Consider the following 144,179-nt stretch of genomic DNA (forward strand, 5'->3'; position numbering starts at 1 on the left):
CTAATGATCCTAACATTACCGGAATTGTCCTTACTGCCATTGACAATCTGGGACAAATCCTTCTACCAACACCAAATGGAATGAGTTCAAAATCCTGCCCTTTGAAGTCCATTTCTAAATTCCAAAACCTCTCTGGGTTAAAGACCAACGGGTTCTCCCAAATTTTAGGGTCACGCCCAATGGCCCATACATTAATTAGAATTTGTGAGTCCTTGGGAATAGTATATCCACATAGGTTCACTTCATGATCAACTTTACGTTGAATCATTGAAACCGGTGGGTGTATTCTAAAGGTTTCTTTAATGACGCATTGCAAGTAAGGCAGATGAGTAACATCACTTTCATGTAGTAACTTGCCTTTACCAATAACATCAGCAAGCTCCACTTGAACTTTCGCCATAACCTCTGGATTCTTAAGAAGTTCTGTCATTGCCCACTCTAATGTGCTTGATGATGTATCAGTTCCCGCAGCAAACAAGTCCTATTAACATGTACAACACTGCCTAAGATTCAGTATAGCAGAATTGAAAGGGCCTGGAAAGACATACATTATTATACATACCATGAGCATGCGCAGAATGTGAGTCCTATCAATTTCTTCTGGCCTTTCTTGGCTGATGTTGAGAAGTGAATCTAATACATCATCACTTCTGTTTCCTTTCACTTTCCTCTCCTCCAGCCGTTCATCAATCAAATCTTGAAAAAGGTCGAACATCTTAGTGAAATAACCAGACATCTGGCGGCGTATACCCTGGGGATCAAACTTTTCAAGAAAGGGAAAGTAGTCAACCAGGTTAGGCTTTCCAGCTTCCAGCATCATATTCCACACCAAATCCCTGAATTCTTTGGCAGAATCGGAATAAGGGTCGGTTAAATCTTTGGAGAAAATGGTGTTTGACAGCAAATTGAGGGTAGTCCTGAAAGCTGCACGCCCAATATCCACCGCTTCCCCTACCTCGCTGTTCTTTTGGCAATACACAATAAGTTCTTGGATCTTTTTAGCTCTCAGCTGCTCGTTGGTATCGAGCTTGTTGACGGAAAAGATGTTGGTATTCATGATCTTTCGAAGGGCTCTCCACTTGGACGCAACGGGGAGCCAAACAACAGAGAATTGGCAGTGGTTGTTAGCTCGAAAAGCATCAGGGGGTAACCGGGTAGAGAAGGCTAAGTCTTGCTTCTGTAGAGCTTCTTTGGCCATGGCGGGTGAGGAAATGACCACTGTGTTTATCATGCCCAGTTTTAGCGTCATAACTGGACCATATTTTCCGGCTAGCCGGGATATGGAGACGTGGGGTTTGTTCCCGAGCAAATGAAGGTTTCCGAACACCGGGAATGGAAATGGCCCCGGGGGAAGTTTCTTGCCATTACTGCTTCTCTTTGCTAATAATCTGAGGCCATGGATCAAAGTCAACGCCAACAATGCTGCTACCAAAACGCTCTGGAAATCCATTGGATGGCTTTCAAAATCTCTTTCTCCTTCTGGACATATGAAAAGCTACGCTTGTTTTCATTTCCGTAATATATCTAAAAACATAATAAGTCTCAATTAAGGTTATATCATTGATTTATGTCACTCTTTTTGTATGCAAATAAATGTGTACATTTTATTTTAAATGTTGTACATTTCAATATTATTAGACAAAACTACCCTTACACCGTTAGTTTTTAATTATAACATTGATAACACATCATTATTACCATCCACATATATCTATCATATCTTTTTCCTATTTTTTAATTATCATTTTATTAAAATCATTATATATTAATTTAATGCTTAATCATATTTTAATTAAATTTCTATGAATGATAAATTATATATGTGTGTGTACAAAATACATATATTATTTGTGTATATATAATTCAAATTATAATTTTTAATTATTTGTATTTATCAATATTTTAATATTGGGCATGAATTTTCGCGCGTACAAAATGCTATTATAAGGAATAAGGGTCAAATATGCCTTCTAACGACACATGATAATGCAATTAGGCGACTGAATTTAAAAAAAAATACAATTGAATCGTAAATTAACTTATTTCACGTAATAGTCAAACTTAAGTTCTTTAGGTTTCTAACAATTTATCCCAAATTTAAAATATTTTTTAAAAAAAACAAAACCTTCCCGACGAAGACGAAGGTTCTTAATTCAATTCTAATTATTTTTTAGGTTCAGTAAACTAATTACATTATGGTGTGCAATTCGATGACCTATTTAACCCTTATTCCTACCTATAATACACGAACGTAACATGAACTGTTCTTCTATTTTAATATTTCAACTTTGAGATTATTGAATAAATTATTTCTGATTTAATTTCTATCCAGTTCGTTATTATATTACGGAGTAGTTGACACTTGACATTGACATTGCCACCACCCACACCAAGAAAATCAAGGGTTTGGACCTGTTGGTTACCGGAGATCATCATCGGAGATGCCCGGTCCACCATGAGATCCGGCAAATCACCGGAGGAAACCATTGACGGGGAATCTCCAACCTTCAGCTTAATAGTGCTGGCAGCAGCGGAAGCCAGAAGTATTTCGTCTTTGCCATCATGACTTTTTGAGATCGAGCTCCATAGCTGTCAGACAATTGAAAAATAAAAATTAAAAATTAAAAAGACGAAAATGCCGGCCTTACCTAAAATAGAATTTCATAGAAAATGTGATTGTAATAACCAAAAGTGTCCACAATATCATAGTTAACTCAAATATTCTTAAGATATATTTTAGTTAATTGTACTTTATGAGTTAATTTTGATAGGTGAAAAAATAATATCCATTCTTCCTATGAATGCCACAAGGTTATGATCGAGGTGTTTGGTAAATAAATTTTAGCTGATTGGATTAGTGAGTTTGATTAGTTTTTTTTTTTTTTTGAAAGGAAAAACTTAGAAACTTCATTAAAATAATTGTTCAATACACGGAGGAATCGAAATCAACCAACAAAGAGGACCAGATTGAGAACGAGTCGCTCGAGCTAATGCGTGAACCAACTTGTTCACTGATCTATTTATAAACTGAAAAGACACTGATTCAAAGTGTCTTTGAAACTCCCGGCACTCCTGTATCACGCACCCCGCAAAGGAAAGGTCCGGATTAGTGAGTTTGATTAGTTGATATCATTAGTTGATGGTAGAAAACTGTATTGTAAATTAGTTGTTAGCTGATAATAACTTTCTCAAAAAATTAATCAAAAAAGTTACTTTAGTTTGAACAACTTTTTTAATTTTATCATTTTAAAGTAAAATAAGTTGTTACAAAAATCTAATTAATCAAACATTCATATTAATTATTTAACAAGTCAAATAGCTAATAATGGTTAAATAAATCAAAATTAGTTGATAAACTAATTATGTTATCAAACATGGCCTATATCTATCTTGTGTTCACTGCTTCCATGTATGGCCCTGATCTAAGCTTTCTTGCCGTGAAACAAGAGGTATACATAATACATACCTCATATATCTTCTTCTCTTTTTAATTAATACTTTGCAAGAATAAAATTAATGGTTTTGATTTACTGGTGATCAGAATCATATACTGGTTTCATTGACAACTACTGGAATCTTACATGGACCAAAAACTGAGTACAGCAAGGGAGAAGACAAGGAACACCGCCCGGTCTCCGATCTCTTTGGTCATGAGATGCTAGAAAAGTTTGTTTATCAGCTCTCTCCTCTAGAGGTTAGTGGTTTGAGTTCTTGAGTTTTTTTTTTTTTTTAAACTGTTCCTGAATTTCTTGAATTTAAAAAAACCAAGAATCTTTTTATTGGGGAGATAAATTAAATATTCAAATTGCATGTGCTGTCAACAATTGATTCAAATTGCATGTGCTGTCAGTAATTGCCCATTGATAGCATGATTTTTTATTTACAAGAAGCTAGCTCACAGTTGCTATCTGAAATGGTTATTGAAAGTGCGTTTTGGATGAAATTTGTTTTGTGATTTTAGTTGGCAAAGGACTTTAAAGAGGTAAATTAGTTTAATTTGTCTATAGCTGATTTGTTCAAACTAAGAAGACTAATAAATGGTCCGATATTGACTTGATAACTACAAGCTAGATTACAAGCTAAGGTTACAAATTTCACTTCTGTGAAGTAGTTTATTAGCCTTTTTGGTTTGAGCTAGTAAATTATGGACAACCTAGGTTAGTTCACCTTTTTATAATTTTTGCCGGCTAGGGTTACAAGGTAGGAATTTGATAAGTGCAAATTCTTAGTATGTACTTTTATGTGCACAATTGATATCAAATTCATATGATTTCATGACTATTGGAAGCTAAGTATGTGCTTAGCTTATTTGATTTGTTTGTGTCATTTAGGTGATTTGGAGGCATTGGTTGTAACATCATGTAAATTGGAGCTCAGTTAGATGTGTTTTGAAGTCATCTTGGCACAAAGGCGTTTCGGCAGTCATTAGAGGTCAAGAACGTAAAAAGAGCTCGTTGGAAGTATCATGACATGACCTGGGAACCCAAAGGAACAGAAGAGATGAAGAAATATGCATTTTGAAGTGAAGAACATTGGTCACGCAGGTGGTCACGCCATGACTACTGCCAGCATGACTGCATTCTGCTTTGCATTTTTTTCTCTGTCAGGCGATGTCTAGGTATTTTGAGCATATCTCGAGCTAGGAGTGTCCAAATGAGGTGATTCAAGTGGCATTGAAATGGCAACACAAAAGCGATATAACTTTCATGAAGATCACAAAGGCTAGTTCGGACATCTACAAGGTGAAAAATGGACTAAGCTAGAAAATAGAACTGCTATGCAAAGTGGGTACGGTGGTGATCGATACTAACACCATCATTCTTTAATTTATATATAGGAAAGTACGCAACCATTGCTCGTGGGTGGTAATTAACCCGTTCTCCGAAAAAATTCCCCTTCCCCATCTCCATTGGGGATGAACCGAATTTTTCCATCGAGATAGAATTGAAATGATTTCCCAACACACCAGTCTTCCCAGAAGATGAGGGAAGTCTCGATACCAACTTTCCATTTGGTCCCTCTCGTCAAGACATTTCTTCCCTTAAGGATGCTCTTCCAAACACCAAGATGCGTCACTGCACCCTTGTTGATCGATAGAAATGTTGGAAAAATTAGCTTAAAATGGCATAAAATGGCATAAAATGGCATATTAAGTGAATATTTTGTGGTGCAAAAGGCTTGAAATCAAGCCCGAGCTCGCGTGCGCCGGCACCTGCGGGCACGAATGTCGTCCGGAAATGGGCTGGGCTAAGTTATGCCTAACTTCGGTATCATTTTCCAACTGATATAGTCACTTGGTTCGGCCGGAACCGAACCGAGAGCACCTACTCTCGTGCTACAGAGGAGCAAGAGAGGTTGTGGTGCACCGAGATCACAACTCTCGTGCATCTGTGACCTACTCTCGTGCTACAGAGGAGCAAGAGAGGCTGTGGTGCACCGAGAGCACAACTCTCGTGCATTCTGTGACCACGAGAGTGGTGCACTCTCGGGTTGCACCACAGTGCACACGAGAGATGTACTCTCGTGTTGCTGGTCCGTGTGCTCTCGTGTGAACCTGCACCCCAACGGTCTGAAACCCGAAAGTTCAGCCTGTTGTACAGATTAAACTCATCTGTTACGGAATTAATATTGTTTTAATTCCAATTTTAAATCTGAGTTTAATCCTACTTAGTGGGTGACCGTTACAGGTGTTATACAATTGGTTTAATGCCAATTAAAAGCCATGTTGAATGCTATCCCTTCCAACAGCCCTATATAAAGAGAGGTAGAGCAGTAGCATTTTACACAGTACAAAAACGAAAGGAATTCCAGTAGCTTTCAGCTTCCCAAAACTCTGCTTCTACTCTCTTCTTTACCAACTAGTGTTCTCTACTTTGCTTTGTTTGCCGGGTTCCTTGTTTAGGTGCTTAAACAAAGAATCGTAGCACGTTTTATCCTGGGAAACCTATGCTACAACGCTCCTAGCACTTGTGGGAAGTAGAAAATAAGGTTTTAAAGAAAAGAACCTTGTGTTCGAACTCGTGCTAAACCTATATCCAAACACTCAACCTTTTCCTTCCCTGTCTTTCTGTTTTCCCATATAATATTTAATCTTTCCGTAGGATTATTATTATTTTGGGATTTTACAACCATATTACCCAACAAGAAAGTCATTAGATTTCACATATTTCTCGGTCAAGGCCTTTACCCAAAACTTCTTTGGGCATGTAACGACATGCCATGCAAGCTTAGTCAAGAAGGCAAGGTTGAAGTCCTGTGCTAATCTGATTCTAAGACCTCCTAAATTACGGGGTTTACAAATTTTAGTCCAATTGATAGTATGAATTTTCTTGGAGTTGTTGTCATGCCCCATAGGAAATTCTTGTAAATGTAGTCAATATCATCACAAAGACCAGGTAGGGCCATTGTTTGCATGGTATACGCAAGGACAGTGGCAATGCACTACTGAAAATTATGGAATTTTCGATCACTGGAAAATGATCTTAAATCAAGTCGAAAGTAAAAAGTGGTCGGAAATAGCAAGAAAGGTTTTTCCGGATACCAAAAGTGGTCCGAACAAAGCTTTTGACTTGATTTAAGATCACTTTCAGGTGGTCGGAAATTCCATAATTTCCAATAGTGATGGAGGATTGGACTAACGACCCTTCTCCAATATTTAGTAAATATATTTTCGTTTTATGTGTATTAATATTTAATTTGTACCAAATTCATGTCAGGACTCCTAAGTCAAAGCTACTGGGAACATAAGATACCCTTGCACACATATATGTATATACTAGTTTTTTTAGGCGCATTGCGCGATTGAGATAATGTCCAATGTTTTTTTTTTTTTTATAAATAAGTACTATAAAATATATCAAATGCAAGACTATATTGGAATTGTTCATGCATAGATAATTGAATGTTGAATATGCATATTTAAATAGGTAATTCTAAGTTTACAAATGCAAGATAATATAGTCAAGACTCAAGATTGATTATAATTGTCAATAAAATAATTGTATGGGTATGGTTGAAACCAAATACAGGAAATAAGGGAGATCAAATAAAAATTAGGGCATAAAATATTAAATATACACTAATATTAAAGAGCTAACTGCTGGTTGTCAAACAAGGACATTGCGAGATAATTTTCCACTTCAATTTGTTGTGTGATTTGAATACTCTTTTTTGTCAATAAATCTCCCAATTAAGTAGTTAATATGATTGGCTTAATTATATATATTTTTATTTTTTATAACAATTATTATTATTATTATTATTATTATATATTTTGTTTTAAAAGAAAAATAAAATTCTTTTTATTCATGATCTATGGTAAATTGCAGACCTATGGCAATAAAAAATATTTCTTTATTTATCAAATATAAAATGAATCAATTATTATCACTTAACTACTTAATAAGGAGTATAAATTAGGAGGGAAAATGTAACCTTGCTCATATATATATATATATATATATATATATATATATATATATATATATATATATACCTCTCAAAGTGAGGGGCTCCTTGTGTGCAGTGAGCACCGGTCTAGCCTCTGTGGTTCATGTTCAGTTGAGTCACCATGATTTACATCCTCCCAAATGCTCTGTCGGGCCGGGGTGTGGGGGGCCCTTAGGGTGGTGGGGTTCAGCTTTTGGAAGAATATATATATATATATATATATATATATATATATATATATATGGCATTCCCTGATCTCAGGGTGAGAGAAATTAAAGTCGATGGATTTCCAGAGCATTTTGTTAGCAGTATTGTTGGCCTGGGCTTTGATCAAAGTCCTCCTGTATTTATCAGCAAAGAGAAGCAGTAAAGGCAAGAAGCTGCCGCCGGGGCCAGTTCCATTGCCGGTGTTCGGAAACCTTCATTTGCTCGGAAACAAACCCCATCTGTCGTTGACACGGCTAGCCCAAAAATATGGTCCAGTTATGAATCTGAAACTGGGCATGATAAACACAGTGGTCATTTCTTCATCCGCAATGGCCAAACAAGCTCTGCAGAAGCAAGACTTAGCCTTCTCTACCCACCGCTCAATCCCTGATGCTCTGCGAGCTAACAACCACTGCCAATTCTCTGTTGTTTGGCTCCCTGTTGCCCCCAAGTGGAGAGCCCTTCGTAAGATCATGAATACCAACATCTTCTCCGGCAACAGGCTCGACACCAACCAGCAGCTGAGGGCTAAAAAGATCCATGAGCTTATAATCTACTGCCATTACTCGGCTTCCTTACTTGCAATGCGTGGTGAAAGAAACATTTAGAATACACCCACCAGTTCCGTTCTTGATTCCGCGTAAAATTGAACATGATGTGGTCCTATGCGGATACACTATTCCCAAGGACTCACAAATTCTTGTCAATGTATGGGCAATTGGGCGTGACCCCAATATCTGGGAGAATCCATTGGTCTTCAAGCCCGAGAGATTTTGGAATTTAGAAATGGATGTAAGAGGGCAGGATTTTGAGCTCATTCCATTTAGGGCTGGTAGAAAAATTTGTCCCGAATTACCTCTAGCTGTAAGAACAGTTCCAGTAATGTTAGGGTCTTTGTTGAACTTATTCAAGTGGAAGCTTGAGGGTGGCATTGCACCTATGGATTTGGACATGGAAGAAAAGTTTGGTATTACATTGGCTAAAGCTTGTCCTCTTAGGGCTATCCCTATCCCCATTTAACAACAAAGTGTCACTCCTGATCATGTTCTGTAAAATAAGTGTCTATAAATATGCATTGTATGTTCATTTTAATTAGCTTAGACTATATTGTATTATTGTCAGCTCCCTGTATGATATATATGATTTTGGCATGTCGCATCGTTACCCAATTTGGGAGTGAAATAGTGCAACCTTGATTTAATTTTGAAGTTCTATGATTGGGGCATCTCATGTTATTTATTGTTATTTAACATAATACATAGTGTTAAAAGGTTTATTATTACCTACAATATAATGTCCTTAAACACATTCTTGATCAAATCTGTCTAATGGAGTTTATCTAATACACACAACGGAGCGTTTGTATACACAATTTTATTAACATTTAATAAAATAACTGAATTCGTTATTACCCTATATATAATTGAAGACTAAAACTCCAATTTTCCAATTTATTTTAAGTGTAAATGTGTACGTAATGCACATGCAATCATATGCATGATAATCAGGTACTACTGTGAGTCTGTGACACCAATTGAGTTGGATGGAAATTAAAATAATTATTTAAAAAAAAAAAAAAAAAACTGACAAACAAGAAATTGTTATCCATATGACAGGTGTCCTTCAATTTGATTCGTCTGTTGGCATGCTACCGTCCAAGATTTCTTAGAAGTTAGAACGCACATGGGAAAATACTGGAAATTGTGATGAACACCGACTTACAGATTTGTATTTGGATTTGTGGGCAAGATTTTCCCTTGAAAATGAGATAGCTAATAATTATGACTCTGTTTGACATATCTACCTTATAAGTTAGCTAATTAAAAGTTAAAAACTGAAAAATTAATAGTTAAAATTGAGAAACTAGTAACTAAATAAGAGTTTGATTGAAAGTAAAGTCATATATATTTATATCATAAAATAACCATTTAAAATTGTTTGTTTAGCTAAAATTTATAACTACAAGTTTAATCTCCTACTAAAATGAGGATTGTTGGGGGAAGAGGTTTGGTGTTGGGAGTTGGGAGGCTATAGTGATTTATAACTCTTGGCACGATAGTATTTTATAATTAGAGTGGTAAATTGGAAAAATTAAAAGATTAGTTTATTTGGACGGATGTTAACGTTGGTAACAACATGATGAAATTGATAAAAATAATTTAAAATAGAATAAATACCAAAATGGTCCCTCGACTATAGCTAAATTTACAAATTGGTCTTCGACTTTCAATTTCAACCAATTAAGTCCTTAACTTTGCAATTTTAACACAATTTGGTCCTCTGTCTATTTGACCATTTGTTGACTGTGATTTTTGAGGATATATATGTAATTTCATGGTCCATCGTCGGGTTTTTAAGGTTCCGGTTGCATTTCCAGACCGCATTGTTACATTTGAATCCACTGCTGAAAGCAATCTACCAAATCCGGTCGCCTTTTTTCATCCTCCCTTTGGATTCAATGTAGTTGAGTTCGTACCAGAGCAAAGAAGACGACGTGTTTTCGAACCGGTGCAACGTCATCCTGGGGTCCTCCACGTGCTCCGACGAGAGCTGAAGGTTCTTCTGGAGATCGTCGATCACGGTCAACAAATGGTCAAATAGATGGAGGACCAAATCGTGTCAAAATTGCAAAGTTAAAGACTTAATTGGTTGAAATTGAAAGTCGATAATCAATTTGTGAATTTAGCTATAGTCAAAGTACCATTTTAAGTATTTACTCTTTAAAATAAACAAAGTAAACTGCAAAACAGTAATGTAGGACCTAAATTAATACGTAGTAATTAGTTTAGCCATACCAAATACGTTTGTTTCCAACACGCGGCTCAACTATTAGCTGGATTATTTGATTAAATATTTGTCGTGTTTTCAAACCACACAGGATCGTGTCATGTCAATATGTCATCTGGGTAGGCTTAGCTTTCACCAGATTAGCCCTACTGACGTTGCCAATCATGATATAAATATTCTATTGAGATTCACATAAAAAAAAAAAAAAAAAAAAAAAAAAAAAAAGAGTACCTTATCAGTGTCTACTACATCAGAAAATAAAATTTAAAGAATATAATTTGAGAGTTACGTAGAATTCATATTTTTTGAAATAGGGGAACCTCGGGCTTAACAAGCCTACTCAGCAACACCCACTTCAGGCGAAGTGGTAACACTTATCATATCTTCAGCGATAATATGAACCAAATTTAGAGTTGCGTTCAACTTTTTGGAAGAATGATTTGAACCAAATCTTGTGAAGAAATGTCATGCTCTCTCTAATTCCTCTCTTGTAAAGCACCAATATTAGTAAGGCGGTCCGTAACCGTGGTTTGCTCCCAGAAAATAGTTTTGAAACTAATATTATATTTTGAACATATTCCACTTTGTAGAGTAGATTTTGGTTCAAAAGTCAAAATGTACAATATCATTTTACATAAACATTATTTTTAGCGTTGTTATTTTTTGTTCAATTAAAAAGAATGTTGGTATTATATGTGCATATATAATATGTAAATTGTAGGTATATAATTTATAAATAACTATATGATTATTAACCAAACACCTTGTGCTCAAATGGCATTTAGTGACCTCTCTTATATGGGAGGTCATGAGATTGAGTCTTAGTGGAGGCATTGTTTTGAAGTTGTACGTATTGAAGATCAAGGGCCACACTCACGACATGTTTTCTCTAATAGGCAGTGTTTCGATGACATGGGTTTGACCTTCAGTGAAGGCGATATTGACTCATTGGGCTTCAATAGGTTGATAAAGTATATATGAGATGTAAAAAAAAAATGGCTTTAAAACCAATCCAAAATGGTTGCATAGAGTAAATCGCAAATTATGTTGTGCACACTGCAAAAATGACGTTGTTTTGACTAAAAACGCGCGTCCCACTTTTTTTTAAAAAAAATCAGGTTCGATTCCCGACAATAGCATTTTTTGTGCATAATTTGAATTATATATCCACAAATTCATAACTATATATCCACAGTGAATGAATAACACAAAATCCAGAATGAATGAACTAAATATCCACAATGAATGAACTAAATATCCATAAATTCATAACTATATATCTACAAATTAGTAATTAGTATATTGAAAAAATATATTAGTAATAATACATACATACTAGGCGGGCTTCACTAGCCCGTCAAAACTTGCCATTTTGGCAGGGGGGGACGGGCTAAGCCCGTTTTGAAGGTTCTACGTAAAACACACGGTGGAGCTCATGGGTGTGAGGTAGACTGTGAGCACGCATTCAATTTCAACTTGTAATCCAACTTCCTTTTAAACTTCAAGATTGCATCTTCCATTTCTTTAATTCAATTGTTCTTGCAATGGTTTCCATTTCAATTCATGTTTTTGTTTCAATTCCAAGTATATCTTCATATAGGGATTTGGATTGAACACTTTTGTTTTGGATGCTATGTGAATTGAATTGCAATATAATGTGAGATAGTGTAATGATTCAATGATGGTTCAAATTGTGAGTTTAATTGTTGATTTAAATAGACTTTTGCATAATTTGGGTCTAATTATGCAAGAACATGCATGTATAAGGTTTTGTTGCTATATGAGAATAGGAAAACACCATAGCCACATCTTTCACTAATCTAACTTTGCTTTGAGAAAAGGAAGTTGGAAAGAGACGTGAACGCCACATGTTTGATGAATTGCTTCAATTAGTTTAAGTCACCATGAGAATGGAGACTAAAGCTAATCGAGACTCCAATGTTTACAAGAGTGGCATTAGCACTTAGTACCGTCTCTCTAATTCCCTTGTTGAGGCATTACATGGTCTTTATGCTATTACACGCTATAGCATCTATACAGAAGTGGCTAAGTAAGTCCCTACATTTTCATTTGTTTGATACTTGTTACATTAGTTTGTTACTTGCCTTTTATTTTGCTTCTCAATTATTCATGTATGATTTTCACATACACTATTCGAACTACCTTCCAAACAAATGAACAATATACACTTTCATGCTTAACCACATACTATTCAATTCCCTCTAGATTGGTCCACTCCTTGAGACAATATCTCGTGTGATAATATCGATCATCTCATACTTCACTCCATCATCACTAAAATCAACTTTCAAATTTTGAGCTAGTTCCTTGCTACGTAATAACTTGTATATATAGATTAATTAGTTAGAAATAAAATAAATTAAAAAAGAAAAGAAAAGAATTGAACTTTTATTAGATTAGTTTTGACCAAAATATTTACTATATATATGTTGTATGGTATATCAGAATAGAGTTTATGACGTTTATCCAATATACACTATTGAATAGTAGTTGTGATTTTCTCTTATCATATATTTTTTTTAAAGATCATTTTGAGTACGCAATACCCACGTTAATATTTAGTTATGATATTTATTATGTATGAATTAGCTTAGGTAATAATTGTAGCACGACAACTACTTCAATTCAACAATTGAATTTATTTGGTACATCAAAAGAGTTGGGGGCCGGGTAGAATATGCGACTTCATATATAGGTGGGTTTAGCTTGACTACATATAAAATTTCAGACACTTCTACGACTAAATATTATTTTATTTTGAGTATATATTAAAATTTGTCTGACGATGAATATTTATCAGCAAGCTCCAGCAAGGAAATGCAAAGTTCTTGAGGCTTAGACAACATGACCATATGGGGAGCTCCAGCTATGGATTTCACTTCATCTGGAGGGCTATTTTCGATATTGTACTTCTGAAACTCTTCTCTCATAACTTCATCGTCTTCGCACACAACATATGCCCTTTTCACTCTCCCATATTTACCCTCAGTCAGCAAAGATTCCTTAGCCAAATCCTCCACGTAGAATCCATTCGGCCTCATTAGCATCTTTGCTAGCTCCAAATCCTCCTACATGTATTTATAACAATACAAACTCAATTATTAGTCTTTTAAATAAATTGTACAAAAACAATATTATATATTGATTTTTTTTTTTGGCGATGAAGGAAACTTCGCAGTTACTATCCGAGAATGTACATGGGCTAAACCCGACTATTAAAATCGGGAGTTCAACCAAGAGGTATTGATGGATACCAAGAATGGACACTTAGTCAGTACCACCTAACAAGCAGACATGACACTCACTTGTGATATGATTAGTTAGCCTGACTCCCTAATTATCCTTTCATAACCTTCCCATTTCATTAATTATGACATTAAATTCCATTAACCACCAATTAATTATCCATTATTTCGCCATTATCACCCATTAAATCTTATATATTTTATTTTAATCGAGATAAATCTCCATTAGTAACTGACATGAGACGCATCCGACAGCAATATCCCTGCTAAATTTAACTTATTATATCTTTTCAAACGTGTTTTGATTGATATGGATGCCTTAAGCTAAGCTACACAAATAGAATCTCAAATAATCGATGCTTATTTTATTGTTATTAAGCACAAAATAGTGTAAGAATATACACACCTCTTTGCAGTCTTTGTAGAGTATGGCTTTCATGAAATTTGGCCCAAAAATAGCAGAAGTTGGTGGATTTTCCAATCCTCGCTCAAACATCACCTCACAGTCCATGAGTGAATCCGCTGTGTTTCTTCTAAAATACTGACCAGATTAATGGAAAAAATGAAGAAATTAGATTAGGAATTCAGGGGAAAAAAAAAGAGATATCGTTATCTCTACAATACTCTCTCACTTTTAAAAGTAAGTCCTACTTTTACAACATCAAATTTAACCTGAGTCTCAATTTCACAACATCATATTAAAAAATTATTATTTTTTAATAAATATTATCTTTTTCTTCCCAGTTATTTTTATATATTAAAATAGAAATTACTTTTGAATATTAAAAATAAAAAAACTTGCAGGGATAATGTTACTACCCATAACAAATTATAGTCTCCCAACAAGTGTCGGGGCTCTGACAGGCTCGTGCGCCGCCGCACTAGGCGGCGCGTAGGAAATCTCACCTCTTGGATAAGAGTCGCCGGCGGGGATTTACAGCCGGGCATGTAGGCGGATACAAAGACGGCAACGGAGATTCTCTCGGGGAATTTCTGCATGGCGAGAGAAACGGGAATCCCGCCGTAGCTGTGCCCGACCAAAACAACCTTTTCATCTCTGGGAAGCGCAGACATGAAGTTGAACAGCGGCTCCACGTACTGGAACACGGTGGCGACCTCGTCGATCTGTTTCCGGTGGTTGCCGCATCCGGCGAGGTCCAACGCCGTAACTCGGTTGCCGGATAATCTGAGAAGAGGAATGAGCTTGTACCAGCACCATGCTCCTTGGCCAAAACCATGAACCAGAACAAAATGCTTATTTTCTGCACTTCTCATCATCTCCATTCTTTTTTGTCCTTTATTTCTTGGAACACAAACACTATGTCACAGTAGGCATAATTTATAGGGCATTTCACGCGTCGATATACAGGGTCCACCCACGTACAGTTCTCCCATCTTCATTTTCGGCAAGGAGACTGCTGACTTTGACTTCCCACTATCGTGGATAAACCTTGTATAATAATTTATAAATTATACACCAAAATAAACCATCTAAAAAGATAGAGTTTTTTTGAAAATAAAAAGATAGAGTTAATCAAAAGAATATTAACAAAGTTGAATTTGTGACATTTAAGTATAAAGATTATACTATATTAAATCTACAAATAATTAAAGTAGTGATTATTTTCAAATCTTCTATATTATACGTTTGTTATCTTGATTCAAATTCCAAAGATAGAAGTATAAAACACATTAACTTTGGGAACAATAAAACATATTAACGGAAAATGATTAAAAAATGATTACATCATTTACATGGGAATCTCGTTACGTTATTATAATAATAGAGTTATCTAAATCTATATATATATATATATATATATATATATATATATATATATATATATATATATATATATATATATAAAGTAAAATCCTCCTTCTCAAATTTTCCCTCAAAACTTAAGGGCATTTATGTAATATTAGTATTTGCGTCCGCGCGATACACGGAATGGATTTGTTGTAATATATTAAGAATATTTAGATTGATATATAATTATTTAAATTAGAATATCAAATATTATATAGTGCAATTGAAAATATGATTTGAATCGTTTATATGTTTTAATAGCTAATGTATAGATGTATAGATGTACACATGTTGTGCTGTAACTTTGAAATATAGAAATTATATATTATATATTATATATTATTCATTTACATAAATTAGGTAAATATATTCTTCAAATATAAATTGGGTAAAAATATCACTACATCTGATATTCTAATTGACTAATTGACTGAAAATTAAAAAAAAAAAAATTGGCTGAAAATGAATATGATATTACTAATTAACAAAAAATATAAAATGAAATGAATATTAATAGTTGACTGCAAATAAAAAATGATCAATAATTAACTAATATGAAAAAAAATAAATGGTTAGATCATTGCATTTTAATTAAAAATTGATGGAAAGTAAAATTGGACAGAAATATTTCAATAATAATATTCTACATCATAAATAATAAAGTCATATTTTAAACAATAATAAAGTTAAATTAAAAATGCAACCGAAATATTTCAATAATAATATTATCCATAATCAATTAAAACTCGAACGAAAATCATGTAAAAATATCATTGCATATGATATTCTAATTGATTAAAAATAAAAATGAATAATTGGCTTAAAATGAATATGATATTACTAACTGACTTAAAATATAAAAAAAATTCATAATTGACTAATATTCTACCATTATATATTTTCACCCGAGTCGTCCATCATGATGGACTGAAGGTGTTAGCTATAGATGATGATGGACAAGATTGTTACTAATAATAATCAGTAAAATTGAAAATAAAAAAAGATTCTTAATTCATTGAAAATGAAAAAAATGAAATGAAAGACTGTTATATAAAAAAAAAAAAAAAGGGTCATAATAAAAATAACAGTAAAAAAAATCCTACCAAAAAATTTGAAAAAAAAAAAGATTCATTATTTACGAAAAATAGAAAAGGAAATGGAATTCACTGAACAATTAATACTAATAATAATCAGTAAAATTAAAAGTTAACATTAAAATATAAAAATATAAAAGGATCCTTAATCTAAAAATAGAAAACGAAACAAAATTAACTGATTAATACTAATAATAATCAGTTTAATAGGAAAAAACATAGTCAACAACGCCTTCACCGAAGTTCGATCTCATAACTAATAATAATCAGTTTAACAGGAAAAAACATAGTCAACAACGCCTTCACCAAAGTTCGATCTCATAACTTCTCACATAAGAGAAATCACTACATGCCATCTAAACACAAGGTGCTTAGCAACAAACATTAGGTTAATTAAAAAAGGAAATGAATATTAATAATTGTTTGGAAATAAAAAAGATTCATAATTGACTAAAATAGAAAAAAAAAAAGGGAAAATGGCACTTTTTCCCCCTAAGTTATATACTTATAGCACTTTTTCCCCCTCAATTATTTATGTAAGCACATTAGCCCCCTCAATTATTTTAAAAGTGGTGGTTTTTCCCCCTGATATATTAAATTGACATTTCTACCCTTAAAGTAAATATTTTATTTATTTTACTTCTCCAACAAATTATTGTGTATATGTAGCAATGACCACGGTTCAGTTCGAACTGAACCGGACACTATAGCAATCGAATTAAAAGTTTCCGGTTATGATTCAGATCTAGAATCCAATATTTAGATTTCAATTTATTAAATTTATGAACCAAAAAGAACTGGATCATGAACCGTGAACCGGCGGTTTCGGATCCGGTTCGTGATTTTGAACCGTCTTTATTTTAAATTTTATTTTATTTGTTATTTTAAAATAGTCTAAATTCAACAATAAATGTATTTTATTTTTCCAGTTCGGAACATGAACCGGCCATTTAAATTTGCAATTTTAATAAACTCTAAATATCGTGTTTTGATTCTAAATTGTAATTGGAATATTTTGGTTTGGTTGCTATAATATCTATTTGGTTTGAACCAAATTATAGTAATAATTTGTTGGAGAAGAAAAATAAATGAAATATTTATTTTAAATATTTATTTTAAGGGTAAATATGTCCATTTAACATTTTAGAGGTAAAAGGAGCCACTTAAATAATTCAGGGGGGAAAAATGCTATAAGTATATAACTCAGGGGGAAAAAGTGCCATTTTCCCAAAAAAAAAATGGTCAGATAATTGCATTTTATTTTTTCACAATAATATTACACAGTATAATAGATCAAATCACAAGTATGTCATAAATCTTTCACAATTTTAAACAATAGAATGGAAATATTTAAATAATAATATTCTACATCATCAATAGTAAAGACATATTTTAAACAATAGTAAAGGTAAATTAAAAATGTAACGAAAATAAAAAATGAAATGGAAATATTTCAATAATAATGTTCTAAATCATCAATTAAAAACGAAACAAAAATTGTGTAAAAATATCATTGCATTTGATATTTTAGTTAGCTAATTGATTAATTGACTAAAATTAAAAAAGAAATAATTGGCTGAAAATGAATATGATATTACTAATGGACTAAAAATATAAAAGGAAATGAATATTAATAATTGACTGCAAATAAAAAATTATCCATAATTGACTAATATGAAAAAAATAAATGGTTAGATCATTGCATTTTAATTAAAAATGGAAGGGAAACTAAAATTGAACTCCAATGTTTCAATAATAATATTCTACATCATAAATAGTAAATGCATATTTTAAACAATAATAAAGGTAAATTACAAATGGAACAGAAATATTTCAATAATAATATTAATATATTATACATCATAAATTAAAAATAAAACAGAAATTAGGTAAAAATATCACTGCATATGATATTCTAATTGACTAAAAATAAAAAAGAATAATTGGCTAAAAATATAAAAGGATCACTAATTGACTAATATTATACCATTATATATTTTCACCGAGTCGCACATCCTGATCGATTGAAGGTGTTAGCTCTAGACGATGATGGACAAGATTGTGTTGCTACTACCAATGCCGTCTACAGAGAGGCTTCAATAATGTGTAAATAAAATCGTTGATATTATGTTTTTTTAAATGACAAAATTGCTATATATATAGACAAAAAATAATTCTCCATACAAATGAATTAAGATAGCAATTCATTCATATAACTGAGTTGCTAGAGAACGAACACATTTGTCTAATTTATAAAAAAAATACTAAACAATGATAAATAAAATCTCCAAAGTTACAGCACTGCATGCATACATCTACACATTCGCTATTAATTTGAGCAATTATTTGCTTAAATTCAAACAATGATAATATAAAAACACATAAATGATCCAACCCGTATATTCAATTGCACTATATAATATTTGATGTTATAATTTAAATAATTATATATCGATCCAAATATTCTTAATATATTACAACAAATATATTCCGTGCATCGAACGGGCGCAAATACTAGTATAATATAAAAACATAATAAGTCTCAATCAAAGTTATATCCTTCATTTATATCCATGTTTTTAATGCTAATCATTTTGTACATTATGCTTTTAGAGTTGTACTATATAATTTTTTGGACAAAAATACTCTCCCACTATTGTTACCATGCACATGCATCCACCATATATTTTATTATATTCTTTAATGATAATAATATTTGTAGACATTATATATTAGATTATTATAATAAATAAATTTGATTATTTTAATTAGTAGGGATTTGTTAGATATTTAAAAAAATATAAATATTTGGCATATGTTTTTGCGCATCGCGCATAAAAAAGACTAGTATACAATGATAAAGTTGAATATCAATCCTTCTAATGGTACTTATAGTTATAATATATCATGGACCCGGGTCCACTTTACAAGATGAACCCAGGTCCAAAATACACAATTTGCATACTTACAGGACGTTTGGTTGGAGAGGGGGAATTACGTGGGAAAGGAATTATAATTTCATGGAGATGAATTACTGGGAATAAAGTGAGAATTTAAATTCCAGTGTTTGGTTTACAAGAATAGAATTATTGGGAATTTCAATTCCAATTCCAATGTTTGGTATACATCGAAATTGAAAGGGAATAAGTAGTATAAAGTAAAAAATGTCCATTGTTATTGTTAGACATTAATTTTAGGTTAAAAATAAAGGGGTAATTTTGACTTATCACTATCTATCTTTTTTTTTCTTCCTAAAATCCCATGAATTAAAATCGTAGGGGGGACATGAGATTTTAATTTCATGAAAATGGGAGAATTGCAATTCCTTTCAACCAAACAAGGAAATTGTGTGGTCTTTGAAATTAGGTGGGAATTAAGTGGGAAGGGAATTTAAATTTCCTTCAACCAAACGCCCTGTTAATGTTCATAATTTACCTTTTACAAAATTGTAAATATTTAATATGTAAGCAGTGGCGGACCTAGGAATTTTGTTCAGTAGGGTCGAAAACATTAAAGTAAAAGAGATAGTTTGAAAAATAATAAAACACTTAAGAAATATAGTCATAAATATTGTCGGATATAAGTAAAAAATAAAATATATCAAAACTTTATAAAAATATCTCATTTAAACAGAAGATTTGAAACCCTAACCTTTTAATTAGGAAATTATACACACATCTACCAACTGGACTAGCTAATTTATTATGTAAAATCATTCGTTTTCATATACATATATCTAAAACATGTAATATATATATACTAGTATTTTATATGCGCGATGCACAAAAAATATATGCCCAATATTAAAATTAAATATTAAAATCTTAGTTATATTAATTTTTTCAAATTAATAGTGTGTGTGTGTGTGTATATATATATATATATATATATATATATATATATATATATATATATATATATATATATATATATAATTGTATAATTCATATTAATATCATTGAGGTAAGAATTATAGAAATGATAATTTACTAAATATAACTATAGTAACATTTTAATTAAAACCTAAATGAATTCAAACTTACCATTGAAGGATGTAAGAAAAAATATTGTGTATGCATGTACATGGTAATAATAATGTGGAAAGATAACAGAAGTTATAACGGCAGGGATATTTTTGTCCAAAAATTTATGTAGTACAGCTTTTATAGCACAAGGTACAAAAAAAATTAACGGAAAACATGGACATAAACCAGGGGTATAACCTGGATTGAAGCTTATATATATATATATATATACTTACAAGGGCTAGGGGTGGGGCGAGTGAGGGCAGCTGCCCCCATGCTGGGTCCACCTATGTATGTAAGTTATGTATTTTGGACACGAATTTACCTTGCAATATAAACTCGGATCCACATAATAATTTGCGAACATGATTGTTAAATTTTAACGAATAGAATTGCGTCATATATATGGCTTGTCTTGTGACCACAGTAGCAACCACAATCCTAATGTTTGGAGTTTTATTTTTCATAGGAGTAGTTTATTTGTATATCTTTAATTTCCTGTTTGAATCACTTAATTATGGACACATTCCAAGTTGGTTTACATTTGATGGAACAAATTGACTCCTACATAATTATACGGATCAATAAACTCGCATAAAATATAAAAGGACTAAAAGTATAAAGGATAATAAATTTACAATAGTATTTCCCTTGGTTGATGTAAGGATATTACAAGTAGATTGTAATAGAAATATATAATATAGAACATGTTGATGGCTTGATGCAATGATTGTACTTGATGCAATGATTGTACTCCGCACATTTATACAAAATGATCCTTAACTAATGTAGCTAATTTTGTGATGAACCATAGAACTAAGTCAAGGTCCTTCATCCCGGACCCGAAGATGGGCTTCCGGGTTCTGGACTCTTCTTGGGCCACGTGGGTCATCTTCTTGAGCCCTGGACAATGGGCTCACGGACCCTGGGTCTCTGTTATTGGATCGTTACCAATATTCGCAATAATTGTGTCAACATATTCCTCTCTAATTCTATACAAGTTAGAGCCAGGCCACAAGCTCACAAGATAAGCTTCATCCAAAACACACATTCAAATAATAATTGTGGTATTTTTCGTAAATTAAAGTTATAACATGAGTTGTTTTCTTACACAATTAACACAATTTAATTTCAATTTTTTTTTTAATTTTGTCAAACTATATCCTGAACCCTGAATCGTTGAACGCATCCAGGTCCATAGCTCAATTTGGAACACATTGTGTGAGAGTGGATCAGTGGATTATATTAAGTGTCATATATAAGCACGTGGGACGGCAAGAAAATAATATCTTCAAGTATGCAACCGTTGATATTGCCGAAAAAGAAAAAGTTAGGGTGCGTGAGTGAATGATATTGGTATTAATAAGTCAATTAGTGACTTTATATACAGGATCGGAATTGAAGGCCGGAATGAGAAATATATCAATCATTACATATACATATAATATATTCCTACACAATGAACAATGGACGACCACTAAGTTTTGCTTCAACTTTTCATTAAGTCTCAATTCAATTATATCGATAATTTATGTCCATTTTTTCTGTTTAATTTTTATATACATTATGCTATAAGAATTGTACTATACAATTTTAATTTGTGGATAAAAATATCCTTATTATTATAACTTCTGTTATTTTTCTCTATTATTATTATCATACACATGCATATACAATATATTTTCTTATATATTCTTACTAGGCCAAGGATCTTATGATCTAGTGACACCAAGTTGCTCTCCCAAAAAAAAAAAACAATTACTATTATTATCATTGTAACAGGTCAGTAGTACTAAAAAAAAAAGGACTTACTATTATAAGAAATAAGTTTAATTTTATTAAATTTTACCAAAATTATATTTATTAGTAATAATGTATCATATTTAAATTTTTTACTTCAATAATATTAATTATACCATAATTATTACTTAAATATTATCAACTATACTTTTATTTAATATAATATGAATTTTATGGTTATAAATATACAAAAATTATATATTATTATTTTAAAAACTATTTTAACATTTAGTATTAATATTGAACATATATGTTTATGCATTGAACATTTAAAATAATAGTACATGTAATATATTCCTACATAATGACCAATAGACGGCCACTACGTTTTGCTTCAACTTTCCGATCCATTGGGTGACTCATAAATGATATATATTAAAATACTAGTACATGTAGTATATTCCTACACAATGACCAATGGACGGCCACTACGTTTTAATTTGCTTCAACTTTCCGATCCATTGGGTGACTCATTATGGTTATGTCCCTTGCTCAAGTTCTATTTTAATTTCATTAATTAATCGCATTTTATATTGTATTTATATTGTTTTTTACCTTTTTATATTTTGCCTTGTTATACTTGATTGTTAATTGCACTTCCTCATTTCGATGATTTGCTTACCTTCTTATTTATTTTCTATATATAATATCTAGGAGTATTGTAATTGCATATATGATATGCATTACAATTCCAATCCTCTTTGGAATGATATTTATACCGTTACTCAATTTAAAAAAAAAAAATTTAAATCCAGATGTATTGCAAGAGAAGAGAGAATTGACAAAATTAACAAATGGATGGAAAATTGACTAATATGACAAAAGCATCTTACAAAACTATCGTAGCACACCTTCACGAAGAGTCAATATCACATCTACTGAAGCTCAAACTCACTACTTCCCATATAAAAGAACAACGTGGTACATTGGACCACAAGGTTCTTGACTTTTTATTTTTATTATTTCTTTTAATATTATTTTTTTATTATATTTATAAGGGAAAATGGTTATTTTTGCCCCTAAGTTATATACTTATAGCACTTTCCCCCCCTCAATTATTTAGGTAAGCACATTAGCCCCCTCAATTATTCTAAAAGTGATGCTTTTTCCCCATGATATATTAAATTGACATTTATACCCTTAAAGTAAACATTTTATTTATTTTACTACTCCAACAAATTATTGCGTATACGTAGGGATGACCACAGACCGGTTTGAATTGAACCGGATACTAAAACAATCGAATTAATAGTTTTCGGTTATAATTCAAATCTAGAACCCAATATTTAAATGTCAATTTATTAAAATTATGTATCAAAAAAATTGAATCTTGAATCGTGAACCGACGGTTCCGGATTCGATTCGCGATTTTGAACCGTCTTTATTTTAAAATTTTATTTTTTATTTTAAAATAGTCTAAATTCAACAATAAATGTATTTTATTTTTTCAGTTCGGAACATGAACCGTCCGTTCCGGTTCACGATTTTAATAAACTCTAAATATCGAATTTCGATTCTAAATTGTAATTGGAATATTTCGGTTTGGTTGCTATAGTGTTTGTTTGATTTGAACCAAATTATGGTAATAATTTGTTGGAGAAAAAAAATAAATTAAATATTAGTTTAAGGGTAAATATGTCCATTTAACATTTCAGGGGGAAAAACAGTCACTTCAATAATTTAGGGGGAAAAAATGCTATAGGTATATAACACAGGGGGAAAAAGTGTCATTTTCCCTATTTATAATAATATAATGTGAAAGTGGGACCCATTTTGAAAATGAGAGAGATTTGCAAGAATGTAAAATAAATAGTAGAGAATTTACAAATTTGATGATGTGAAAGGGAACCCATTTTAATATTATTTTATTATTATATTTATAATATAATATGAAAGTGCGACCCATTTTGAAAGTGAGAGAAATTTGCAAGAATGTATAATAAATAGTAGAGAATTTACAAATTTGATGATGTAAAAGTGAAACCCATTTTAAAAAATGAGTGATATTTGCAGGGATAAGAATAGTCTTATACATGTCAAACACAATCATCCCTACCTTTGGTAGATTACGAATTTACGTCCATCCCTAATTGGGTACCGTTTCCTTTCGATTTCTTCGTTGTAGCCGTTACCCACATTCCGTTGATCTTGAACCTTGATATATTTCTATACTTGCTTTGGCATGAGATTCTAAAATGGAGGCTATGTAGAGAGATTAGTAGTATTGTTTAATAAAAATATGAAACGTCTTTCTTTTTTCTTTTTTCTTTTTTTTTTCAAGCTGGAAAAAAATAAAATTCACTCTTACATTCAAGAAAATTCTAGCTATAATAAGTTTTGACAAGCCCTTCATATATGTTTTTCCCCAAAAAAAACAACTAGGGATTAGACAACTCCTATCTATTATTGTTTGATTGAAAAAGAAATTTACGATCACATCAAAAAAAAAAAAAAATGCATCAAATAAATTTAAGGGAAAACGACGCTTTTGGCCCCTCAATTGTTTTACTTTTAAAAATTTAGCCCCTGTCAATTGATTTGAGCAAACCTAACCCTTTAATGGTTCATAATGTAGCACATTTGGTCCCTCATGTTATATAATGAGAATTATTTTTCATAATTTATATAATTTATTTATTCAAAATTAAAATATTTTTTATTATAAAAAAATACATGAATTAAAAAAATTTTAAAAAAATTAAAATTTCCAAAAAATTCCTCCACTTCAACATTCGATAACATAATTGCTTTACACCACAATTATTTAGTCAACTAAAATCAACATTTCACTTTTACTAATTAATTAAATTCATTTATACATATATAATTTATATATATGTATACGGCAACTTGAAGAAATAATAATATATATTATTATTATTATTATTGTTATTATATATATATATATATATATATATATATATATATATACTAAGAATTTGTACATAGAAAAACTAGGATTGTATACATACATATATTTATTTATTTATTTTCTACGAACAATACTTGTATATGTATATATTTTTTGTTTTATTTTACTATTTTTTATATATTTTGTCCGTGAAGAAGACAGCCACCGGCTGTCCGGCGAGGACAACCAGTGACTGTTCTTTCTTTTTTTTTTTTTTGAATTCATGTATTTATTTATAATAAAAAATATTTTTAATTTTGATTAAATAAATTATATAAATTATTTAAAACAATTCTAATTATATAATATGAGAGACCAAATGTACCACATTATGAACAATTAAAGGGTTAGATTTGTTCAAATCAATTGACTAGGGTTAAATTTCCAAAAGTAAAACAATTGAGGGGCTAAAAGCGCCGATTTCCCTAAATTTAACAATTAAGTAACAATATAATAGTGTAATTATATCGTAAACTTGTGTGGTTCATGAACTATCAGATAGAAACGAGTTTACCTAGTGTAAACTTTTGGATAGTGACTACTAGTTTCGCTCATCATAATTTTTTTTTTTTTTTTTAAAAAAACAAATTAATTTTGAAAGTAAAAACCTCAATATAATCAATTAACCTGCCCGCATGGGCAGCTTAACTGTTCATAGAGGTGAAGTTTGGAAAGAATGATCCAGCAGTGTGGGAGCAACCTCTCAAAGTGAGGGGTGCGCAATAAGCAAATAAGCAAAGGTCTAGCCTATGTAGTTCATGTTCAGTTGAGTTACCATGATGGGCCGGGGTGTGGGGGCAACCTCTCAAAGTGAGGGATGCGCAATAAGCAAAGGTCTAACCTATACAATTTGAGTTACCATGATGAGCTAGGGTTGGGGTTCAACCTTTTGGAAAGAATCAATTAACCTAAGGTAGTTCTGTCTCTCACATTCTATATGGTAATAACTTTGTTCATTTTTTATTTTCTCATATTTCTTATGTACCTGTTACTGATGGCTACTCTTAGCTATATTCAGATTTTGTCTTTAGCAAAGAGGGAAAAAAATTTGATTAGATGGACAAACACACGACGGCCAAATTAAAGTGGGATGTGAAAGTATGATTTGAAATGGGTCACCAAAATGCAGTTGTTGTGCCATGTATATTGGTCCACCATGGTGTCTGGATCATGATCATCAAATAAAACTGTAGTAGAATTAAAATGATATTTTAGTACTATTATAATAAAATTAGTATGTGTTAAAAATGAAATTAAAAAACAGAGCTCATTATTATCGAATGAAACTGTAGTATGATTAAAATGATACTTTAGTATTACTATAATGAAACTAGTGTGCGTGAAAAATGAAATTAAAATCCAGAGCCATACGCACTAACATATATTTCAAATGACCTGAAGTGCAATTAAAATAATACATCAACATTACTATAATTAAACTAGTGCGTGTGAAAAATTAAACAAAAAAATAGAGCTAAAGCAATAATGTGTATTATCAAATGAAGCTATAGTTGAATTAAAATAATACTTTAGTATTGCTATAATGAAACTAGTGTGGAGGGAAAATGATACAAAAAAAAAACATAACAATATTGTTAAATGAAACTGAAGTGTAATTAAAATGATAGATACTTTATGATCATGCTACTACATAGACCATGATCCACAGTAAAATTTGCCACCAAAATGTTAGTGGGTTTTGACTTAGTGGTTAAGAACAATTAAGGAGAGTAAAAGACCGTCAAAAAGGTACTTCAATAGTGCAAGTGTTTGTTGGAAGAGGATTGGGAATTCAAAGTTATTCTTCCAACTCAATAATCCGAATAGTCACATAAAATAGTACTTTGTATGAGGTTTATTACGAAAGTTTGATCCAAATAATTTGTTATTTTTCGAATACTCTCCATGGTTCACAACAAAACTTGTTAATCTGTTTATGAAAACAAAATAATATAACAACAAATGTTTGGTACGTACGATAGAACTTTTTATGCAAAATGCATGCACAATATATATATAATAACTACAATTGAGATTTTAAGACAAAAATTTGGTGCAATGAACCTTATAGTCATTTAGTCCAATTTGATTTTGACAATTGCAATGTGACAAAAACAATCTACGAGATACATTGAAAAGTCTACAAGATACTTATCAAATAAAACATGTTAATCTATTGAAAAGAACAAGCGTATAAAAATCAATATTTAGTATTAATAATAAATTATATAGTTATTTATTCCGACCAATTCCAATTTGACGTTAACTACTGCCATATGACAAAAAAAAAAAATAAAAAAAATCGAGATATTTTTAAAATTTACAAAATACTTATCAATATAACTCAATTTTCCAGTGTAAAATGCTCTCTATAATTCCTTTTTTCTTAAAGTCTATCAATCCATCAATATTGCAAAACAGTCTAATTATGATGTGGTTGATATTTCAAAAGGAGGAAAGCTAACAGCATGGATTTTGGCGCACCATGAATCCATGATGTAGAATATATGAATAGTTAACTTCACTAATATGAATATTCAATATATTAAAATAAATTTTAAAGTAAAAATTTAATGAAAAAATAACACATTACAATATCGATCAATTCAATAAAACTAAAATTTTATTGTCAACTCATGAGTTTAGTTCTTGCCAACACCTGCTTGATTGTGCTTGTCCACAAGATCTATCTACTGTTGTTTACTTCTCTTGTTTGATTTGCAGGTTATTGCACAAAAACGGAGTTTACTCAATACACACCTTTGAATAGTGATTTCAAATTTTCATCATTATCCAAAATAATAATAATAATAATAATAATAATAATAATAATAATAAGGCTTCTATTAGAGTTTTAGTACATGTTTTCACCCTACTACCGTCCAACGTGTTGACTAATAATTAGTTCTAAATGGTTGCTTGTTTATCTGCTATGTTTGTATTCTGTTCTTTCTATACATTTCAATACAAATCATGTGACGAAATTTTATATATATATATATATATATATATATATATATATATATATATATATATATATGTTCTCGTGCGGGTGAAGGCTTTAGGTGCGGTTGTGCGGTTTAATCTGAGCCATTCATCTCGCTTTAATCAACGTCCAGGATTATCAAAGTTTAAAAAAAAAAACGCGGTGGCAATTTTGTAATTTTTGCATCTAGGTCAAAATTAAAGTGAGCGGATCTGTGATTAATGTGCGTGAGTTTTGTGCTTAATGTGCGTGTGGTTTGTGCTTAATGTGCGTGAGGTTTGTGCTTAATGTGCGTGGGGATGTGCTTAACGTGAATAGTTGTTAAAACTTAAAGTCTGTGAGTTAATACTTAAAGTGCGTGGGTTTTGTTCTTAATGTGCGTGATGTTTGTGCTTAATGTGCGGGAGTTTTGTACTTAATGTGCGTGAGTTTTGTACATAATGTCAGTAGTTGTTGAAACTTAAAGTCTGTGAGTTAATATTTAAAGTGCGTGGGGTTTGTGCTTAATGTGCGTGAAGGCTGTGCTTAATGTGTGTGGGGTTTGTACTTAATGTGCGTGAGGTTGTGCAGACGCTATCATTTGTGTAGACGCTATCATTTGTGTAGACACTGTGTGTAGACGCTATCATTTGTGTAGACACTGTGTGTAGACGCTATCATTTGTGTAGACTCTGTGTGTAGACGCTATTATTTGTGTAGACGGTGTGTAGACGCTATCATTTATGTAGACACTGTGTATGCGCTATCTTCTTCCCGACACGAGTTTTTTTTTTTTAATTTTTATTGATTTGAGCCGTTGATCTAAATTTGATCAACAGCTCAGATCTAACCGCACAACCGCACGAGAAGCTATACCCGCACCTGAACCCTTCCATATATATATATATATATATATATATATATATATATATATATATATATATATATATATATATATATATATATAAAAGCTTAGAATCCTAAGAAAGCCTATGAGAAGTTGAGAATATACACATAGGAGAAAATTAAGAATCAATTTTAGTTTCACATCTGTAAAAATTAGACCGATCTGATCATTTTTTTTAAAAAAATAAAAAATACAGTGATATTTTCATAATTATAGTCAACTTTGCTTTTCAAATTTGAATACCTAAATACGCAATATGTAACAACTAAATATGTAAACCGGGATAAATTTTTAAAAATCAAAGAAAATGCTAAATTTAAAATCTAAACTGTAAATGCTAGACCCTAAGTAGGAAAAGGTGAACCCCAAACTAAAAACTAAATCATAAACTCTAAAATCGAAACACTAAAAGTGCAATGCCCCACACTTTCACATTTTTGCAAGTACAATCTTTTAATACCAAATGTGCAATATATTAATACTAAATGTGCAAACCTGAAAAATTATGAGAAGTGCAGATTTTAGTGTTCAAGTTTGAGATTGGTTCTTAGTTTTCTCTTAAGGGCTTGTTTTCATATGATCCAATACATGCATACATATACATACACACACACACACACACAAGTAGGTGTAGCATTTTTTTTTTGAGTGATGAAGGAAACTTATACTCTCTTCTGTCTCATTTTATGTGTTTGATTTTGATTAACGAGGCTTAATTGAAGTTATTTTTAATTCAATTTTTCATAATGTTAAGTTTACTATTAGTATATAAAATTGATATATTTAAAAATTATATTAAAAATACTATTAAACAAAAAAAAAATCAAATTTAAGAATAATTAAAAAAAATACTAAAGAAAATAAGAAAAGAAGATATAGGCCCTGTTTGGTAAAATGGCTGTTAGCTGATAGTTGTTAGCTGTTAGATGATTGTGTTAATTAGAAGGTATAAATAGTTGATAACATTAGCTGATTGTAGAAAAATGTTTGGTAAATTAGCTGTTAGCTGATAGCTGTTTGGTATAATTTATTTTCTCAAAAGGCTAATTGAAAAAGTTGTTTGGAGTAGCATTTTGAATTTTAGCCTTTTGGAGTTGTAAAAAGCTAATTAACCAAATATTTATATTGATATTTTAACTAAATCAAACAATTAATAGTGGTCAAATAAGTCAAAATTGACCTATATGCCAATTTTTTATCAAACAGGGCCATAGTTAGTTTGACCAATTAACAATAAACATGACTGGTAAAATGGTACAAAGAAAGTAGTTATTATCCAAATGTGTAAACTGAGTAAACTTTATTCTTGTATAATAGCTTACAATCATACAAAAAAGATAAATCACACTAAGAATATTGTATTAATGGACAATCATATTTCAGTCACCCATTTTCAAAAAAAAAAATATTTCAGTCACCCATTTTTCAAAGATGCGTCTCTTCTTTGAACTATGTGATTGCAGCCTACAATCATTGGGGCCGAGCCATCTGGGCTGGCTGACCCAGTTGAGATATGGTTCAATCAGTGAAGAACCAATCATCATTTTGGTCCATATAGGCTTAAAGAAGTCCGGCCCAGTGACCATTGTAAGCCTTACAGAGTTGGGCAAATTATGCTGTGCATCCGTATACATCATGCATGGTGCATACGGATGCAAAAACGACGTCGTTTTAATAAAACGCGCGTCTTTCCTTTAAAAAAAAAAAAAAATCAGGTTCGATTCCCAGCAACAACATATGAACTAAAATTCCATAATTGATGAACTATAATTCCATAATCGATGAACTATAATTCCATAATCTAATCTATGAACTAAAAATTCCAGAATGAATGAACTAAAATTCCATAATCTATAAACAACAATTCCATAATCGATGAACTATAATTCCATAATCAATGAACTATAATTCCATAATCTATGAACTAAAATTCCAGAATGAATGAACAATATAATGTTGTTGCTGGGAATCGAACCTGAATTTTTTTTTTTTAAAGGAGAGACGCGCGTTTTTTAATAAAACGACGTTGTTTTGGCATCCGTATGCACCATGCATGGTGCATACTGCACCATGCATGGTGCATACGGGTGCACAACATAACTATTGACAGAGTTGTGTTTTACTAGTAACCAAAATGGGCTGGCCGACCTAGTACCCAATGACAAATTATATCGTGCACCAGGGTGCACAGGAATGTTATGCTGTGGAATCGTGCCCACCTTGCAAGGTGGGCACGATTCTATATCCATAATTTGTATATTGTAAATTCATAATTTCTATACTGTAGATTCATAATTTTTATGCTGTAGATTCATAAAATCTATACTTTAGATTCATAATTTCTAAACCGTAGATTCATTATTTCAATACAGTAGATTCATAATTTCTATACAGTAGATTTATAATTTCTATACTGTAGATTCATAATATCTGTACTGTAGATTCATAATTTCTAAATTGTATAGTTATCAAATTATGAACATATAATTCTGTGATTTGTGAAAACATAGTTCAACAATTGGAAATATGAACATCGAAAATTATGAACATATAGCTCTATAATTATGAATCTACAGTATAGAACTTATGAATCTACAGTATAGAAATTATGGATATGGAATCGTGCCCACCTTGCAATGTGGACACGTTTCCACAGCATAATTTATCGGGCGCACATTGCCAAAACGACGTTGTTTTGTATCTGTTTTTTTTTTTTTTTAGAAATTTCGTTTCCTGTTTCTGCCTTTAACTTCTAAAAAAAAAAAAAAAAAAAAAATCTCCAGTTTAGAATGTACAGAATTATATAGTAGAATACACATAAAGGCATAACATAGTATACATAATCTAACATAATTCAGATATAGAAATGTAATTAAGGGATTGTGTTTTCCATTGCATCTGAGTTGTTGCTTGCTGATTTGATAACCTTATCTGCATCATATGATATAGTATATATATAAAAGATTGAATCCCCTATTCAAAAAATAGATTGAATCCCAACCCTGAATCTCACATATTCTTGTCCTGAAGTTTTAACAAATGATAGTGAATTGTGAAATGTGTTTTAACAATTTACTAATTTCTAAAATATTTGTATATTATTGTTCACAATATGATCAATTTCACACTTTCTTCGATTAGAATCAAATTTTGCACTCTACATCGTAGACAATTATTGTGTGTAAGAGGATGGTTCACATGTGAAGTTTTTTCTAGATGAAAAATAAGGTGAGATATGAGCCATTGATTTAATCTAGATCAATGGTTCAAACTGATGGAAGGAAAATTGAAAAAAAAAAAAAAAAAATGTCCTTCCTGGCAACATGGATGCAAATGATCAAGTGTCTTGAACTGACGCACCTTAAGTTTTGAACTTATGCACTTTAAGCGGAAAAATAATGCACCTTAAACTTTAAACATACGCATTTTAAGAGTTAAACTGATGTACCTTAAACTAGAAAGTGACGCACACTTTAAACATATGCACCTTAAGCTATAAATATCCACATCTTAAGCTATAAACTTATGCACCTTAAACTTTAAACTTAAGCACCTTAAGCTTTAAACTTAGACACCTAAAGCTATAAACGTATGCACCTTAAGCTTTAAAGTTATGCACCTTAGAGTTAAACTGATGCACCTTAAACTAGAAAGTGATGCACCTTAAACTTTAAATATACACACCTTAAACTATAAACTTACGCATCTTAAGCTGTAACCTTACGCAAAATGACCATAATGTTACCGTATTTTTTTTAATTGTTCTTCATTTTGTGCTTGCTAATTTTGACAAAATCAAAGGCTGTGATTAATCTGCACGTTTCACCGGGGGAAGCTTCGCACCTAATACCTTAGCTTCTCTCTCTCTCTCTCTCTCTCTCTCTCTCTCTATATATATATATATATATATATATATATATATATATATATATATATATATATATATATATATATACATACATATATATATATATATATATATATATATATATATATATATATATATATATATAATTAGGTTGCAATGAGAACCTCTATTAACATGTGAACATGTGTATATGTGTATTATTGTGCACTGTTAATCTTTCTTGATCTTTTGATTTATAATGTTTTTGACATAGTAAATATACAGCATAACTGTACCAAATATATTACTGCACTACTTTTCATATCTGTACCAAATATAGTAACTTGACCGTTCAATCTCACATCTCAATAATACATAGGTGTTCGCAGATTCACACTAAGCAGTGATTCTCACCTCATATATATTATGGAAGAGGAAATGCGATCCATAGTGGCATTTGGTCATCTTCTCCATCATTAGTGGAGGCCCCATTTGTTATTCCTTTTAGAAAGGAATATAGTAGCTTACCACCACTATGTTTTGTCCCTAACATTTGATTGATTGATTGATGTTCCTGTCGTCGTAGAATTGAACTATGCCAATCCATGAATATTTTTATAATCTTACCTATTTGGTCTTAATCTTTATGTAACTACATATGCTTTTTTTTTTTTAATTATTATTATTATTATTTTCTTGTCACATATTACCTTAACTATAATGAATGCAGAATTAATAGTGGGACTCAAATTATTGTTGCAAGTTAAACTTTATGCTACCGCATGAAACATGAGGATAAAATAATTAAAATGACCAATATGATCGTTTTTTTTTTTTTTTTTGAAAACAACATATGATCTTATATAATGAATCATTACAAAGCGTTCAAATTTTCAACTATTAAAAATAGTTTACAACATTAAATTTATGGTCTGATCTACTCCAAAAGAAAAGAGCTAACTTTCTCTTCCAAGGGCATATAGCAGTAGCGTTTTCACTCGAGAAAGTATGTCATCAGAAATAATATTTTCAATTCTCTGAAGATTCAAAAAATTATTTGTCACTATTATTGACCGAGTAAATACCGGCGGAGGTCCTCCGACTTTGGTGGCACTGTCAATTTTAGTCCTTAACTTTTAAATCAACCACTTTTAGTCCTCTTACTTTTTGTTTCTAGCCATCTATAGTCCTTTCGTTAAACTTGACCGTCTAATGCTGTTTTCTAAAAGATAATTCAGTCCTTTCATAATTAATTTATTAATTATTATGTTTAATTTCATCATCAGAATAGTCAAACAATGGTTTCCCCAGCTATGAACGTGTACAAAATCAGCTCGTGAATCAAAATGACATACAAAAGCTTGTACGAAGGTTGTGCCAAAACGACGTCGGGATATCTCGATATGACTCAGCAAACACAATAATTAATAAATTAATTATGAAAGGACTGAATTATCCTTGAGAAAACGGCATTAGATGGTCAAGTTTAACAGAAGGACCATAGATGGCTAGAAACAAAAAGTAAGAGGACTAAGAGTGGTTGATTTAAAAGTTGAGGACTAAAAGTGGCAGTGCCACCAAAGTCAGAGGACCTCCGCTGGTATTTACTCATTATTGACCACTTAATTAAAATTTGTCAGCCACCAACAAAAGACGTTGAAAAGTTTGGCTGATTAGGTCTTCAAATGTGTTCAGGGAGTTTCAACATGGTCCATAGGTGATCGGAAATTTAAAAAAAAAATAAAATAAAAATAAAAAAAGTTAAGTATGATTGTCAAAAAAAATAATAATAATAATAACAAAAAAATAAAAATAAAAATAAAAAATCAGCAACCATGACCTTCATCTGCTTATGTTTCTAATCACCTTTTGAAAAAGTTTTTAACAAAAATTTGCTAGTCTCCAACTAATTTTTTTATTGGTCAAAAAAAGGTGATCAATAGACAAATTTACAATAGTAAATATACAGTATATTATACTTAATTCTTTACTCATAATAAGTTTAAATCTCTCAATAAAAATTTAATCAATTGACTTCATATTAAGAGTTCAAGTCTCACTAATTTTATAAAAAATATTATCGAAAACGACTTATCAAGAATTATTGTTCACATATGCATGGCTGCCCGAGTACTACACATTACTTGGTATAGTACCAAAAATCTTGCTCAACAAACGACAATAGGAAAAATATTATTTGTATCTTTTTTATTATATTTACAAAAAGTTTACAACTACTATCCCAATGTACGCTTGTTTGAAATTCGTCTTGTGACTTTATCCCACAAAAAATAACAATGACGTAAATTAATTCAAATTGTCCATAACTGATCAACTCAAATCAAGAAAATCAATAGACAATTTTTACGAATATTTAAATTTAAAACATAACTGTTATCAAGTCAATTATATGACCAACTTTTACAAATATATATATATATATATATATATATATATATATATATATATATATATATATATATATATATATATATATATATATATATATATATATTCTTGTCACAAAGATCTATATTGATCAATTATAATATTAAAAAAAAAAACGAATATATATAGAATCTGATATTTTTTTTGAAAACTATAGAATCTGATATTGGTAACAGGGAATTGCATGTAAAGTCATAGTAGAAGGCAAGCGTGGTAGGTAGCCTCCTGGGGGATGTCGGAAACAAATTCTCACTGACAAAATTATACTCTGTATATTTACCATGCTTCAGCCTTTTCAAACTTTGCTTTTATGTTTCAATTTAAATACCAACCACTATTCTTTTTGACACATCATTTATTTTGATTTTATGTCACATTTATTTCAAATAATTAATTATTTCTCAATAAACAAATAAATTACTGAATGCATGCAAATATGCAATCATTATTTATAGCGCCGCTAGTTTAATTAACAGAACTAAACACCAATAAATAGAATGAATGAGAAATTTACTTAATATGAGGCAACTCTAGCCGCGTTGATCGAGCATGTAGTTTGGTAACAATAAAGTTTTAAATTTAATTATATTTTTTGTGGAAGCTGTCTATTGGTCTTCTCAGTTTGATGAGACTATCGGATATGAACAACCTAGGCTGATTTACCTACTTGTGATTATTTGTCAACTAAGGTCGTAAAGCGGACTACACCTAAAACATACTTTAGGGTAGTTGCTCCATCATCAAGAGCTTGAGATCAGATAAGTACATAATTAACAGGAAACAAGACATTCATTTGATCTACCTTAACTATGTTTCGATACTAAGATGTTAGAGTTGACCCTCCAAATTCCTACCCAATAGTACATGCAACAACTTTACCGATTACATTGTTTCTTCCGTTTAGCATGTATCAATTTTTTGGTACATCAAAAAATTAAATGAATAAGATAAAAACTAAGGAAAAAGTCCCTAAAGTATATTGGTCTAGTAAATGAGAAGTCACACTTAAACTTTGTTATCGGTAGGAAGGTAGGGGGTTCAACCACTTCAAATTCAAGAGAAAACGTACTCAAAGCCAGTTTTGCACCATAAACTCCTTTGACCTTGGTTAGCCAAATGGACAAAAACTATATATAATTGTTTTATTTATATTTTTAAATTTATTGGTGTTCCACCCTTAGCTTGTCTCTAGATGAACAATATAATGATTGGAATTTATTAATTAATGTGTCAATTAACAACACATAAAAATATATATAGACCATTTGGTTAATTAAGGATCCGATTATCTCCTAGATGAAGCCAAGAGTGAAGCACACAAATAGCTTAATAGTACAAAACTACAAATTATGTGTAAATCCAATTGAAGGTATGAAAATGATTGTAGGGTACCCTTGTGTTCATCGAAAGCAAGATATATATACATAGGTAACTAGCAAAGCTAGCTAGCTAGCTAGAGAAGGAATAATAATGTCTTTAGGGCCCTGGAAAAAGCTGATGATTTTCCTCATCAAGGGTTACCCTCAACAGGGACCCGGCCCCATTTTGCCAATTCAATGTGCCTGGTTCCTTAATTTTCTACATTAACATAATATTTTGCCTAAATAAAAATACCAATCCTAAAATTTTCGATCTACCAATGAATTTTTATAGGTAAAAATACTAAAACCTGTAAATATTTAAGTTGTACTTAATTACCTATTCAATCGACCGGTTACTAAGTCTGCAAATATTTTATTGTTTTCTTATAGCGACAGTCTCATACGCTTGTGCGGGTGGCTGATTGCCTGGTTTATCCTCTGTCCTAAGAGAGTGGCATCTAGCCCCTCCTAATTGTATTTCTGAGCTATTATAATATATAATTGTTTCGTTGGTTCTCAAAAAAAAAATACAAAAAAAAACTCGATAACTCTTTAATATGTCAATTAGTTGAAATTTGGTATTATAACTCTTTTTTTTTTTCAGGAAATAAATAAAATAAATTAGAAAATGAGATATAAAAAGTTACAATAATGGATAAAAAAAGGGTGGGTGTACAGAGGGGTCAGTGGTGAGTCAGTGAAGAATCTGAGGATTGTTGTTTCTTTGTTAAAGTGTGTGAATGTAGTGGCGTTCCGGACGGCACGCGCGGTCAGTGTTCCGGGTCCGTATCTTTCTTACATATTTTCGTCTTTTGGATGTATATATAATGTACCATTTTTATAATTTTATTCCTTTTTTTTAATCTAAAAAGGGAAATTTTTTGTGGCAGGTGAAGATGACCTCTTGTGTCCTAAGGCATGGAAACTCAGGAAATTGATGATAGAGTGAAAGGTTGGTCCAAACCCTATAATTGAACCCTATGTCATCACCTATAGATACAATATATATAGTTGCATTATCATTCCATATATATGTGCATGGTTGTTCTTTTTGGTGTGTATGGTGGTCCTACTCCGGCCGGCCACCACCTCTATCCTCTGGATGAATGTTTCCCTTTGCATTCACCTCTCGTTTTCCACTTTCACTAATACCAGCCCATGTTCCTTTGCCCTTTTATCCCATTTTCATCTTGATTTTCCCCCCTCTGATCTTACCTGTTCTGAATTAAATTCTCGATATTCGATAGTGGCATTGGTCTCGTTCAGGGGCGGAGTCAGAAATTTCATCCAGTGAGGGCGAAAGATTAAAATAAATGAAATATTTTGAGAAAAATAATTAATCAAGCAGGGAGATTCCACCCCTTGACAAGGGTCCACTATATATAAAGGGTGAGTTGAATGGGGGAGGGGGGCAGCTACCCTGGCCCATTGTCCCGTATTGGCTCTGCCCATGGTCTTGTACTCACTCTCGTCTACAATCAAGGTGCATAGTTTTCAACACGGGAGAAAATTGATCGAACTCAATAAACCTGAATCGAATGTTATTAATAACTCAAAGGGGTAGCTCAAGTGATAATTGAACTTCTTTATGGGGACAATCCTAGAGATAATCCTGACAATTCTCATTCTCCTTGACCAGCTCCTGTGTCTCTTGAAGCGGGGATTAGTTGCCAAGTGATGATAGAAACAAACCCCAAATTGGGAGTGGGACTTGATCTGAAGATTTGGCGTGGGGGTTACATCAAGTCTAGCTATTTGCATGGAAAATAATTTTGTGTTGAATTTGGTTAGGTAACAAAAGTGGGCTCTCAGATTCACATGAATATAATTATATTATATATAGTTCTTATCCGAACACATAACATAAATAATGTGAAAACTGATATTTTAACAAACTTCATCAATTCCCAGCATGACATACATGCATGCATAATCATCTTCTTGTCATAAACCGTGGACGACGAGTCGACGATGATGATCTCTCTGACTTGGCTTAGCTTACCTCGATGATTATTATTATTATTATTAATTATTAAAAAAGTTTGGGGTTTTGGTCAATTTTAACAACCAGGAATCCAAGATATCTTTGTCGGTTCCGTTTGCAAAAACATATTGGCCGACATCATCAATCATATAATTACGCTTTCATATGACTGTGTATGTTCGTGGAATATAATCACCCCCGCCCCATCATCGACGTGCGCTCGTCGTGTAGCATTCAACGGCAATCATTTCTCTATCGATTTCCTTTCTCCGATGAACAATACTTGCTTTATTAAACTAATTACCTTCTCCTACTATTTGTTAGTTTAACGTAAAATTGAATTTCTGACCCCAAGACCAGTCAATAGAATAATTGAGTGTAAATCATAGTAATTCAGTAACCTATTAAATCAGAGAATGAATGTCTGGTGTTCAAAACAAGCTCATCACATTGAATGAAACTCTGCAATTGTTAAAATTTGATCTTTTGTTTTTGAATTGTTTACTGTCTACCACACAAAAATTAATTGAGTTATCGAGGGAATATTGAATTTGTTGAGTTTAATTTATTATGTATGGAGATGAGGGCAGGCAGGCATCATATCGATGACCATGCACGTTTTTTCATGTGATAAGCCCTCTCCTTGGATTTATAATGATTGTTCCTTAATGTCATCATATGCATAATTCACTATGGAAACCTCAGTGCTTTGAGAAAGGTTGACTGTTTAATCAACATGATTGATGCAATAATCATGCATTATGAATGCTATATTATCCACTAATTTTCTTTAGGTGTGGTTTAGTTGGGGAGGTTTTACCTTTAAAAAAAAAAAAAAAAATACGAGTATATGATATTGAGGAAAAATGAAATTGAGAGCAAGAAATCACGAATAAAGACGAAAAAATGAAGAAAAAAATTTATGTGGTTCCTCAATTTTGCTAGGTTTACAGAAATGAAAGAAATTCTTTTACTAAATTAAGATAATAATATATCTAAATTTACAATCATCATGTCGTATATAATTTTAATGGTACATTTACAAAATTACATGATACTACATTGCCGGGTACTACCCTTAAACCTCTAACCCACTCAACAAATTTAGTTTAGGTTCAAATCACGAAAATAGGCATGGGTGCTATTTTCTCACTCCATTAAGCTCGAATACTACGTCATCTTTTAGTAACATATATAAGACATAAAAAATTGATGAATAACTTATAGAGCATAAAGGAGTCAGACCTAGGCAAAACTAATAATTACCTTTCATCTACAATTCCCATTATATTAATTCTTGTTAGGGTTGGAATATTAAAAGCCATCACCATCAATGAGAAACACTCTACAGACACAAAAAATCTCGAAGACAGCAAAAATTATATATATATATATATATATATATATATAGGATCATATCAGAACGCTTGCATAGGTGAGGATGTGAAAATAAATCTTGTGCATCAATCTAATTAATTTTAATGGTCTAGATTAAGTGTGTGCAAACGCGATTAAATGTGTGCGAACGCGCTTAAGTGTGTGCAAATGCGATTGATCTCACTTAAGCAAGTGTTCTCATTTGAACTCTCCTCTATGTGTGTGTATATATATATATATATATATATATATATATATATATATATATATATATATATATATATATATATATATTTTGTAGCATGCTCAAAAGGAGGCGTGAAGAAATGTCCATTCTCTTTCCTCCATATTTATACCAATTATAACTAAACTCCAAAATTAAGAGCAGACACTTTGTTTTTAAGTATTGACCAAGTGGTCTTTGCGTCTTACTTTCCTTTTTTCTGCAGTTTTTTTGCATGAAAGTTCCTATTCTGGGATCGGCCGACAAATACATATTGTTTATCCATAACTAAAATTTTATATAATTAACTAAACCGTAAAGCACTTGATGAAGATGGTATAGGCGTCTCCCAAGTTAAGAGAGTGCCTACTCTGAATAGATGCTAAGTATTTTGTTTTGGAGTATCCTTATTCATCTCCATCATTTTGTCATCTAAACGCGGGTGCTAAATTATATAAAATATAACAAATTAAATTTGTGATTGACTATTAATTATAAATTTTGATGTAATGATAAATACAGGATTATGACAATCTCTTCCCACATAATCTAAAAAAAAGATAATAATAATAATAATAATTTTTATATATTAATGCAACAAGACAACTGAGTATACACGGGATAAACCCTGCCTTATGACCTTAACTGGCAAAGGATCATACAAAGGTAAACCAACTTAGATTGTTCATAACTAACCAGCTCAAACCAAAAGTCAAGAAGGCGAATAGGATAATCTTGCTAGAGTCAAACTTGTAACATTTTAATTATCAAAGTCAACAGTCGGATCAACTTGGTTAGGTTGTCCCAATGCCATATTATACTTGATACAACTACACAAGTATAACAGGTTGTAATAAGTATCATTATTGGTGCTACAGTTTGCTACATCTATCTACATGTTTATATTAGGTACAACACCATACATGTGAGGATCCACACTTTAAAATTTTCTATCAATTAACTTATTTTGTTCAATATAGGACTAAAATAATTTAGGTTTAATAATTGCGGAAACTTCTTTACTTCTTCTCAATCACTTAAAGTTGTCCTATTATATTCCTATATATATACAGTAAAGCTTCCAATTTTTCATGCCTTACAATATCCCTATATTATTTTTCCCTGCAGAAAAAAGCTAAGAGAAAAGAGCCAAGATTGATGAACTCCCAAAGGCAAGGTGAGCTTAGAAACCATGAGAATCACACTTTGCTAGCCAACAAACAACAAAATCCACTTTTCTTTCTATCATCTTTTGCTTTCCCATTTACAACTTAAAGCTAGCCTAGCTAATCCAGCTTTTCTTGGTTTTAGATTCTTGTTATAGGGACCAAAAGATGATTCAGGAGCTGTTAGCAGCTGGGAATGGTGGGCTGCTGGGAGGAGGGGAAAGTAATAATGCTCCAAAGCTATCCATTACAGATACGGCGGCCGCCGCCGCTTTGGCCGCCGCGGTTTCTTCTTCTTCTACTTCTTCTGGTCCTTTGGTTTCGTCGTCTCCCACGTCGAGGTCGGAGAATTTGAGGTGCCCGCGCTGCGATTCTTCCAACACGAAGTTCTGTTACTATAACAACTATAATCTCACCCAGCCGCGCCATTTCTGCAAGACTTGCCGCCGCTACTGGACCAAAGGAGGCGCGTTGCGTAACGTCCCCATCGGAGGCGGCTGCCGGAAAAACAAGAGCACCATCGTGAGCGCGTCTATCGGGAAGTCCAGCGCCGCCGCCGCCACGAGCACAAAGTGGAAGTCTACTTTTCTTGGCGGATTGGAACCGGAGATTCCATCGTCGAAAACTTTCCTGTTTGGACCACCCCAGAACACCAACCATCACCCCTTTCTTTCCCTGCTAAGATCCAGTCAAAACCCTAATCCCAGCACGGTGATGAACTCCGGCGTCGAAGCTCCGGCTTTGTGGAGAAACAGTCAGCACCGAGGCCAACTGCAAAACGGATTCATTCTCGCCGCCGGCGACGCTCAGACCGTGGGAATGCAAGAGCTGTTATATCAAAGACTCATCAAATCATCATCATCATCATCGTCCGCTACAAACAACTACAACCTTAATTGCTACGAGCACCCGCTAGCTCTCCTCGGAAATGCGGCTTCATCCTCCGTTTTGTCACCGGCGATTTTGGAGTCAGCTCCGGTGTCGGCAGCCGGAGAATTCGGTTACTGGAACCCTTCACTTTCCACGTGGTCCGACCTTCCGACAACCGGCGGCGCATATCCTTGAAGGCTCCGGCCGGTTTTTGCAGTAGCTAGCACGTAAAGCTGCTTTTGCCACGGACCAAGTTTGACTCTCATTCCTCACCTATAAATATATTTTATTACTTAGAAAAACAAATTCCCATTTTATGTTTAGTTGTTATTAATTTCTTGTCTTTTTTTTTTCTACTCTTTGTGATATGATGTTGGGTTGTGGTATAAAACTTCACATTTGTGCATTGTCTAATGTTGTTTAGTCACTACGTGAGGATATGCTCTGGGCAAATTAAACCCCACCCATACCTAGGATTAAACTTATAATCTTATGGTACTAAACATCATGAGTCATGACCAATATGGTTCGGATTGTCTCGACGGTTGTTCTTGGTTAGTTGTTTTCATAGGAACATATATGCTTAGAAAGAATTAGGTATAATTGAAGGGAGTGTTTCAATCTATAAATCTGATAATTAAATTGCACATTTATGTTAGTTTTACATATTATATGATCAACATGCATCACATTAATTAATCAGTTTCACTATAACTTAACATATGAATATTTTCGTTTGGGAAGAACATATGAATATTTTCATATTATTCATTGCAATGTCATACAATAAATGGTACATTTATATAGTTTGATACAGTATGGGGCTACACAAAGATTAATGGGCTCAAGAATAACTGTTAATTAAAAAAAAAAAAAAACACCAAATTAAAGACAAGCTTCATTGATAAGAATGAACCTGTTTTAACTAACCAACCAACCAAACAAATTTTTGAAATATGATAAAATGGAACATGTTTCAATTCATATATTTTCTACAGTCACACTCTCGTAACTGGAATCCTGGGTGTTTTAACGTATCTTCATTTGACTAAGCTAGCTTAGCTTAGCTTAGTTTAGCCTTGCCACAGAGTAAAGTGTCTGGTGGCATGTCGTTTTCGGTGTATAAACTGTGTTCATTGTTCCACACTCTAAGGTACACTTGCTGTCCTAGGTAGTTCCTTGGCCAAACTGAAGACCTTAGATTCCACATACCCTTGTTGTCCAAAGACACCAATATTGCTGTCCAAGAATTCGGATACACCTGCGAGTCACACACTCCATCTCAATTAGGTTTGGCGGTGAAAGAATATGTATGGTAATAACTTTATCATTGAAGAATATGTTTACCTGCACGGTGTATCTAGTTGTGGCATCAACCAAATTGTATTTTTTCCTCAAGGTAGAGTCCCAAACACCACCCCCATACCTAAAATTGAGACCAAAACAACATTATTTAGGCTTAATATGTTAGAATGGGACAATTTCAACCAAATTGGGGTCTGTGAGTTGACTTGGTAACCATTAATGTTCAAATTTTAACTCTCTGTAGGAGCTGTCTATTGACCTTTTTGAATTGGTCAACTATAGATAACCTGAGTTAGTTTACCTCTGATTATTTACTGGCTAAGGTCACAATACAAACTTTACCTAGTTGGTGCCCGCTTTCTCTTATATCACAAATGACTAATTAATGGACAAATATTATAGAGCATTTGATTGGAAAATGGGAGATCAGAGCATACCCGACAGCCCAGAAATCTTGGCCATCAAGATGATAAGACTGGAGGGTTTTCTCATTGTTCTGGAATATGATCTCCACATAGTCATGAAGCTCAAGACCGAAGACGCTGACTCCATGAACGGCCGGCCCGGCCGGAGGTGTATCCTTGATTGCATTCAGGGTGAAAACTCCGGGGATGTTGAGCCAGTCTGCCAGCTTCAACGGCGTTGTCGGGTTAACGTACGACACCTTGTTCAAGGCATAACGTGTTATGCCACTTATGTTTTCTTTCGTGTTTTCTAACACCAGTGTCCTCACTATCGGAATCGTCCCGTAATGGTACGACCCTTGTGGGTTCGGCCTCGCAGCATTCGCCGTCAAATTCCACCTGTACAACCAAGCGAAAAGAGTTTGATTCTCCTTGAATAAAGTTCTGATATAAAGTAGTAAACCTAAAAGATAGATACTATATCCATCTGTCTCATTTCTGTCACGTTTACTATTCAATATTCAAACCAACTTTATACTTTTTTGAGTTATGAGGAAAAATGTCAACTATTATAGGAGGACGCAGTTACGTTACTACCAGAGGATGTACTAATAACACATAAAATGGGACGGGAATAGTATTATTTTACCTAATAGTTCTGGCTTGTCGCATTGACCAGTGATATTGACCGGCGGGAGGATCCGGCAATTTTCCGGGGACCTTGGTTACAGATCCATCGTAGTGAAGGATTGCAGATGCTGTCATATATGGCTTTACGAAACGACTCGATGCGACAATGTAATAATCCTTAACATCTGCGTTTAAGGTGACGAGAAACCCCGCGGATTGGCCGACATGGATATCGAGTGAATCGTACTGGTCTTGCATCGTGTGACTGCCTTCAACTTCCACCAGTTTCAGTTTATGGTTCTGGATCCTAAAGTTAATTGAGGTTGTCATGCCCACATTTGACACCCTGAACATGTATGTGCTCCCTGATTGAAAAATGAAAACGTACATCTCAGTTCGAGTATATAATGTATAAAATATAATTTAGATATTTAAGATATAACATATTCTTCAATTTGGAATCAGAACAAGATTCACCTTGCTTGCCTGTGAAGGTGACAGAATTAAGGCGTCCATTGATAAGAAGGCCCTTGGGGGAAGGGAAAGGCTTCCCGGTATCCAGTTGTTTTTGCAGTTGCTATAGGTCACCATTTAAAACAAACAAAACATTAGTACCATAAAAACTTTGTTGCATTAAGGAACACTACTACAAAGGCAATATTCTACATAGTCTAATATATACTAGCACTTAGGAGAAGAAGTTTATTGGTTTTTTTATTAATTTGAATCTGTCAATTATGAGTAACTTAAGTTGGTGGTCCTTTGCTGATTATAGTCACAACATAACTTAGGATTTAGCCGGCCTCTAAGAGATTGTTGGGCCAAATCTAGCACTCTGTTTATGAAAAATGTGGTATCAAAGTTAAAAGGAAATAAAGTTAGGCTTTCGTTACAACTTGTAATGTAGCAGTTAGAGTTTGATCTGAATAGATGGTATTAAAGACACGTCACTATAACTCTGATCCTAACAGGAATATATATATATATATATATATATATATATATATATATATATATATATATACAGTGAAGTAGTGATCATCATGAAATTAAACCTTGTGATCAGTGTTCCACCAGTCGCTGACGATGAGAGTGTAAACGGCGGAGGGTTCAGGGTACGGAAGTGGAATGACGGAGCGGCGGATGATGTTGAGCGCTCCATAACCGCCGGCGGCCCTATGCAACTGAGTTGAGAGGAAATATGAATAAGTCCCAATCTGATCTTTCATCTGCATTCTGTAAGTCCAGTTTGTGTTTGGGAGAATCGGACAGTTCGTCCCCAGAACTCCATCCGTCCATGAACTCTTTCTCTGTTTGATTCCATTCCTAAATTCATTTTCATTCCCACAAAATTCAACAAATTAAAACAGATTAATTAGATTAAACACAACACTAGCTACTCTTCTGCATGCAATTAATCTACGTAATTAAGACTCACCATGTGAACAGTATAGGCTCGTCAAGCTTGTTAATCACATTAACAATCACGTTCTCGTTAGTAATAACGTTAATCTCCGGTCCCGGGAATTGTCCGTTGATCAAGATTCCCTGTCATTAATGAAGTTTAATTTCCATATCATTAATTCACTAATCATATATATGGAGATTATATTATATATTAGTATAATAATGATTAAATTACCCGTTGTTTGACGCCAAGAGGAGAAATAGTTCCATACTGAACTACCCAGTTGTAAAACCTGTATGGGTCTTCAGCTTCCACCATGGAAATGCAGAAAAAAGCTAAAACTCCCAGTAGAAAACGCAGAAAACCAGAAGGTGGCTGTCTCATTTTCTTGACTGGATGATGATAACAGTCCTAGAAGGAGCAAGTAATTATTATGGGATATGATATGGAGGAGTTGAAGTACGTGAATGTGTGATCTCGATCCTCAGTTCAACCGAGGAGAGATCGAAGGGTACGATGTCAGATAGTAATTAATAACATGGATGTACGAGAAAGATGATGAGAGTTTATATAAGAAATTAAACTAAACAAAGTGTCGACGCGGGAAACTTCTTGGGTGTTTGATGGATCGAACACACACATTTCCAGATGAAATCGAAGCTCTTTTGCGCCGCAATTCATGCTCATTAATGCCTACACCCTTTCTACTTTCTATAATTCTATTTACTTTTTTTTTTAAACATGACTATCTCACAGACTAGATTATTTGTTAAGTCTCCAGAATTCGTTATCCAAAAGGTTGAATCCCCAATCCTAAGGGCTCCGCATTCCGACCCGATAGAGCATGTGAGATGATGTAAATCACGGTGACTCAATGGTTCAGTAGATAGTGCCAAATGCCATCTCCAGAATAGTTGGAGCAGGTAAATTGCATTTAACCCATTAGTCTCCAGGTCCTCACATTGCTTTTGCACTTTGGGCACAAAGATTTCCATTTCCTTTGATCGGTCAAGGTTTCTCAATCTCTCATTAACATCCTCATCATCCTAGAGTTCTCCAGATCAATGCTGCATAAGGCGCTAGTCAGGCGCCTAGGGGGTCGAGTAATCTGAATATATCATTTTCACTTTTCCAACTCAGGGTTATGAATTGTTAGACTCTTATAATCTCGAAATTAGTCAACCTGTTAGTAAAGTACATGGTTAGAGAAATATAGAAGATGAGTAGCTGAGCAAGCAAAAAAGAAAACCAATAGACCAAATTGAACGCAAACTCGATTGAGTTGGGCACTGACTCGGTCGAGTTAGGCGCTCAACTCGACCGAGTCGACCAATTAGTCGATCAACCGACTAAAATTCGCATAGAGCTAAAATAGCCGCCTAGGGGTGTCTAGGCCGATTTTTACAACATTGCTCTCAATAACCCCAAGTTCTTAGTGATTTTATTAACTTAGTTATTTATGCATTGGCCACCCATATATTTACACTAAAAATTTCTTTCTGAATCGAATTTATAAGTGTGAATTCTAAACATAACTATTTTGATAAATCATTGCGAAATATGTCTCAATTTACATACGAAGTTTCAAACCCTGCACCCTACGCCTAGTAACAAATTTACAAAATTATTTTGAATTAGCTAATTAATTGAACTGTAGGTGTTTCGAGGGCTTTAAATTAGATTCATAGTCAGATGAGTAGTGTTAGGCTACAAGGAGGGCATGTGAGATGAAAATCAGGCAGGGTAAGGTTGACAAGAATTTCTTGAAAGTCTCAATATATACTTCAAGATAAAGAAATTATTATGATATTCATCTACTCCTAAAAAGTTGATTCCTCAATCTGACTCGATAGAACATTTGTGAGAGTATAAATTACGATAACTTAATAACTTAATAGACATGACCAAATGTCGATGTACATAAGGAATTTGTCCACTTTAAACATAATCTTCATACTGCTCACACTGTCATTGTCGAGTTTCAAATTTTAGTTTCTTCTTTCAAAATAATATATAGTATTTTCAACTAGGTACATCATTGACTTTTTAGTAATTGTGATATGATTTTTTTAAAGAAAATATTCATGAGAGTGGGTTTTAACCTTTAGGTTTGGTTTAAAGCGGGAAGAACGCAGCCAAGGACGGATCATCATAAATATGAGCATTAATGGCTATATTCATTTATAAATTTTTAAAAATTATATTAATAAATTATGAATATGAATGGAAATATGAAAGCTGGCCTGGGAGGGGAGCAACTGGGTTTGGCTTGAGATTGAAACAATCACATGGAATTGCAGCAATGCAAATGGCAATGTGAGAAGCGAAGACAATGGGAGGCTTCTGCGGATCCAAAATCTGGATTTCTCTTGATGCGATTTCGGGTTCCGGGATCATCAGTTTTAATTTATCTATTTTTCAAAGTTTATATATATTTTTTATAGAGTTAATTACCGAAATAGTCTATATTGAAATTATCAATTTGGTCATTGATTTTATTTTTTGCCTAATTAAGTCCTCAAGTTTAAAAATCTTAGCCAATTTGGTTCTATGTTTGTTTAGAAGCAGGAATCACAATGGGTATATATTGGTCAAATGCGAGAACAAATCATTGAAGGTTATGAAACTTCACTTCAGGTTCAAAGACTGCCAACACCAATTCGGTGTACTAACACGTCACTGTCGTGATCCAATGTTAGGTCGAATCGGAACACAAGGGTTGTCCCTTCCTACTCTCGTAAGTGAACCTGGAGGTCGTGAGATGTGGTCTAAGAGAAGTTGGCGATTGAGAGACGATTCTAGGGGTATGCTAATCCGTGGACTCCTTGCTTGAACGGTTGCCAAAATCTCATACTAGACAAGTATATACAAAGTTGTGCATAAATCCATCAATACAAGAATACAAAACATCTCACAAGAACAAAAACCTTAATTAGGTTGGGTTTCAAACCTTTTTATGCAATATGCATCAAATAGACCTCAAATACAATATACACCACTATATCCCACCCCTATACTAAGCTACTCACTCATAATAAATAGGAAAAACACAAGAACATTCATAAATAACATCATCCAACAATAAATTATGAAAATTAAATAAATAGAGAGTTAATCCTTCAACAAAGTAAAGATTCACAAGATAAAAGCAATAAATATAAGAACAAAGTAATATGCTACGAATCACAAAATATAACTTGGTAAAGCAATAAAATAACAAGAAAAGATAGAAATAACATAATCTAGAAAATTTCCCCACTGCTATTGTTCACTAGGGGCTACTCTCTTTACCAAAACAGGAATAAGATCTATTTATAAGGGGGTTCCAGGGTTTGGCGCACTGGCCCCACATGGGCGTGCCACTGCACGTGCGGGTGTGCCCGTGCAAAAAGCAGGCCGCGTTGGTGAGTTATGCACGGGCGGCGCACGGGAATGCCATCGCCCATGCGTAGCCTTGCCTCCGTGCTATGAACTTCATCTTCGCTCATTTTGCATATTTTTTCCCCAGTTTACTTTCGTGTGCTCTTTTTCATGCATTTTTGCTTTATTTTGATCAGTTTTTACTTCTTTTTTTTAAAAGTTTTATTCTCCTCTCAAAAGTGTATTTGGGCACAACTGAGCATAAAACACAACTTTTAATTTGAAAATCCAAATAAACACCTTGAATTGAGCATAACAAAGGGGTTAAGAATGACGTGAAATATAGTATAAAATGAGAGTCATCACCCCCTAGTGCGACAGGTGTCTAATTCTGTCACAACACTCCGACGTGCTGCAATTGTACTGCTTGTTTTATTGTGTAACAACTTTTATCCTTTCCTCATTACAGTGTTAGTGCAATTTTGAAAAAGAACGTGTAGCACTTTGTCTTTTCTTCATCAACCACTGGATTAATACATGTGTCTCCTTCTAAAAGGCTTCTCAGTTCCTAACTTGCCTTGAAAGAAAGTCCACTGATGAAAAGACATAGAAAACTTTCTAACTTGTTAGGAACCCAGCTAGTCACAAGTTCATTGGTCTTGTTTCTACTTGTCTGCCTTCGTTGGTCTGATGTCCGTTGCTCGCTGACTTCAACCCTGTTGAAACACTGTAGCAAACTCTTTGACAGAACCCAATTTGATTCCTATGTTGATCAACTTAAACAAACTCAAGTTGATTTACAATAAAGATCTAAGTTTTGGCATATACTAAAAACAAAAGAATTGGGTTGTCTAAAGTCTTGATACATTTTTAACATCATCAAAATTTAAGTACAATAATTTCTAAACTGTCCCCACCCAGGACTGTTGTTTGGCACAACCATCCCTATGCGACAATGGCTAGTCGATCCATGTATCGCGGTGCACCACGAGGCGAGCCGGTGGGCATGTGACGATTAGTCGAGCCCTTGGCGGTGCCACCTTTGACAATGTCCTCATCCCCTCTAAGCCCAAACCACATGGCCCACTAATTCTCCCTTGGAACGTTATGTTGTGGAACCGTGCCCACCTTGCAAAGTGGGCACGGTTCCAGATTCATAATTTCTATACTATAAATTCATAATTTTTAAACTGTAGATTCATAATTTAAATACAGTAGATTCATAATTTCTATACAGTAGATTCATAATTTTTATACTGCAGATACATAATATTTGTACTGTAGATTCATAATTTCTAAACTGTATAGTTATCAAATTATGAACATATAGTTCTATGCTTTGTGAATACAGAGTTCAACAATTGGGAATATCGAAAATTATGAACATATAACTCTATAATTATGAACATATAGCTCTATCACATGTTCACAAACCTAATACTGTAGATTCATAATTTCTTTAATGTAGATTCATAATTTCTACAGTGTAGATTCATACTGAAGATGAAACAATGCGATTGCGAAGAGAAAGACGACGTTAACAAGTGAAAAACAATATTTTTTTTAATTAAAAAAATTATGAATCTACAATATAAAAATTGTGAATCTGAAATCGTGTCCACCTTGTTTCCGCAGCATAATTTTCCTTCTCCCCTAGCCCCATGAGCTAGTATCGATTGGGATTTTAGAATTTCTTTTATGTTAATTTAAAAATAAAAATTAAACAGAAATGATCAATCATCAAGAACCAGCAGTATTGGGCTTATATTTGTCCAATGTTCATTTGGTCTTGCATGCCTCAAAATATTTGAACAGAATTGTACTAGAGAGAGCCCAATAAAAATATAGTTTTGTCTAAGATTATTCAAAGCCTACTTGATTATTTGGTCCTGTTATACCTCCACTTATAGGCCTTGTTGTAGTTCAATTAATTGATACTAGATAGTAGTAGTGAACAAAGTAGTTACAATTCAGGAAATAGTGTGACTTTAATGCTATTTTTAAAAATTATGGCGACATATACTTATAAGATTTAGTCTCAATATAGAAAATTTTATACGTTAAAACCAAATGTCATTTAGTTTCACTGAAATATACATATATAAAATTTATACGCCAAAACCAAATATCATTTTTGTTTCTTCCTGAAGCAAAAAACTCTCGCCCTTTGAAAGTCTCAGGCCAATAATTTGAAGTCATTGCATTATATTGCATTTCTTTATACTCCTAAGATATAATCTCAAGGGGATCAATAATATAATGATGCTACAAAAAAAACAATTAGTTTTAACAACACTCAGGATTTCAGATATACAATTTGAATAAGAGGCATATATAATTCAAGCACAAAAACATTTGCTTTTCGGTATCATCATCTCTTGCAGTCAACCTTTCATGACTGGTCCAACTAACACACACACACACACACACACAAAAAAAAAAAAAAAAAAAAAAAAAAAACCATCTCTAAAGATGTCTACCTACAGCTCTTCCACATAGTAGAGCATTATTAGGCATGTCATATTCATTGGCAAAATTCTTAATTGGATTGTACACTCTCATATACAGCTGCTGTCCTAGGTACCTCCTTTCCCATATTGCAGACCTCAAATTCCACATTCCTTGGTTGTCTAAGGATACCAGTATAGCACTCCAAGATTTCGGATAAACCTGCATATGTGGAAGAAAGAAAATGAAGGGGCGCGTAAACGCATTTTCCTTTGCAAGAAAAGTAGATGGATTTTTTGGGTGACAAGGGAAACCCGCAGCCAGTACCCGAGAACACTGGGTAAACCCTGCCTTCTGATCCTAGCCAGCAATGGACTACAGGGAGGTAAACCAACCTAGGTTGTCCATAGCTGACTGGCTCAAACCAAGAAAGCCAATAAGCCGCTTGTAACCTTTGTGGTTACCAAGTCAAGAGCCTAACCAATGCAATGTTGTGTTTTTAAGGTTTTAATGTTTTATTTGTTACCTGTGTAGTGTGCCTAGTAAGTGCATCGACAAGATTGTAGTTCTGTCTACTAGCTCCGGTCCATTTCCCCAAGCCAAATCTGTGAATGTTTGCGATAGGAAGTCGTTAAGAAACAAATGCTCATCGTGACCATACCAAGAACGAGAATAGTGCAGTATTGGTATTGAGTTACTTACCCTACAACCCAGAAATCATAGCCATCAAGGTGCCAAGACTGCATGGTGTCCTCGTCGTTCTGGAATACAATTTCGATGAACTGGTGAAGAGAAGTGGGGAGCACAGCCGTGGCTAGGGAAGGTGCACCATCGGAAGGAGAGCTCTGAATTGCATTAAGACTAAAGACTCCGGTGATGTTGAAGTAATCAGCAAGCTTGAGAGGGGTGTCGGGATCAATATGGGACACTCTATTGACAGCATATCTCTGCTTTGCACCGATAATCGGTGCTGAATTGGCCAGCACAATCGTCATCGATGGAGTAATTTTCCCATAGTGGAAAGATCCCTGAGGGTTAGGCCTAGCAGCATTTGCAGTCAAATTCCACCTTCAACAGATACATTTCGATATTATGCCATCGCAAAGTATAACTACAACTACGCTCATTATCCAAGATTTTGACTAATGGTTACCTTTTTTTTTTAATGTTACTGGCTCTATTACAATGTAGTATCTGTTTATATACTTTCTCAACCTACTGAAACACAAAGAACCAATAACGCCTCTACTGAGACTCAAATTCTAATGGTTACCTGAATGTTCTGGCTTGCACCATAGACCAGTCCAGTTGGCCGGCTGGGGCATCGGGTATTGGCCCAGAAACAGGCGAGATAGAGTTAATGTAGTGTAACACTGAAGTGGAGCTTAGAACTTTTCCGGTGAACCTTGTAGATGCAACGATAAAATAGTCCTTTGGCGGCTGGTCCAAAGTGACAAGAACAGATACAGATTGACCCACGTGAACATCAAGCGTATCATACATATTCTGGACAACGTGGGATCCTTCAACCTCAACTAGCTTCATTTTGTGGCCTTGAATTCTGAAGTTAATGGATGTTGACAAACCCACATTCGAAATTCTGAACATGTAGGTATTACCTAGATAGTAAAAACGATCGTTGTCAAAAACATATTTCACCGGGGGAAAATTACTGAGAATCTGAGATTTTTCGTGTACTGAGGATAACCTTGATTCACACTGAAGCTAGACTGGCTCTGGCCATTTATAAGAAGGCCATCGGGGAAGGGCAAAGATTTTCCCGAATCCAATATTTGTTGTAAAGCCTGTTAAGTACCAAACAAAAACCATTCATGTTTAAGGATGTCAAATCTATATTGTAAGTCATCTTGTTATTTAATCAAATGAAACATGAACCATACTCACCTTGTGACTAGTCTTGTACCAATCACCAATAAGTAAACTGAAATCTCCAGCAGGTTTCGGATAGGGAACTGGAATGACTGATCTTGCATAAACATTAAGCGCTCCAAACCCTCCCGCGGCTTTTTGCATGAAAGTTGACGGGAAGTATGTATAGCTTCCAATCTGATCTTTCGTTTGAAACTTGTATGTGTAGTTTGTGTTTGGCGGGATAGGGCAATTAGTCCCGAAAACCCCATCTTGCCACGAGTTCTTCCTCTGCTTGATCCCATTCCTAAACATTGAAAATGGACCTCCAATTAGACTTCCTAAACAACTATAGCTTCTTTGGACAGCTTAATTAACACAAAAGCTACAAAATGGCTACCGCTATATTTTAAAGTCATCACAACTTCACATTTAGGAATACATTTCCCTCACTTGCACAAAAGATATGTGACAAGATGCCATTGCCAAGCATATTTACAACACATAATACAATTGCATGTTACACTACAAGAAATTCAAGAAACTTTAGGGAAAATGCAGGTTTGATATCAGAGATTCAGAATATACTCTTGAATATATATACAGTATAAAGAGAGGGCATGACATTTACCATGTTAAGAGAAGTGGCTGGTCCAACTTATTGATGAGGTTGAGGATTACATTGTCATTTGTCACAAGATCCAATCTTGGACCAGGAAATTGACCATTGATGAGAATCACCTGCAAGTTAACATCAATGCTATTAGAAACACAATCTTTAGCCCGCTCAAATCAAGAAGGCCACTCCCGTTGGAGTCAAACTGGTAATCTCGTGATTACTAAGTCAACAACCTGACCAACTTGGTTGGGGTTGCCCGAGAAACAAAATCTTGATTTACCAAAATCACAACCAAAAATGCAAGTATTCAGCTCAAAAACAATACTGGGAATAAGCAATGGCAACCTGTTGAGGAACACCAAGAGGAGAAACAGTTCCATAAGTGGCAGTCCAAGTGAAATACTTGTAATCATCCTCCCCTTTCACCATAGATAAGAAGCTCCACAAAACCAATACTGCAAAAACCAAACACCTCAACCCCATTTTCCCCATTTCTGTTTCTTAAACCCCAAACCTGCAAAACCCATCACAGTTCATCAGATTTCACACTAACAGATCAAGAAAATCCAAGAAATGCATTGTCAAATAGGAAAACAAAATCTCACCCTGCTTGAATCACACTATCTGGTTGCTATCTAAGCTACAAAATTGGAAAGAATGAGTGGAAATGTGAAATGTGGGTACTAATCAGCTAGCTCTGTTTCTTGAGCTCCTATATCAGAGTGGCAGATCCCAACAAACCCTCCATAAATAGATATATTGACTGGGCTTGAAAATGAGCAGAGATGGACTCTTGGACCCAATATTTCAAACGACAACTTCAATATTCCGTATTCGGCGGGCTTCACGCGTTTTCGCGCAATTATTGATAAACCCTTTTTGTTTTTTCTTTTTGAATAACACCCAAAAGAAGAGCAGGTAGAGCAGAAAGATAAAAAAAACTCCATTAATCCCGGCGTCCACCACATAATAGCGGAATACCAACTTTCATGTTTTTTTCTTTATCCTTTATATATATCATTTAATTTTAGAATACATTTCTTCTCCAAAAGGTCGAATCTCAATCCTGACCCAACAACATTTGGAAGAATATAAATCATGAAGATTCGAACTTGTCTCTTATCTCAAATATTACCTATTAAACCAATGAATTAAGCTCTAGAATACATTGATTGAGACAAACGGATGAGATCAATAATGAAAATGAAAAGAAGTGAAGTTTACATTGTTTGGTTAATATTTTTTATTAATTGTGATAATCAAACATCTAAAGCTATAAATATACACAACAACATCTTTTGTACACTATATAATTTGACAGTATTTTTTCAATTAATCCATGATAAATTAGATTAATTTACAAATAATTAAAAAATATAAAGAGTTGAGATATACAATACAATAATACAAAATAATTCATATAATATACGGAGTAAAATATTTTGTAAAAATTTAGATGTAAATAACAGCGACAAGACTCGAATAGTGAAATTGTAATAATTATATCATTTCAATCATACTATTTCATTCAATGCTAACTCTTTTAATTGAAATTCAATTCATCAATTACCATTACTAAGACTGTTAATACAATCATAAAGTTTATCCGGGGGCCTTGCTAGGGATCACAAAGGTGAATGGCTTTATAGGTTTTACAGGAATATTGGGGTTTCTTATAGCTTTGCCCCGGAGCTGTGGAGTTTAAGGGAGGGTCTACGGCTAGCAAAGGGACAGGGGTTTTAGAAGGGTCATTCTTGAATTGGATTCTGAATCCGTGGTGGCTGCCATGGACGAGGACAAGATCGTAGAAGAATGCTCCTCTTCCATTTATAAAGACTGCAAACATTTGGCTTCGCATATGGAAAAAGTGATTTTCAGGCACACATTGCGCGAAGGTAATAAGTGCGCGGATCACCTGGCAAATCTAGGCCAGTCTGCGAGTTGGGGGACAACGTGGCTTGACCTCCCACCGCCTAGTCTTAACCATCTGCTGGAAGCTGACGCCTACGATGCAAGCTCTGCAAGAGTGTGGTAGTTTCTAGTGTTCCTTTCGCGTAGAGTACGGGTTTTTTCTCACCAAAAAAAAAAAAAAACAAAAAAAAAAAAAACAAAAACAATCATAAAGTTTAATATTTAACTCTTGGAAAAGGGTGCTTGTGAAACTTTACAAGCACATCGACCTGTGCGTCTCGGACTGGATCTAAATTAGTCGCATAATAGTGAGAATACTTCAACGACTCCAATTGTTTTTTTTCAATACATTCTTAGTTGTGAATAATCAATAATCATTGCATTGGCAATAAAAATGAAGCTTTAATTATAAAATGCATGGGGCACTTGGAATCTTTAAGTACAAGGAAGATTACATGCACAAATATAATTATAATCGAAGTAATCATAAGTATATGCCATATACACTGCAGATCAGACATATATGCCCATGCCAATTATTCGTTATTTATTAATTATTTAATTGAATGAGGTAATTAAAGTAAAGAAAAATCATATCCACTGGCTAAAAAAGTCAATAAAATTATGGGGAGCCATGTGATGTGTTGGTTGGTAAGTGTGGGAGTCTTTACACCGAAATTGGATGGTTAGCTACCCATATTAGTCACCGACGAGTGGAATATTCCAAACTTCTAATCCAAGCTAGGATTAGACAATTAATTAATATTTTTACAATTAATTATTTCATTTTTACAATTAAATATTTTAATTGTTTTATTTAGAATATACAAATATTTATAATAATATTAAAAATGTTATTTATTAAAAATTGAAAAGAAAAAAAGGAGCTGCTCTGGTTGTTACTGAGGAAACCAGTGTTTCTCTGGTCGTCGCTGCGGAAACCAGACCTATGGTTTCTGCTGGAAACGATTGTTGTCAACCAGGAAACGATTTTAATATGTGGAAAATAACTCCCGTCAAATTTTTGCGGAAGTCATTTTCCTCCAAAATAGTCTTATTTTTCCAAGTCAACGGAAAATGATTTTTGTTGACTTGGTTTTCCAGGCACATCCAAACACTGGAAACTCAAAAAATGATTTTCAGAAATCATTTTTCAGGTTTCCAAACACTCCCTAAACTTCTTATTAAACTAGAAGAGATTCACCTCATATCCTCGATACTTATGGGTGTTTTTTTTCTTCTTAATTGAAATATAATAAGCTAAGGCATCATATTGTGATTCTTCAATGTATACTCATGGAAAATAATATATCATGAATAATTGCTAATGTGATTTGGTGATTATGTGTTCTTAGCGTATACGCAGTTATTGATGTTTTGTTTTATTAGTTGGGTTATTATACATCTTGGTCTACACGTAAAACTTGCAAATAAAACAATATTCACTCTATGGTTTTGGCCCTATAGCGACCCAATAAAAGGAATGCGACAAATGAAGATCAGACAAGTCAAGTACCCAATGAATATCTAAAAATATTTTAACAAACATTAGTATATATAAGATTATATTGTACATTAGTACTATGATTTCTATGTCCACTATGCTTCAAGCACCAGAACGTGTTGCGGCTAATAAGTTGGGTAGCACAAGAAATCGAGTTATTCATATATTGATTGTCACATCATAATCTTGTTTATATATAGACTAAGATTTAAATAGAAATAACTAATGATACGTCTATCTTTGATCTTAATATATGACACCCTTGATATAAAGTTTTAAAAGTTACGAGTTTAATTATTGTTAATATTTTATCTTTATCGAACACAATGCACAAAGTGTTGTTTTTTTTTTTTTTTTTTTTTTAGTGAAAATGCACAAAGCTAAATGTTGTATGGTTTACAAACTATTACAATAGATGTTTTGTGATTTATGAACTATTTACAGGAAATAGGTTCATCCCATATATGCACACTCTTTTATATATATATATATATATATATATATATATATATATATATATATATATATATATTCGTGAGTCATGACAGTTCTGACAACCTAGTTTCATCTTCGATTGTCTTTATCTTTGTCTAGACATATATGCAGCAAACTATAGTTTCAGGGCCGGACCTTGCCTAGAGCCCATGCTTGGGGGAGGGTCTCATCCTATCTCTTATATATATAGTATATATGTATTGAGTATAAGTAATTTATATACATATGTTTTATAATAAGTTGAACTAGCTTGGTTGATAAGATATTTGAATTTTAATCTTTTTTTTTAAGTTACTGGCTCTCAACCTACTGAAACACAAAGAACCAATAACGCCTTCACTGAGACTTAAACTCATAATCTTCCAAATAGAAGTCCAACTCGGGTACCATTAGACCACATAGTCCTGGTCTTTGCTTATATTCTAATGTATATTTTAAAAATTTATTTTTATTGATTTTTTGTGTTTAATACGGAGTAGTATTTTTAATGTAGTTTTTAAATATATAAATTTTCATATATTTATACTAAACATATTATGAAAATTTTGTATATTAAATATATAAATTTTTATATTAAATTTTTAATGCAGTTTCTAAATTTATAAATTTTTATATACTTATACTAAACATATTATGAAAAATTGAATTAAAAAAACTTCAATCAACTCATGTTAACCAAACAAGACATGTTAAAATAGGACGGAGGGGGTTATATGATATATTTTGAGATTGAATTATTAAAAAAATTAAAAAATAATTTACTCCGTACCATTTTATGAATATCTAATCAATGTAATATAGAAGCTAATTCTATCATGCGTCATTGTATTCAAATTATTCTAAAAAAAATTAAAATTTATCTATTTAAAAGAAAAAGTATTTATAAAAATCATGAAAATAATATAGAAGATGTGTGATTCATAATATGCTTTATGTTCGAACTATTTTATCTAGATAATTATGTTTCATATCTTTTTGCATTTTTTTATTGCGTTTTGAAATATTTTAATTTCTTGCTCCTAGTCAAAAAAGATTTTTAGCTTCACATATGTTTGTAATTGTTGTTTTATAAATTTTTAATAACAATTAATTTTTTTCTTATTTAATTTAAATTTTAAGCATAAAATATATATTAATCGGGGCTCATTTTTTTTATCCTGCTCCGAGCCTATAAAATAATAGGACCAGCCCTGCACAAAAGCATAATTTATCTATACATATTTGCAGGTAATAACTGCGAATTGAATAGAAAACTAGCTAGTGTAACTTGAGCAAAACGTCAAATGTTCATCATGATTTATATATGTATCATTGTGAATAATTATAATAAGTGGGTATATATAGTGTTGCAACATGGCTACCGACGCTGCGGCATCATTGCATGCATGCGCGCGCTTGAATGGTTTTTTTTTTTTATTTTTTTTTTATTTTTAGTTTTATAATTTAATAATTGGACCAACCAGCAAGTATAGGGGATAGCCACCTGTCTATGTAATAATCATGTAATATTAATCTTGTGTCATCATGTTGTATCACTATATAGTTTTAAGTTAAAGAAGGAAGGCAACTCAGCCAAGTTAATTAAACAGTTAGCTTGATAATAATTTAGTAAAGTTTAACTTTTTGTGAGAGTTGTCTATTGACGGTTTTCTTAATTGAACTGATCAGCTATGATCTTTTTTAGTTTGAACTAATCATATGTTCTAAGAGCTGAACCGTGTGACAAATTTTCTTGCTACGGAGTTTATAAAACATGGTCGAGGACAACCGATGATGAGATATGTCCGAGGAGCTTCGTTTGACTTTGAGGGAAGATATATACTATGGAGACCACACCGGTTTGCAAGATCTCAGGTGGTTGCTAGTAAGGGTGAGCAAAAAAATCGGACCAATCGAAAAATCGACGACCAAAAATCGAATCATCTGAATATTTCGATTTCGGTTATTAAGGTTAAAAAAAAAATCTGTTATTTCGATTTTTCGGTCGATTATCAATTTTTCGACCGGAAAACTGAAGATTAATCCCAAAAAAAAAAAAAAAAAAAAAAAAAAAAAAATCTAACCTCACCGCATTTACATTTTGCAAGTCCACTGTCTATCACATTAATTTTAATGATTTATTGGATTGCAATGTATTTATTAATCATATAATGTATAAATAATAGTCCAATTGTATCTCATCACTATCTCACTAAAATACTATTGTACTTGAGGACATGAATTTAATTAATTATAAATACTAAGTTATTATTTGTTTTCCTTAATAATTTAGTCCATTGAACACTATGCAATTCAGGTAAGTACATAGGAGGCTACTATCCATAAATAAGACAGCACTGCATTAATTAACCATAAATCCATAATTGTATCAAAGTGCTGCAAAGCCTTAAAACCTAGCTCAAGAAGTGCCTAAAACTAAGAAAAAACGAAGTAGATGTCTAAGGTCCTATATCTGATGCGTGAGACACTTAGTGGTTCAGGTAAATATTAAAATATATTACATTACCCATCGATTAGCTAAACAGCACTATATTAGTCAAATAAATAAAATAAATATAATTATTTAAAAAAAATGATTAAATTTAATTGACCGAAAACCGTTGATTTCGGTTATATCAATTATAAAAGTTCGATTAAAATTTTGATTATTAACCAAAAAGCAATCAAAACCAATGCTCACCCCTAGTTGGTAGGTTGCCTCTTGCCTTTCTTGGGGCATATAATCACTCCACTCAGATCCAAAAACAAACATTTGTGATAAAAAAAAATGTTATACTTACTTAGCTGACACGTAGTGGATCCGTGGCGCAATGGTAGCGCGTCTGACTCCAGATCAGAAGGTTGCGTGTTCGATTCACGTCGGGTTCAATTCCCCACGATCCTTTTTTCATTTTTTGGGGCATATAATCACTCTACTCAGATCCAAAAACAAACATTTGTATAACATCTTATACTTACTAAGTTAAAACGTAATGGATCCGTGGCGCAATGGTAGCGCGTCTGACTCCAGATCAGAAGGTTGCGTGTTCGATTCACGTCGGGTTCAATTCCCTTGGTCCAATTTTCATTTTTGCCCCGTAATTAATGAGTCCACTCTCCAGTCAAAATCCAATTTACAAAGGGCTTTGGAAGGTGTTAAAGTTTGAACCTTTTGTGATTGCTGTTCAAAACATTCCTGTGTCTCTTCCTTCTTTTATAGAGATTTGGTTTGAAACCGACTAAAGAGAATTGGTTTGAAACCGACTAAAGAGAATTGGTTTGAAACCAAACAATTAAAGTGTTATTCTAACACATTTCACATCCCCATTTTGAATTATTCAAAATGTGGTTATCATCATAACCTTGAGGCATTACATTAGTTTTCCTTTCTCCAAATTTTCTGTTTTTCTTTATCTATTTTCCTCAGATTAATAAACACATCCTAAGTCACAAACACATACGCACAGAAGAGCAAGACATTACACAGCAAGCAAGCAAGAAAGGGAACTGAATTAAGCAATACATATGAAAAAGGTATTGCATCACAAGCTAAGACAGACATAAGTGCAGTTTATAGGTCCATATACAATGCCAGCAGCCTTTCAACATAAAACACAACAACAACAACAACAAGGTACACCTACAGACCAAGACCATCAATATTAAACTCAGTACATATATGGTGTATACAAGCTATAGAAATTTAACAAACCACTGCAACCTAGTTATTCTTTCAACAACACTTCTCTATAATGCAGACTAACCAGTAGTTTTTTTTTTTTTTTTTTCGACAACAGGCAAAAGCTGCATGGTGCCCCTACTAATCTGCAGGCAATGACGGATGATTAATCGAAAACAAAGATGAGATCGCCCAAAATGTGGTTGGCAATAGACACGACATTGCACTTTCTTGTCTCAATCTTCACATGGCCAAGCTTGCGCTTGTTCTTCTCCTTGATCACATTGCATACACGATCTCCCCACTGCTGTCAACATCAAGATCAGGATCGGAATCAAAGTCATCCATGTCATCATCCATCAGTTCTAGGTTATAAAGACCAGCTGGGGGTATGGTTGCCTCAGAGACTATTTGCATGATAGTATCTATGCTCTGCATTGGCTGGTCAGGCTCCTCAAACTGGGTGCTCACCATATTGTCATCCATCAGGTCGGCAGGGAGGTTCTTTAGAAACCAAGCATGATTTTTTATTTCTGGCATTGTGATTCTCTGTCACAAAACACATGGACAATTCATAAAGTCTTAACCAGATAACAAATATGTAGTACTACTTACTTATCATAACTAGTAGGGCTGATAAACACATAGCAACAGGCAAAATATTAAAGCATAATGATAAACAATATAGTCAAGACAGAAAAACTTAACAGCAAGTCCCAGTACAAAATCAACAAAAAGCAATAAAACCACAACCTTCTTCTCAAGACAATTGCTTTAGAGAATGTATCAAATTTCTTTAGAATACCACCAACCTGTGAAGGATCTCCAACAAATATCCTTGAGATAAGATGGCGACATTCCTCAGATATCTGAATGTTGTCTGGAATTGAATACTGAACACTCAGGATTCTCTGTAGAGCACAAATACAGATAACAGATTAGCATTATGTAAGACAATATCATGGACTATGTAAGTAGTAAATATAAGAGTTTAATTAATTACATTTATTGTCTTCCTAAAATCCTTTGGCTCATCAGGGTCCTCAAAGGGATATGCACCCACCAACATGACATACAATGTTACTCCGCATGACCATACATCTGCAACCTGCAACAATATGTTAGCTCTGCATTCAGTCTCTTCAAGGTCAGAAGAGGTCTAAGAAACTTTGCAATGAGAGGTCATAAATAAAGACATGCAGAAATAACAAAAACAGCATAAACAAAGAAACAAGTATGTATGCTGCTAATGGATCTCTAGTTCTCTACACTAGATTCCGCAACTATTCAGATAACCAAACGCAAAGAAAGTCTAAAGTCTCCAAAGTAAAAGAATTTATAACTAATACCTATCATATGTGGAATAGAAAGTCCCATACTTAACGTGCTAATTAAATAGTCAAATGCCTAATGCAGAAGGCATTTTGATATCTTCAAAAGCAGAGATAAATTATACAAGATAATAATCTGCAACAGTATCAGGAATGCCTACCTTGCCATCATATTCTTGCCTCAGCAGCACTTCAGGAGCAATGTACGCTGGGGTTCCCACTGTTGATTTGGGTTGTGAATGCAGCAAAGATGACTGTCAAAAACAGCAATAATCAGAAAATTACAAAGCCAGTGCAACTTGAAGGGACCATACCAGAATATGTATACACACTAGTAATGAAGGAAATGAGAGGGAACTCAGGGAAGTTGTTAAAAAGAACAGATTTTCACTTTCTTCTACTTCCAGTGAAGGGCTGTGCGATTAGTACTTCCTATGGGCCATTGACTTAAATTAAGAACTAACAATGGGAAAGTACCTTAGAATAGCCAAAATCACATATCTTCAAACGGGGAGCAACACTTCCATCAAGCAATGTGTTCTCCAGCTTTAGATCCCGATGACATACTTGCTTCATCAACATAAACATCGCACGAGAAATGAATAAACAAAAAATCAAAACGTTACATCTACAGACAAAATATAAGACTTTTGGTGGGGACCAGAAAAATAAATTACCATAGAGTGGCAGTAGCTGACTCCAGATATAAGTTGTTGGAAAAAGAAGCGAGCCTGTGACAAGAATTACAATGAGCACATAAAATTCCTCATAAAGAAAATGATATGCTAGTAACAGATCAGAACCTCATCCTCATTAAACCGCCCTGCATTGCAGATTCGCTCAAAAAGCTCACCACCAGATGCATATTCCATAACAATAGCCAAATGAGTTGGCGTTAGAATCACCTAAAGCAAAAAAAAAAATAAAAAATTGACAGATGAATCACCCCAATGCCACATAGGACTCATTAAAATACAAAAAGGCAAAAGGGGATATAGCAAGAAACCTCTCTGAATCTGACTATGTTAGGATGCCTGAGGGACCTGTGATTTATGATCTCTCGCTGAACATTTTCATCTATCTGCAATCAAAAGCCTCAGAGCACTCAATTTCACACAGAAACAAAATCACTCTAGGCATTAACTTAATCCTAGATAATGAGAAAAACACAGACATTTCAGTCTATATCATCACAGCTCTAATGCAGCAACAGGAACAAATTTGAGAGCTCAGAGCCACCAGTCAACTACTCAACTCAATCAAGGAAATGATTGTATAAATTGCTGGAAACAGTGAATAGCTATAAATTTAGACAAGGAGATATACAGCTAAAGATACTATAAGTCACCGTAAATGTAGCATTCATATGCAGAGCTCCATTAATTCTGACTAAACTTGCATGATTCCATTAGAACGGACCATAAAATTTTCTCTCCGGTCGCAGCAAATTCATATTCATCTCTAATTACAAATTCGCATAGAGAGAAACTGGGAAACAAAAATCTCAAAGCAAAACCATATTTAGCTAATACGGAACAACAATTATAGTAATCCCCGGGAATGAAGTAACCTTAACACTTGGCATAACAAGCAAAACTTGCCAAAAAACGATTCCCCTAATTACGCCAAAACTAAGTCACAGGAGTCTAACCTTGTCTCCTCTCTCGATATACTTCACCGCAACCAGCTCCTTAGTCTGCTTATCCCTCATGAGCCGCGCGATGCCGAAATTACCCGACCCGATATCCTTCACGAAATCGTAGCGGTCACTGTCGTGCATGATCGGCATATCCAAACCCGGCCCCGCCGTCATCCCGACCCGATCCATTTTTCCGCTGAGCTTCTCAGGCCGCAACCGATACTAAACCCAACAAAACCAAATTCACATCCCACGAGTCAAACAACGCCGCACTTTAACCGCCGCCGATCGTGAAAAACTGCCGGTTGACTATATTATGACGGATTTGCCCTCGAACCAGTAAAGCATTCAGTGAATGGAGATGGAGTTAGAGATGGAAGGCGGTTGCATATCTGTACTTTCTCAAGTCTTTTTTTTTTCTTTTTTTATTTTAATAATTTTGGAGGAGAAGATATTTTTGTATGGCTTGGTCGGCTATAAAATAATATCTTTTTGGTTTAATTTTGATTTAATTTATTTCTGTGTGCTCTGTGTGTGGGAACAGTGGATTGGGGAGATAGAAGACAGGAGAAGTGAAGTTGACGAGGCGACGCAGACGCTGCGCTGGAGAGGATTAGGTAAGGATAATGCAACGGTGTCGTTTTCCGAACCCGACGGCGTTTTTTCTCGTTATAATGACGAAATTGCCCCTGGTTTGGATAATTGTTTGGCGTGATTCACGATACCAAGGAAAGCATATTCGTTTTCGGGAAAAAAGACAATCTCATGTGTAAATTTTTCACACATTTTATATTCCTTCGGTCTTATTTTATGTGTTCGATTCAATTAACCATGTTGAATTGAAGTTATTTTAAGTACAATTTTTCATAATATTAAGTTAAATATTAATATACAAATTTTATTTATTTAAAAATTACATTAAAAGTACTATTTTACACAAAAAATTAAATTTAACAATAAATAAAGAATAGAGAATTAGTTTGAAAAACAAACAATAAGTATGACGGATAAAGTGAGTAACTCATTCCCAATTTACCCACCCAAAAACGAGATTCTTACCGTCTAGTTAAATTTATCATATTATTTATTTGATAATAATAAATTATAAACTCAATTTGTAATGACAATGATTTATTGTTCTTCTTGATTTCAGTCAATTAGTTATGGACAATTTATAATAATTGTCTTTTTATAATCTTTTGTATGTTAGAGTCACAATGTGACGTTTATTAAATACACACTCTCACATAATGATTACTTGACTACATATTTCTCTTGTCATTCAAAAAAAATAAATAAATAAATCATCGGATCGAACACATACCTAATAGGCTAATATCCCTATTAATAACAAAAATGACATGGTTTACTTGCACACTAAAAAAAATTTATACAATAAACAATTAAAAAGTATCGATTAAACTCATAATTTTTAAATATAAAAATTACAGAGTACAAAATTAACATTTCTTTTGTTCGTACAACAATTGTTATACCCTGCACCACGGCGCGCGCAGTACTGTGCGTCCGCGTTTCTTAAAACGATGTCGTTTTGGGAGGCGCGGAAGGGAGTTGACGTGGTTATGTGTATTTGTTTATATCATTATGTGCATTTGTTCATACAATTATGTGTATTTTTTATACAGTTATGTGTGTTTGTTTATACAACTATGTGTATTTATTTATACAATTATGTATATCTTTTTATATAGTTATGTAAAACAACGTCGTTTTGCATCAGGACGTACAATACAATGCGCACACTGGTGCACGATATAAATTGCCGTTCGCACAATCGTACACAGTGCTCCACCACTTGATCTTTAATGGGCTATTGATCCATTTATTTTTATTTGAAGCCCATAAACAGAAGCCCAAAAATACAAAACTATCGGGTCTCGGCCCAGAGCCCTTAAACCCTGGAACTCTGGAAGTGACAGGACTGAACCCTTTCACTGAGCCAGCTTTGAATTTCTCCGGACAAAGGTCAAGACATGACGAAGTGGTGGCGCACGGTGGCGGCTGCCGGCACCGGCTTAAGAAGCGCGACGGAGGCGCCGAGCCGACGATCGTATTTCACAATTCAGGCTATCCCAAGGGAGGTAACTGGGAACAGAGTTTCTGCGAAGGATCGAGCCCAGGGCCGTATCCCCGCCGTCGTCTTCTCGCAGAACTATGTCCAAACAAACCCTAGCGATCCGACTTCCATCGCCGCGACGGCCTCCGTCTCCCGGAAACGCCTCCTCACGACCGAGAGAAAGCAGATTAAGACCATTCTCAAGTCCGTAGATTCCCCTTTCTTCTGCTCCACGACATTTCCGTTCCAGATCCGGGCCGGGTCGGGCTCATCAACTTTACTTGAATCCGGGAAAGTACTCCCCATCAAGGCAAGTGATACTCGTATTATCACGAGCAATGTATCATTAGTTGATGCGTTTTATGAATTTCTCCCTCATTTCCTTTCCGCAATGTAGATTCACAGAGATAAGGAGACTGGGAAGATATTGAATTTGGTGTTTGTATGGGCTGAAGATGGATCGAAATTGAAGGTGGATATCCCTATTGTTTTGAAAGGAGAAGACGTATGCCTTGGTGTCAAGAAAGGTTTGTCTTTTACTATTCTTCTTAATGCAATTCCTTCTTTAGTCTTAATTCTTTTTCCAGTAGTATCTGTATTCTTCTTAGTTTTCCTGCACTATGCAATAAGATGATAATGAATCATTCATAAATGCACCAGTTTTTTTCCATGTGCTGAACGAACTTGTTTATACTCCATTTTAAATATGTGCACCCTGTAAACTGCTTATCTTCACTGTATTTTGCATTTCAAAATATGGAGCATGTGTTTTATAAGGCACCCTATCTTGATTGATTTTGTTTGTTAGATACTTAGATATAGTACTCCATGACTAGCTGATACTGAAGCTTTCATGGGATGCATCATAATGACCCACTTGTGAGATTACAGTACAAGTATTGATCATAAGTGAAATTCTTAATTTTGAGGCATACAAAGTAGGAAAAAAGCAATTTTCATAAGATTGGAAAACTTGGATGAGTTTCTTTTTTTTTTTTTGGGAACTGACTAAACAAATGATCCGTTCCTCTTTTCATAAAGCTCAGGCGCTCAGCCAAGGAAGGTGCCTATTTTAGAAGGCATTTTGAATTTCTAGATTAGAAATGTCTGGAAAATTTCAGGGCCATCAAGATGGAATATAGTACTCCATGACTAGATATCCACTCTAATATTCTGTAATTTCCAAAAATATAGACATGGTGGACTAAAAAGAACAAAGCCTCTGGCAAAACTAATCAAAATTGTGAATTTTAACTTGATTCTATCCAGCCACTGGCACCCTTTGCCTTCAGAGTTCAGGCTTTTCTCTTTATCCTGTCTACCTGTCCTACCCTAACACCACAACCCCCCCCCCCCCCCTCCTCCCCACAGGCCCCACCCACCCAGAAGAAAAATAAACAAATGAACAAAAATGAAAAGTTTTATCTGAATTATAAAATCATATAGGAACTAACTTCATGTGTTCCTCATTTTTGTGATTATTGAAAATTCGTGATAGGATTGGCATAAGTTAGTCTGAATGTTGTTTTGGTGTCCTGAAGTCATTTAACTTTTGAGGAGAAATTGGAGATCATTTTTATTTCATTTAAGTGTCTTGAACCCATAAAGTTTCATTGATCATATTAACATATTTATCATCCATTGCCTGCATGATGCACAGAGGTACTTGGGGCACTGCATCCTAGACCAACCATTACTATTAGTTGTGGTTAATAATGGTTTTCCTTTGATAAAAATAATAAGGAAGAAAAAGAGACATTTTAATGCTTGGCACTGCTGAGAAACACATCTATTTGTCTCTTCATTTGAGATCTTGAATTTGGTATTGCTTTTGTTATTTTCCCCTAGCAATTTCCTGTCACTCCTTTTTGTGTGGTTTGCTACCAGGGTGTTGGTTAACTAGAACTGGAAAATACTAAACTCTAGTGGAGGGATGTGAATTTACATTGATGCCTATAATTGTGCAAATGTTCAACTCCTCCCGCACACTACACAATGTGACTGTTGGCTTTTGTTTTTCCTTTGGGTGAAAACAGGAGGTCATCTAAACAAGGCAAGGACTAGTCTCAGGTTTTTATGCCCTGCCGAGAAAATCCCTCAAAAGATTGAGGTGGACGTGAGCAATCTAGATATTGGGGATAAAGTGTTGATGCATGACCTCGATATTGACCAAGGGCTGAAACTTCTGAGCAAGTACCCCGAGATGCCTGTGTGCAACATTCGAGATACATTTTTTGACAAGTTTGAAACTGCGCAGAATGATCCGATGGCATAGCAGTGGCACTGAAATCCACTACGCCTTTTATGCTTAGCAATGTAGGATAAGGTGCTTGTTCCAAAAGAAATCTGAATCTTTTTCCTAGTTTTGTGAGGTGGACATAATAAAATTCTGTTCTCTGTATTTCTATGTTGTGTTTCACAAAAAGAAATGCTATACCCCAAATGTTTGAATTCTTGTGTTCATTTAAGCACCATTGACCCATTGCCGTGCAAGGTAAGGTCAAGAGACAGGTCTGAAACCTCCAACGCAGAAATTAAGGCAGGATTCAAGAAAAAGAATGTTGTGGAAAGTTGAGCATTTGATTCTGGGCATTTATATAAATATTCTTGATTTTCTTGCCCTATATATCACTCTATGCCTCTATGCCACCTACCGCCAATAGTAAAAAATTGTTTGTGCCCCAAAATTAAGAGCATGTTTTCGCTTGTTTGTGCCGTAAAAGCTTATGTAAGAGTAAATACTGAGATGTGTTTTAGGCTTTTAGCTACTTTAAATTATTCTTCGGTGAATTAGTCAATCAGTTGAGTTATGTCTGGTGGACCCACTGCGAGTAGTATAGTGTCATTACATTAATTACTTATAAAATACTATTTTGAATTGAATTAGTCAACCAGTTGAGTTATGTCCAGTGGACCCACCCCGAATAGTATAGTGCCATCACGTGACTCACAACTCAATGCTTAAAATCCATTCTCATCTCCTCTTCCGGGCACCCCCACTTTTGGTTGGTCCATAAAATCTCCCCATCTCCAGTACCATTTGGCAAGACAGAAAGACAGATGGATCCTCCACAAGTTCAGTCCATAGACACCTCCACTGTTAAAAACCTCCCTCCACCCCAAGATGAACAAGACAAAGCCATCGACGACTGGTACCCTTGATTCTTCTAGTACTACTACTTTTTTTTAACAAAATTATGATTATGATTTATGAGTCAGGGGTTTCTGTTTCTCTTACGTTTGATTGTTGTCGGTGGTGCAGCTGTTCTTGCTTCTACGATTGCATGGGTAGCTGTTTGGAGTCTCTCTTCTGCTCTGACTGCTGTGATTGACAACACCCAATCGTTTTTGGAGATGATTTATTGTTCTTTTGGTTGTGTCTTCTCTGTTCAGTCTTCTTTTTAATATACTTTTTTGTTTTCTTCCATTTTCGCTGTAAGCTTGTTCTGAAGCTTGCAGGCATGGGATGATGTATACTTCTCTGTTTAACAAACTGGACCTTATGAAGAAAGAAGGTGATTAGTTAGTGGTAGTTCTTGCAATTAATACAGAGTAGAGACAATCCCACAAACGTTTGTGCACTCCGATTCATCGGTTGAGATGTTCAACTATTTTCAGCATACCAATATTCAATTCACAAACTTTATTGTGATTATTGGTGTCATGTCAATCAAAAAAAAAAAAAAAAAAAAAAATTAACATTCCAAAACTTAATTGATTGAACTAAAGAAATTGAAAAGAACATAATATTGTTATTGCCTTTAATAAAAGATTTTGAACCATTTATCAGTCTTTTTTTTTAGGGTATTTATAGGTGCCTTATTTTAATTTGGGTGCTTGGATTAAAATATGAAAGTAATCCTGAAAATTAGGAAAAGATCTCTTAAATGTCACAAACTTTGAATAAGATCATATCCTTCTGATGTATTTTCCATAGATGTGTTAAAACGTTTCTTCCAAATTCAAACTGAAGTGGTCTTGGGCCGACCATTCTGACTACCCAGATTGGACCAAACCCGACCACTAGACTGAAGCTGATCAGTAGACCTCTGAAGCGTTATGCTGTGCAACTGTGTGCACCTTGAATTCATAATATCTGTATTGTAAAATTATAATTTCTAAATTGTATAGTTATCAAATTATAAACATATAGTTCTGTGATTTGTGAATACATAGTTTAACAATTAGGAATATGAACATTGAAAATTATGAACATAGAATTTTGTAATTGTGAATATAGAGATCAATAATTATAAATCTATAATATAGAAATTATGAATTCAATTCCGTGTACACCATGCAAAATGCACTCGGTTGCACATCATAATTTGTCGTAGACCTCTTGTATCCAATCCTTTAGAAACACATTGTGTTTTGTTTAAAAAAAATGATTCAATTTCCTAGTTGTGTGCATGTGATTAGTTTCATTAACTAACGATTCAATCTCCATCCTACTTATACTCCACTTAGTTAAATATCACTTTCCATCACTCCACTTTCGCAGCTATTTACATCCACTTGTTTTATGCATTACCGAAAGTTCCTTCTTTGACATACTAAATATAATTTTTTAGATATAGAGTAACACTTGTGTGAGATTATCTCACGAATCTCAATCCGTGAAACGAGTCAGATTTTTTATTAATAGGTCAAATATTTGATTAATGAGTTGAATTTTTAATTTCATTAATCAAAATCTCTGACCCGTCTCATGGATTGAGACCGGTTAGACTCTCTCTCTCTCTCTCTCTCTCTATATATATATATATATATATATATATATATATATATATATATATTTATTTATTTATTTACACAAGTTTTACTCTATATCTAAATAATTTTTTTACTCTTGATGGTTATTAATATTAGGGAAAATGACACTTTTTCACCCTAAGTTATATACTTATAGCACTTTTTCCCCCTTAATTATTAAGTGGCTATTTTTCCCCATGAAATGTTAAATGGACATATTTACCCTTAAAACAAATATTTAAAATTAATATTTCATTTATTTTTATTCTCCAACAAATTATTACTATAATTTGGTTCAAACCAAACAGATACTATAGCAACCAAACAAAAATATTCCAATTACAATTTATAATCAAAACGTGATATTTAGAGTTTATTAAAATCGCGAACCGGAATGACCGGTTCATATTCCGAACTGAAAAAATAACATACATTTATTGTTGAATTTAGACTATTTTAAAATAAAAAATAAAATTTTAAAATAAAGACGGTTCAAAGTCGCGAACTGGATCCGGAACCGCCAGTTCACGGTTCATGATCCATTTTTTATTCTTAAATTTAGTAAATTGAACTCCAAATATTGGGTTATAGATCTGAACCATAACTGAAAACTTTTAATTCGATTGCTATAGTGTCTGGTTCAGTTCGAACCGAACCGTGGTAATCGCTACATATACGCAATAATTTGTTGGAGAAGTAAAATAAATAAAATGTTTGCTTTAAGGGTAGAAATGTCAATTTAATATATTGGGGGGAAAAACCACCACTTTTAAAATAATTGAGGGGGTTAATGTGCTTATATAAATAATTGAGGAGGAAAAAGTGCTATAAGTATATAATTTAGGGGGAAAAAGTGCCATTTTCCCTTAATATTACTATTACAATATTTTAGTTTTTATACCACTTCTCTCCTTCTCATTTCCAATAATTTTATTCCTCAGCACCAGACAACTAATTTAATTTCTACTTTATTCTCACATTATTCTTTTTCTACCGAATTACAATTCCTTTCTCCTCTGATTTATTCCTTCCAACCAAACGTGTTAGTTATAGATGGAGATTTTAATTTGAAATAATATTGATTGTACATGCATGTATGTAATATAAAAAAGCATTGATTGATCTCCAGTTTCGTGATGTCATCTTGGTTGCCTCATCTTTATCTAATCTTCATAAACATGGTGGCCAAATCACTTCCCACCAGTAATAATTATTAATAAGAAAAAATAGAACCGAAGAATGGTTTCCCTTCCTAGTTTCGTACAGAAATATGTTTTAGTTTAGTATATTAAAAGTTTATTTATTAATTGTCCACAATATAATTTGCGACAAGAAACATACTTATCAAACTTGGGCTATGGGGTCTGAACCGCTCCAACAGGCTACATATTTATACATTGGGTTGGGTTTTCCGGTCAAGTTGGTACCCAATATTTCATCACAATAATGGTGGTCTTTGTAGGATAGCAATTAGATGTATTTTGTTCCTTTCCATGTCAGATTTTGGCAGAGGTCCTGAGATATGAATTCCCAGTATCAAATGGGAATAATAAAAACTTAAAAGAGAAAAGAAGGGAACAGATTCCAGGAATCTGCCATCCTTGACTTAAGCATTATCCTCTATGCATCCTTCTTACTTCTGCTAATTAATGGTCTGCTCATTTCTCCACTAGTTTAGTGCAGTGGCCTGCCTGCAATAATATTGTATATTTGTATGTGCATATAGCTTTACACTAATATTGTATCCTCTCATCTGCATAATGCCCTCTACTACTCTTTTTCTATTCTTTTTTGGTGGCACTGAGGATTCAACCTACTTTGAAAAGCTTGTCACTTGCACTTTTTTTTTCATACTAATCTTAAGTCCCAGAATCCCTAGTCCAAGAGTCTCGAGTCACCCAAGCAGCCTCCCAGACTCCTAATCAGTCCCTAGAAATCCATTTTCGCACTTTCGCCATCTCGAGGAGTCCAATCTCCAATCTAGGGAGCCCAAGGCCCAAAACTCTTGCCGCTGAAATGCTAACTTTAGGTCAGGTGGTCTACCACTTGAGTTAGCCTTGCAGGACTTGTCACTTGCACTTTTTTGCAGGATTAGATTGCTATCATGGAACTGCCATTAGCCATAGATTGATTGACACTTCTGCACAAAAGTGTACTTTGGTCAACTTAAGTATGCTCATCTCTGATCATATTTCTTTGTTTTCTTCTAGAGGCATACCTCATCCCACCACTAAATCTTGTTCTTTTCTTGTCCATGATGAGCATTAGGTGAAGCTGAATGGATGGGGTTTTTAAACCAATGTGGAGTTTTGCCAAACTTGAATTGAAAGCGACGCCTTGGTGATCACAAGCTCCTATAAATAGGTGCCATTGCTGCTCATTCTGAGACATAACAATCTTAGCTTAGTACAAGTAGTGTATTGTGCATTTGAAAGATATGAAAGGCTTCAGAGTTTCAATCATATCATGGTTTTGTTTCTTGTTTCTGTGTTGTTTTGTCTATGGGCAGCTTGATTACAACTATTATGATGCCAGTTGCCCCAACCTGACAAGAATTGTCAAGTATAGTGTCTGGTCTGCTATCTCCAATGATACGAGGATGGCTGCCTCTCTCCTTCGTCTCCATTTCCACGACTGCATTGTTAATGTAACTCAATTAGTCCCGAGGCGTTGTGTTTCTGTTGGACACGAGGGTCCAGGCCCTTTAGGCCCCCGCCCAACAGTTTCTTAATTCCCATTTACTGCATGCTGAGATTCTTGAATGGACAAAATTCTGATTTCTGCTGCATAAAATGTGCAGGGATGTGATGCGTCTGTGTTGCTCGACGGTGGGGAGAAGAATGCGAAGCCGAACAAAGGCTCAGCCAGAGGGTTTGAGGTCATTGACACAATAAAAGCCAATGTGGAGAAGTTCTGTCCAAACACTGTTTCATGTGCTGATATACTCACTCTTGCAGCTAGAGAGGCTATCTATTTGGTAAGTGATGAACTTCTGGGGCTAATCTGATCTAATCTTTGTGTGTTTCATTCAGAAGGGGTTTTCTTGATATGGCTTTGTGAATCCAGATTGGAGGGCCCTTTTGGTCTGTGTCGTTTGGGCGCCGAGATGGCCTGACAACAAGTGAGGATGCAGCTAACAACCAGGTCCCTTCACCCTTTGAGCCACTGGAAAACATCACAGCAAAGTTTGTCTCAAAGGGGCTTGACATTAAGGATATGGTTGTTCTTTCAGGTAAAACTAATGCTTATCCGGGCTTAAGTTTATTTGTGTTGGGCGAAACCTGAAGGCCTAAGTCCACCTTATTTTTCGAAACGTAGTCGTAGTGCTGGCTGCTATGCATTGCTACTAGTTATAGCTTTTGGCTAAGCGCTTAATACTAACAAGTAGTATCAGCCAGGTCAACGATAACCACTAGTTATAACCGGTGTTGTAAAAATCGACCTAGGCGTCCCTAGGCCGAAACGATTTCAGCCCTACGCGGCTTTTAGTCGCCTGACCGAATAACTAGCCAACTTGGGACGAGTCGGGCGCCTATCTTGACCAAGTCGGTGCCCAACTTGATCGAGCGGTGTTTTTGTCTGCTTGGCTACATACTCATCTTCTATATTTCTCCAGTCATGTACTCAACTAACCATCTAACATATGCACTTGACTAGTTTGAAAATTATAACAGTCTAACAACTCCTAGCCCTGAGTAGGAAAAGTTGAGACGATATACTCGGATTACTCGACCACTTAGGCGCTCTAGGCGCTAGGCGTCCCCGGACACCCGACTAGAGCCTAGCGCCTTCTGCAACATTGGTTATAACTTTTGGTATAGTGATAAGCGTTTGTTTCATGCAGGTGGACATACCATAGGATTTGCTCAGTGCATCACATTCAAGCAAAGGCTGTTTGATTTTGATGGGGCTGGCAATCCTGATCCAACACTGGATGCATCCATGCTAAGCAACCTGCGAAGCCTCTGCCCGAACCAAGACGATTCGGACCCGAATTTGGCCCCTCTAGATGCTGTGACCACCAACAAGTTTGACAATGTATATTTCAAGAATGTGGTGAACAACACTGGGTTGCTTCAGTCAGACCAAGCTCTGGTGGCTGACAATACCACTGCCCAGATGGTGCTTGGTTACAGCAGGTACCCATATCTGTTCTTGAAGGATTTTGCTGCATCAATGGTGAAACTGGGCAGTGTGGGTGTGCTTACAGGGAAAGATGGAGAGATAAGGAAGAATTGTAGAGTTGTGAATTAGTGAAATGTAATGGATTCGGCCCTGTATAATGTGGTTTAGTTCTCAGGTCCTCTATGTGAAAATGAAAACTTATAGCCATTTATGGCTTCCAATAACTTTGGACTTCTTTGCAAATCAAGGCCTTTTAAAAAAGTGGTTTGGATACAAGGGAAAGAAAACCGGATAAAGCAAAAACCTAAATAAATCAAGATTGTGGAATGAATGTTAACAAAAATAAATCAAGATTGAGGAACCAGATTTTTTTTTTTTACGTTCTCAACTAAATAGAAATATCAAATTTTGATATCAATTACAAATAAAAATCTCAAAGTTTGATATCAATTACAAATTAACCTTCATCATAAATCTCAAAATTTTATATCAATCACAAATTAATACGTAGTACATATTATAATTTTAGCAAATGCACAATTCATAATTTGCAATTCAATGGTCAATCAATTATGAATAAACCTCACAAAGTGATTCACAATTCGTAATTACAATTAAACAATTAATCAATTATGAATAAATTTTACAAATTTAACAAATAGTATATATGAAGTTTATGACGGTGTTTTATGATTTTGATGTTGAAAATACATTTCATTTATCAATTATCAGTTATCACATATGTTTGCTCCTATTCTCATTATATAAAATCATCGTAGCTCACCATTCATCAATAATTATTTCAGTTAAAAAAAAAAAATTAACAACATGGGAGACATAAAAAGAGAATTAGAAGGAAAATGAAAGATCAATAGAATATTATTAGGGGGAACAAATTGCACTTTTGGTCCTGTGAGTATTAGGGTACTGACAATTTGAGTACGTGACTTTCAAAACTCCCAATTTAAACCTTTAACTATGCAATTTTTGACAGATTTGGTCCTCCGGGCCAAATTGCCGGCCAATTTTGGCCGGAAAAAGATTTAATGCTTCGAATTAATTTCTGATGAGGGTAAAAACGTCATTGCGATTGTATTTCGATCATCATGAGCATCATGGTACTCCGGCTCGTCTTCTTCTTCCTCCTCCTCGGCCACTGAGGCCAGCCTTTCGACCTCGAGGCAGAGCCTCTCCTTCATATCGTGGTCCTTAACGATGTGGATTTTGAACGGAATCTGCGCGTCCACCAGCGGCTGAGCCAGATCGGTGACCTTAGTAGTAGTAAAAGTGTCGAAATCATCCTCCAGCTTCTGCTGCGACTCCTCGTTGTCAGTGTCGACGATGGAGAGGTCAACAGAACCCCAGTCAGCTCCATAGAGAACAGAGGTGGGGCGGACATGGAGGAGTATGACGGCGTCCCCGGGACGGAGGTAGTGGTGGACCGCCCACTTGACGGCGAAGGCAGACTCGTCGCTGAGGTCTACGGCGATGCCGATCTTACGCTGGGCTCCGGCCGTGGGGTATCGGTGGAAGACGGGGTGGCGGGAGGCGGAAAGCGCGGGGAAGATGAACGGACTTTGACGTTGGCAAGGCGTGGAAGGTCGGAATCCGCGGAGTTAGGCTACATTTTCCGGCGATTGAACTCGGATTGGGGGCACAGGGACAGGGTGGGTACTCACCGTTTTGATTCGCCGTTGCTACAATATATAAGAAATGACGTTTTTACCCTCATCAGAAATTAATTCGAAGCATTAAATCTTTTTCCGGCCAAAATTGGTCGGCAATTTGGCACGGAGGACCAAATCTGTCAAAAATTGCATAGTTAAAGGTTTAAATTGGGAGTTTTGAAAGTCACGTACTCAAATTGTCAGTACCCTAATACTCACAGGACCAAAAGTGTAATTTGTTCTTATTAGGGGTAAAGTTGTACTTCTTTGAAACGTATGGACACAACTAAATGGACAAAATCAATGGCGCATAGTTGGGTTTTTATTTTAACTTAAAAACAAAACACACACACATATATAACACTAGGTTTAAAAAAATTACAGTGGGGTAGTAGTCCCGCTGTAGATTCGCCCCCATCACCAACAATAGTTTTTTGGTGAGTTTTTTTTTTTTTTTTTTTTTAATTTAAATTTAAATGAAATTTAGGTGAGTTGAAAGAGAGAGATGTGATGAGAGAGGGGAAATTTTTGTAAGAGTTTTTTTTTTTTTTTTTTTTGGGGGGGGGGGGGGGGGGGGGGTTTGCATGGAAGAAAAAAAAAATGGTTGGTTGATAACATCATTTGTGGTTACAGCAGATTGGGAAGCCATGCATATTGATCACAGAAATGGCGAATAGGAAAGGAAAGAAAGAAAAAAAAATCTCTTTAAGAAATTGTGGCTCTGATACCATGTAAGCGAACGAACAATGTGTTTATTAATGTAAAACATCTAGCTATAAATAGTGCACAAATGAGACTAAGTAACAGGGAGTTACAACAACAACTAGTCTAACATAGCTATTCTTCAGGAGCATAATTATAACAAATATATAGACAGAATATGTCAGCCACATATATTCTTAACAACGCACACCAACAGTGTCTGCTAGGCGCGTAAGACGGTAAGAGCATCTCCATCAATAAATTTTGAGAGAGGGTGAGAGGGAGGAAAGAGAAGAGTGGATATAGAAGACCTTGTTGCTTCTTTGGTAAAGTAAAATTTGACAGACAATGTTGAGAAACAAATGCAACATGCATTATATGACATGACTATTGGAATTGAATAGGTTGGCTTACCATTAATATCCCAGGCTACATCACATCACATGGGGGATCTGCTTACAAGATCCCTATCTTCTTGTACATCAACCAATGTTGTAATATTTCATCATCTGTCTGATAGATGAGGGCCACTGGGCATTTAGAGCCATGGCCCATTTCACCTGGACACAAATTTCCATGTCTCATTTTGGTGCCCCCACCCATCCTGCTTAGTTCGTTGGGCTTTGCCAAAAGGTTTTCCTCACATGCCATACATAATTATAGCTGATTCAGATTCGAAACTCAACATCAAATTGTACATTTCTGTGCATATATAAGAAGTTCATCTTAAATTTAGAATCTCTATATCTTCGTTAGAGATACATGGATCAAACCCCCACTATTAGACCAATGCACTAAGGCACCACGAATAGTTATTCATTCATAGCTAAATAGTAAACTCTGTCAAATGGTATACTATACGATATAGCATTAATGCTTTAGGCTTCAAATATATGATCGAATTTAACAATCGTTCTTTGTCAAATATATATAGAAAATTACATTCAAAATTTAGAGGTTTGTTCATGGAGTTAGTAGAATGATGATTATACGGTGGAAGACTAAATTTGATGAAATCATAAAAGTCATCACCAAAATGTGGCTAGATTTGAAAAAAGACGGCTAAACTTGAGAACTAATCCCGTTATTAATTCATAGGTTGTTGAGGAGTAGTTGGATAAATTATGAATGTGGCTAGATTTGAAAATAGATTACTGAACTCCAGAACAAATCTTGTAGATAAATTGTGATTTGGCCCTTCTCATATGTAATAACTTCGATCTTCTCCTAGATTTGAAAATAGTCCACTGAACTCGAAAACAAATCTTGTGGCGGCCCTTCTCGTGTGTAATAATTTCTTTTTATACGTAATAGTTCACAAATCACATAATTAAAAGAGAGAGATAGATTATACTATACCGATCTTGTACAACGAGTTAATTATGTTCCATTCATTTGACCACTCTTTTCATAGTTGACTACAACCATTTTAATTAATGAAAGGATAAGTATCAAGTAAGAGCACTCCAAGAAAAACATTAATAAAAAAACTATGATTTAAGTCAACTTTTCACCCAATTTGGGCCATCTTCCTGCAGGCCTACCAGAGAGCATTTCTAAACCTGCACACCCACCATTTTGATCATCCTTTAATAAAGTGATGCAATATGCATGAGGTTAAATTATTATTGTATGTACTAAGGTGACAGCGATTTAATTAATTGATTAGGTTGATAATTAAGGCATTGAAAAACTAACACCTCTTCAAATTTAATTATTATCTACCCATGGCCATGGTCGATCATTAAGAAGGTAGTTAAAAAGTTAATGAACCAACCCAAGTTCTAATTAATTAAATAGTAATAATAATAATTACATAAAACAATAATGATTACAATTTGTAGCACTTGGTTTCAATCAATTTTTGGTTAACAATCAAAATAACTGAAAAGTTGTTAACATAACCATGATAACCAACCTAGGCCCTGATTGGTAAAATGGTCGTTAGCTGAAATGTTGTTAGCTATTAGCTGATTGTGTTAATTAGAGGGTATAAATAGTTGATAACATTAGCTGATTGTAGAAAAATATTTGGTAAATTAGCTGATAGCTGTTTGGTATAATTTATTTTCTCAAAATGCTAATTGAAAAAGTTATTTGAATTAGCTTTTTGAATTTTAACCTTTTTTGGAGTTGCAAAAAGCTAATTAACCAAACATTTATATTGATATTTTAACTAAATCAAATAATTAATAGTGGTCAAATAAGTCAAAATTGACCTATAAGCTAATTTTTTTACCAAACAGGACCTAGTCTATTTGAGTTACTGGTCATCATTTACTCAATTAGTTGACTTTTGCTCATCTCTAAGAATGGTATATAAAATATGTTGACGTAATTACTTGCACTCAAAACTTGAATATTGGGTTTACATTCTTGTACACTTATAAGTTCTTTTTTATTTTACTCTTCTTTCATTTTCCTTTTTAATCTTTTGAAATTATATTTGATGTTAAACATGTTAATATAATTATCTACGTTCGAAAAAAAAAAGTAATGGTCAATAAATAAATGGGACAATTATTGAGTAAACAAAGTAGGATTTGGAGGTAAAAAAAATAAAAGTTGCAGCCATGAAGCTATGATTGGGGGAGGCAGTGGAGTCACTGGTTTATTCCATTAATCCATTGTGAGTTGCTCTCTTTTAGGGTGTGTTTGGTTCGCACACAAAAATCGAATTCAGAATGAGTATCAAATACTTGGTAATGGTAATGAGTTTTGGTGAAAGTATTTTACATGTTTAGTAATAGGGTGGAATGTGAATGATTAGGCTAAGGATGAATAATGGGATGAAACCCTTATAAAATAAGGGAATAGATTTTTTCATGGGTATTCCAAACCTATAATAGTGTTTTAAAAACCAGTAAATCAAACAATAATAATCACTTTCATACCCATACCTGAGTATTAAACCTGCCAACCAAACACACCCATCTCTTGTGTGGTTAACTTTCAGAGATCAGACAAATGAATGCATTTACTGAAAAAAAAAAAAAAAAAAGCTCAACAAAGAGGAAAAGGAAAAAGGTAAAGTGGACTCATCAAAGCAATAAACTATAATGTAAAGAAAGAAATTACCCACCTTCCGACTGGTAAAATAATTGATGAATTGGCTCAAGAGGACTGCCTATACACTGTTCCCCATCATTATTTACTTCTTCTCTATTTGTATTCTCTTACATATTTATTTATTTATTTATAATACTTGAATTTACAAGAAAATTTACAATTGTTATTAAGAATGTGATCTAAGTAAATTTTACTTTGTAAATCTAGCCGACAACAAACCACAAAGAGGATGTAAACTAACTTAGCAACCACCACGTAGCATGACTAATCTAAGCACTCAGCCGCACGACACCACATCGACTCTATCAATGATTTTCAACATGTTGTTCCCCGACCACTTTTTCATAATAAATATAATACTCCACGTGCTTGTTAGGAATAATTTCAATTCCAGTTCTCTAACATTATACCAATTAAAACAAATTAAAATATCCCTAGCTCGATTATATAGTAATATACACTAAACAGTTGTACTTAAATTACTAACCATTTGTCAATCTAAATAATACTTCTACTACTCGATTCAACTTGTTTATCAAAGATATATTACATAACATATCCTGACTTGTATTCTTGAACCAAATATCGCTATCACTTCGTAATAATACTCGTCACTATTCATATATTGATTAACTAAAAAAAAAAATCAGATTTACATGTTTTTCTTCTTTCTTAGTACGATCTGCAACATGTCATATGGTTTTCAATTGATATATATTGTATTAGGTTCCAAAATTTGGATGGGAAGGTGAGGACCCCATGGAGGGCCTTAGACAGGACTATTCCTTGCTTAAATTAGGAGGTAACTAAGGTTCTGATACCATCCTTTATAGTTTGGTTGTTAATATATTTTTCAACAAGTCTACATAATTAAATTCCTTGAAAATTTTCATATAATTCTGTATTTTTATAAGTTATATATATTGTCTTTTATCAATTTCCCTGCAAATATTATAAAAATTTATTCCAAAATATTTGTTGCATCATATGCATATCAAGATCATATGAGAACTAGTAGTCTCGTGAGAACGTATGGATTAATATCATCTATACATCTAAAATGATCCATTGAGTTAATACCATCTGAGTCCACCGAGTATAGTTGTTTTGCCACGTTTAGTCCTAAACATTCAAATTACCACCTATTATCTTTTGACTTTCAAATTGTTACCATTCGTGGTCAAAGTTAACCACTCATGGTCCTTCCAAGAGGACCGCGGCTGGTTAAATTTTAAAAGTTGAAGGACCGTGGTTAACTTGGGCTACGGATGATAACAATTTGAAAGTCGAAGGACCATATGTGGTAATTTGAAAGTTTAGGATTAAACGTGGCAAAATCATTATACTCGGAGAATCCTATATGGCATTAACTCATGATATATTGCTGAAAATTAAGAAAAAAGACAGTGCATTTGAAAACAATTGATAATGCATTTACGGATAATAATTGATAGTGCAGTCAGATATATGCACTATTAGTTATCTCTAGATCTGATGCACTATCAAGTATTTTTAAATATATTGTCATAATTTTAAAAATGTTACCGCATCTCTTTTCTTAAATTACCATCTTTGATTATTCTAGATGAACAAATGAAATTAATTCACACGTTCTCACAAGAGTACTAGTTTATATATTCCAAAAATTTTACCTAATTTATTGAGTTGACAACTTGACAAATATGTGAATTATTATTATTAATTAAATTAAATGTCGGCTTTAATAATGGAATGGAAATGATGATGAGAAGGAGACTTACGTTGAGGAGCACGACTGAGATTGTGCGAGTAAATCAATTGAGATTTGTTGAGTTCCCCTAAGACCAAAGCAGAGGGCGGTGCATGACTTAGACCTTAATTTGGTTGCATGTGGCCTCAATTCTCCATTTTGCCCATACACAGAAAGACTTGATAACTTGAATTTAAAATGCCAAGGATCTTGGGATATCAACACTCAAATACATTGCACACTCTTCCAAATACTTGTTTAATTAATTCTAGCTCAGGTGAAACTTTGGAAGAATGATCAGGGATCGAGTCTCACCAGTCACAGTGTGGGAGCAACCTCTCAAAGTGAGCGAGTCTCACCAGCGACAGAAGTGAGGGGGCTTCTTGTACGCAGTGAGCACCGGTCACCAGCGACAGTGTGGGAGCAACCTCTCAAAGTGAGGGGGCTTCTTGTACGCAGTGAGCACCGGTCTAGCCTCTGTGGTTCATGTACATCCTCCCAAATGCTCTGTCGGGCCGGGGTGTGGGGGCCCTTAGGGTGCCTCTGTGGTTCATGTACATCCTCCCAAATGCTCTGTCGGGCCGGGGTGTGGGGGGCCCTTAGGGTTGGGGTTCAATTGTTCACAAAAAAGTCGGCCCTTAGGGTTGGGGTTCAATTGTTCACAAAAAAGTCGGTTTGACAAAGCATCTGGAAGGATACACCTTGCTTACTGTGTACAAGGTTGCCCTTACACTGATGGTAGGATACACCTTGCTTACTGTGTACAAGGTTGCCCTTACACTGATGGTGACACTTGAATCTTAGGGTACATTGAATTTGTTCATGGGTTTACACACTAGGAATGTCAATCAAAATCATACTTAGTGTTTTGTTACGTTGTTGATAACTCTTTAGAACACAACTATGAGATTTGATTATCCCTTCAATTAAAAATCTCATTCCCTAATTAAAAATGTGTATCATTCTATCTTATTGGTAATCTCATTTTTAAGTTTGGATTAATACTTTTAGATTTTTGTTTTGATATTTTTTTTTTGCTCATATTATGCTTTGGATGTCATTATATTATGATCAATTACCTTTTATTTTTGTATTTTTAAAATATTTATTCGCATTATAGAGTCATACACAATCAAACATTAATAATCATTCCAATTTCACCCGACCTACTACCAAACATGTAAAATAATTTCACCAAAACCCATTACTGTTATCAAGAATTTGATTCCCATTCTGATTGTGATTATGATTTTGGGCGAACAAACACACCCTTAGTGAATATTTATACGATTGCGATGTGTCTTTTAAAAGAAGTGAAATATGAAATAATATAGTGGATTATGTTTGTGGTGAACCCATAATTACTTGAGAAATGAATTGAAACCTGAGCATCTGTAGTGTCCCAATAATGTGGAAACATATGCCATGTTCTTAAAAAGATTGGGATTGAAATCGAGTGTCTGGCATGACAACTAATGTACATATATCAATGGATAGTACAAATATAATAACGTTAGTAATTGAATTCTGTCATTTAATTTGTCAAGCACTTAATATTAATTAATATTGCTGGCCTGGCAGCTCAGCTGACTTCTAGTTCTGGGCCTTCTGGCTATGTAGTAAAGTTTTGTGTTGTCCAGTACCTTACTACCTTAGCTACTCCGTTATTGTCCCGTTAACCCCCCACGTGCCGCTCACCATTAAAATAATACCACCTCCGCCTTTCATCTTATCACAATCACAAAATTATGCCATCATGGATGAGCATCTCAGTTGGTCACAGGGTAAAGTTTAAAACAATGATCCGAGATCAAATTTCACCAACAACAGTATAAGTTATCATGATTTACATCATCGATGGTCTGTCGGACCATGACGTGGGGATCGTTATAAAATATTGAGTATCGAATTAGTCCAATTATGTGGCATGTAGAGACTAGAGTGGCTCAACATTTGAAAGTTCAGGTCTATTATTAGGCATGTTTAAACAACATCATTAATTCATTTATGACGGTCAGCTGATTTGATTGATTAGAGGGTATAACTAGTTCACATTAGCTGGGTGTAGAAAAATATTTAGTAAATAAGCTAAATGAAAAAGTTGCTTGAGTAGATTTTTGAATTTTAGCATTTTGAAGTCACAAAAAGCTAATTAACTGAACCCTTATATTGATTTTTTAACCCTACAAAATAGGAGTTAGATAGAATATAGAATAATGATATACAAATTAAACAAGAACCAATCCCAACGAAAAGGTCGAATAAATTGGATTGGGAAATAATACTACTCTTATACTCCCTAATATAAGACCTGATCCTAATAAAACTAAAAGAAAATCATGTATTGGTCCAGGTAAATTCATTTTTTATTAAATCGAAGAATTTCATGATTTTATTGACCTCACCAGGAAAAAAAAGTTATTCATATGTCATTCTTTATTCATCCAAAGAAAAACCCTATTTATTCTTATCTCATTTATTCTTTTTGAAATCATTATTTTGACTAGTTACTAGAACAATAATCTAAACATAGAAATTAATTTTCTAGCCAAACGAAGTTACGAGTCTCACTAACCAATCAATAGGTTGAATTGACAAAGCAAAAGAATATCATTTTTTTAGACCCAAACTGAGCTTAGTAATTTGGTAATTTTGTTTATTCAATAGTTTATTCATTTTTTATTTGAGGTAAATTCAAAAAGTTTCGAATTGTATAATCCTCAATTACTGACATTAATAACCGACCCAAAGCAATTAAATAAATTAAAATTAATTGATAGACTAACTATTTTACCAAACACGGTCTTAAGATCACCGATGAAGCTGTCACAACCAGGCCAGTACAACAACAATGAGGTTGCGCATAAGATTTCCCTAGCTTATGAAAGCAACTAATAAAAATTGTTAACGTGATAAGTAATACATAATTACATATATTGTGAATGATAAAATGCAACTAATTCAACTCTTAAATTGTTATTGTAATCACTTTTATTCTTGAGTTGTTCTTGAAGTAACAATTTTGTTTAAGTGACAAAGTAAACACTGCCGTCACTATCTGATGGTATGCATTAGATAAACCCGACATTATGACCCTTGTTGATAAAGGATCGCGGTAAACAAAACTCAAACATTAACATAGAAATTGCACTTTGTTAGTTATGGTGAAAAACTTGACATGAAAAAATTATGAAAATATATCTAGTCAAATGTTAACATAGAGACTACATTTTGTTTCTCTATGTAGTTAGGGTCAAAACCGCTACTTCAAAAAGAACTTGGTATCTACCCTTAACAAGATTGTCTCGGTCCGAGCTTAGTAAATCTTAAACCTATATTCAATTAGTGTCCGTTTAATTTGATCCTATCTGCGATACGTGACTCGCTATTATCAAAATAATTTATCACTAAATTACCCTATGAACTTTATAAATGAGACTCTATCAAAACTCATTTATTATTATTTTTTTTAAAAAAAAAAACATGGAACCACTGTAAAATTTAAAATTGAGATTGGAAGAGGCCAAATGCCAAGAAGACAACAAAAGAATTATCTTATTCTTCACCTTTTGATTCTGGCCTTCTGTCCAAATCAGACAAAAATTTTCAACTAATATATTCAACCAATTATTGCTTAATCCCCACTTAATCTTCATGGGTCAACATTTTACTCCTTTATAACAACGACCTTAATACGGTACTACGTTAACTAATTATCATTTATTACCCATAAACTCCCAATTGTTTCCCGCCACGTGTCCTTGTCTGAACGCCATGGACCACCCCCATAATTTAAAAAAAAAAATTATATTTCGCGAATCTGAACTTCACCGGAGGATTCAATTTGTTTATTCATTTTAAATTATTTATTTATTTATATTTATATTTATATTTAGACAAAACTCAAAAGGGATTATATCGTCGTTTCCGCATTATCAGGTTCTGCAGAAGGGCAGATCCATTTCTGTTCTGTCCTCCAATTCAAAGTAAACCCTAGCAGAATATTATATTCTTGCGTGTAATCGCGATTTTGATGCCGATGGTTCTGTTCTGGGGTTGAGCTAGATTTTCTGGGGATTTTTTTTCCTGGGTTTGGGTTAAAGAAATAAATTGTGTTTGGAGGAGAAGCTGAGGGGAACGCAAGTCAGCAATGGGTGTTTGCACCTCCAAACCCTCCTTAGAACACAGGGATTGGAGGAATGATCAGCAGACAGATAGGAATGTTGGTATTCCTGTTCCGGTGAAAGATAATCCGGATAACGGCGAGAATCAGGGAGGTGAGAATCAGCAAAGGAATATAAAGAAGGGGGAGGTTGAGGGCGGAAGAAAGTCGCCGTTTTTCCCGTTTTACAGTCCCAGCCCTGCGCACTACCTGTTCGCCAAAAAGTCACCCGCGAGATCTCCGGCGAATGCGCCTAGCTCCAACTCCACGCCGAGGAGGTTTTTCCGGCGGCCGTTCCCTCCGCCGTCTCCGGCCAAGCACATCCGAGCTGTTCTGGCGCGAAGGCACGGCTCGGTGAAGCCGAATGGGGCGGCAATTCCCGAAGGGGCAGAATCGGAAGGTGGGCTGGACAAAAGTTTCGGCTTTTCGAAGCATTTCGGTAACAAGTACGAGCTTGGTGAGGAGGTTGGGAGAGGGCACTTCGGGTATACTTGTAGAGCGAAGTTTAAGAAGGGTGAGCTCAAGGGTCAAGAGGTTGCTGTTAAGGTCATCCCCAAAGCAAAGGTTTGGCATTTTGTTCTCCCCCATTCTAGCTATCTTGAATTTGTCCGTTTGATCTGTGAATAATTGTTATTTGAATTGACTTTAACTGATAACAGAAATCAGATCTAAGTGTTTGACTTTGTCAATTGTGATTAGTTTTGTCTCTGTCCATTTAGTCAGTCTTTCTTTTGTAGGAACTTTGTTGTTTCCTTAAATTTTGCAACATTTGGATAATTATTTTCTTTCAAGAGATACATTTCTAGAATTCTTAGATCAGGACTAGCAGTGAAATTTCTTCACACAATTGGAATTTAGAGAATCTATTTGTTGCATAGTATGTCCATTGGCATGGAGAAAGCAGTTTAGACCATTTTCATAATTAGAAGGTTCCGGTGACTTGTGCTTAAATCCGAGTTTCTAACTTTAAAACAGAAGGTTTGTTCTGAACATGGAATAATGCACTAAAATATTTTGATGAGAACTAAGCCAAAATTATTATGAGCCAAAGCTAGAATTGCCTGATTTTATGTTGCTTTTTCCTGGAAAATTAAACCAAAAAGGAGATCAGATGGATCTTTAACAGTAGTTGGTAAATTTTGCTTTGACCATATCAGATGCATCAACTGTGTACTTATAATAACTCAAATAAAAGTTCATTTCTTTCTGAGTTGTTGAGCAGTATGCTGAGTCATTTTATGCTTCAATGTTTCAAATCTTTTACTGTGTTTGGATGGCAGTAATGCACGAAAGTGATCATCTTTTGCACTGCATACTACCTAAATAATATAGGACATGGTTTTGTGGTTGTGGTGGTGCATGGTTTACAGATTGTGCTAGTGTTTTATGACTTTGGTCTAACCATGATTCTAACTTTGGCTTCCAGATGACAACTGCCATAGCCATTGAAGATGTCAGAAGGGAGGTGATGATATTGAGAGCTTTGACTGGGCACAATAATTTAGTACAGTTTTATGATGCATATGAAGACAATGATAACGTCTACATAGTAATGGAGTAAGCTCCAATTCACATGATGTTTATTCAGTAATGTTGCCCTGTGTGTTAAGTTTCTTTAAGTTCCATGTGTTAAAAATTGCTTTCAAGCAGTGGGGACTTCCCTTGAAGTGACTTTTCATGTCATTATTAAAATGATCACTATTTCTTGTGCTTAGGAATTTCTCTTGTAGTTATCATTGTTTATGTTTCCTTTTGTTTTGTTATTTTTTTGGCTGCCTCTTTTCAAGCATTAACCTGATTACTTATCTGCATCTTTCAGGCTTTGTGAAGGAGGAGAGCTTTTGGATAGAATATTGTCAAGGTAGTTTATTTTCTGTCAATTATAAACCAGTTCATTTAGTTTCTGAGATTTTTAATGCACATAGGAACTTTTTGATGTGTGAGGGACGAGGGTGCATAAAATTTCATCACTGTATCAAAATGAGTTTTCTTTTTTTAAACAGAGGTGGAAAATACACTGAAGAAGATGCAAAAGCTGTGATGATACAGATACTAAATGTTGTGTCCTTTTGCCATTTACAAGGTGTGGTGCACCGGGATCTCAAGCCCGAGGTTGGTGGAATTTCAGTTTCAAAGTGCATATCTTGACATCTTATGATGCAAGTGGTTCTAATTTGCTTCCAAATAAAAAAGAAGGATAATAGGAACTCAGCAATACAAAGTGTCAAAGTTATAAATGATTGCACCGAACTCATGAATTTAAAATGCTTCAAAGAAAAAACGTGCCACCAAAATTCCTGCTGTGACTTCTCTATACTCGTGTACTTGCACATGCTTTATGTTATTCTGCTATGTTTTTAACTGTAGCTTGTTGCTGGACCAGAATTTCTTGTTCACTTCTAAGGACGAAAATGCACTACTGAAAGCTATAGATTTTGGACTGTCTGATTTTGTAAAGCCAGGTTTGTTCCATCTGCCCCTTGATCTTTGATTGTAGCTCAGAAATCCATTATCTTTTTACCAAACTCGTGTTTTTTTTTCTTTCAGATGAAAGGCTCAATGATATTGTTGGCAGTGCCTATTACGTAGCTCCTGAAGTTCTGCATAGATCTTACAGTACAGAGGCTGATGTTTGGAGTATCGGTGTCATAGCATATATTCTATTGTGCGGCAGTCGTCCATTTTGGGCTCGAACTGAATCTGGAATCTTTCGTGCTGTCCTGAAAGCCGATCCAAGTTTTGAAGAACAGCCTTGGCCTACCCTTTCTTCTGAGGCAAAAGATTTTGTCAAACGTTTGTTGAATAAGGATCCACGGAAAAGAATGACCGCAGCTCAAGCCTTGTGTAAGTTTCTCTGATCACATTTTACGTTGTTTGTTTTTCCGTGTAGTGCTAAATATCTTATACTTGTTTCAGGCCATCCATGGATAAAAAGCTGTAATGACACGAAAGTGCCATTGGATATACTAATATTCAAACTCATGAAGGCTTACATGCGATCATCTGCTCTAAGGAAAGCTGCTTTACGGGTGTGTGTATGCTCCTATTAAAAAAAGTTTTTTTGTACTATTATCCATGTCCGGATAACCTTGCGATCTTCATTTCTTGTAGCTCGATAATCTCTGGTAAGCGGCTAATATTTAATGCATACTATGTTCTTGGCAGGCTTTATCCAAAACATTGACTGTGGACGAGCTTTTTTATTTGAAGGAGCAGTTTGCTCTGCTAGAACCTAACAAAAATGGCACCATAAGTTTGGAAAATATAAAAACGGTTGGCTTTCTCTCCCCTATTTAATCATCGTCTGATTACTGTTATTGATTTGTGGCATCCTCTCAAACTCTGTTTTCTATCAGGCCTTGATGAAATATTCAACAGATGCCATGAAAGAGTCTCGTATCCATGATTTTCTTGCATCGGTATACCATCTTGCTCTGCATTGTAACTGATAATGTCGAGTGTTTACATTTGTTGCTGAGATTTCTCTTCTCTCTTCTTCATGGCAGCTTAATGCACTACAGTACAGGAGGATGGATTTTGAGGAATTCTGTGCAGCTGCGTTAAGCGTCCATCAGCTCGAGGCTCTTGATCGATGGGAACAACATGCACGATGTGCCTATGAAATCTTCGAAAAGGATGGAAATAGGGCCATAGTCATCGAAGAATTAGCTTCGGTAAAATTGAACTTCCCCTCGAGTTCATTATTTCCTCGCACAACCTTTCCGAGGCGATTTAAGCAGTGTTGCAAAAATCGCTCCTAGGCGCTCTAGGCACTCCAGGCGCCCTAGGCGGTCCCCAGGCGCCTAGAGGGCGCTTAGCGATTTTTTCAACATTGGATTTAAGTAAACCTGTCTAAACAAATTCCCCATTTCAGGAACTTGGTCTTGGCCCTTCCGTTCCTTTGCACGCCGTTCTCCACGACTGGATCAGGCACACCGACGGAAAGCTAAGTTTCCTAGGATTCGCCAAATTGTTGCACGGCGTGTCAAGTCGCACGGCTGCAAAGGTCCAATGACACTCCACACGCCCGCCTACTAGGCTCGATCATCATCACCCTTTAGCTACTTCTTTCTCCTCGGAGCTGATAAGAGGCGACTAACATGAGTTGCGGTCCATCATCTCCCTCCACAAACACTTGCAGTGGGCGCCCACCACCGCGACGAAATATCCAGATTGTGAGTACACCGATCTCGCTCCTGCCTATTTATTCTCAGAATACGCGATGCAGCCATTGTTTTCCACTTCCGCCAACGAGAACAGCGCGATAATGCTCTCTCGTACGAAGGCCATAGTTGTGTTGTTTGATTTGTTTCTGTGAGTAATTTTCTCAGCTGGTTAGTGGACAACCATACAAGATGTTCTAACAACAGTAACCCTATTGGACTGCCCTTACGCCATCAATTGTCTCTATCGTCGTAATCTTTCAGAATGCTTTTTGTGTTGCTTAGTTCTCAACCCCAGGAATGAATTTGTTCATACTTTATTAACATCGCCCAATCTTTATTTGTCTGTTCTGCGGATTGTTAATCCAACTGTAAATGCTGCGAACCCTCTATGAAAAAGAGAAATTGACTTTTAAGATAAAAATAGAATGAAATTAATGAAAATAGACCACTTTTAGAATTTAGATTTTAAAAAGAGTAAAACTTTGATTCAGTTGCCCTAATTGGTAATTGACTATAATGAAGAAGCCAATTTACTTTGCCCATACCACATTAATAGGCAACTCTTACCAAACGTCTAAAATTCAAATTTGAAAAAGAGAAAATTTTAATTTTGGTTATCTGACTATAGGGGCTTTGTTAATTTCAGCACTTGACTTTCAAAAGTATCAATTTAGTACCTTGACTATGCAATTTTTATCAATTTTGGTCATTCTGGTCAAATTGCCGGTCAAATTTCGTCGGAAAATTTTAACAGTTAAAAGATGAATTCGTCAGAAAAGATGAATTCACCGGAAAAAATACCCTCATTATTTTAACTGTTAAAATTTTCCGGTGAAATTTGACCAGAGTGACCAAAATTGATAAAAATTGCATAGTCAAGGTACTAAATTGACACTTTTGAAAGTCAGGTGCTGAAATTAACAAAGCCCCTATAGTCATATGACTAAAGTTAAAATTTTCTCTTTGAAAAATTATCAAATTAACTATCCAATCAATTCAGCTGATGTTTGTTAAAAAAGAGAGTAAAACTATGATCACAACAATAAAGTAAGGGATCATATATGTCCATCCGACTAGCCCTATATTTTAAATATGGATATGAATATGAAGTATAATAGAGTAAATTTCTAAAACTGAAATGGTCACTTGAATATAGTATAATTTATAAATTGGTTCTCAATTAAATCCTTAACTATTCAATTTGTATCTGATTTGGTCGTCCCGTAACTCCCACGTTTAAAGCCCGTCATCTTCGAGGGTATAAGAGTAATTTCATAAGCTTGTTGGTCCTAATCAGGTAAAAATTAAGTAGTTAAATATTTAATTAGATTCTAATCAGAAACATGCCATTTAATTAACCTATTAAATTTTATTTATGACAAATAATTAAATAATTTTTAATATAATTAATTCACGCAATAATTAATAATTTATAAATATAAAAGAATTTAATATGGTAATGACAGTTACAATATAAATTTGAAATTTCCGTTTGATGATGCCTAATCGTCTGATCGTCTCTCACGGTAAATGGGCAATTTCGTATATTCATATTGACGAATAGCAGTTGGCGTTTGGCAAGCGGGAACACATAGGGCAATCATATGTATTCCTCCCAAAACCTTCAAATTCAATCGCAGATTGATATCGACCAGTGAGATGGCGGGGACGGGGGGAAGAGGTGAAAAGCGAGCTCATATTATCATTTCTTCCTCGTCGTCCGGATCAGAAGAAGCAGAAGAAGGCTCGGAAACGTCGGAGTCGGAATACGAATTTCACGGCGACGATGTAGATACTTCACGGTGATCTCTATAACTTGCAATTACTTAATCGTGTAATGTTAAGCGTTTTTTGTTTGGCCTAAGTTAATCATCGATAGATGTTTTGCAATTTCTTCCGGTTAGTGAGAGTGGTTCTGAAGACGACGGAAGTGAATGGAGTGGGTCGGATGATGAACGGGACGAGTCTTCCGAGTCCGAGGATTTCAAGGAGGAAGGTAGTGATCACCATTTCAACAGAGTTATGCGTCTCCTTCGAGGTAAGGAGCTTTTCAATTTTTTATTTTTTATTTTAAAAACAAGTGCAAATTGCCAATACTGTGTAGTATATACTAGTATTCGATTTGTTAGATAAAGACGTAAATCATTTTTGGTATTCATAAAGACGTAAATCATTTTTGGTATTCACTTTGTGTATGTATTTGAATATGGCTGGTGAATTGTTTTCCCCCCCATGGGAAATTATGTGAATTTACTGACATCAGAATCCATGGTAGACTTTAATAATGTGACCTCACCTCGGTTGTATAGGAGGGGGTGATCTACAGGAATTGAAGTTATCAGAGTGTAAAGCATACCTGCGAAAACATGGATTAAGGTTATCTGGGACTAAAGAAGAATGCATAGAGAGGATATTGGAGCACTGGAGGTAAGTTTTCCTAGTTACTCCGTATTTGATTTGCTTGTGCTGGTAATCTCTCTCTCATGCTTCAATTTGATGTTGATTTACTAACTAGTATTCCATAATTAATTGCCACTGCTTGAACCTTGAATCAGCCTTGACTAGACCTTTCCTTATTTTCTATAAAGCATGTTCTGCTATTTGAGCACCTTCCAGCTTTATTTCCCTGATTTGTAAATACTTCATGGTGGATGAAATATGCTCTGATACTCATAATGCATCAGTTTGTTGTAGTTCTTGATTTTTATTCATGGAATAGTACGATGCTAATATATATGGATTGCTTTTAGATTTCTCATCTGTGCTTAAATGATTTCTTTTAGATCATTGACTCTTCTTTTTGAGTTCTTTGGGATGTTGTGATCCCCTAATTTTATATGGCTAGACCAAATCATTTTCAGCATTTTGTTTGTGTAATGCAATGTTGTGTCACTTGTCTTTCTCAGGATAAAAGATGGAAAGGGTGAAACATTCTATCCCAGATCATCATTCAACATTGACTGCACTGGTAGTTTCTATATGACATAGCAATACACGTTCTTTCAGTTCTTTCTACTCTTCTTTTTCCTAAACCTTTATTGCCTTGAATCTACATTCAGGTGATGTCTGCAAAGGGGATGTTGTATTATTCACACAAAAAGTATATAAGAAGTATTCTCCCTACTTATCTTGTGTGCTTTCAAGTACTAGACTTGAAATATTCTAATGTAGGTTTTAAATTTTGTTTTTCCTCATATTCAACGAGTTATCTTGATCAGTTTTGACAAGATGACAAGGAGTGGAGATGTTTTAGGGAAGAGAACTGTTGCTGGGAGAATTGTTAAGGAAAGTTATGGTGCTGCGAAACAACAACATACTTTTACTGTAAGGATGAGTAGAACTCCAGTGTCAGTTTCACCGAAACAGATATGATAGAAAACCAACCGTAAAATCAAAATGTGAAGGCTGATGATTTAGATGGATAAAACGAGTCACGTTAACACGTGGTCTCTGTTTGTTTTGCTTTGCAACTCATCCTCCCTTCTATTCTATGGGCTAAACTAGGTTGAAGTGTTGTGGAGCCAAGGTGCTAAGAAGTTAACTCCTCTTTTCCCTTTGCTTGTTAAGGGTCGGAATCTCTATAAACTGAAGACTTTCAGACAAGTATGCTACCATTCAGTTAAGGCAAATTTTATTCTGTTCTTGTCATTAACCAATGCTTGTGGTAACAGATTTTCTCTCTACTCCTTTTACCAGCGATGGAAAAATGAGAATGAAAGATTAGGAGTACTTGCAGAGAAGCATAGACGAGGAGCAGCTGCTAGATTGGTTAGAGAAACTAGAAGGAGTAGATCAGTGAAGAGAAAGCAATCCTTTACAGATACAGGTACAACTATGTTGCCCATCTACAACATTTCTTTGTTTTATTTTCTTTTATATTTCTCTAAATGATACTTGTAATTAGGTGGTGTCAAAAAGCAAAAGTGCGATCACACAAGGCCATCCCAAGTGAAGCAATCCATGAAAGGTCGTAAACCAGAGAAAGAGAATCACATCCATAACCGTGGAAGCAACAAAAGTTCAACCTATCACCATGGAAAGCTGCCTCAGACTGGAAAACAGAAGATGAACCAGGGAAGAAATATCAAAGCCACCTCATCTCATCAAAGACCCCCCAATTATGCAAGTGCTAATCAATTTAGAGAGAGCTCATTTCATCCGTTTGCCTTTCAATCTGATATGTACCGCCAGAGCACATTTGTTCCACCTCAGAATTATCACCAATTTCAATCTCAGACTTACAACCAGAGAATCCCACACCCTTATTCTTATGATAGGGCATCTGCATCTCACCAATTTCAATCTGAGACTTACGACCGGAGAATCCCACACCCTTATTCTTATGATAGGGCATCTGCATCTACAATGAATATGCCACGTGGAAGCTCTTCATCTTCTGCAATGGCTAAGCAAAAGCAGCATAAGTATGGCCATAGAAATTAATCACTCCCTTAGCTATGTACATAAGACCAGTTAGCCTGTGCACCCTACTGGGATGATGAACATCCAAGATCAAAGTGTTGATTCACATTCGTTTTGGTTTATATCCTAAATCACCGACCTTTTATTTCAAGAATTAAATGCCAATAACCTTTACAGATGGAGTCATGCTACCTCCCTTACTGAGAGTATCTGGTGCTGTGCTGTAGGCGACCAAAAACAAGAGACCACCCCACAGGTCAGTAGCTCGTCATTGGAGAATCACCAATCATTTGTCGATCTTAAATACTTAGATTAATTATATATTCTCGTACGGAAGAAAAGAAAAGTAGTATCTGTCCATACATACTTTCTCAACTATTGATTTCGCTTTTTCCAGAACTCTGATTCCAAATGTGACCTGTTATGCGTACTGAATTAGAACACGAATCCCCTGATCTAACCATGTAAACCCTGTACCCATTTGTCCCCTCTTGGTCCCACTTCCTCTCCCATAATATCATAATTCCCATGCTTAATTCACTTAATTAAGAGTTCTACTACATAGACTCTCAAATTGTACTCCCTCATTTGTACTCTCTAAGGTAGCAAACTAGGATTGGTTATTTTTAATATGTGGGTCCACAGAAAAATGTCTACATCAAAAACATGTAAGAGAGTACAAATTGGGAATATAAAATGAAAGTACACCAAGTATTTTTCCTTAATTAAATATTCTTAATTCATTCATTAAGTACAATCCCATCATGAATATCAAGCTCAGAGTATATACATCACAATCAATCAACACATACATCAAGTCATCAATCTACCTTCATACAGTCCACATTCCATGCTCTCATCAACAAACAACAGTCCTTTTCTCCAAATTTTTTGAATGCAGATCTCAATGCAAGTGTCTATATCAAGATTTTATATGAGAATAAAAATTATGAGCATAGAGAAGGAGTGTACATAGTATTTTCCTTACTAAATACTAACATAATATTCACGTCTAATTTTTTTTTGAAAGGAGCCAATGCGGCATAATTTTAGACATAGTATTCACGTCTAATTAATTTTGCTAGAGACCTCTAATATTTTTTCCCTCTAATTCTTCTCTCATGATGTTAAATTATGTAATTGATAACTAAATTTTATTTTTAATTAGTGGTGGGTAAATAAGTTCATAGTAATCAATGAATAAAAGTAAAATATTAAAGGTGAAATTTGTAACTATCATGTAGTATGATGGCATTCTGATTACCATATGAGTGGTTATAGGTTTAAACCCTAGTGGTGGGGACTCAAATTTGTTGGGCTGAAAATATTTGAAAAAGTATAAAACAAATATTACCTAGTAAAGAATACTTTTAGTATATATTAAAAATGCATGTTGTATTTATGGTCCACACAACTAGGTGGATCTAATCTACCCCAAAAATTTATTAGACCAAACAAGACAAATTGTAGCTCAGACTTGAACCTAATAAAAATTGTACATATGAATTTTCGTAACAGACTGAAACCTAATTTTCTAAAGTTCTGCCCGGCTCGGTTTATTTTCACCTTAGGGTAATCATATATCGGCAAATTATATCGTGTACCGTGGTGCATAATCGATTATGCACCGCGCATCAAAACGACGTCGTTTTATTTAATGCATAGTCTCATTTAATTATTACTATATATATCTAGGTTAAATAGGAATGCATGTTAGTGTTAAATAGAGAGCACACTGAATGACGGCTCTCTGCAACATGAAGAAGGAATATAATCAATATATAGTACTCCGTAATAATATTATTCTTTCACGTTTTATTCTTTTTTAAAAAAATTAATTAATTTCATGTTAACATAGTTGACACGTGGCGGGAGAAAGGTTATTCCATGTGAGTCTACTGTGTAGCTGTGATTTTCCAGGAGCATGAGAGGTGAAAGGCTATGCACTTTATTGAATTGGGTTTCCAGAATTCTGATTCCAAAATGTGACTTCTTGTGTGTACTGAATTAGAACACGAATCCCTTGTTGTAACCATGCAAACCCTGTACCCATTTGTCCCCTCTTGGTCCCCCATAATATCAAAATTCCCATGCTTAATCATTCATTAATTACAGTCCAATCATGAAAATCAAGCTCAGAGTACATAACATCACAATTAATCAACACACATACATCAATCTTCAATTCCTTGATACAGTACTAAGATAGTATTGGGTTTTTGTGCTTAATATCCCCCTCCATCCCTTGTTATAGCACCCTGGAGTTGCAAGGACGAAGATCCATCTCCTGGGTCCAGGCAGACCGGTCTTGAATGTGCAATTGCCAATAGGTCTGCGCCAGCGCTTCAGGGTCCATCCATCCTCCGTCCCCTCCTCCGCCCTCGCCCCTACTCTGTTGTTGCCACGACACCGATCCCATCCCACCCCTAAAGAAAGAATCAGAATTGATCCATAAATTTCTCGAAACAAACAAAAGATGAAACATAAATCATGGAACAACTAAGCCCTCTCTGGGGACTAAAATATTACAGAAATCAAATTTGAGCCGTTACAATGGTGCGCCACATCTATGCAATGGGCATGGACCAATTAATTAATTGGCTATATATTAATTATTATATTGTACTTTAGATTAAACGTAAATTCGTTGTTGAGTAGATACCTAGCTAGAGAGATTCGAAAAAGTAGGAAAAAGAGGAATCTTTAAGAAAGGGCAGGCAGACAATATGATGATTGAGAAAGATGAAGGAATAATAGTGAAACTGAAGAATCTGGCAGACAAACCTGGGTGTGCCGACGATGCCGTCGATGACGACATGCGCCACGTGTATTCCCTGCGGCTGGAACTCCCTCGCCAGGCACTGCGACAGCGCTCTCAGTGCAAATTTCCCACAGCCTACATTTTATTATAAGAACTGGATGGAGATTAAATCAATTATTTATAATAAAAATTCATAATTCTTGAAAGAACAAAATTCAAAAAAATCAATTCTCCGATCCATTCCCGGCCAGATATATATATATATTTACATAGTTCGGAAAAGCCAGCAATGCCGTTGAGAGAAGCGGCGCAGCCGGTGAAGAGAATCGTCCCTCTCCCTCTTTCCACCATGCCCGGCACCACCTGGAATCCCAATGCAATTCCCCCATGCAACAAGGGTTTATTAATATTATCATTATATATAGTATATATAGATTATATATGTGAAACTAATTAACGTAACCTGTTGAGCGCAGAGGAAGGCGCCGACGGAGGAGACGGCGAGGGATTTCTCGAAGCTTTGGATCCGAATATCGGTGAAGTTGGTGGCGAGCCAGGAGAGCTGGTGGTACACATTATACACCAGAACTTCCACGAATCCCAGGGACAGAACGCCCTCGAATGCTTCCAGTATGCTCCGGGACTCCGAGCAGTCGATTCCGATGGCGAAAACCTGCGCCTTTTCTTCCCGGGCTATCTCGTCGGCAAACCTCGACAATCTACCTGCACTTATAATATCATTCTCAAAAATCAAATCAAGACGGCATTGAATTGAAGCTAGGGATTTTAATTTGAATGGAACGGAGTGCGTGATTGTATACCTAAGTCGCGGGCTAAGATGGCGACGGTGTAGCCTTCGTGGGCGAACTTGCGGGCGATGGAGCGGCCCAGGTCGGGTCCCACGCCAACAATGGCGGCGATGCCTCTCGTAGAGGTGGCGGCGGCGGCGGAGCTGCCCATGTTACGCTGCATTTTTTGTTGTCTCCGATCCGTGGCGGATTTAATTGAGGGAGAGAACAGAGAAGAACGGTGGTGAGGTCTCAGACCATGCGTAACTCTACCTTTCTTCCACCGTCTTCTAAGTACTAGCTAGTGTCCCCTTCTACCCAAGTTTATTAATAATTATGGAAAATGACATATTTGTTTTTATTCTTTAAGGCAAACCTAATTCTCAAGTTTTTCTTGGGAGTTTTAATAATTAAAATTTCATAATATACTGTGAAAATTTAGTTGCAGGATACAATGCATGTGAAGTAAATTAAAGATTGGAGTGGACGACGGCTCTGTACCCAGTAATGATTGTTGTGGCCTGGTGTCCACGTCAATAAAGCTCCATCTTACTAATGTCCATTGTTTGTTTCTGCAACTAAAACACAATATCATATTCTTTGTCGATAATCATGCGAGATTCATCGGCAAAAAAGTGTGGTCTATAATTTTTTCTTTTCTTTTCTTTTATTAATAACACCATCATACGTCTCTCCATAAAATATACAAAACCAGTCCGTATGGGCAGCTCAGCTGGGTGAAATTTAAAAATTATAACCAGGGATCGAGTCTTACCAACGACAGTGTAAGAAAAATCACTGTGAGAGAGAGAGCTAAAAATTTTAGTATAGTGATAAGCGTTTCCTGTAAGGCTTACAAGTGCTGGCATTTGATCCTAACAATCCCAGTATATAAACACACGATTGTAGTTAAGATGTAATATTGATCTTTTTAAAATATTTAGTTGCAAAGTACTTATTTTTATAATTATGTGTTTTTTTAAAAAAAAATAAATTTTTATTAACCGTATTGAGTTTGAGTAGTTTGAACTTCTATCTAGTCGAGTTCAAACTTACAAAGTTAAAATTTGATCAAATTTGAATACATCTTAAATTTTTATTTTTTAAATGGCATGGACATTTCAGACTCAAGTTGAGTCAATATATAATTACACACTTAAATTAGACACCAAAGTACATCGGATTATGCTAATAGTCTTATAAATAGATTAGATTAGGGAAAGCAAGAAAGTTGGAGGAACAGTCGCATGTTCGAATAATTGGGTGTCGGTTGGGACCCAGTGCTAAAATTCTATTTTTTGAGTCAAACTCAGTCGGATACATATGTTTTAGCTAGGAAAGTAACATCTCATTTCACCCAAACTGGGAGGGTAGGGTTCTCCAGGAAGAAAGTTTATTTGTAGGTAAAATAGTAAATTATGCCCCTCACAATTACGTCATTTTTGAATTATTTGTGACGTAAATATTACCCGTAATGTTCAAAACATGACATATATTGCTCATTTCTTGAATTATTAGTGATATAAATGTAATTATTAGCCGTTTTTTCTATTCAAAAGACCATTTTTTTTCCTCCATTTTTCTTTCTTTGTTTTTTTCCTTCAACCAACAACAATGTTTCACCTTTTCCTTATTAGAGAAGATGCAATATATATCACGTTTTAAAAACTGAGGTAAAATATTTACACCACTAATAATTCATGGATGACATTAATAATTGTCATATTTGTGAATGCATAAATTACAATTTTGCCACCAGGACTATGTGGTCCAATGGTATCCGGGTTGGACTTCCACTTGGAAGGTTGTGAGTTCGAGCCTCAGTGGAGGTGTTATTAGCTCTTTGTGTTTCAATAGGTTGAGAAAGTATATGAACAGATACTACAATGTAATAGAGCTAGTAGCATTCAAAAAAATTACAATTTTGCCTTTATTTGTATGTATATATAGTGAGATAAGAAGGAATATTGTACGGTTTGAACGTATTTAATGGCGACTCTGTATCAAGGCGGCGGTACAATCAAGTTGGAGGAAAAAACTCATATTTAACACACTTTTTTAGAAAAATCCAGCAGTTTGAAGGAAGTACAAAGGGCAGAAAAACAGGGGACCGATGCCCCTCAGCCTGTCGTTTATGATTTTTGGTTTTATTTAGTTGCAAGTTGCAAACTATCCACCCACCTTTTTTCTTTTATCTGCCAAGTACTTTTTTTTTTTTTTTGAGAAATCTGCCAAGTACTTGTGATTTTATACTTTTCCAAATGAAAGATCATAGATTCAAAGTTTATCCCAATCAAAAATATTGTCGTAATCATATTAGATAGATACTATAGATAAGATAGATGGTAATTTTTATTTTTTTTTTAACAATTTTCTGTCACTATATCTCCCATTGTTATATCGTGAACCAAGGTCCACAATGTACTATGGACCCTCATCCAATACACATAATTCATGTGCATAATGTACATAATTCATGTTCATAATGTACAAAATTTATGTTCATAATACACATACACATAAACACAATATAATGAACATGAATTCTATGCATTATTAACATGAATTCTGTGTATTATATAATTAAGGACACATAAACACTTAATATAATACACAGAATTCATGTTCACAAGGCACAGAATTTATTATATCGTGTTATGTGTATTATGAACATAAATTCTTTACATTGTGAACATGAATTATGTATATTATAAAGTCAAATTCTGTGTATTGAATCAGGATCCATAATTACAGTGCACTGTGGACCAGATATAAATATCTCTGCAGGACGCCAGGTTTGTATTTATGTATGATAAACTTCTAGTCCAATTTACATTCTTTTCTTGCCATGGTTGAGCCCAGCTCCAATTTGGCTCCAGACCAAAGAGAGTTGTGACATTCTTCAAAATATAACAAAAACAATTGTACCCCAATCTCGAGAACCCTCACCTACTCCTTTCTCAAATCAAGACATGCTCCTTTCCTATATAGTCTTGTGGATGAGGTAAATCACGACATGTACCTTAACGATCTCCGAGTTTCTTAAAACCCTTGTTCACTGGTACTCACAATAAGGCCAATTCCATACCTTCTCGGGTAGAAATTGAACCATGCACAAAAGTTGGTTGATTAATAACTGCAAATTGTTGGTTAAAACTGGCCCAATTTCTAAATGAACGGGAGAACAATAGAGCCGTCAAAATAGGCTTAGCCTGCCCCGCTCCACCTTTTGGGCTTTGAATTGTATGGCTCGTATTTTGGCGGGCTTTTTAACCCGTCCCACCAAAATGGCAGGCTTCGGCAGGACAGGCTTTGACGTGCCGGTGTGGACTTTTTAGCCCGCCACCGCCATATGGCGGGCCCCACCCCGCCGACCTGTTTCGACAGCTCTAGAGAGCAGAGTGATACGTTACCTCTTACCAGTAGTCTCATTTTCATGTATTTGTGGTGCAAGTCACAGGGAGGTTTAAAATCAAGGTTCAATGGTGCACATCAAGTCAAAATACTAGGTTATTCTTAATTTCCTTTTTTATCATTAACCTTCATGATCAGGACAACTTACAACTTTCTGTGGGGAGTTGTTCATGAGGATCTGAGGCCCCCTTACAAAAAAGCTATCAGAGTTGTTTTGTATACCTGGGGTTGCCATTGGCAACACATTCTTTGAGCTACCAGTCAGAGGAAGCCCAAACAGGTGGTCTCCCCATATATCGTACGTAAACCTTTCATCCGACCTTGTTTCCTCGCTTTTCATGGCTTTTCTGGCGTGAAGTTTTGACCCTGGAGCACGTGCATTTGCACAAGGTGGAGAAGATGAAGCAGAGATGACAGATGGACATGTAACATATGAGACCGGTGCAGAATGGGTTGCAGAAGGCAGCATAACAGGCGCATTAGCCAATTTCTTAGTTGCAGCGGGCTTCTCTAGAGTAGTAGCAAGGGAGGGCTTCTCGGTTGCCTCGAGGAGTTTTTGATTGCATATTGGTTCGGATTGTACACTGTTTTCACATTTGGAAACGTGAGCGAATGGACTAGTAACCCGAACAGACTGATCCGAATCTGGAGACTGAGGCCACAGTCGTTTGTGTGTAGAGGTAGAGACGGGTGAAAGGGGTGATGATGGTGTAGAATTGCCACTGTGACTACTCGAAACATCGAAAAGTCCACTCACTCCAGTCGACTTCTTGTGCTTTCTCCTTCTCCTCCCTTTCTCGTTTCCAACCTTGACCCTGAGATCCCCCCCAATTCGCGATGTTTCTTGTGTATCAGAGCTCCCAATTGCAAGAGAATTTGATCGCTTCTTTTGGGTATCGGGCAAAGTAGTGTCGTTCTCGTGTACTACAGGAGTCGTTGCAGCTTTACTGTCAGCATATGAATGTTCAAAAACCAATGCCCCTTCTTCCTTGTATGGTCTGACTAAACCAATGATTCTAGAGAGCTTTCCACTTTGAATCTGATTATGAAGCACTAACGGTTTTCTCGTATGGTAATAAACATTGCCAGTGCAGCTTTTCCCGCTCTTGGGAATATAATCTCGGGATTCATCGACAGTAAAGCTAACGAGAGACTTCCTCAGTTGGGTCGAGACGATGAACAACACAAAAGCAACTAGAACCATTGTGAGGAAAGACTTTCTTAATCGCGCCAGAAATGATTTCTTGCAGATGCTAAGCATGTACATGGGAAGAGTAGCTTTCATGGGTATCACGAGAATGCCAGTAGTCAAAGCCAGTTCGAGATCTCGGTGTATTGTAGCTACAGAAAAATCGGTCTGATAAGATACCACGATCTTTCTGGACTCCCCGGGTGCAAGAGAAAAGCCTTCGCAAGAATTTACAACAAATCCATCCAACCGGCAATGGGTGCCCGAAATTTCAATTCTTTTGACCTTCAGGGGCAGATCACCGATGTTCTTTGCATAAACCTCTTTCGACAACAGTTGAGAGCAGCCAAGATGTTTGCCATCCATCTCGTTTGTACCGAGAAAAGATGAATTAAGGGCAGGTGGCAAGTTCATCTTGAAATCTAGACTACGAATGGGCTCAGACTTTTCGACCAAAACCATAAGCAAAGACCCCCCAAATCCACCGAGAGAAACCCACTCCACACCAGAAAGGTTGTTTCGTATTAGGGCTGAACTTTGCCATCTACATTGAGATCCGGGATGAAACCAAACCGGACCTAAAGATGCTCTGTCAAACGGGTGGACCAGAACCTCAGTCACAGCATTTTCTGCTATCGAGAAACCATATCTTGTTGGAGCCAGAGAAATATTATGCAAAAAAGTATTGGACGAAGAAGCCCGCATGTGCCTTTCTGGTGTCCTGCATTCGTCAACAATTTCTGCAGAATTCAAGATTAGCTGCATCAGAACTGGTTCCGGGCTCGGGTTTTTAACACTGATCCACTCCGAACAGAAATGCCCAACTTCAATCACCGGGAAGACAACCTCATGTTCATCAAGCACAGACATGTCACTCACAGTCGCTTGAGATTTCCAGTTCATCAGTATTGCTTCATCAGCTTCTGCTGCAACCGATGCCTTCAGATTATACATAATACAAAGAACTCAATCATCATGAACAATATTCGTATCATAATACATGCAGGACATATTCGAAACTTGAAGGGTAAATAAAAGGGGTATAAATTAAAGAACGAGGATCAGAACATGCCTACCTGTGAATCGTTGTTGTCCAAAGAACTTGCTCTAATATTCACAGATTCTCCACGTCGAGAAGAATATACCAATTTCTCTCTTGTACAAACACTGACTATATTCTTGCAAGGAATCTCAACCCGAGAATTTCTAGAGCCATTTGTGGATACAACGATCTTGCAACTCATGTCTATCTCGGGAGAATCGAACGCTAAAGCATCTGGAAGGCGGTAGCTAACCAAGGCTACTTGTGTAGCAGTATGGGGAAAAATTATTAACCCCTTCATGTATTTAATCTGAAACTGTTTCGAGTTATCTCCTTCTCTACCGATTTTGACGATACTCAACACATGAGGAGAATCGTTGTGCACAATGAGGGGGGCAAGGAAGACGGTTCCACTATAACTACAAGGCATGACAGTATCGAGAGACAATGAAATAACGTTTTGGTGGTCATCATGGCCCGGTTTCTTGGTCAGCTCTGCTTCTAGAGGTATAATAACCGTATCAATATTGTTCTGTGAAGACCTCAGCAACTGCACACACAAACCACCAAAAATCTTCGCTTCCGAGTCCCACGAAAAATCGAGCTCCATGATCGTCTCGCTTTTCTGCGGACCAACAACCCAATTCCCGTGAGGCCTCATAGCAACTAGCGGAGAACCAACTCCGCCATTTGTAATTTCCAGCCACCGCTTAGCATTGAGCAAACTAACGTCACTAGAATCTTCTGCGTTGTTAATACTACAAACTGTTTTCGTCAAGTTGGAAGCGTTTCCCATCGAAACAGACGTCCAAGAAATTACCTCCTCCACATGGAGGGCTTCATCGAAGGGGTTAAACAGCGATATATTCTTACTCCACCTACCACTAGACGAAACATCAAGAGTAACGGATTGAATTCCATATGGCGATTCAACAGCAAACCCTTTAGCACGAACCAAGAAACCCCCGAAATTTGTCTGCAAAACTAGCTGAGCTGAGGAGAGGCCTAAGGATGTAGGCAAAAACACAAAACAAACCGAAGCAGCCTCACCGGGAGCTAACAATATCTCACTAGAATTGCAAGGGTAGAACTGAGAGTTCGTACTATAAGGCTCATACACATGCAAACTGCTGTGTTTGTGTGTATTCATCACCGTCACAAAGGCTAACGAAGGAAAATACAAAAAACTCTCTCCCCACTCGAGCATAGGAGGGCTAACTTCTACGTTAGGTAAAGAACCACCCGAGAACTTCAATCTGATACTGTCATCCACTTGTTTTGTTTTCAAATTCTTGGAACTATCATGTAAACAAGAAGAAAGACTCGCTTTTCCACTAGTTCCAGGTCGGTAACATAGCAATGGATTACGGCCTTCATGGTAGTTCAATGAGCACGAAATACTTCTCCCACCTAGTAACCTAAAAATACCAAAATCCGACATTCTGGTAATATTAGCACTACTATCTCCATCCGACTGCATAGGTGCTTTGTCTGATTTAACCAACGACAATCCATCCACAGTCAATTCAGAACCTTCTTTTTTAGGTAAAAACTCAGGCAATGTTGAAGGGAAGCAAAACAAGTTTGCATTTGGGCATGCAATGTCAAGACTTAACTGAGGTGCAGAAACTTGTGTCAATTCTGAGCCTATATCTCCACCCAAAACACCAGGAAAATTTGTATCCACCCCTCTGTAGGATCTATAAGCATCACAGTTAACCTCATTTCCAGTTTCTTGACAAGGTTCACATTTAGCCACAGTAAGAAGGGCAGATAACAGAATGACAAGGTGAAACACAGCCCTGAAAACATTACAACACAAATCAATACCTAAATTTAAAAAAAAAAAATTAAAAAAAAACAGTTGAAAAATGGTTAATTCCAGCACCCCAGAAGCCCAGAACTGAATTAGGTAGAAATACAGTAAAACTGTTCAAAAAATCAACAGCAAAAAAATAATAATAAAGGTCGGAAATTCCCATATATATGGAAGCGCTCGATAACACCATGATAAACAGTAGTTCTTGTTCACAGTAATAACCCTCCAAATCACTTCCATAAATAAAACATTTAAAGCTCAAACAACTATCCAAATGAAACTGCTTAAAAAAATCAGATGGAACAGTTAATGACATCATAAATACTGGAACCTTTAAATGGTATGTAAAATTTTAATCAAGCAAAGTTTCACTCTAAGTGATCATCAATTTTCAAAACGCTCCCCCAAAAAAAAAAAAATTAAAAAAAAAAATAAAAATCACAAACTGCTAAAAAGCAAAACTTTTTTGGGTTGAAACAAAAAGCAGTGCGAAACCCGATGATCGGAGAGCAAAACGGGCGGTGCCCGGACCACGGGAAGTAAAGAAAAACGAGAAGAGTTGACGAGGAAACAGCAGAAGAGAGAGTGGTGAAGTTACCAAGAAGAACGCTGCGGCTGAGGTTTGATCATTTTCAGGAAGAGGAAGAATAAGAAGAAGAAGAACTCCATGGCTGAGAAAGCGAAGAAACCATCCGCAAATCTAGAAGATTCCTTTCCTTGTTGTGTTTCAGTTTTAGGGATTTTTGTTGGAATCGATTTCGTCCAGGAAAATGCTTGGAGCAAAAGCACACCTGATAACAGCGATGAATGAATGAATGAATGAATGGCCTCTGAAAAGAAAAAAATAAAACTGGAAAGAAGAAGACAAAATGCCCCTTCACTGCTCAAAATTACTGTACTACCCTCCAAGCGGACGACTTTTTGTGTGCCCTTTTATTTTTCATTGTGGGCTGACGTGGTCAATTAGTTTCTTTTTTTTTTTTTCTTTTTTTCTGAGTTATATTTTTAAAAATCAGTTTCCAAATTCTCTACTAGATTATCAAAATTCAATTGATTGTTATATATAGTGTATTATTCAGGAAAAAAAAAATATATATATATATATATATATATATATATAGAACTATTTTATTTTGTAATAATTTTAGTTAAAAAAATTTGAAGTGGTATCGTAGTACGGAGTAGTACTTATTAAGATAAATAAATGTTGTTTTAACGTTCTTTATTATAATTTTTTTTAGATTTTGATAAGTGCATATTATCGTTGTCAATAATAAATGACTAACGAAGATTTTTAAATAGTGAGTTTAGATTATGTTATGACAGAACACATTAATGTAACGTAAGAGCATGATTACTTTAGTATTAAGTATTATGTGTTGGCCGAGGTGTACAACCATTTAATGAAATGGACGATATAAACATCTCCATCACTTCTAGGTTTCTTGTTTACGGTAAGTGCAATATAACTCATAATATGGAGTTAAAAGTATAGGTACAAGTTTAACGATAATGGCGAATAAAGAGACTTAAGGAGCCTTTTGCTTTCCCTCTGAAATTTCATCACTTAATATAATAATCTCTTGGTAAGGGTGTGATATCGTTGTCAATAATAAATGAGTAACGAAGATTTCTAAATAATGAGTTGAGATTACGTTATGACGGAACACATTAATGTAACGTAAGAGCATGATTACTTTAATATTAAGTATTATGTATTGGCTGAAGTGTACAACCATTTAATGAAATGGACGATATGGACCCTCCATCATTTCTAGGTTTCTTATTTATGGGAAGTGCAATAGAACTCATAATGAGTTAAAAATATAAGTACAAGTTTAACTATAATGGCGAAGAAAGAGATTAAGGAGCCTTTTGCTTTCCCTCTGAAATTTCATCACTTAAACCATCTCCAACCCAAAACACCAAATTTTACAGCAAAATGAATATTCTCAACATATTCTTACACCAAAATTTTGTCATCTCCAACCCATTTATACCAAATTTTATTCCTACACTAAAATAATTTATATTCTCATAAATTAAAAGTTTATATTTATACTTTTATTATTTTAATATAACCTATAGTTGTAATTTAATATAATTTAATAAATTAAATTTTAATTATGTTTAATGTAATTTTATTTTTAATTAAATTATATTCAATATTAGTCGCGATCTTGTTTTAATCGTGTTGATGAAATCTTTCAAATGATATAATCTTTTAAAAATAATATACAGTTTATTTAAATATTTAAATATTTAACAAAGGATGCAAATATATATAAAAAAAAAAGGATACAAAAGGAATTATAAAAGAAGATAAAGGGCAAAATAGGTAAAAAGAATTACCCCAAGAAATGGCGATGATGAACTGTACCGCGTCATATATGGCGCGGCACTGTTCATCAACACCAAATTATTTGGTGTTTTGTCGTCCCATTGGAGCTTATTTTTTGCCGTTTTACGCCAAATTTTTTGGCGATTTGGTGAGATAGCGTTGGGTTGGAGATGGTATATAACACATGTTGTGCGTGAGAGCGAGAAAGAGAGTGTCCCTTCAAAATCCATATAATTTAATAACATAATAACAATTAGTATTATTTCGATTGTCAAGTGGGAAGCGAGTAAAAATGAATTGATTTGTGCAAGTACAAAAATATTAAACTTTTAACACGATAATGAAGGCCTAGAGCGTGTGGGCAAGGTCGGCATTGGCCAAGTACACAATGAGGATTTGTTGTAAAGATGTTTTATATGATCCAACACATAAATGTAATTGAAGTCAATACCCTCTCTGTAGAACTAATATGAGTTCCTAACTAGTTAAAAAACTAGTTAATGAAAATACAAAAACTTTCGTTATGTCTAAGTTTTTATTTATACGAAGTGTAAAGAACCTACAACATAAGTAAAAGCATGATCACAACAACAGTATCGAAGAAAGGAGATCGGGGCATCCCATTCCTCTTATAAAATGTTGCCAGTTATATATATATATATATATATATATATATATATATATATATATATATATAGTGTGTGTGTGTGTGAGAATATATACTTTTGCCCCTCCAATATTGTGTCAAGAAAGACAATGTATACATTATAAAAAAGCATAAAATCAAAAATGTTTTAAATAATTTATTAAGAAAAAAAAAAAAGAGTCTAACACACGCAATTCGTTTGTGCATCACAATTCAACAACAAAAGTGGAATAGAAAGTGATTTGGGCAAGTGGCCAAAGGAAATTCTCACCACATTTTAGATTTCTATCTTGCTAAATTATAATTATTATAAAATTGAATTGTCTTTTCATCCACTTATAGAGTTAAATCATTAATTTTAATTATTGAGTTAATCAATGATTTGGTCCCTCAATTATTATCAAATTGTCAATGTAGTCCCTCAATCGCTTATTCATTGATTTGGTCCCCGAAAATAATTATTTTTAGTCGATTTAATCTCTCTGACCGTCTTCCGTCAATCAGCCGGTGAGAACTCCGATTAACCATGGGCAATTTGGTCTTTTCACGCCATCTTCTTCATCCTCTGACCAAGCTTCGCCGGAAAACGCTCGTCGCCGGGAAAATGGAACCTTGCAGGCCTCGAGGAGCGTCACGAGGGCGGCAATATTGCTATGAACATACGAGTGGGGATTCTCCATCGCATATCTCAACTCGGCCTGCGCCACCCCAGTCTGATCGACAGGCAATCACGACATCGTTGATTAACTCTTAATTATTTGTTGATTTAAAAAAAAATGGCAATCATTACTTGAAGGTAAATTAACTTACGTTAGCTATGAACTGAGAATGTTAATAGATAATTTCCACAAATAATTAACTTTGAAACATTGTAATTACCTAGCTAATTGCGTGATAAATTCGATTGTCTTTTCTTTAAGTGTGGTTTCACTCTAATAATATTTGTAAGAGTTTGTTTATTTCGGTCCATTATACCTAACACATAGACTTTCCTTTTGACTAAATTCAATGGTTATGACTTATGAGTACTATAACCATTAGAATACTAAAATTTAAAACATTGGTGCAATTCTAATAAAATTTAAAATTTGATCAAAAAAATTATATTTCACTTGAAGTTTATATCATATGTATAATAGAAAATAATTGATATTTTTTTAAGAGTTGATTTTATTTTTTTGTCATAAATTCATAGGCGGCAATCCACTTTAAGTATTTTTTTTTATCAGAACATATACTTTTGGTCATAGTATTATTGTGACATGACCATTTTTTGTCATTTACTCACAAAACGGTTTAAATATTAAACACAAGGGCATTTCAGTCTTTAATTATAGATTTCTTAAATATATATATATATATATATATATATATATATATATATATATATATATATATATATATATATATATATATAGAGAGAGAGAGAGAGAGAGAGAGAGAGTTAGGATCATATGAGAACAAGTGCTTAGGTGAGAACGTGAAAACACATCATGTGCATCCATCTAATATTTTTTAAAGGTCTAGATTAGATTAAGTGTGTGCGAACGCGCATTAAATGTGTGCAAACACACTAAATCGCGTTTGCACACATTTAATACGCGTTCGCACACACTTAATCTAATCTAGACCATTAAAAAATATTAGATGAATGCACATGATGTGTTCTCACGTTCTCAACTAAACACATATTCTCACTGGAACTCTACCATATATATATATATATATATATATATATATATATATATATATATATATATATATATATATATATATATATATATATATGTATATATATATATATAGTGGGTCAACCTACTTTGTATAAAAAAAAATAAATATTTTTATATTTAACGACATTTCGACGATTTTGTTGACGGATGACTAAAAATTATCATACCACAATAATACTATGACCAAATGAAGATGTTCTAATAAAAAAATGACTAACAATTGATTGTCACATATAAATGTAAGACAAAAAGTGAAATTAACTTTTTTTTTTTAATGTATAAAGAATATTTATATTAAAATATCACGTCTAAATACTACTCACATGAACAAGTTGATAAAAAAGAACACATGAAAGTCATATGGTAAGAAATGTTTGCACCATAGACACCGTAGTTCCTCTGTCATGGTGGACATGAGTTGTTTGGTGTTGACAATGTGTATGTTTTTTCTTCAATGCTTGATCCCACTTTGTACACATAATTACATCTCATTTAATTTATTTTCTTTAGTACTATTATTGTTGCTGCTGTTTTATGAAGGAAACTATTTTAGACAAGTTTAGATCAAATTTATATGGAGCAATTCTCGATTTCATGTTTAAATGAATTGATTTCCCCCACTCCAAATAGTGAAGGAGTTTGGGAATCCGTTTACTAAACCACTATTTAGAGCAACATTTTAAATTTCAGTGTATGGTGTCAATTAGCTAAGACAAATAATTATTCCGTATTTACTAAACATTCATTTTTGCTTATTGGCTAAGAACAATATTAGTGAGAGAATTCAAAATTGATATCTTGGTTAGCTTTGGACGGGAGAGGAAAAAAAATAATAAAGAAAAACATAAATCAATTGACGATCATCCTGAAACGTTAAGTGAGTTTGCTCCGTCACGTCAACACATGACTTTTTTTTTTTTTTTTGTTATGACAAAAAACTCTAAATTAACAACCCCACACCCCTTGACTTACACCTCAACCCCCCTCCAAATAATAATAATAATAAAATAATAATAATAAAATCAAGAAAAATGAATTAATGGATCGGAATGCTCTAAATCAATAATCTAAAGTTGGTCAAACCGATTAAAATGACTAATTAATCATTTTTTAAACACTCCAATGTTTCTTCTTCCTTTTTTTAACAGCTTTTTTATTTCTTTTTCTTTTCACTCAAATTGTAATCACGTTTTATACTTTTAAATTAATATTAAAATTTGTAATTACTTATTATACTTTTTAAATTAATATAGCATTGATATAATGGGAAATTAGGTAGGGAGTAAATGGTCAGGTCATGGAAGTTAATTTCAAAGACTTTGGAGTCCTTTTTGCTTAATACTCCGTAATACATTAACTAAAAGTTACTATTGGTGAGATTAAGACTGTCTCAAATAGGTACAAAAAAAGTCATTAACTTAGCAATAAATCAAAAAATATTGTGTGTATGAATTATGGACTGATGTGATAACCTAAGTTTTTTGTCATACTCAGCGATACTCTTAATTATTATTATTATTATTTTAAAACACTCATAATTCTATATAAGTTAGTATATCTTTTGTATTTTCTCAAACATTTTTAGTCCAAAAAAACTAAACTCTCACCATTGTAGTTGGAACCTATGATCACCCATTCCAATAACCGAAATATCATCATCACATTACTTGGTAATTGTCACTCTTAATTATTTAATTTTATGTTGTACTACATACTATATTTTCGTGTTTAATAACACTAGTATTTGCGCCCGTGCGATGCACGGAATAGATTTGTTGTAATATATTAAGAATATTTGGATCGATATATAATTATTTAAATTAGAACATCAAATATTATATAGTTCAATTGAATATACGGGTTGGATCATTTATGTGTTTTTATATTATCATTGTATGAATTTAAGCAAATAATTGCTCGAATTAATAGCTAATGTGTAGATGTATGCATGTAGTGTTATAACTTTGGAGATTTTTTTGCATCATTGTTTAGTATTTTTTTTTTATAAATTATACAAATGTGTTTGTTTTCTAGCAACTCAGTTATATGAATGAATTGTTATCTTAATTCATTTGTATGGAGGATATTTTTTTTGTCTATACATATAGCAATTTTGTCATTTAAAAAATATAATATCAACGATTTTATTTACACATTGTTGAAACCTCTTTGTAGACGACATTGGTAGTAGCAACACAATCTTGTCCATCATCGTCTAGAGCTAACACCTTCAATTGATCAGGATGAGTGACTCGGTGAAAATATATAATGGTATAATATTAGTCAATTAGCGATCCTTTTATATTTTAAATAAATTAGTAATATCATATTCATTTTCAGTCAATTATTCTTTTGTATTTTTAGTCCATTAGAATATTACATGGAGTGATATTTTTACCTAATTTGTGTTCCATTTTTAATTGAGAATGTATAATATTATTATTGAAATATTTCTGTTCCATTTGTAATTTACCTTTACTATTGTTTAAAATATGCATTTACTATTTATGATGTATAATATTATTATTGAAATATTGACGTTCAATTTTAGTTTCCCTTCCATTTTAATTAAATGCAATGGTCTAACCATTCATTTTTTTCATATTAGTCAATTATGAATAAATTTTTTATTTGCACTCAATTATTAATATTCATTTCCTTTTAAATTTTCAATCCATTAGTAATATCATATTTATTTTCATCCAATTACTTCTCTTTTATTTTTAGTCAATTAATCAATTAGCGAACTAAAATATCAAATGCAATGATATTTTTATCAAATTTTCGTTTCATTTTTAATTGATGATTTAGAATATTATTATTGAAATATTTCCATTTCATTTTTAATTTTCGCTACATTTTTAATTTACCTTTACTATTGTTTTAAATATGTCTTTAGTATTGATGATGTAGAATATTATTATTGAAGTATTTCCTTTTTATTTTTAATTTACCTTTACTTGATAGTGTAGAATATTATTATTGAACTATTTCCATTCTATTGTTTAAAATTGTGTAAAATTTATGACATATTTATGATTTGATGTATTATACTGTGTAATATTATTGTGAAAAATTAAAATGTAATGATCTGACCATTTTTTTTCTATTTTAGTCAATTATGAATCTTTTCTTATTTTCAAACAATTGTTAATATTCATTTCCTTTTTTTCAATTAATCTAATGTTTGTTGCCAAGCAGCTTGTGCTTAGATGGCATGTAGTGACATCTCTTATGTGGGAAGTCATGAGATCGAGCCTTAGTGAAGGTGTTGGTTGAGAAAATATGTTTGAACAGATATTTATTTATTTACTTAATTTTCATTCCATTTTTAATTGATAATATAGAATATTATTGTGAAATATTTTTGTTCTTTTTTTTTATCATTTTTTTTAATTTACCTTTACTATTTACTATTGTTTGGGCGATAAATCAAGTAAATAGAAATTTGTTTTTAATTATATTATAGATTTTTTTTCTTTTTCTATTGTTTGGGTGTGAAAGTAAAGAAGAAGGATTTTCTTTTTAATAATGGTATAGATTGAGAATCTTTTTATATTTTCCTATTTAACTTATTATTATTAGTATTAATCAGTGACTTTCGTTTCTTTTTCTATTTTTAGTGAATTAAGGATCCTTTTATATTTTTCTATTTTAATGTTAACTTTTAATTTTACTGATTATTATTAGTATTAATTATTCAGTGAATTCCATTTCATTTTCTATTTTTCGTAAATTATGAATCTTTTTTTTTTCAATTTTTTTTGTAGGATTGTTTTTACTGTTATTTTTATTATGACCCCTTTTTTAAAAAATCTTTCATTTTCATTGAATTAAGAATCATTTTTTATTTTCAATTTTACTGATTATTATTAGTATTAATCAGTAAATTTTGTTTATTTTTCCATTTTTAGTGAAGTAAGGATCTTTTTTTTTCTTCATATTTTACTACTTATTTTCTGACTGATTATTATTACTATTAATTAATCAGTGAATTTCATTTCCTTTTCTATTTCTCGTGAATTAAGAAAATTTTTTTATTATTCTAATTTTTGGTAGAATTTTTTTTTTTTACTGTTATCCTTATTATGACTTTTTTTTTTTTTTTTCACACCCTTACGTTTCTTTTTTCCATTTTCATTGAATTAAGACTCTTTTTTTTTACCAATTATTATTAGTCATAATCAGTAAATTCCGTTTATATTTTCATTTTAGTGAATTAAGGATCTTTTTTTTAATGATTATTGTTAGTTTTAATTAATTAGTGAATCCCGTTTCCTTTTCTATTTTTTGTGAATTAAGGATCTTTTTTTCTATTTTACTACTAACTTTTTTACTAATTATTCTTAGTATCATTAATTGGTAATTTTTTTTTTATTGTTCGGGCGGGTAAGTAAGAAATGGGGGTTTAGTTTTTAAGAATAATATAGAATTTTAGTGAGTTAAGGATCCTTTTTATAGAATTCTCTTTCAATATTTAAATACATTAGCATAGTAATTACACCAAAGAAGGAAAGAAAAATTATTAGAATAATAGTATTTTCACCCGTTCGATGCACAGAATGGATTTGTTGTAATATATTAAGAATATTTGGATCAATATATAATTATTTAAATTAGAACATCAAATATTATATAGTGCAATTGAACATATGGTTTGGATTATCTATGTGTTTTGATGTTATCATTGCTTAAATTTGAGCAAATAATTGCTCAAATTAATAGCTAATGTGTAGATGTACGCATGCGGTGCTGTAATTTTGGAGATTTTACTTATCATTGTTTAGTTTTTTTTTTTTTTTTTTTTTTTTTTTATAAATTAGTCAAATGTGCTCATTCTCAAGCAACTCAGTTATAGGAATGAATTACTATCTTAATTCATTTGTATGGAAGATATATATTTTTTTGTCTAGATATATAGCAAATTTGTCATTTAAAAAAATATCAACGATTGTATGTACACATTATTGAAACATCTTTCGACATTGGTAGTAGCAACACACTCTTGTCCATCATCGTCTATAGCTAACACCTTCAGTCCATCATGATGGGTGACTCGAGTGAAAATATATAATTGTAGAATATTAGTCAATTAGGGATTTTTTTATATTTTAAGTAAGTTTGTAATATCATATTCATTTTCAGCCAATTATTCTTTTTTATTTTTAATCAATTAGTCAATTAGAATATCATATGCAATGATATTTTTACCTAATTTTCGTTCGAGTTTTAATTGATTATGTATAATATTATTATTGAAATATTTCTGTTGCATTTTTAATTTAACTTTATTATTGTTTAAAATATGCCTTTATTATCTATGATGTAGAATATTATTGTTGAAATATTCCGTCAAATTTTAGTTTCCATCAATTTTTAATTAAAATGCAATGATCTAACCATTTATTTTTTTCATATTAGTTAATTATAGATCATTTTTTATTTGCAGTCAACTATTAATATTCATTTCATTTTATATTTTCAGTTAATTAGTAATATCATATTCATTTTCAGCCAATTATTCTTTTTCATTTTCAGTCAATTGGTCAATTAGAATATCAGATGTAGTGATATTTTACCCAATTTTCGTTCCATTTTTAATTGATGATGTAGAATATTATTATTAAAATATTTTTGTTTCATTTTTAATTTTCATTGCATTTTTAATTTAACTTTATTATTGATTAGAATATGCCTTTATTATTGATGATGTAGAATATTGTTATTTAAATATTTCCTTTTCATTTTTAATTTACGTTTACTTGATGATGTAAAATATTATTATTGAAATATTTCTGTTCCATTTTTAAAATTGTGAAAGATTTATGACGTAATTATGGTTTGATGTACTATATTGTGTAATATTATTGTAAAAAATTAAAATGTAATAATTTGACCATTTCTCTTTTTCATTTTAGTCAATTATGGATCATTTTTTATTTTTAGTCAATTATAAATATTTATTTCCTTTTTCAATTAACCTAATTTATGTTCCTTTTTTCATTTTTAATTTTCAGTCAATTATTAATATTCAGTTATTTTTTCAGTTTACCTAATTTCCATTCCATTTTACGGATGATGTAGAATATTATTGTGAAATATTTAAGTTCATTTTTTCCATTCTTTTTTTAAAATTTACCTTTACTATTTACTATTGTTTGGGTGGAAAATCAAATAAATAGGATTTTGTTTTTAATTATAGTATAGATTGACTCATTTACGAATTGGTTCAATAAATCGTAAATATTACCAATTATTTGGTCACAAAATAAGCTTTATCTAATTATATCTATATTAAATTATATATATATATATATATATATATATATATATATATATATATATATATATATATATATATATTATTTAATAAATTAGAAATTATAAAAATAAAAAATGATTAAATTGTGTAAAGTATATCAAGGAATATTACGGATTATTTGCTTAGAGGAATTACTTACTGAAAAAAATGTAGTGAATTATTTTATTAAAAGTAGCAAAAAATTGTGTATATAAATTAATAAATTAGTTGTATAAATTAAAAATGAAAAAACAGAAAATACATACTTAAAATTAGATTTCTAACTTATTTAATTTTCAGAATTTCGAAATAAATTTGTAATTGTATATAGTAAGGTAAGAATAATTCTTATGCAATATACAATTTGACAACTCAATTAATATTAAGATTTCGTGCAATGAACATGTATATCATCTTGTGTACTCATTTGAACGGTAATTTATTTTTATATAGTAATTATGCATAATAAATTAATATTATGCTAATTAATAACTAATAAAATTTATTATTAATTTGACAATTAAAATTAGTCTGGATGATAAAAAACATATATGAATTGGTTCAATAAATCATAAATATTACCAATTGTTTGATTAGAAAATAATCATTATCAAATTAAAATTGATTAATTTGACAAATTATACTTAAGATAAATATTACAGATTATTTACTTATATAAAACTTTTATTGAATTATTATTTTATAATAAGGAGTGAAAAATTATATATATATATATATATATATATATATATATATATATATATACACCATATTGGTTATTGGTTATATACCATATTATGGATTTACGTCCATATGAGAATATGAAAAGAATAAATGTACAACCTAATTAATACTACGTATTACATAATATCATACCTAATATTACTATATATAATACCATACGTAATTATTATTTTTAATACCATGCATACAATTACCATACATACTTGAATTGGTTATCAATATAGATTTCTTAAATTGGTTATAAATCATATTATAGTTATTACGTCCATATGAAATAATATTAACATACATAAAATTACCATACATGTTAATATTTAGATTTATTAAATTGGTTACAATTCATATTATGGTAAAATAATTGTTATGCAATATACGATTTGGAAACTCAATGAATATTAAGATTCCGTGCAATGAACATATATTCCATCATGTGTACTCATTTGACCAAAAATATGAAGGTTGGTTCAATAAATCGTAAATATTACTAATTGTTTGGTTAGAGAATAATCTTTATCAATAAAAATTAAAATAATTAAATCTCTATCATATTCATATGCTGTTGCTTTAGGCTTTTGTCAAGGAGCACTACTCACGATCCTCAACACATTGCCATGGCTCCAAATCCTTGTGTTACTCCTATTGGTGCTGGAAGGACCGTCACATCAGGAAAAAAAATATTAATAGTCCAAACTCATTCAATGATGTCCCCTCTCATGCAAATGACCTGCAGATCTAGTTGCTCAGAGTCCACTAATAATCAGATGGTCAATTTTTTTTCTATCACTATGAATAGTGCATTACTTAATCTTGCCCAAAGTCCAATAATAAACAACTTTTAATGGATTGAGATAAGGTATTAGAGAAATACCTTTTAATGGGTTGAGCAAACTCGTCCAGATTAATGATGAAGAAGATCATATGATATATATGATCAATATAATCATAGTTTATATAATATATGTAGATAGATTTTAAATTTCACCAATGGTATATATGATTTTCTATTATTTATTAAAAAAAAAAAGAGTTGAAAAAGGATACAGAGATTTACCAAATGTGTAGGTGTAGTGCAACAGCTCTTCTGGATACGCAGAGAATATGGGTCTTGTTCCTCCTCTTCTTGAAGGTCCCTGTTCTCTACACCATTGCTATGCAGTTGCAGAGAATATTCCCTTAGGTTCTTCGTAACTTGGTACTGTTTGTATTGAAGAGAATGTGATGTATATATAGGTGTTTAGATATGATTAAGGGTAACATTTATGGTTTTTATTATATTACCAATTACCAATTACCAATTAAAATTAGAGTTACAATTTTACATTTGCTTACCAAAAAATTATATATAGATACTTAATTTATATTTGAAGAATATATTTACCTAATTTACTTTATATACAGTAATAAGTATGTCTACACATAAATGAATGATATATAATATATAATTTCAATATTTTGATAATTAATTAAATTAAAAAATTAGGATATTATATAAATGCCGCTAAGTTTTGGGGAAAAATGTATATGGTTTCTATATTATTATTATTATTATTATTATTATTATTATTATTATTATTATTATTATTATTATTATTATTATTATTATTATTATTATTATTATTATATTATGCTTACATTATTTCATAAGATTTTTATTATATTTGAATAATAATATTTTCAATTATATTATAGAATATAATACCATACATAATATTACCAATTATGTAATATAACAATTAATAGATTTATTTAATTTCCATTTGACATTTACTTACCAAATAAACTTTACTACAAAAGTTTTGGGGGGAAAATTTGTTAGGAGGATTTTACTTTTATATATATGTAGATTTCTCTCTCAAACACAGACATATACACTATGGTGTTAAATCTTCTCCAATCAACATTATTCGCATACCAGTTAATGTTGTTATCGTTGTCAATTTGTCATCATTTTTTAAGTGATGGATACACAACATATTATATAGAGTGTTATCAAGTAACCCGCGAATACACTCATACATGTAAATGAAATGTCTTGAATCTCTTTAGGTTATAATTGACTAATCGATAATTTTAGTACTAATATTTTAACAACTTGAATACGGATTAAGTAAAATAGTTATCTATTTAATCCTAATTTCGACACAAAAATTAAGATTAATACTATGTGGTCTAATGGTATCCGAATTGAACTTCAATTCAAAAGGTTGTGAGTTTGAGGTTCAGTGAAGGCATTATTGGTTCTTTGTGTAACATACTTATTGCAATAAATAAATTTAAAATTATTAATTATTGCCTCAAGGGCATCCTCAATAGTTAGGGATTTTACTCCAGATTTTTGTGAGCTCCAACATCCACCTCATCATCTATTATCTCACTCAATTGCAAAATCTCTTCTTCCCATTAGTTTTAAGTGTTTTTATAACTTTTTGTGGACCCACCATTTTATCTCCATATTTTAATTATTTCTTTATTTATTTGATTTATAAATTTATAATTTTATAATAAGCATAAATGAATGAACATACCTAAATATGAAAATTAAACAAATAATTTCTTAAAAATTTCATTTCTAAACTTAATTAAAATAAACATAGTACGTCTAATTAATTAATACGATAATTATAGAATGAAAATTAAACAAATAATTGCTTAAAAATTAAACTACAAAGCAGTTAAAAATAAATTCAAGCGTATAAAAAATTAAAATATAAATTGATTAAATTAATTGCCGTTGTTGTTTCATATATGCTCAACCAAATTTGCGCAAAGTTGATGATGCAATTGAAAATCATGTAACTCGTAATTTCTTTGTAAATACAAAAATAAATTGAGAGAAATATAAAAATAAATTAGGAGTAATAATAATAATAATAATAATAATAATAATAATAATAATAATAATAATAATAATAATATTTTTTTAAAAAGGGAGAAATTTGACTGTTGCCATTGCAACAGCTGGAAAATTGGATGTTGCCAATGGCAACGACCAATGAAATTGAATTTCAGAGTGGCCCATTGGCGGCCACTCTGAAAAGCTGATTATATATATATATATATATATATATATATATATATATATATATATATACTACTGACATAAGCTTCAGTTTTGCAGAGGAAAATTTCTTCAAAATCTCCCAACCCCATTTGTCAAAAGCCCACCCAAGAGCATTTTATTGTACTAAAGGCTTTGTATGATCCCCCTGTTGGGGTTGCGCTAAGGGATACTCGAGTAAGTGAAACATGATTTTTGTATTTTAAGTGATTATACATTAGATTTTTGTCAATTGATTATAAGTTGAACTCATCATACATAGTCTTCATAGTGTTAGACCTCTTATTATGTCATTTGTAAACTAATACATAGACATATTCTATTTTTACCTCTGTTAAATTTTCTCTCATAATATCTCTTCCATTCATTAGATGTTCATGAATTGACCGACTCTATAACTATTTTAAAAAGAGATTTAATTAATAACCAAACCAATCAGATGCGACATCATTAGAAAAATAGTGTTGAGAAAATAATGAAATGATATATAATAGGGAAAATGGCTCTTTTTCCCCCCTGAGTTATATACATATAGCATTTTTTCCCCCTAAATGATTGAAGTGACTGTTTTTCCCTCTGAAATGTTAATTGGACATATTTACCCTTAAACTAAATATTTAATTTATTTTTTTTCTCCAACAAATTATGACCATAATTTGGTTCAAACTAAACAAACACTATAACAACCAACGGACGGTTCATGTTCCGAACTGAAAAAATAAAATACATTTATTGTTGAATTTAGACTATTTTAAAATAAAAAATACAATTTTAAAATAAAGACGGTTCAAAATCGCTAATCAGATCCGGAACCGTCGGTTCACGGTTCAAGATTCAATTTTTTTGATACATAATTTTAATAAATTGACATTTAAATATTGGGTTCTAGATCTGAATTATAACCGTAAACTATTAATTCGATTGCTTTAGTATCCGGTTCAATTCAAACCGAACCGTGGTCATCCCTACGTATACGCAATAATTTGTTGGAGTAGTAAAATAAATAAAATGTTTACTTTAAGGGTATAAATGTCAATTTAATATATCATGGGGGAAAAAGCACCACTTTTAGTTTAATTGAGGAGGCTAATGTGCTTACCTAAATAATTGAGGGGAAAAAAATACTATAAGTATATAACTCAGGGGTAAATGATTTATCATTAAATAATGATTATGATTTTTTTTATACACAAAGAATAAGTTTTATAAAAACATTACTTTTTGTTTATAAATAAACACAATACATTTTTTACATTGTTAAATTTTATGTTTTAAAAAAAAACATTATTAAATTTTATACTCCGTACTCCATATAAAAGTACCCAAAAAAAAAAAAAAAAAGAGTTACCCCACATCCTATTTTATGATTTAGGGGCGAATAGTCTGTTTTACCCTTAAAATACGTAAGTTAAACAAGTGGTAGGTGACAGCTGTATTGGGTAGTTGAAAAGGGGTGACAAGATGGCGCGTCGAGGCTTGAGCCCTCCGCCTACTCGAGGCTCGAGGGTTCATCGTGTTGGACGGGGCAAGTCCTGTCTTTTTTCAATAATTTTGTGGGCATAATTGCCAATTTACTGCGTGACTTAAATGTAGGGCTCATTTTACGTGGAGATATTCGATTTACGCAAGTCACGTCCTTTTCACTAATTTTGAGGGCATAATAGGTAATTTATTGCTGGGCTCTGTTACTGTGGGCCTATGAGCCCACATATTTAAAGGTGATATATTGGGCAACTTGTTAATTTTGTTTTTGAATAGTTGGGCAACTTCTTAATATGACTTATAATACCAAAAAAATGTTCAAATTAATCATTGAACTATACGTAAAAGAGTAATTAGAAATATTTTATTCAAAATAAATGCAAGTAAATCCTTTTAAGTGTTTAAAATTATGCAATTTAACAATTCTTAACCTATTTCTCAAGTCAATGTTGATGTGGCGGTCATTATATTAAAAAAAATTATTTTTAATTTAATTTATTTTATTTTGTATGATGATGATGATTAATTGATTATGGTATTTTGATGTAGCTGCGCGATTGAGGCGCGTGGACGAACGAGACAAGCAGAGCCACGCATGACGAATGCTGCGGGAGAATCTTTCGAGTAGGTCACCTACACGTCGGCAACGTCAAAACATGACGGCGCACTCAGATTCCAGCCACTCCTGAGCGCCGCCAAAGCTGCAAACCGCCGTCGCTTTCGCGGCGCGTGGGATGGAGTGTGAGATTCTGCCAATACAAAATTAAAGCGTGGGGTCACCCAAGTTGGGCCATCGGAAAGTGACAACCGTATGCGTGAGAAGTACGTGAGGGGTTTGGCGGAGAAAAAGATAGCGACAACAAAAGTGGTGGGGACCATTCATTTAACGGCAGCGTCTAATTTGTATGTACCCCTTCCGTCTGAACACGAAAGTCTGCCGTCTTCTGACCGTCGTTTTTCACGTCTCTCCTTCCTTGCCCCCACAGCCCCACGCATCTAGGAATGCCGCCAAGCGAATTTGCAAACCCTACACAACTATTCAAGTTGCAATGTTACGTACTATTTTAATTGTATTCTTATATCAATGTTTATCGAGTTTGTACAACTTTAAATGTTGTAAGACACAAATTAATTATATAGTAAATTAAATTAATGATGTATTATATCAATTCTTCTACTACTACTAATCCAAATTGCTAACAGCTTATCACTGATTGTCAATATTGTAAAAGGCACGAGGTGTTAATCAGGCATTTAGGGATTGCTTAGGTGGCTGAGTAATATAAGTACTTTGTATATTCTTTGGTTAAACCCCAACCCTAAGGGTCCGCCACATCCCGACCCGGCAGAGCATTTGTGAGGATGTAAATCATGGTAACTCAACTGAACATGAACCACATAGACTAAACATTTGCTTACTGCGCACAAGGAGCTCTCCTTACTTTGAGAGGTAACTCCCACACTGCCGCTAGTGAGACTCGATCCCTGGTCATTTTTTCAACTTTACACCTCTAGTAATATAAGCATATTGTTTCTACTTTTTACGCTCGAGATTGTTAGTTGTTAATTATTAGACGGTTATAATTTCCTAAACTAACTACTCAGCTACATATGTTAGACGGTTATAATCTCCCAAATGTAATATATCATTTTTAAGAATGGAACATTCAATCTTAACTTGTGGTTGATTAGCAGTCAAGTCTCTTCATATTTCACATAATAATATTCATCTTATTATACAATTGTGATCTCCTCAATCTCTACAATTATATATATTAGGAATAAGGGTCGAATATGCCACTGAACTGCACACTAAAGTGCAATTAAGTCATCGAACTCAAAAATAATGCAATTGGGTCCCTAAACTACACAAACTCATGCAATTAAGTCTAAAATGACCTGTTGACCTGAAATTGTGCTGACGTGGCGGTTATCAATTTTAAAAATAAATTTTAAATATAATTTAAAATAAAATAATTAATTAAAAAAAAAAAAAAAACTAGAACTGCCGGAGACGAAGCTCTTTGTCTCCGGCAGCTTCGTCTCCATGGCCGGAGACGAAAGCTTCTTCCCCATGGCCAGGGAGACGAAGCTTCGTCTCCTAGGCCAGGGAGACGAAGCTTTCGTCTCCGGCCATGGAGACGAAAGACTGCCGGAGACGATTCGTCTCCGGCAGTTTTAGTTTTAGTTTTTTTTCTTTTTAATAATTATATAATTTTAATTAATTATTTTATTATAAAAAATATTTATAAATTATTTTTAAAATTGGTAACCTGCATTTCAGGTAAACAAGTCATTTTGGACCTAATTGCATGATTTCGTGTAGTTCAGGGACCCAATTGCATTGTTTTTGAGTTCGATGGCGTAATTGCATTTTGGTGTGCAGTTCAGTGGCCTATTTGACCCTTGTTCCTATATATTATATATATGTCATGTTCTCATAATTCCTGTGATCAATCGTTTCTAAAAAACTTAATTAACATCCGTCATTTTAATTACTTTTTAATATTGAGTTGACTTCTAAAAGTAAGATAACATACATCAAATTAAGATTTTATATTAGGTGATACATCTTATCCAATATTTTTTCCGAAATCCACCGTAAATAATTTCTTTTCACAATTTGTCACTACCACGCACCTTATAGGATAGAAGCCACGTAATTAAATTTACTTGATTGACTCACTTAATCGACAAGCTAAGATGGAACTTATTGTTTGTTTACATTTCTGGCCTGGCATCTTCATCTAAAGCCTATACATATTAGGCCAATCAATATACCCGATCAAGTGGCAACAAATGACATTTTACAACATTTATAATTATCTTTGATAAAATGGCGGCTTTCTAGGACTTTTCACAAGCCCTTTTATGGAAGGAGAAAGAAATAAGAGGATAAGGCAGATGTTACATGAAGAAGTTGACAGACCAAAACAAAAAAAAAAACGTTGAAGTTTTCAAATGCATGCACTTGTTTAATTAAATTGCCTCTCACTTATCCTAATTTTGTTTGAGTACTATTGATTCTTTTCACTAATGCACAGATGACTTTTAACATCAGCTATTTAGAAACGTAAGTTAAAAAGTGACATTGTATCGTAAACATACAATGTTGGTTATATGAAAAGAGTCGGTAGTGCTCTTCTCACTTATTGTAAATTTACAATGCACTATCTGTTCATCCCACTTATCTTAATAATCATATATAAGGTTACAAGTTCGACTATTTTTGGTATAAATTTTTTGATTTGAACCAATCAACTAGATTCATTTTTTTTTTTTTTTATAAATTTTGACGGGTTAAGGCCACATGATAGGCTTATCATAAATCAAAGAAAAATTAGATTGTTTAAAGTGGGCATTCCTCAATAATTGCATGGTCCAATTAGATTGTTTAAAGTGGGCATTCCTCAATAATTGCATGGTCCAATTTCATTACGGAATCCTTGATATTTCGTGTAATAATTAACTAACAATATGCAACGGAACTGTTCAAAGATTCCTAAAGATTCAATCGGATGACAAATTAATGTTGTACAAGTATCATGTCTCAAATATGAGTTGACAAATTAGTACTATTGTCTTGTATATATCAAATCTTGCTCCCAAGGCAAAATTCTTTCACAATCAAATATTCAAATGTCGAACAATTATATTATGGATTCGAGTTTAAAATACACAATTTACATATTGAATGTTCACAATTTAAATTGTGAACATTCATTATGTAAATTGTGTGTTTTTAGACTCGAATCAACATTGCAAGGTGAATCCAGATCTACAGAATAATTTGCCTCAAATGTCCCAAGTTGGAAATATATAGTTTTACTCCAGGGAATATGTTTGTTATTTTTTTTATTATATAATTTTGCGTGGTTAATTATTATGAAACTGTGATATATAGCAATTGATATGCTGTGAAACCGTGTCCACCTTGCAAGATGTACACAGTTCTTTGTTCAAAATTACTGAACTATATGTTCATAATTATAAAGTTATATATTCATAAATTTTGAACTTCATATTCATAATTATTGAACTCTATATTCACAATTATAGAACTCTATGTTCATAATTACTGAACTATATGTTCAATAATTATAAAGCTATATATTCATAATTTTTGAACTTCATATTCACAATTATTGAATCTCTACATTCATATTTACAGAACTTTATGTTCATAATTATGTTCACAACTCTATGTTCATAATTATAGAACTATATGTTCATAATTTTTGAATTATATATCCATAATTATGAACAGTTTTGAAACCGCGTCCACCTTACATGGTGAATACGATTCTATGTTCATAATTATAAAATTCTATGTTCATAATTTTTGAACTTAATATTCACAATTATTGAACTCTATATTTACAATTACAAAACTCTACGTTCATAATTTTTGAACTCTATATTCATAATTACGAACGTTTTGGAACCATGTCCACCTTACACGTTGGACACGGACATACGGTTCCACAGCATAATTTGCCGCGTTTTGCTCATGTTAGTATTACTATAGGATCAGGCCCAGTAAGTGGAGTGGGCTTACTCCAAATCTCCAATACTGGATTTGGCATGGCCCATGGGCCCCAGTCTAGCCCGGAATTGGTATTATAGAAGACTAGAGTACAGTGTTGTTTTAGTCAATGACCTTATGCTTAAGTAATAATAATGTAATATACTACTTGTAACACGAGCAGTGAGTACGTATAACCTGTAATATATTTTTTGAGTTGTACCGAATATTCTTAGTAATAAGTTTTAATATACCCGATACAATTATAATAGTATACATAATTTTACTAATATAATAATGTATAGTACACATAATTGTACTCAATGTATAAATTAAAGTAGTAATGTTAAAGACCACTTTAGAATTTTTTTATTATAAAACTGGAAAACAAATTATTAGTAATCTTTTACACGTGGTAGATTTTTCAACCAGCCGCCATTACGTTGTCTGCAAGTGTGGCGTGGGGGAGAGTAACATGGGGCTAACTGGTAACCATTCTTTAAAAAAAAATAATAATAAAAATTAATTAGTAGGCACTTGGAAGTTGGAAATGGCATATTCTTAGGGAGAATCCATTTGACCACAAAGACGGCTAGGCGTGCAAGATTCCAAGATTCTCCGAGGTTCTCCCCAGATTCCTTGTTGTACTTTGCGGCCGATAGTGACCGTCCGTTGGCGGTCAACCCCACTATGCGAGACTTAATTGTATATTGCAAGTGCCAGCTGCTATAATTCTTCGACAAAACCTAGTGTAGTACTTATGACTGTGATTTCTGGTGGTGGACTGCTGGCATTATATACCTATATTCTCATTGATTTTTTTTTTTTTTTTTTTTTTAAAGATATTTGGCATTATTTGTCTATAAATGACGAAATTATTTCATATCTAGAGTTCTTACACCTCAATTTGACAAGAATATTTTACATTATTTAAATATTAAGCTAAGTTAGAGTTTGTTGAGATTAACAAGAATAAGAAATAATAATAATGGCAAATAGGGTAAAGAAGACAAGATTTACGTGGTTCGGCAATGTGCCTACATCCACGGGAGTGAAACAATACTCTTATTATTTGATGGTGATAGTGGTGACACAACCCTTTAGGGATACAACCAATATATTTATAGGCATCCAATCCCTATACAATAGGTCTACCCGTTTCACTCCTACTCCTAGTATGAGACAACACTTATTCCTAATTCATATATGAGACAAACTCAACAATCTCCACCTTGGCGAATATGTTCTTTAGGAGAAAAGATAACTCAACAAATCTCCACCTTGACGAATATGCTCTTTTGGAGAAAAGACTTATCTCACCATCTCCACCTTCACATATATGCCCTTTAGGAGAAAAGACTATCTCCACCTTCGCAAATATGTCCTTTAGGAGAAAAAGATAACTCAACAAATCTCCACCTTAGCAAATATGTCCCTTAGGAGAAAAGACTTATCTCACCATCTCCACCTTCACAATTATGCCCCTTAGGAGAAAAAAACTTATCTCACATATACACATGGGTAGGAACAACCATGCTCGCATCAAACGTTACCCAGTGCATATACACGAACCGCTTCGTCCCAAGCCATTCGCCCTCAGCCGTCGACTTGTTATACCAGCCGCGACTCATGCTAACTGCCCGTTCAGCTGAACTCCTGCATCTGGCCCATACCAGGTCCATATCCCCTCCTGGTATCCACGCTGCCCCAACACAACAGCGCCCCTGCAAAGTCACACTAAACCCGTGTGCTTTGCCCAATGCTCCACTAACCAGCAATTATCACTGGCCAGCAACACGCACAACGCAGCATCAAACGTTTCCTAGTGCATGTTCACGAACTTCTTCGTCGTCCCGAGAAGTCCTCCCATACCAGCCGTGACTCATGCCAAGCCCAGCCCATACCAGCCGTGACTCATGCCAAGTCCGACCTATACCAGTCGTGACTCATGCCAAGCCCGACCCATACCAACCGTGACTCACGCCAAGCCCGACCCATACCGATACCAAGCCTATATCGGCCCTAACCAGTGCCATACCAGCACATACCGAGCCCAAATAAGCCCATATCGATACCAGGTCCACGACCCCTCCTGGTATCCGCGCTGCCCAACACCACAGCGCCCCTCACCACTTTCTCATCTAGCATCTAGAAGCATCCAACAAGTCCAAACAATGTTCGAACTTGTTGCTTGTAATTGCTAGAACATCACCTTCACTATAATAAAACTCATCAGCACGTACCACATCCGTAGCTTCCTGCTTCTTCAACTCCTTCCAATCAGCCTCTTCTAGATTTGCTGGATTTTCCGCCCTCAAGGTTTTCAGAAGGCCCTGATATGCCAACAAATCCTTTACCCTAGACCGCCATAACCCAAAATTCCCTATATCATCAAACTTTGATACCTCGAATTTTGTCTTGGTCATCTCAACAGTGCTCTGATACCAATTTGTTGAGATTAACAAGAATAAGAAATAATAATAATGGCAAATAGGGTAAAGAAGACAAGATTTACGTGGTTCGGCAATGTGCCTACATCCACGGGAGTGAAACAATACTCTTATTATTTGATGGTGATAGTGGTGACACAACCCTTTAGGGATACAACCAATATATTTATAGGCATCCAATCCCTATACAATAGGTCTACCCGTTTCACTCCTACTCCTAGTATGAGACAAACACTTATTCCTAATTCATATATGAGACAAACTCAACAGAGTTGCATTCAAAAAAAAAAGGCTAAGTTAGATTCTATTTTGTTTAGAGAAGGATAACCGTGATGCTATCAAATCACAAGATACTTGACATATGTCAAACTTATAATTTCAAACATTATGAGATGCGCATGTTTCAATTTCAACATTAGCTAATTTCAACAACACATGACTGTGCCATCATAAAATTCTTATTAGGGTCCTGTCCCAAAATTATATTATGGATATTTGACTACTTGTTTAGACCTCAACTAATAGTCTCCGAGTTTTGGAATCCTGCTCCCGTCTCCAGACCCAGATGTTAATTTCAATGTATACCCCATAGATATTCTCATAAATCAACTTGCATGAATCGAGCTTTCTTAGGTGATAGTGGATGGTAGGTTTGACGTGTCTTAATTCATCACTGTAATTTGCAACAAGTTAGGTTAGATGTAGGTTTTATACACTAAACTCGCATAGAATCCATTATGACCCACCTAGTTATGTTTGTTGATACTATAAGTGTTGTAATAAGAACCATATTTGTCTAACTTTTATTTTATTTTATTTTTTTTTTCTGACTTCTAGCTAGCTTCTTTTTGTATTTTTTTTTAAAGAAAGTGATATAAATGGAATATTTATACTTTTTGATAAGTTGTGTAAGTGATTAAATACACATCACTTTCTATTTTGAAACACTATAACACTTAATTAATATATGTCTATGTGTACTATATGTATATTGATACATTGAGCTGTCCCCGGACTCCCAATAATATATGATAAAGTCCATTTCATAATCAGAGGTTAGAGTTGGATGTTGCCCCATTGGGACTTTGTTGCTCCACTTGGTATTGTCAGGTGTATCTATATATCATATCATTAATTGACTTGAGTACGGAGCCTTAGATTATTATAAATGGAAAATATTTTTTCATATTTTTTTTAGATGACGAGGAATCTCACCTAGTATTCAGTGTGCATTGAATAAACTTCATTTATGTGTGATAGTTTACAAATCGAATAGGAAAAGTAAATCACACAAGAAAGACTCTATATATGCAACAGACTCGATCAAGAGGTTGTTGGCAATACTTAAACTTGTGATTTTTAAGTATGAGAATCATACTCTACTCACTCGATCACCCATTTCAGCAGACTTTTTTTTTTTTTTTTTTTTTTTTTAACAAGTGGCACTACTCCTTTCCAAAAGTAGAATGTAGTGATTTTCTTTTTAATTTTTGAGTGAATTATATAATAAAAGCTGGAAGGCAAGTGCAATTAAATTAATACACTCAAAATCTACTTGTCGGATGAAGATCAGCGACAATGGCAAATATGGCATCTGGGGTGGGTCAAGTATGCAATAATCAGTTTTGACCGATCTTTGATACTATATTTTAATTGTATTTCTTACTTAGTTTATTTTGTTTGTGGTACTAGTGGAGTATTGTGGCTTCAGATTTTTCTGGTGAAGAGGAAACCTCAACCATTACCAGAAGGTGTGCACAGGATAAACGCTATTCCTCTATAATACGGAGTAGTTAGCAAATCACAGAGGAGATTTAAACACTAGAATTGAAAGACCTACAATTTAGTATTTAAGGATATATACTACTGTATGTATTTAATTTGTTTTTTTTTTTGAAAAGATTTATGTATTTATTATTGATTTGTTTTTTTTTTTTTTTTGACCAAAAGTTTTCTTGGTCAATTAAAACTCTGCACATAGCAAGCCTAATCATATTTATGTTGGGTAAGACTTAAGGGCAACAAAACACTACTCTTATAACTTTAAGCGAAAGAGACACATCATTCTTATTAAAGTAGTACACTGAATTTAATACCTGTTTAGAGTTTTGTTAAAAATATTAAGGACTAAATTAGCTATATGCTATGAAGCTAAAGACTAAATTTGCATAACAAATACTTAATGGATCAAATCTACATTACAGATTTACAGTCCACAACTCACAGACTAAAAGTATTAAACTTTTCAAGTTATTATATTTTTATTTTTAGCCAATTAATAAACAAATATAAATGAAGTGTTAGACTATGAATAGCTAGCCCACAATCATTAGTGCGACTATAGAGGGTTCGCGAGCGACCCTATATTTCAAAGTAAATATCTCTTAACATATAGTAATTGATAAAAATTAAAGATTTAAAAATATTGTTAAAAAGCTCTCAAACTATGTAAGAATTTGTAATTAGACCTGCGCGGGCTTAAATCACTAGTTTAGTAGACAGTATTTGTGGGAAGAGACATTACTGGAAATTATGGAATCCGACCACCTGAAAGTGATCTTAAATCAAGTCGAAAGCCTTATTTCGACCACTTTTGATATCAGGAAAAACCTTTGTTGCTATTTCCGACCACTTTTTGCTTTCAATTTGATTTAAGATCACTTTCAGGTGGTCGGAAATTCCATAATTTCCAACAGTGACCAACGTTTGAACATTGGGAGTATGGAGATTATGCCCAAAGTGGGCAGATCTCTTGTGCGCACCGGCGTTTGGCCCTGTTTGCTGAACCATTGAATCACCGTAATTTACATTCTCCCAAATGCTATGTCGGGCTGAGGTGTGGGGGGCCCTTGGGATTAGAGATTCAACCTTTTTGGGAGAAGATCAAGTTCTTGAACCATTTTATGGTTTTGGGAGTTATTTGTCATAAATATGATGTCCACTTTGTACCTGTAAACTGATGAAGGTTATGGACTGTATCTTAATTTTAGTCCATTGCTCCATCTTTGTTTGTATTTATATTAATATTAATTAATTATTGCTATTAATAGAATATATATTTTTTTACTAACTCTTAAGGTTTTCAATTTGAAGGTTAATTAATCTGATGAGTGTAGTTTCCTTAAAAAACTTGTGTTTGTGATTGCAGATTTGCATGGAAACTGCACATGCATGCACGCCATGCAGAAAAAGACATTTTACTTACGTTCGAGGAATTGATAGTTGAAAAGGGATTAAAACATGATAATCATAGGTTGGATTTAATTTACAATCGAGAAAGGTAGCAAACCAGACAACGTAGTACAGGAATGAAAGATCAGATATCATGGAGTTTATGTACAGATAGACCTAGCTATGTATTATAACTAGTTACGTACACCTGTTTGTTTAGCCGCCTGAAATGAATGGCCAATGCCCGGACTGTGATCTTCCTCTTGCGGAAACCAGTGGCCTATGCTGGGGCTATGGTCCGTCGCTTCATCTTCCAACTCGAATGAATGACCAATGCCGGGACTGTGATCTGTTACCTTATTTTCGGTATATAGTGGGTGCCCTATGCTAGGGCTGTGGTCTTTCGCCTCGTCTTCCTGAGACGAATGACCAATGCCCGGACTGTGATCTTTCACCTTGTCTTCATTGTGCCATGAATGGCCAATGCTAGGGCCATGACCTAGGACCTCGTCTTTGGCCTGGAACGAATGGCCAATGCTCGGGCTGTGACCTATGACCTCGTCTTTGGAGTTGGAGTAATTTGGTGGGGAAATCTCTTTCAGTTGTCTTCCTTGGACATGGTTACATACACTTATTACAACGAGAAACAAAATGCAGAAATGGATATGGTGGATGAAGGCCATATATGCCAATTCTAGTATATATGTGACTGTTTTCAATTGACCAATTGGATAGCTAGCTAGGCAAAAGATGATGAAGTGTAGTGAAGAGATGGGAATTGAATTGAATTGAAGAATAAGAGAGATCAGATAGATATGAGTTTTGAAGCTTTGTTTAATATATTTGATTTGATGAGAGAATTGCATGTAAGGGTTATGTATTTATAGGCAGGGGAGATGTAATATTTTAATTTGATTTTTAAAAATTATTTGTTTTAGTATTTCAAACCTCTACTAGTTGGATGGTTAGCATTTGGTCTTCACACCTGGCCTACTTAATTAATCAAAGTGCTGACTGATTTAATTAGTTTAGGCAGGTTGTTTTGTGTAGGGTTTTGGTCAGTTTTTACTTTTAATTGATGGAAAGTTGTTTGGACTATTATATTATTTAAATTAATTTTATAATGTGGAAAATGAGGTGTGAAGGGTAAACTCGCTTCTATAATGCTAACATTTTTTTTTTGAATGGTACTGATTCTATTACAATGTAGTCTAAATTGTTCATTATTTACATGTGTTGTCATCTAATTAATTACAATAAAGTTAACATCCTTGTATATGTATACGTGCTGGATATTGCACTACACCGTACCCTGTCGCCTCAAATCACTATTAATCAAATAGTTATAAGAATGTGGGAGTGTGAGTCTTTTTCATTATCATCTCTAATACATATCTTCTCATTCGCCACCAGAAAATCACTACTGTCAAGTTTCTTATAAGATCGTAGAATTTTCATATTTAATTTATTTTATCATTATAACTTTTGTAGCTCAGCTATTTCCCATTACATTACATTCCCCATGAGCTGACATAGTGGAAATGCAGGTACACTGGAGTTGATCTACATACAACTTGAAGTTTGCAACTTGAAGCTACCCATTTGATTCATATACATATGATTTATTATACTATAAATAACTTGTCGAAAAATGTATTGAAGTCTTAATCTTGAAATCGAAAATGTATTTTTTTAGGTAAGAGGTTTTTAATAATATATATAGTATTCTAGGATTCTTGTACTCTATAAGTACATTATTGTTAATGTAAATGCATGCAATTCTATCCTGGCCTGTAGACTGTTGTATCTTTTACACCATTTTTGGTTATGTGAGATACATGATGTGGAAGCTAGTTTTGTTTGTTATATATAGTTGGGAGGCTAAGTAATTTGTAGACATTGTAGTTCACTGGTATCTCTCTGACTCTCTCAAATGAGAGGTCACACACATATATATTGAGACTCATTGGCTCCCCACTATTGAAATATAACATTAAAGGACAATTGATTAAATAAAAACATTAAAGGACAATATTCCTCAGTACATCCACTATGTTGTGTTTGTTATTTTTTTCTCTATTTATTTTGGTTAAGAAAAATGAAACAATAAAACTCTATTAAATATTAGTGGAATAAGGTTTAAATTGACCACTGAACGTAACCTGAAAATGCAATTAGGTCACTAAATGAAAAACGATATGATGCAATTAAGTCACTGAACACTCCAAATGTATGCAATTTCACATGATAGAAGGTTACCATCAATTTTAGCAGGTTACCTGCTTACGTGGCAGCTGAGTTGACATTTTTAATAATTTTTAATAATAACTTTTTTAAAAAATAAAAATAAAAATAAAAAATAAAACGACGAGGTGGCGTTTATTTTATTTATTTATTTTTCATTTTTTAAAATTTATTATTAAAATTTATTAAAAATTATTTACAAATTATTAAAAATGCTAACTCATTTGTCACGTAAGCAGCAAGTGTTCAGTGGCCTAATGCACGTTTTTTGAATGCTCAGTGGCTTAATTACATTTTTTTTTTTTCGTTCAGTGGCCTAATTGTATCTTCAGGTTACGTTCAGTGGCCAATTTGAACTTTATTCCAATATCAAAAGATGCAAACTTATATTCTATTTTTTAGCAATTTGGAAAATTTCTAATTAATTTACTCCGTATATATTTGAGTCATTACTTGAGAAAATAATTTACAAATTGCATATGAGAGATAAAACACATCAATCGCTCTCATTAGGATTAACTTGTAACCTTGTAGTTACCAAGTCAACAATTTAACGAACTTGGCAAGAGTTTCTCTTTCACTCTTATAACTTTTAGTTGTTGTCACTAGAAGTGTTCAATTAAGTAAAACAATTCCCGATTAGCGATAAGCAAATTAATTCAGTTAATACAATTGGTAACGAATTGAAGTTACATAAGTTTTGTTAGCATCAATTAATTCTTGTGATAAAAAGTGGAATTATTCATCCCACACCACCGAATAGTAGTAGTTGCGCTGCAGATTTTTCTAGTCACCCAAAATAATGAATTCCATTGATTCTTAACTTGTCAACAAATTCTCAGTCAAACTCATAGTGTATGATCTTTTTAGTATGATTTATTTATCTTTGTATAATTTGTGTGGTATTACACAACAACATAGTTACTCAAGTACACATAATTGATAGGAATGAGCAACAAACAGAACTCCACAACACGTTAAAAAAAATGAAGTGACTATGACACATATCAACACTGTTAAAGAGATTTTCTTTAAATTAAATAGGAATAAGGGTCAAATAGGCCACTCAATTGCACACCAAAGTGCACTTAGGCCATCGAACTAAAAAAAATGCAATTGAGTCCCTGAACAACACAAATTAATGCAATTAGGTCCAAAATGACCTGTTTACCTTAAACTTTGCTGACGTGGCGGTGGTAGATTTAAAAAATAATTTTTAAAATAATTTTAAATAAAATAATTAATTAAAAAAAAAAAAAACACGGCCGGAGACGAACCGTCTCCGGCCGTCGAATTCGTCTCCCTGGCTAGGAGACGAAGGTCTCCATGGCCAGGAGACCTTCGTCTCCTCCATGGCCGGAGACGTCTCCGGCCATGGAGACGCCAGGAGACCTTCGTCTCCTCCATGGCCTGAGACGTCTCCGGCCGTGGAGACGAATCGTCTCCCTGGGCTAGAGACGTCTCCGGCCATCGAGGAGACGAAGTTCATCTCCGTCTCCATGGCAGGAGACGAAGGGCTTCGTCTCCTGCTATGGAGACGAAGCCAATTCGTCTCCATGGCCTCTCCGGCCATGCCAGAGAGGAAGTTCGCCGGCCGGAGACGAACCGTCTCCGGCTGTGCTATTTTTTTATTATTATTATTTTTATTTTTTAATTAATTATTTTATTTAAAATTATTTTAAAATTCAAAACCTCCACAACATGTCAACAGGTCATTTTAGACCTAATTGCATTAATTTGTATTGTTCAAGGACTCAATTGCATTTTTTTTTTAGTTCGATGGCCTAATTGCATTTTGGTGTGCAGTTGAGTTGCATTTTTTTTTAGTTCGATGGCCTAATTGCATTTTGGTGTGCAGTTGAGTTGCATTTTTTTTTTTAGTTCGATGGCCTAATTGCATTTTGGTGTACAGTTGAGTGGCCTATTTCACCCTTATTCCAATTAAATATTCTTCCAAAAGGCTGAACCCCAACCCCGCTGCTGCTGGTGAGACTCGATCCCTGGTCATTCTTCCAAAGTTTCACCTCTATGACCAGTTAAACTACCCATGCGGGCTATTCCAATTAAATATTGTGTTGATGGACAGGTGTTTGGGTAGCGACAAAGTACACGAGGGCGGCAGCCAAGGGGGTTGGGTATAAGCAGTAGGGACTAGGGAGGTCAACATAAACTGCACGCATGGAAGCCACCAAGTTGGGAGAGGGTCCGTCGCACTGTCCGCTGTCGCATATAAGTTATTAGTCTGTACGTTCATTCTATTCTATTCTTAGTGCGTATAATTAGGGAAATGATATGATAATGGTGGATATATATATGGCCATCCATAATCGTGCCTGCTTTACTGTCTCTCGCTCACATCCCTTCCTTTAAATTAAACTGCAATTGGAGTACAATTTACAAAATTTGAAGATTCTTGTGAAAGGACATCTGCCGTTAGAATTCCGTCAATGTTTTGTTACAATAATTTGAATGACTTTGTTACAATAAGTAGTTTTGTTGTCTCAATATTATGTTATAGCACATGGCGTGCCTTGTGGAATAACCTTAGCTTATTTGTAATATAATAATGACTTTTATCTTAAAATCTGTATAAATAACATGCACTTTATAAATCTAAAAAAAAGGATCTTGAACTTTTACACAACACAATATACTTTAATTTGCTCTTGTAGCTTTAAGCTTACTTCTTATCATCTTTACATTCAATATTTGCTCTCTCTTTTTCTTTTCTTTTTTTTTTTTTTTTTTTTTTTTTCAACCTTGGACTTACAATTAATGTTGGGATTGTAACATTCGTCATATTAACACCAACCATTCTGTATAATTATTCTTTAACTTTCTGCTCTCATATGGGAAATTAAACATGATAAACTATTTTGAAATTCATAGCCATAAATAGGATATAGTGTTGTATAGTATGAGGAATTCATTTGTTACGTCAGCACATACAGCTCAGTTAATTTATGAGTGATAGATTGTGGACAATGACAATAAATTCAATTGTTACTCTACTTCAAATACAATAAATATGCCCCTTCATTAATATCATATGATACTTATTACCTTTTTTTTTTTTGGGTGTCTTTTGTACAACCCAACACCACTTTAGATATATTAACGTAATTTGAGATTATTTTCTTATTCTCTTCCCTCTTCTTCCACTACGAGGTCTTGATGATCATCACAATAATAGAGTCTCCGTCTATGGGTTCCTAGCAATCCCAACATGTAAATGTACACTTCTAGTACAACACAATAAATTCCCTTTAACTTAGCTTAACACAAAAGCTAGCTAAGACTAATGATTTTTCATTTTAAAATTTATTTCTAATATTAGTATCTCGAATTTACTAACTAGCTTGTTAGTTTGTCCTTAGTAACTCAAAATTAATTGATTTTATAAAGTATAGCAATTACATAATTGCACGCAATTATATGTAATCATTATTGTAATGAATGCAAACAAGTTTAGTTGCAATTTTTGATTCCGTTTGACATTCCCACTACTATGACTTCAGAAAATAAAATAATTAAACCCCGATATTTAAAAAAATATAAATGATTTTTTTTGGGAGCTACGTAGGGCCGTGGTGTGGGATTTCTTTAGCTCTCATACTAGGATTTGTAAGTTTTGAACATTTTAGGTGGTGTGGAGTCTTTGGATCAAGAAAGTTTAATTTGCTTCATCGAATTCTCCATTTTATTGTTGGGAAGAATTAAATATGCAGATCCCAAAAGTAAGGTGATTCATTGATACTTTTGTGTTCTTGATGCATTGATTTTACTACAGAAATGGTAAAATTTGATGGACTAGAAGGTGATGGTTAATTTGATCATAGGCAAACTTCAAACCAGTGCTTAAATAACTTTTGACAACTCATTCAGGGCTGTAATTCTTATATTGTGCACCTGAATTTCATGACAGACAGTGGCGGACCTAGTGTGGGGGCAGTGGGGCACCTGCCCCCACTCACCCCACCCCCACCCCATATATAGCCCTTGTATGTATATATAGTACATGTTTTACATATAAATATAAAAAAAAAACTAAAAGATGTAAACAATAGCTGAGTTGGTTGAGTTGGTAGAGCCAAGTTTGACCTTAGAAAAGGGCACTAGTTTGAATCCTTTGTCTCTCAATATAACTAGTTTTTTAACTGCTGCTTTAATTTCTTCTTTTGCAACTGAGCTTCTTAATTTCTTCTTTTATATATTTATATATATACAGGGACAGAGGCAAAGGGGGGGGGGGGGGGGGGCAGCTGCCCCTCCTCACCCCACCCCTACCCTATATATAGCCTTTGTATATATATATATATATATATATATATATATATATATATATATATATATATATATATATATATATATATATATATATATATATGTATATACAATACATTATAAGTATAACTATTACAGAACAAATTATATAATCAAAAGCTTTAGTAGACAAGGTGGTAAGAGGTGCGTTTGGATTTAGAAATGGCTTGGGTTCAAGTCCTTGCATTAGTACGGTCACAACTTTCTACATCTTTGCTTCAACACAATTAAATTTTGGCATCCATATATATTAATAATGAGATGTCTTTCTTTTTTTATAATAATAATGAGATGTATATATCACTTTTTTTATATTAATGCAAGGTCACAATCTTCTACATCTTTGCTTCAACACAATTAAATTTTGGCATCCATACATATATATTAATAATGAGATGCCTTTCTTTTTTATAATAATAATGAGATGTATATATATATATATCACTTTTTTTTATATTAATAATGGGATGTATATATAACTTTCTTTATATTAATAATGGGATGTGTAATTTATAATGTGTTTTATATTCGAATTGTTTTATCAAATTAATTATGTTTTCTATTTTGTTATAAATATTTTTATAAAATTTTAATATGTTTTATTTTCGCTATATCCAACAATATTTATTGTTATACTTAAGTGTTTCATTTTTTTTTTCAAAATTTCTCTTTTCTTTTAATTTTTTGCTCCCACCGAAAAAAATTCCCGGATTCACCACTGAATCCAGCCCTACTTCTTTGCCCCCCCCCTCAACATAATTTCTGGCTCCATCCCTATATATATATATATATATATATATATATATATATATATAATTTTTTTATATTAATAATGAGATGTGTAATTTATAATGTGTTCTTTATTTGAATTATTTGATCAAATTAATTATGTTTCATATTTTGTTATGAATATTTTTATAAAATTTTAATATGTTTTTTTTTTTCGTTTATATCCAACAATATTTATGACTATATTTCGTAAGTGTTTCATTATTTTTCACACTATAATGTTTTGCCCCCACTCAAAAATTTTTCTGGGTCCGCCACTGATGACAGATATGGAAACTTCTTGCTCATTTGTTTTGTGTCTCAATTTGTTTGATTTCCACCCCCCCCCCCCCCCCCCCCCCCCCCTTTTGAAGGTTCTGATAAATGGCATAGTTAATTTTAACAAGGAATAAGGTTCAAATTGGCCACTGAACGTAACTTAAAAATGCAATTAGGCCACTGAACGAAAAAAAAAGAGAGCAATTACGCCACTGAACATTCTAAATGTATGTAATTTCACCTGATAGCAGGTTAACATCAATTTTAGCAGGTTACATGCTTACATGGCAGCTGAATTGCCATTTTTTAATAAATTTAAATAATTTATAAACATTAAAAAAAAATGAAACGACGGCAGCCACCCCGTCATTTTATTTTATTTTTTTTTTATTTTTAATTAATTTTTTTTTAATTTTTTAAAATTTATTAAAAATTATTAAAAATGTCAAATCAGCTGCCACGTAAGCAGGTAACTTGTTAAAATTATGGTAACTTGCTATCCGGTGAAATTGCATACATTTGGAGTGCTCAGTGACTTAATTGCACGTTTTTGGAGTGTTTACTGGCCTAATTACATTTTTTTTTCGTTCAGTGGCCTAATTGCACTTTTATGTTACGTTCGGTGGCCAATTTGAACCTTAATCCTTCTAACAATGAAGATAGTTTCTAAAGCATATTAATTACACCTTACAGTCTAATAAATTTTGTTACATTAAAGAAATAGATGTGTGGAATCTTTAAGTTGATTCCCTTAGACTAATATTTATAAAATTGGCCTCGTCATTTTTTAGCCATTGATCATCCTCCTAGATAGATGGACCAAATTATTGTTTCCCTAAAAAATTCTCTTCTACCAACTACATATATAGAATCGCTTATTTCTTAGCTTCTTTCAAATTCATCAATTTTTTGTCTCAATGGTCATTGTAATTTCATCCGAGAGTGCTACTACTTTTTTTAGATCGAAAGCATTATATATATATATATATATATATATATATATATATATATATATATAGATCAATGATGTTTCTACTTTTTTTTTTTGTGCTATTTTTTTGTTGGATAATAAATGTTAAATCTTAACATTGAATGTAGGTGTTTATATATATTTTGCCCACAAAAAATATAAATCGTTGGTACAAATTAAAGACCATCACATAGTCACATCCCAACCCGACATGATTGTAAAGAGGTAAATCATAGTGACTTAGTGATCTACTTATTAGGTGGGACGACAAGTGCTTAGTACCAACAAGGAGAGTCACCCTATACGGTGGTGAAATCCACACACTACGGCTGCCCGGACTCAGTCCTACTCCCTTGATCGTAATCTGTCACCCATAAACCAAGTGAACTATTATACTTGTGTGGGCCTATGTATCTGCCACCCAAAAACCAAATAAGTTACATGTCCGGACATGAGTTTATATCTTACAAATATACATGTATACTTTAAACAAAAATTTTTGTGCATTTATTCAGAATTATTTGACTTTTATTTAACGTCTTGCCTTGAATATAATATACTATTGGTTCATTGAGAGTTGAGATGGGTGCGGAAGTAAACCCTACGTGGTTAAATGGTGGCTATGTTGTCAGTACCTTAAGTGATGATCAAATTAATTAAAAATATTGAAGTAATCCATACTTCAATAACTTACAAGGTAATGTATGTATTTGAATATAATAGTAGGATAATAAAACTATGCAAATAAATATGGTAATGATAGCAAATATGATAATAGGGTATAAAAATTCTCAACGAGACACAACCTTAATCCTATTTCAAAGAGAAAATTTTTGAGATATGCATGGCGAAAACGAATTGGAAATCCGAAATTTAGCATAAATATTCAAAAGAAGATCTAGTACAACAATGGAGCATACAATATAACATAAGATCATACCTAGGTAGCTAAAGCTAGTCCCCTAGCTAATTTAATTCGTAGTACGCATTTCAACATGATGGCAGATATATTTTATGCATGAAAACACACTTGCCAACCTAGCTAGCTAGCTAGCTAAGTACGAAGGGAATGGCCAATGCCGGGGCTATGGCCAGGCGCTGTAGGCCGGAAGTCGTCAACGCGGCCTGGCGGCGGCGGGGGAGGGAAACGAGACGCCGCCGGTGCGGTCGGACCGGGAACTGATGGTTCTCCTAATAATGTTGCTGACTCAATGTTGTCAACCTCTATTTTAGGGATCTGTTTGTGAAGGGCGACAGGTTTTTTGGATGCCATTTTGCTCCCTGGCTTCATGTGTCTTCCCTCTGTGGGTAGAGGGAAATGAGAGAAAATGGTTACTACTAGGAGCAATAGGAAAGTTAGGGCTAGCTTAGTTTGAGCCATGAGAAGCAAGAAAAGATCAGAGTTGAGAGATGTTGGAGGCAAGGGAGGGATAGAGACTGAGTAATGTGGGATGCTTGTGTTCTCATTACCTTCCTCTACTTATATAGAACATGGTTGCCCTTAGGGCATAACGTGTTGGGCAAAGGATTGAGTCCAATGTCTTACCATCGGAATGTGAAGTTAACTATTATAAATAAATAGAGTTGGATATTTGTTATTGGCTATAACTTTTTGCGTTGTGACAAGTACTTACTCTTGACATAATTAACTGATGAAAAAATTATCAATTTTAGGTGATGGATATATTGAAAGTAACCCAAGAATGGACAATAGTTATGCTGTGCAACCGAATGTACCATGCGCATGGTGCATACGGTTCAAAACGACGTCGTTTTGATTAAAAACGCGCGTCCCACTTTAAAAAAAAAAAATCAAGTTCGACTCTCAGCAACAGCATTATTGTGGATATATAGTTATGAAATTGTGGTTATATAGTTATGAATTTATGGATATTTAGTTCATTCATTGTGGATATTTAGTTCAATCATATATTGTGGATATTTAGTTCATTCATTGTGGATTTTTACTTCATTCATTCATTCATTGTGGATTTTTACTTCATTCATTCATTCATTGTGGATTTTTACTTCATTTATTCACTGTGGATATATAGTTATGAAATTGTGGATATATAGTTATGAAATTGTGGTTATATAGTTATGAATTTATGGATATTTAGTTCATTCATTGTGGATATTTAGTTCAATCATATATTGTGGATATTTAGTTCATTCATTG

At 33.7% G+C, this 144,179-nt stretch overlaps 12 protein-coding genes, 1 long non-coding RNA gene, 2 other non-coding genes and 2 pseudogenes across 19 annotated transcripts in view; 9 read left to right on the plus strand and 8 right to left on the minus strand.

Moving 5' to 3' along the window:
- LOC109188994 (geraniol 8-hydroxylase-like) overlaps positions 1-1,539 on the minus strand; it is a 1,987-nt gene extending 448 nt beyond the window's left edge. Inside the window, exons 1-2 of the mRNA XM_019339672.1 lie at positions 563-1,539; positions 1-481 (exon numbers count right to left, since the gene is read on the minus strand). The exon at positions 1-481 is cut by the window's left edge and continues 448 nt beyond it. Of these exons, the coding sequence (XP_019195217.1) occupies positions 1-481; positions 563-1,450 (1,369 nt within the window). The 5' untranslated portion in view covers positions 1,451-1,539. The remainder of the gene's footprint in view (positions 482-562) is intronic.
- Positions 1,540-7,674: 6,135 nt separating this feature from the next.
- Positions 7,675-8,881, plus strand: LOC109189001 (annotated as a pseudogene).
- A 4,312-nt stretch (positions 8,882-13,193) lies between these two features.
- On the minus strand, positions 13,194-15,025 carry LOC109188802 (methylesterase 10-like). The gene is made up of 3 exons (XM_019339430.1): positions 14,616-15,025; positions 14,116-14,250; positions 13,194-13,532 (listed from the first exon to the last, which is right to left on the minus strand). Exons 1-3 carry the CDS (start codon positions 14,991-14,993, stop codon positions 13,233-13,235), a joined length of 813 nt encoding a protein of 270 aa, XP_019194975.1. The 5' UTR covers positions 14,994-15,025; the 3' UTR covers positions 13,194-13,232.
- Positions 15,026-41,502: 26,477 nt separating this feature from the next.
- On the plus strand, positions 41,503-42,911 carry LOC109189201 (dof zinc finger protein DOF2.4-like). The gene is made up of 3 exons (XM_019339994.1): positions 41,503-41,638; positions 41,773-41,881; positions 41,927-42,911. Exons 1-3 carry the CDS (start codon positions 41,620-41,622, stop codon positions 42,690-42,692), a joined length of 894 nt encoding a protein of 297 aa, XP_019195539.1. The 5' UTR covers positions 41,503-41,619; the 3' UTR covers positions 42,693-42,911.
- Positions 42,912-43,367: 456 nt separating this feature from the next.
- Positions 43,368-46,813, minus strand: LOC109189200 (L-ascorbate oxidase homolog). The gene is made up of 8 exons (XM_019339993.1): positions 46,479-46,813; positions 46,275-46,384; positions 45,892-46,162; positions 45,314-45,413; positions 44,856-45,201; positions 44,240-44,605; positions 43,845-43,923; positions 43,368-43,758 (listed from the first exon to the last, which is right to left on the minus strand). Exons 1-8 carry the CDS (start codon positions 46,626-46,628, stop codon positions 43,561-43,563), a joined length of 1,620 nt encoding a protein of 539 aa, XP_019195538.1. The 5' UTR covers positions 46,629-46,813; the 3' UTR covers positions 43,368-43,560.
- A 5,020-nt stretch (positions 46,814-51,833) lies between these two features.
- Positions 51,834-55,418, minus strand: LOC109189198 (L-ascorbate oxidase homolog). 2 transcript variants are annotated; one of them, XM_019339991.1, is made up of 10 exons: positions 55,146-55,417; positions 54,886-55,054; positions 54,553-54,662; positions 53,958-54,228; positions 53,761-53,857; positions 53,326-53,671; positions 52,755-53,120; positions 52,579-52,657; positions 52,055-52,274; positions 51,834-52,018 (listed from the first exon to the last, which is right to left on the minus strand). In XM_019339991.1, the coding sequence occupies exons 2-9, from the start codon at positions 55,030-55,032 to the stop codon at positions 52,071-52,073; spliced, it is 1,620 nt and encodes a 539-aa protein (XP_019195536.1). In that variant the 5' UTR covers positions 55,033-55,054; positions 55,146-55,417; the 3' UTR covers positions 51,834-52,018; positions 52,055-52,070. The 2 variants fall into 2 exon arrangements, with proteins under 2 accessions (XP_019195536.1, XP_019195537.1); XM_019339992.1 differs by having other exon boundaries at positions 51,837-52,021; positions 52,058-52,274; positions 55,146-55,418.
- A 5,828-nt stretch (positions 55,419-61,246) lies between these two features.
- Positions 61,247-61,318, plus strand: TRNAW-CCA. Its single transcript has one exon. It is a non-coding gene; the product is annotated as a tRNA-Trp (tRNA).
- Positions 61,319-61,424: 106 nt separating this feature from the next.
- TRNAW-CCA lies at positions 61,425-61,496 on the plus strand. The gene has a single exon. It is a non-coding gene; the product is annotated as a tRNA-Trp (tRNA).
- A 425-nt stretch (positions 61,497-61,921) lies between these two features.
- LOC109189088 (serine/threonine-protein kinase SRK2I) lies at positions 61,922-65,656 on the minus strand. Its single transcript, XM_019339823.1, has 9 exons — positions 65,091-65,656; positions 64,446-64,520; positions 64,243-64,344; positions 64,117-64,170; positions 63,917-64,009; positions 63,601-63,693; positions 63,112-63,216; positions 62,921-63,019; positions 61,922-62,657 (listed from the first exon to the last, which is right to left on the minus strand). Exons 1-9 carry the CDS (start codon positions 65,265-65,267, stop codon positions 62,388-62,390), a joined length of 1,068 nt encoding a protein of 355 aa, XP_019195368.1. The 5' UTR covers positions 65,268-65,656; the 3' UTR covers positions 61,922-62,387.
- Positions 65,657-66,983: 1,327 nt separating this feature from the next.
- Positions 66,984-69,616, plus strand: LOC109189090 (50S ribosomal protein L25). The gene is made up of 3 exons (XM_019339825.1): positions 66,984-67,465; positions 67,553-67,682; positions 69,192-69,616. Exons 1-3 carry the CDS (start codon positions 67,073-67,075, stop codon positions 69,428-69,430), a joined length of 762 nt encoding a protein of 253 aa, XP_019195370.1. The 5' UTR covers positions 66,984-67,072; the 3' UTR covers positions 69,431-69,616.
- Positions 69,617-70,117: 501 nt separating this feature from the next.
- LOC109189092 lies at positions 70,118-70,687 on the plus strand. The gene is made up of 2 exons (XR_002055537.1): positions 70,118-70,307; positions 70,418-70,687. It is a non-coding gene; the product is annotated as an uncharacterized LOC109189092 (long non-coding RNA).
- A 3,602-nt stretch (positions 70,688-74,289) lies between these two features.
- Positions 74,290-76,274, plus strand: LOC109189089 (peroxidase 10-like). Its single transcript, XM_019339824.1, has 4 exons — positions 74,290-74,557; positions 74,711-74,887; positions 74,977-75,142; positions 75,755-76,274. Exons 1-4 carry the CDS (start codon positions 74,348-74,350, stop codon positions 76,162-76,164), a joined length of 963 nt encoding a protein of 320 aa, XP_019195369.1. The 5' UTR covers positions 74,290-74,347; the 3' UTR covers positions 76,165-76,274.
- Positions 76,275-77,078: 804 nt separating this feature from the next.
- Positions 77,079-78,982, minus strand: LOC109188832 (annotated as a pseudogene).
- An 8,088-nt stretch (positions 78,983-87,070) lies between these two features.
- On the plus strand, positions 87,071-91,851 carry LOC109189216 (CDPK-related kinase 5-like). The gene is made up of 11 exons (XM_019340020.1): positions 87,071-87,928; positions 88,791-88,921; positions 89,184-89,225; positions 89,368-89,476; positions 89,748-89,826; positions 89,912-90,208; positions 90,281-90,393; positions 90,530-90,637; positions 90,721-90,783; positions 90,871-91,038; positions 91,239-91,851. The coding sequence occupies exons 1-11, from the start codon at positions 87,353-87,355 to the stop codon at positions 91,377-91,379; spliced, it is 1,827 nt and encodes a 608-aa protein (XP_019195565.1). The 5' UTR covers positions 87,071-87,352; the 3' UTR covers positions 91,380-91,851.
- Positions 91,852-93,106: 1,255 nt separating this feature from the next.
- Positions 93,107-96,099, plus strand: LOC109189249 (zinc finger CCCH domain-containing protein 62). 2 transcript variants are annotated; one of them, XM_019340062.1, is made up of 10 exons: positions 93,107-93,332; positions 93,435-93,568; positions 93,840-93,957; positions 94,437-94,498; positions 94,590-94,641; positions 94,749-94,854; positions 95,035-95,133; positions 95,227-95,356; positions 95,435-95,744; positions 95,820-96,099. In XM_019340062.1, exons 1-10 carry the CDS (start codon positions 93,190-93,192, stop codon positions 95,971-95,973), a joined length of 1,308 nt encoding a protein of 435 aa, XP_019195607.1. In that variant the 5' UTR covers positions 93,107-93,189; the 3' UTR covers positions 95,974-96,099. The 2 variants fall into 2 exon arrangements, with proteins under 2 accessions (XP_019195607.1, XP_019195606.1); XM_019340061.1 differs by having other exon boundaries at positions 93,108-93,332; positions 95,435-96,099.
- Positions 96,100-97,879: 1,780 nt separating this feature from the next.
- On the minus strand, positions 97,880-99,807 carry LOC109188805 (carbonyl reductase family member 4). 2 transcript variants are annotated; one of them, XM_019339435.1, is made up of 6 exons: positions 99,535-99,807; positions 99,177-99,436; positions 98,983-99,076; positions 98,737-98,848; positions 98,186-98,378; positions 97,880-98,151 (listed from the first exon to the last, which is right to left on the minus strand). In XM_019339435.1, exons 1-5 carry the CDS (start codon positions 99,683-99,685, stop codon positions 98,201-98,203), a joined length of 795 nt encoding a protein of 264 aa, XP_019194980.1. In that variant the 5' UTR covers positions 99,686-99,807; the 3' UTR covers positions 97,880-98,151; positions 98,186-98,200. The 2 variants fall into 2 exon arrangements, with proteins under 2 accessions (XP_019194980.1, XP_019194979.1); XM_019339434.1 differs by having other exon boundaries at positions 97,880-98,378.
- A 3,188-nt stretch (positions 99,808-102,995) lies between these two features.
- LOC109189202 lies at positions 102,996-107,785 on the minus strand. 2 transcript variants are annotated; one of them, XM_019339996.1, is made up of 4 exons: positions 107,564-107,785; positions 106,872-106,948; positions 105,181-106,823; positions 102,996-105,043 (listed from the first exon to the last, which is right to left on the minus strand). In XM_019339996.1, the coding sequence occupies exons 1-4, from the start codon at positions 107,632-107,634 to the stop codon at positions 103,037-103,039; spliced, it is 3,798 nt and encodes a 1,265-aa protein (XP_019195541.1). In that variant the 5' UTR covers positions 107,635-107,785; the 3' UTR covers positions 102,996-103,036. The 2 variants fall into 2 exon arrangements, with proteins under 2 accessions (XP_019195541.1, XP_019195540.1); XM_019339995.1 differs by having other exon boundaries at positions 105,181-106,948.
- Between the last annotated feature and the right edge of the window lie 36,394 nt (positions 107,786-144,179).

Source organism: Ipomoea nil, unplaced genomic scaffold (genome assembly GCF_001879475.1).
Source record: "Ipomoea nil cultivar Tokyo-kokei standard unplaced genomic scaffold, Asagao_1.1 scaffold1509, whole genome shotgun sequence".
Lineage (NCBI taxonomy): Eukaryota > Viridiplantae > Streptophyta > Magnoliopsida > Solanales > Convolvulaceae > Ipomoea > Ipomoea nil.

What these genes read in the sequence shown, in the direction of transcription:
- LOC109189198 (XM_019339991.1), bottom strand. Translation starts at nt 55,032, where the DNA reads ATGGGGAAAATGGGGTTGAGGTGTTTGGTTTTTGCAGTATTGGTTTTG. An exon ending in CAGCCACTTCTCTTAACATG is followed by an intron (nt 54,229 to 54,552) that starts GTAAATGTCATG and finishes TTCAATGTTTAG; the next exon opens with GAATGGGATCAAGCAGAGGA. An exon ending in TAGCTTCAGTGTGAATCAAG is followed by an intron (nt 53,672 to 53,760) that starts GTTATCCTCAGT and finishes TTTACTATCTAG; the next exon opens with GTAATACCTACATGTTCAGA.
- LOC109188805 (XM_019339435.1), bottom strand. Translation starts at nt 99,685, where the DNA reads ATGCAGCGTAACATGGGCAGCTCCGCCGCCGCCGCCACCTCTACGAGA. An exon ending in CATCTTAGCCCGCGACTTAG is followed by an intron (nt 99,437 to 99,534) that starts GTATACAATCAC and finishes TTATAAGTGCAG; the next exon opens with GTAGATTGTCGAGGTTTGCC. An exon ending in CCTTCCTCTGCGCTCAACAG is followed by an intron (nt 99,077 to 99,176) that starts GTTACGTTAATT and finishes TTGGGATTCCAG; the next exon opens with GTGGTGCCGGGCATGGTGGA.
- LOC109189200 (XM_019339993.1), bottom strand. Translation starts at nt 46,628, where the DNA reads ATGAGACAGCCACCTTCTGGTTTTCTGCGTTTTCTACTGGGAGTTTTA. An exon ending in GAGCCTATACTGTTCACATG is followed by an intron (nt 46,163 to 46,274) that starts GTGAGTCTTAAT and finishes AAATGAATTTAG; the next exon opens with GAATGGAATCAAACAGAGAA. An exon ending in CGACAAGCCAGAACTATTAG is followed by an intron (nt 44,606 to 44,855) that starts GTAAAATAATAC and finishes TTGGTTGTACAG; the next exon opens with GTGGAATTTGACGGCGAATG.
- LOC109189202 (XM_019339995.1), bottom strand. Translation starts at nt 107,634, where the DNA reads ATGGAGTTCTTCTTCTTCTTATTCTTCCTCTTCCTGAAAATGATCAAA. An exon ending in CAGCCGCAGCGTTCTTCTTG is followed by an intron (nt 106,949 to 107,563) that starts GTAACTTCACCA and finishes TAATGTTTTCAG; the next exon opens with GGCTGTGTTTCACCTTGTCA. An exon ending in TGGACAACAACGATTCACAG is followed by an intron (nt 105,044 to 105,180) that starts GTAGGCATGTTC and finishes TATAATCTGAAG; the next exon opens with GCATCGGTTGCAGCAGAAGC.
- LOC109189216 (XM_019340020.1), top strand. Translation starts at nt 87,353, where the DNA reads ATGGGTGTTTGCACCTCCAAACCCTCCTTAGAACACAGGGATTGGAGG. An exon ending in TTGGATAGAATATTGTCAAG is followed by an intron (nt 89,226 to 89,367) that starts GTAGTTTATTTT and finishes TTTTTTAAACAG; the next exon opens with AGGTGGAAAATACACTGAAG. An exon ending in TCATCGAAGAATTAGCTTCG is followed by an intron (nt 91,039 to 91,238) that starts GTAAAATTGAAC and finishes TCCCCATTTCAG; the next exon opens with GAACTTGGTCTTGGCCCTTC.
- LOC109189249 (XM_019340061.1), top strand. Translation starts at nt 93,190, where the DNA reads ATGGCGGGGACGGGGGGAAGAGGTGAAAAGCGAGCTCATATTATCATT. An exon ending in GACGATGTAGATACTTCACG is followed by an intron (nt 93,333 to 93,434) that starts GTGATCTCTATA and finishes TCTTCCGGTTAG; the next exon opens with TGAGAGTGGTTCTGAAGACG. An exon ending in ATTCAACATTGACTGCACTG is followed by an intron (nt 94,499 to 94,589) that starts GTAGTTTCTATA and finishes ATCTACATTCAG; the next exon opens with GTGATGTCTGCAAAGGGGAT.
- LOC109189090 (XM_019339825.1), top strand. Translation starts at nt 67,073, where the DNA reads ATGACGAAGTGGTGGCGCACGGTGGCGGCTGCCGGCACCGGCTTAAGA. An exon ending in GGAAAGTACTCCCCATCAAG is followed by an intron (nt 67,466 to 67,552) that starts GCAAGTGATACT and finishes TCCGCAATGTAG; the next exon opens with ATTCACAGAGATAAGGAGAC. An exon ending in ATGCCTTGGTGTCAAGAAAG is followed by an intron (nt 67,683 to 69,191) that starts GTTTGTCTTTTA and finishes GGGTGAAAACAG; the next exon opens with GAGGTCATCTAAACAAGGCA.
- LOC109189088 (XM_019339823.1), bottom strand. Translation starts at nt 65,267, where the DNA reads ATGGATCGGGTCGGGATGACGGCGGGGCCGGGTTTGGATATGCCGATC. An exon ending in TCAGCTACTGCCACTCTATG is followed by an intron (nt 64,010 to 64,116) that starts GTAATTTATTTT and finishes ATGTTGATGAAG; the next exon opens with CAAGTATGTCATCGGGATCT. An exon ending in GTGATTTTGGCTATTCTAAG is followed by an intron (nt 63,694 to 63,916) that starts GTACTTTCCCAT and finishes TGTTTTTGACAG; the next exon opens with TCATCTTTGCTGCATTCACA.
- LOC109189201 (XM_019339994.1), top strand. An exon ending in CCAAAGCTATCCATTACAGA is followed by an intron (nt 41,882 to 41,926) that starts TACGGCGGCCGC and finishes TTCTTCTTCTTC; the next exon opens with TACTTCTTCTGGTCCTTTGG.
- LOC109188802 (XM_019339430.1), bottom strand. Translation starts at nt 14,993, where the DNA reads ATGGAGATGATGAGAAGTGCAGAAAATAAGCATTTTGTTCTGGTTCAT. An exon ending in CGGCGACTCTTATCCAAGAG is followed by an intron (nt 14,251 to 14,615) that starts GTGAGATTTCCT and finishes TAATCTGGTCAG; the next exon opens with TATTTTAGAAGAAACACAGC. An exon ending in TCTACAAAGACTGCAAAGAG is followed by an intron (nt 13,533 to 14,115) that starts GTGTGTATATTC and finishes AAATACATGTAG; the next exon opens with GAGGATTTGGAGCTAGCAAA.
- LOC109189089 (XM_019339824.1), top strand. Translation starts at nt 74,348, where the DNA reads ATGAAAGGCTTCAGAGTTTCAATCATATCATGGTTTTGTTTCTTGTTT. An exon ending in TCCACGACTGCATTGTTAAT is followed by an intron (nt 74,558 to 74,710) that starts GTAACTCAATTA and finishes TAAAATGTGCAG; the next exon opens with GGATGTGATGCGTCTGTGTT. An exon ending in CTAGAGAGGCTATCTATTTG is followed by an intron (nt 74,888 to 74,976) that starts GTAAGTGATGAA and finishes TTGTGAATCCAG; the next exon opens with ATTGGAGGGCCCTTTTGGTC.